The following is a 121896-nucleotide window of genomic DNA, read 5'->3' on the forward strand; positions in this document are numbered from 1 at the left end:
CTAGCACTCTACCACTTGAGCCACAGTGCCACTTCAAGCTTTTTCTACTTATATGGTACTAAGGAATCGAACCCAGGGCCTCATGCATGCAAGGCAAGCACTCTACCACTGAGCCATCTTCCCAGCCCTGGAGCCTGGCTTCTTATATCAATTTTAACTACTAGAACAAAATGCCTACACACACTTGAATGTGTTACACTATATTTAACCTGTCAGAGATCAGACACTAGGTTAAGTAAGTTATGTTGTTGCAGCAGAGATCACAGGAAAGTATTCCTGCCATCATATTTGGGAAGAGTCCTGAGATTGAAAAACTAGCTATTTCCAGCACTATGACATTCACATTGCTTCATTGGAGCCTCCATAGTATGAAACAAAACAGAATCTGACTCCCTTTTCATGCATTTCTAACTGGATATCACCGAGTTCACACTACTTGCAATTCAACTAGGAATTGCATGATATACCCTTAAACTATCACTATTTCATAGGCTGTGGAAAATAGGTATTTTCAATTTCCAAAAATCACTACTAGAAAAAAGATCCTGTCTCAAAAAAAAAAGAAAAGAAAAGAAAGAGAGAGAGAAAGAAGGAAAGAAGGAAGAGAAAACCTCCAATGCTACTATAAGGTTTTTTAGGTCTAAAAACCATTGGCCAAGATGTTGATCTCACTGCACAAGACAATTTCCAGCATGGAAAGTGGAACTGTTGCATCATTAGGTATTAAGGTGGGGAATTAGAAAACATAAATGCCTTGGCCAGGCAAAATGAACAAGGCCTTAGCTTGATGTGGTGACACACACTTATAATCCCTGCACTCAGAAGACTAAGGCAACGTGGCTCTCAAGCTCAAGGCCAATCTGGGGTATGTAGTGAACTTCACACCAGTATGTGAGCTACATAGTGAGATCCTGTCTCAAAAACATTAAGTAAAAAAACATAGCACAGTTTAAAAACAGTTTCCAGACTGGAATATACCTGAAATTTATAACAATTAATGACTAAGTGAACCAAATGCTTACAAAAATTTTATCTGAACTATTTATCTTTATTTAGAAAAATTATACTAAAAGGTGGCAGAATTTCTATTTTGAATGAATGAAAGTAGCACTGGCACCAAAATATTTTAGAAATACATGTCATCCAAAATAACATCCCCATACTTTTTAATATTTAAAAAAGTTAGCTTACACTTAATTCAGTCAAATCTAATTAAGATATGCAAAAGGTATAACTAAATAGCCACCTAATATAAGTTAATGAGATTGCAAGTTAATTTTATTTTTGTCCGTCATGGGGCTTGAACTCAGGACCTGGGCGCTGTCCCTCCCTGAGCACTTTTGCTCAAGGCTAGCACTCTACCACTTTGAGCCACAGCACCACTTCCTCAGGTTAACATTTGGAAACAAAATGAATACCTTAAAATGTATTTGTTTCATTTATTTATTTATCCATTCATTCATTTATTGGACAATATCAGGATTTGAACCCATGACCCAGTACTGCTAGGCAGTTGCTTTTCATGTGAGCCATGGTCCCACGGGGAGGATGGGGGGGAAGGGAGTGTTGGGTTTTTGTTATTTGGGCTATTAGGGTATTTTTGTGCAGGTATTGGAGCTTCAACTTATAGCCTTATGTTCTCATTTGGCTTATTTGCTCAAGATTGGTGCTCTAATACTTGAGCCACACCCCTACATCTGGCTTTTTGCTGGGTAATTGGACAGAAAGAATCTCATGGACTTCTCTGCCCAGGCTTGCTTCAAACCACAATCTTCAGATCTCAGCTTCTTCATTGTGTGAACCACTGGCCTAGCTACAATGAATAGTTTCAAAGAGGAGAGTTCCATTTGCAAGCCACTTACTTCAGATGCATGTTATGAGAAGTACAGAAGAACAAGGGCTTACAAAAATGGCCACAGCCTAAATTCCAAAGGCAAACAAAGAAAAACTAAGGTGCCACACAAATGGATCTCCCCCACTCTTCTGAGCCACTATCCTGCAGAAAGAGGACATCACCACATTTCTGTCTATAACAAGCACAACAGCAGCAATGTGGGTGTTGAAGAGCACCAGGGCCCTTGCTCCCTCCTGACAGTACTTTTCTTTCAATCATCAGTCCAGACCATACCAAATGCTGCCAAGGCTATAGAGAAGCTGGATGGTTAAAGCATTGTTTGGTACGGCTACAAAATGAATAATACTGCCACTCTGGGAAAGCTTGCCAGTGTGACTGCATACCATTGCCAGTCTGATAAAATACACAATTCCCATGCAAACCAGCAACTGCAATCCTTGGCATTTGTCGCAGAGAAATAGAGATGTATGTTCACTCCAGAATCTGTACGCAAATGTTTATATCAGTTTTGTTCCTAATGCCAAAAGCTGGAAACAACCCAGCTGTCCATCAGTGGTGAATGAATAAACCAATGGTGGTACATCCATACTGTGGAAGAATTCTTTGGACAAAAAGAAGGGAGGTGGGATGATTGATATACATAACAATGTGGATACCGGTATAGGGAATTATGTTGTGTGAAAAGCACCAACCACAAAGGCATACACTAGGTATGACTGCATTTATGTTACATTCTTTCAATGACAAAATTATGGAAATGAAGAATGTACCAGTAGTTATGGAAGGGCTCAGAGAAGTGGGGAACAGCAATATGACTATAAAAAGGCAGTATGAAGGCACTCTGTGATGCTGAAAATCTTCATACATAGGATTGCTCAATGGCAGGTTTTTGGTTGAGATATTACACTATAATTCTGCTAGACAGGGGACACTGGAGGGTTATAGGTATTATTTGTTATAACTATGTAAATTATCTAAAAATGAAAAGTTTGGGGCTTTGTTGTTGTTGTTTGTTTGTTGTGGGGCTTGGACTCAGGGCCTGGGTGCTGTCCCTGAGCTCTTTGGCTCAAGGCTAGCACTCTACAACTTGGAGCCACAACTCCACTTGATGTTTTTTGTTTGTTTGGTTGGTTGGTTTGTGGTTTTTAGTTTTTTTGAGTGGTTAACTAAAGAGTTTCATAGGAACTTGTCTGCCTGGGCTGGCTTGGAACCTCAATCCTCAGGTCTCAGCCTCATGAGTAGCTAGGATTATAGGCGTGAGACACCAGCTTAAGCTTCATTTTTTTACCAGTAAATTTAAAAGTGTGTGGTATGTGTGTAGTGCTCATATCACAGCTTGAACTTGAAGTTTTTGCATTCATGACTAATGTGTACCACTTGAGCCGTGCTTCCTGTTTAGCATAAAATGCATTTTTAAATGTATTTTTTAAAAAGTTCCAAGTTCTAGCTGGGAACCAGTGGCTCATGACTGTAATCTTATCTACTCAAGAGGCTGAGATCTAGAGGATCATGGTTCAAGGCCAGTCCAGGCAGAAACATTCTCTAGATTCTACCTCCACTTAACTAGAAAAAGCAGGGGAAAAGATATGGCTCATATGCCAGTCTAGCAAGACAAGGTTCTAAGTTCAAACTCCAATACAGGAAAAAAAAAAGTCCAAGTACTATAAAAATTGAGTAAAGATTTAATTAGCAAATGAGAGAAGGAAAGCAGAATCTACAAAACACAAGATCATTTCCTAAAAGCATCCCTAAAGACTACAGAGAAAGCTATGACAACCACACCACGCCACAGGTGGCATGTCAACACCAGGTCAGTCACAGAGGATGCGCTCCCCTTTTACAAGAAGACAAGGGTAAAGGACTACCCCCATGACAACATGAATGACAGCCTATGCTAACTTGTTCTAGCTTTCATTTAAACTGACCCAAAAGGCACAAGCCTTGCTTATTTTCCACCCAGTTTTCCATTCTATGCCATTAAGTCCTCTGGCCAAGTAGATCTGAAAACAGCCAACATGATTCTTTTTTTTTTTTTGAGGGGGGGAGGTCAGTTGTAGGGCTTGACCTAATGGCCCAGGTGCTGTCCCTGAGCTTTTCTGTTCAAGGCTAGTGCTCTACCACTTGGAGCCACATCTCCACTTCCAATTTTCTGGAGGTTGTTAATTCGTGATAAGTCTTTATGGACTTCCCTGCTCAGACTGACTTTGAACTGCAATCCTCAGATCTCAGACTCCTGAGTAGCTAGGATTACAGGTGTGAGCCACCAGCCCCTAGTCACACTTGGTTCTTAAAAATCTCTAATGCACAGAGGCATATTAATGTTTTGGAAAAGGCATGCAGAAAAGAGACTGATTCATCATTAACAGTCTAAATGCCAAATTTATTTATGCAGGAAACCTGCTTTCTCCATGAGACCCTAGCACTTCCAATGTCATTTGACCACTGCATGTCGTGGGAATTTAATCCCTAGTCTGTTGCTCTACACCCTAAGGTGTCACAAAGGACACCTAGACCCTAAGAGATGCAGCAGATATTTGGAGTCTAGAAGCAATGACATTTTCTATGCCACTGAAAAAACAGAATGCTGGATCCCTTAGTTCCTGGTGAATAGTCACTTACTAGGTGTTACATTTGCTAAGCAATGGGAAATCCATATTTAAATAGCTCCCACTTATTATACCGGAAAGCAGGTTTTATATGAATATCTGCTGTTACAATGTTTGTTTCATTAGAGAAAGGAACTGTGAGGAGAAGGAGGTGTGACTAAATCCCAGCCCTTAACCATTGAGTATTCCTGTCTCCTTAGAAAAAGGAGAAGAAACTGGTGGAAAGAATGAACAGGTGGCAAGAAGAGACCTGTTTAACCAGTCTCCATTCTTACTTGACAAGACCCAACTGTGAGGAAGGAATCAGGCCTGACCTGACCATTACCCACCTGGTACTCTGGCTGCAGTTGCATTGAGTAGGTTTCTCTCCCATTCTAAGCACATCCCCTCACAGCACGTCTCCAACTGCTGCCTGGTTATGTGGGTGCCTCCCCTGCTAGCCCAAAAACTACAATCATATAAAGTCAGAGGGATGCACATCCCGTCCACTCCATATGCCTCACCATAGCTGCAATTCAATCAGTAAGGAAGAAATTCATGTGGAAATCAATCAGACCAAAGACAAAAATCTCTGACTCTTCTAAAAAAACCAATCTTCCTAGTTATTATTTGAAGTGAGCCTCTACTGGACACAGCAAGGGATGCTTTCCTGTTATTTACATCATAGTGGTAAAGCAGAGAAGTTCTGAGTGTAGAAGGCCATGGGTTCAAATCACAGCTCTGTCTTTCATTAGTTGGATAACCTGAAACAACTAACTTTAGCCTCTCCAAAGGTGCAAAAAGTATATGTCTACACCCCAGCACTTGGGTAGAGGGTCAAAGTAAGGTAATGTACAAATAAGGACTCAACAGTAGACTGTTCTACAAATGAAGATAAATGTTCTACAAAAAAGAAACTAGAAATAATATAAAGTCCCAAAGTGTAAAAAGGAAGAATCAAGTATCACACTACATCCTCCTACAAGAAGGAAAGGAACCCCCAGGAAAAGGGTCTAAAGTGCTTCCCCAAGGAAAAAAAATACACTGAACGATGAAGCCTACTCATTAACCTATTTGAATGCAGTGGCAATTAATTCATTAAATTTCTCTACATTCAAAAACACAAAATCAAAAAATGCAATGGTTACTTCTTAGATCCTCTTGTTCCAACTTGTAGCCTGCCAGCAAAAGCCAGACCTGGAGTATTTCTATTAATAATTCCTGGCCCTGCAGGTAAACAACAGCCATAACAAGTTAAGGCTTAGCTTCCCTAAACCATGTCTTAGATTCCAGACTTGGGGGAGATAAATACTTAAATTAAAATACATTTGTGATTTGGTTACAACTTTAATCAACTCCAGTAGCCAAAAACAATCTTCATATTAAAAGTGCAAATCATAAGTCCACTTCTGCCGTGTAGAGCTTGCATGTGCTAGGCAAGACGTCATCCCATTGAGCTGCATCCCTGGCCCTGATCATGACTCCTTTCAGACAGTGCTGATTTTATTATATTGGATATAAATCTGTATTGAAATCATATGGCAAATTCCAGTCACAATGGGTTTGTTCTAATGAGTAATACCCATGCCAAATAATAGCAAGTGTCATATTTCAGACTAAGTTATTTAGAAGTAGGTACGAGCTATACTATTTCTACCTTAATAAAAATTTACTTTGGGGCTAGGAGTGTAGCCCAGAGGTAGAATATCTTTCTAGCACTCAATCATTGACCCTAGGTTCAATTCCCAAACAGTAAAAATAAATAAATAAAATTTTAAAATTACTAAAAACATGTTAAAAACACAAATGACCAAAACAGGATTTGTTCTCTTTACACTCCCATCTCCAAAAAAACTAAATAAATGAAGTGCCATTCTATGAGCTGAAAGACTTAAGGAGAACATAATTTAAGAAAACTTAGTGTTTATTAAGGCTAAAGAAAACAGAACAATGATATCAATAATTTTTACTATTAATAACTACAGACCAGCAATGAGCACATTTTGTTGCAGAGCAAAAATTCCCCCACTTTTTCCCATTTCAATGTCTCTGCTATCTGTCTGTGCCCACAGACAGGAGAGAAATAGAAGTCACCTATCAATACTTACGGAAGACAATCATACATATCCTGGAGTTAGAAATTCTTACAAGATTCTCAAGATGGATGTTACTGAATAGATACTTGAAATTCTGTAGCAAATTCAACTGAGCCAATGAAATACTGGAAATATTCTCTTATAACATCTGCTTGTGGCATTTTTAAATACTCCAGAAAAAAAAAAAAAGCAGATAGATGAAGCAATATTGATTGGCAAAGCAGCACAAATTGTTGGAGCTGAATGACAAATTTGCAGGATTCAGTACAATTCTCTAATTGTGCATGTATTTGGAAGTTTCCATGATGCAGAGTTAAACAGTGTTCTCGCAATTAGGCATGGCACCTGCTAAAAACCCAGCTGCTTGGGAGGCATTAGTAGGGGAATTAAATAGGTAAGAGGACCATGGTCTGAGGCAGCCTGGCCAAAAAAAAAAAAAAAGCAAGAACTTATCTGTAAAATAACAAAAGCCAAATGAGCTGGTGGAATAGCTCAATAGTACAATACTTGGCCCAGAGCTCAATCACCCGTACCACATACACATACAAAAAAAAAAAAAAAAAAAACTCTCTATCCACATTCAATTTTGGTTTGCCATAATCTCAACCTAGAAATACCACAAAATACTTTCACTCATACTAGTAAGTCACTATATGTGCCCTAAAAATTTGTCCACAATAGGTCCAATTCTTCAGCCCCTAGAAATTCAAACAAACTGGAAGCCCAAGTCCAACGGCCATACTAGCAGTTACTACCACCAGCTAGCATTTCCCCAGGAACACCAGAACCTGGAAAAACCTGACAAATGCCTTGTTCACATCCTCTGCTCATTGCCCTTCAAGAAAGTTGACACAATTAAGCCCAAATGACCTGAAACTTTTTAAACTCCCCCATAAACTGTGGTAAATAAAGTCATAAGATCAGCCACCACATCAAAGATAATAAGCTATGGGATGGGGGCGTAGCTCAAGTGCAAGAAAGCCTGTCTAGCCAGCACAAAACCTACTGTAGCCCCTGCAAAAAAAAAAAAAAACCACAGTCACAACCTGAAGGAATAAGTTTAAACTTTCCATCTTTAAGTGATCTTACTTTTAATTCCAACTTTACATGATTTTATTTTTTTTAACTTTTTCAACAAAGAAAGATTCCCATTAATTTAATGGGAAAAGATTACCAGATCTTTTGAACAAAATATAAAATACCAGATGTAATTCTGTGTAAAAAAAATTACACAATCAAAACAGTGGAGGGAAAAGACACTTTTACTTCCAAACATTTCAATAAAAATAATGGTAGTACTTACCAGTACTTTATTTTCAACTTTGTCTCCTTTCAGTTCCAACTTTACTTTCTTCTTCACTGCAATTTTTATCTTTCTGCCAATCACATCCTTTATGCTTTCTGAAAGAAGGCAATAACTTCATTATATTCTTTTATTAATGAGAGAAGAAAGCATTGAAAAAGGTTTTGTTGTCTTTCTTTTCCTTTGGCAGTTTGTTGGGCATGAGGCAGACTTCTACCACTGAGCTACATTCCCAGACCATTGCCATCAAAAAGCTCATCACCTTTTTCACTGGTAGCTCATACCTGTCCTACCTATTCAAGTGGCTGAGAACTGAGGACCATGTTTGAAGCCAGCTTGGGCAGAAAAGTCAGAGACTTTTTTTTTTTTTTTTTGGTGAAAAAAACTGTACAGAGGGGTTACAATTACATGGGCAAGATAATGAGTACATTTCTTATCAAGCATTGTAGCTTCCTCCTTTGTTTCCCCTTCCCATCCCTTCCAAGCCTCCCCCCCCACCCCCCTTCCACCCTCTCCTCCCCCCCACCCCCCAGTCAGAGACTCTTATCTCCAACTAAACAGCAAAAAGTCAGAAGGGGAGCCTTGCCTCAAGTGTAGAATACCAGCCTTGAGAAAAAAAACTAAGTGACAGTGTCCAAGACCTGAGTTAAGCCCCAGTACCCAGCTCCCCTCCCACATACACACAAGTAGTTCATCAACAACTATGTTGGGCCTTTTCCTGTGCAGCACATATAAAAAATTATGACATGATGCTAGCTCATGCAAAGCATGAGATAATCCTGCTGGGAAAACAGGCTACACCACACACACACACACACACACACACACACACACACACATTGAGCTATGCAGGGCAGTATGGTAGAGCACTATATTGGATAACAAGCACTATACTGCATGCAGACCATAAGCACACTAGGAATTCCTAGGGGCATTCAGTCTTAAGTTGAGTACGTCTGACTCCTACCTAGCAGCCTCTGGATTGACCAGTGACATATATCACAAGTGACTTGCCATGAAGTTTAGGAAACATGGAAAGAACCACACAACTAGACCAAACGACTTACCAAGAAAAGAGCATACCATCTGTTTTAAAATCACCAGGGCACAATATCCCAAAAGGTGCTTTTAAAAAAAAGCAAGGGAAACGGAAGGAGGAGAGGAAAGACTTTAAAATTCAAAGGAAGAAGGTACAAAAGTCTTCCTGAAACTCCTGTGAGTATCTGAACCTGAAATATGTCCCACATCAAACTTATCATCTCCACCACTAAAGAAGCTAATATTGCTCATCTCCAGATAATTCTCTCAAGGCACTGTGTCAGACATTATTTTTTTTACTCTATCTGCAAAACAGCTCCTCATCTTCTGGGCCTAACTGCATTCAAGGCCTTAGATTTTGTCATAGAAATTAACAATGGTCTCTAATCTATTGGCTCACTGCTGCTTTCATAACCACAGTGACCATTCTAAATCCACAAGCTCCATCATATCACTCTTCGTCTGAGTCATGGTCATTTTTGGCTCAGCCCAAACCTCATAGTATGTCATTGAGGTCTTTCACATTTTTCTACTTATCTTCTCAGTACATTCCAATAAATCCAACCATCCCAGCCATTTCTACCTTTTATACCCCTCAGATTAGGAGCATATTATTCTCCTTGCTGGGCTGTCTCTCCCTTATTCTCCTGCTGGTTATATTCTACTCATCTTTCCATACATAGCTACCTCTTCTAAGTTTTCATAGCTTTGTATTCTGTTGTGTAATCATTCTGGCTTATCCACATATTTAACAAATATATGTACATACCTCAACTACGTGCTAGACAAAGATGGTCCCTGTTTTTCTAAGGAGACCCTGAGTTCAAACCCTAATACCATCACCATCACAAAAAAAAGGGAGGGAGAGAGGGAAAGAAATGAAAGAAAAGAAATTTATGCACAGCACACATGATCACAGATTACAAAGTAACTAGAAGAGGTTTCAGCGAGGAAAGGCCCATTTAGCTATAGACATAGTAAATAGCCCACTGACTTTCAAAGTGGACTATACTATACAATCTATTGAGACAACAAGAGAAAACTTTTACTTTTATTTGCAAAGTGTTATTGTTTTAAATTATACACACTAAAGAAAGTAGGTTGAGTAGCTCTATAACTATGTACATTAAAAAGTGACCAAAAGTACTTCAAAAATTTAGTACCATTATTTTGATTGGTAATTAAAGAGTAAAGAAAGGCAATTGTCATCACAGAGCAGGGCAGGGAAGTTTGCAGAAGTACAGCCTGTTCAAGGAGCCCAATGATGTAGAATGAGGGACAGTGGGAAATGTGGGGGAGGTCATGGTCCTCCAAGTTCTCTGGGCAGCTCCTATCTCCCCAGGCTACTCCCTCCTTAAGAAAGAATTATGGGAAATGGGCATGTGAAATGCACATAAGAATATTTGCATATAGAAAAAGACTTGGAAGCCATATACTCAGAATTTAAAAATAGCTATCTCTGAGTAGTGATATGAGTGACATATATTCTCCTCTGTATTAAAAAAAAATTGAACTGAACTCCTGTGTTAATTTCATAGTTAGAAAGATACTTTGTTTAAATGCCCTGGAAGTTTAGTTGAAGGCAATTGACTGAGGTCTTTCCATGGTCACCATATTAAATTGATCAGAGCAGAACTCTTGCAAGAGCCTGAAATTCTTATTTAGATGATGGTATTTCTTCATCCCAGCCTATGGTCTGGTTACACCACTTCAAGGCCTAGACAAATCATAGCAGAAATATCATAAAACCATGTCACTTGGCTGAAAGATACATAAAACAGATGGGTGATAAATACAAAGATTCCATTTCAGGATAGAGGTCAAATTCATCTTTTCAAATATGCTCAAGTATTTATTTTGACAAAGATTAATATAAACCAGATATCTTATTTCTACCCTATCCTTCACCCTTTCCCATGAGTCAAAGTAATCCCTTAAACTCCTCACATCTGGACTCAAGAACAACCATTTACACAAATTAAAAATTGCTACTCTTGGAGACGTCTTCAGAACCTCCAGAATTAGCTTCCTCTTCTCAGTGGGGTGTTAGAAACACCCAGAACCGACTGGCTACTCACTCCAGCAAAGATTGATGCTTTATCTCAGGAACTGATTGCACAGTGCTGAGGAGGAGGGCCAGGAATAAGGGGGTTAGGGGTGTACAATTGGCTCTATCTTCATACTCTAGACCTCCCTAAAGGCACAAGCTGTTTCGTTTCTTGTTCGTTTCAACAAAAAGCAGAGTGTTCCATACAGAAGTAGCAGCAACAGCTTCTTCCTATCAAGTTCCACCTGCTGAGTTTGCAGTGACTCAAGGAAAGGGAAGGCACACACAAATTCTTCTCCAGTATTCTTGCTACAAGGAGCAAACAGAAGGACCAAATCCACAGACAGAGATGAACTGGACTCTGGGAACTTCCGCCAGTTGTCAGTCGGGCTTAAACATCCTCCTTTCCACCCAGATTTATAACAGTGCCAAGGATGGAAGGATGGCACAGTCGGGAATATAGGTCACTGGGGCTCCAAGCACACCCGCACAGACAAGCTCACCTTGTTACAACACCACCTCTACACACAAGCTTAAACGCTAGGTTTTTTAGAACACTCCCCCAACCTATTTTAGGCCTACCATTGAACCCTCCAGATAACTAACTCAAACTTTCAATCCAGGTTCCCTCAACCTCCCCCTGCAAAAAGAAAAAGCTTCAAGGGCTTCGAACAATGAGTCACCTTGCATAGGGTACCTTCCCCCCCCCCCCTCACACACACCGTTTCCTTAATTGAGGGGGGAGGGGGGGAAGAGAAGGATCGGTGGGTTAATCATTACTAAAATAAGGTTTTTTTTATAATTAACCCTAAAATTTCCTGGCCGGAGTTTGCGTCAGTCTTGTAACCCTCTCGCTCCCAGCTGGCTACACCAAACCACGCCTTGGCAGGCCAAGGGTTCTGCCAGTTAATGCCTCCTCCCTCAAGTCTGGTAGAGGAGCACGGACTGGAGGCGACCTACAGTGTCGTTAGCCAGCTGTCCTTGGGTTAGGCTTTCCCAGACTTTCCAGAGTTTCGGAACCGTGGGCGAGGGTTCTCTCTCGCCTCCAGAACTCGCAACACTGAGGCAGCCCGCCCCCTCCTTCCACCAAACGGGACCACAGGATGCGGACAGGACCAAGAGATCAACCCTCTGCTCCCGGGCTCCCGATCCCCTTCCCCAGCCCTCCATTCCGGACTTGGCTCTGCAGGCGGTCAGAGGGGAGCAAACTTCCAGCTCCCCCCACCCCGCTCCGCCCCCGGCCCTCAGCGACTCTGCCCCACGCCGCCCGGACCTAAGGTCCCCAGGCCAGGCGGGACCCGCGGGAGGGGCAGCTGGGAAGGGAGGTGGCGGAGGAAGCGACCCAGGAAGACGACCCACCCGCCGCCGCCGCGCCAGCCTTACCTATCAACTCCCGGGGAATGTCGGAGCTCTCCTCGGTCATGGTTGCCCCCTAGGTGCGGGGAGAATTACAGGTCCAACTCTGATTTACGGCCCTTCGCCCTTTTCGGAGCCCCCAGTATCTGTTTTCTGGGGGAGGGAGGTGTGGGGAGAGGGAGAGCCTTAGAAAAACAAAAAGAGGGGCAGCTCCGGGGCGGGCTGGCGGCTGCGGCTGCGGCTGCGGCGGCTACATGACGCCGCTCCGCCGCGGCCGGCGGCGGAACGCAGAGCGGGCAGGTTCCGCGCGGGGCGCGGGGCGCGCGACGCGGGGCGCGGGGCGGCTGCGGACCGGGACTCCCGGAGCTCCCCTCCCCGCTCGCTGCTCCTCCGCACAGCTCCCGCAGGCGCCCGCGGCAGCCCAGCCTCGCGTCGCACCTACGGCCCTAGGTGAAAGCGGAAGGCGTGGGGAGGGGGCGGGGAGAGCGGGGCGGGGCAAGAGGGGGCGGGGCAAGAGGGGCGGGGCAAGAGGGGCGGGGCAAGAGGGTCGAGAAGAGAGGAGTGAAACAGGGGCTGGGCGGGGAGAGCGGGGCGGGGCAAGAGGGGGCGGGGCGAGAGGGGCGGAGAGAGAGGAGTGGAACAGGGGCTAGGCGGGGAGAGCGGGGCGGGGCAAGAGGGGGCGGGGCGAGAGGGGCGGGGAGAGAGAAGTGGAACGGGCTGGGCGGGAGAGAGGGGCGGAGCAAGAGGGGCGGGGCAAGAGGGGTGGGGAGGGAAGAACAGGGCGGGGCAAGCGGATTTGGGCGGGGCGAGGGGTGGGGCGAGGGGCGGGGCAAGGGTGGGGAGAGAGGCGGGGCTGGAGAGCGGGGCGGAGCGAGGTGGTGCGGGCGGAATGTGGCGCTGGCGCTGGCTCTGGAGCCGGGAGCGAGCTCTCTGGCTGCCCCCCTCCACCTGCTCCTCCTCCTGCTTCTGCTCCTCTGCCCCTCCACCCTCGTCTCCTCCTCTTTCTTTCCTCCTCCTCCTGCTCCCTCCTCCTGTTCCTCCTCCTCTTCTTCTCCGGCTCCTTCTCCTCTCCACCTCCTTTTCCTCTTCCTTCTCTTCTCCCCCCCCCCCCTCCTCCTCCTGCGTTTCCTCTCCGCCTCGCGAGAGCCGGCCTCCGCACACCTCCCGGATCGCCCTCCCTGGCTTGGGCTCTCGGTGCCCAGCGCGGGGCGGGGACCGGCGATGCTCGGGGCTGCAGTGGCGGTGGTGGCGGGCACAGCGGCCCTCCCCTCCCCTCCTCGCGTCGGGAGAGGGCGGGCGAGCGAGCGAGCGAGAGGCAGGAGGGAGGGAGCGAGGAGAGCGAGCCCGGGAGCCCTCTGCTGGCTGCCGGGGAGGACAGCCGAGAGGGCCGGGGCTTCCCGATTCCCGGCCCCCAGCTTGGGGTAGGCCACGGGACCCCGCGGGCTGGAGGCTGCCCTCGCCACGCACCTGCTGACCCGGAAGCTGGTTCCCCTGGGATCTCTGACTCACGTTTTATCTGCCCTTCCTTCAGTCATTCTGTCACTTCATCACTGCTATTCATTTGCCATTTCTGCTGAGCAAGAGCCAGACGCCACCCGCAGAAGGAACCAGATGGTGGGAAGACGCTGGCGGTGCGCTGCGGGTGTCCCGCAGCCGCCGTCTGCGAACCCAGACATTCGAATGGAGAGGGCGCCCGGGATGAGCCTTTCACCCACACTCGGGTTCCTCAAGGCGGATCGTCCTCGGGGGCCACACTGTTAACCTGCTGCTTAATCTGCTCACTTCAAGCCCAACTCCCCCCAACTTTCCCGAGTTCCATCCCCAGGCGGCCAACTTGAGGGCCAACAGTATTAGTGTGTGCTTCCTTCGCCACTCACAGGCAATGGGAAGGCCTGGGACTGTGGAATCAAGAGCCGTATTTTACGGATTTAAATCGGGGAAAACCAAATAGAAAAGGAATCTCAGGTATTTGGTAATCTACTTATTAAACATTCCTGAGGACCCAGCTTTCTGTAAGAATAATCTTCAAGGGCTGGGAAGGTGGATCGTTGGTAGAGTGCTTGCCTAGCATGCATGAAGCCCTGGGTTTGATTCCTCAGTACCACATACCCAGAAAAAGCTAGAAGTGGCGCTGTGGCTCAAGTGTCAGAGTGCTAGCTGAGAACAAAAGAAGCTTAGAAACAGTGCCCAGGCCCTGAGTTCAAGCCCCACAACCACCAGCAGCAACAAAACAAGAAAGAAAGAAAAGAAAGAAAGAGGGAAGGAAAGAAAGAGAAAAAAGAAAACCCAACCCTCTATTGCCTTTTGGGCATTTGCAAGCCAGTTCCTCTCCTTCTAACCTACGCCACCCCACCTCACCCCACGTCTTCTCAGCCCCTACTCCTGCAGTTACAGCTAGACTACAATCTCCTCTACAACCTTTCCAAGAATCTCTCATTCTGAAGACTATCTCTTTCTTATCTATCTTCAGGCCTATGCTGTGTGTACTTTCTTTGAGAAAACTTTCCAAGGGTGTTCGGGTCACTGGGATCCCTAGGCCTAAAACAGTTTGTTTTGTTGCTTGTATATTTGCTATTTAACTCTTGAAATATTTGCAGACATCTTTCATTTTTGTTGTTATTGATTTTGCTTTTTAGTGGGATTTGAAGTTGGTCTCTTGCCTTAGGCAAATATTCTACTACTTGAGCCACCACCCCAATCTTTTAATCTTTAGTGTATTTTGATGGTTCTCTTCAGCAGTACTGGGGGTTGAACTCAGGGCCTCCTGCTTGCTGAGTGTTCTGCCCCTGAGCCACACTGTCAGCCCTTTAGGGGTTGATTATTTTGGAGATAGTATCTTGCTTCCTGCCTAGGTGGGCTCCTGAATTATGATCGCTCTATTTGAAGCTTCCTGTGACATTTCTGGGATAGGCACTGGCCTCAGTGCCCAGCTTTCCTCACTACAGTGGAGTATTTAGGATTTTTTTTTTTGTATGGGATGGCCTTGAACAGTGATTGTTCCAATCTCAGCCACCCAAGTAGCTAGGATTACAAGCACAAGCCACCAGTGTTGGCCTATGGGTTTTTTGTTTGTTTGTTTGTTTTTTACTTTTGTTGTTGTTGTTCACTGGCCAGCACCAAGATCCTCCGACTAAGGTATCTATCACATAACTGGGATCACAGGAAGCGGCCACCAAGCCAAGAATAACATAGAGTCTCAATAACTTTTTGTTTGCTCTGGCTTTCCTGGAACTGCAATCCTCCCTTATCTTGGCCTCATCAATAGTTTAGATTACAGGTTTGAGCCTCTGCTCCAGTTCCTTGGGGTTTTTTTCTTGTTTTGTTTTTGCCCAATGAGACAGGGAGTGAATTAAAGACTGGAAGTGTGTGCGTGTGTGAGCGTGTATGCGTGTGTGCGCATGCACATACACGTGCATGCGCACATGCATGTATTTAAGGCATTGGGGATGAAGCCCAAGGTATTGCTTATTCAGGAAAAACACTTCACCGCTAAGCCATCTCAGCCTCAACAACCTCTGGTCAAGTGGGTGCCCAATAAACATTCAGTAACTCATTTTGAATTTGTACTCATGTCTCCAACCATTTCTTTCAATATGTGGCAATTTCTTTAAGCTATATATTTCCTAAATGTATTAATATATTTGCTAGTAATAAACATAAATTAACACCTCAAAACTGCCTTTCAAGCTTGTGTATTTAGGAGGACTCTTCTGCAACATACCAATGAAGTCTCAGAAATAGCCCTGAAGGTTCCAAACCATGTGGTAACTTGTGAAAATAAAGACAAAGATGTTTTTCTTTGCCTGGAGAGGAGGAGAGGATAAAGACAAGGCTGTCTGGTGATCCTGTAACTCCGGACTCTTTCCTCCTTTTAAAGAAAGCTGCAGTTGTTTCCACCCTAGAGATGACCCACTTTCAGGCTATTGAAAGTGTATTCTTTTGAATCAACTTTAGTATCACTTTCACTAAGAGACGGAGAAAGGGAAAGAGAGAGATTGGGAAGGAGGGAGGAAGGAAAAGGGGAAAGAGAAAGGAAGGAAAGAAGGAAGAAAGGAAGGAAGAAAGGAAGGAAGGAAAGAACATTTAGTTTCAATTTTTTAAATATATCATTATCACAGCAAATTCCTGAATCACTTGGAATCTCTGAAGGAATGGATCCAAATGAATGTTCTATTACCACCCTTATAATTGACTGACTGACTGAAAATTATAGCCAGTCCTTTTTTTTTTGAAACAAAGCTCAAATGTGTTGTAGACGAGAAGTGGAGAACTTGAAGGAGCACTGTCTATGAAGCTGTAAAACCCAGCCAGTAGTAAGCATCCCAGAACAGGGCAACACGTTTTCTGGTGTCTGCCTAGAAAATGTAGCTTGCAATGTGTACTGAAATCTGCCCACCTCTGCTAAGGCTGCAGAAAAAGAACTTCTTCAGACTATCTGCCCTCCAACCTGAATGCTTTTAAGCTCATCCATGCTTATCTGGTTGTAATTAAAAGACTGTCCAAAAGTCTACGTGAAACAGATTGTCATTACATATGTGATTAGCTATAGTAGTTATAAGTGGCTGTGTTTGAGCCTAATAACTAGGATTGCTAATCTGAGACACGATAATTTCCAAAGATAATGCACTTTTAAAATGTAAACACAGGGGCTGGGAAGGTGGCTCAGTGGTAGAGCGCTTGCCTTGCATGCATGAGGCCCTGGGTTCAATTCCTCAGCACCACATAAGCAGAAAAAGTTGGAAGTGGTGCTTTCAGTGTGGCTCAAGTGGTAGAGTGCTAGCCTTGAGCTGAAGAGCTGAGGGACAGTACCCAGGCCCAGAGTTCAGGCCCCACAACCAACAAAAAGAGAGAGAGAGAGAGAGAGAGAGAGAGAGAGAGAGAGAGAGAGAGAAAGAATATAGGCAAAAGCAGGGGCCATGGAGTCTATTAGCATTATCCCCACCCCCAGACCTCACCCAGACCTAAGCTCCTCCCTGCCCTAGGGTTCCCACAATATAGCTGGCTATTCCCTCTCTCCGACCCAGACCTACCTGCGCATGCCACTACCTCCAGAGCTACCCACTTGGATCCGGGCAAATGCCATATTGCTCCCTCTCCTGGAAGAGATATTGCCCCACTAATAAACTTTATAATAATCTTTCTCCTGTTCCTGCCTGCCTCCACATGGCCCCCTGAATGGCCGTGATGGATCCTGACAGACTCTCTTCAGAATTCTACCATGGTAAGATTGACATAAAAAATAAAAGTAAGGAAATCTCATCAAATTATTTTGTTTATGCTGAAAGATTACCTATAATTATGTTTTTGTTTTGTTTTACTGAACTTAGGGGTTTGTGTTTTTAGCATATTGACCAATCACAAAAATTAAGGACATCAAACTGGTTTCATTAATGAACATAATTCTTTTCACACTTTTATTTTTTGATGTTTATCTGTATACTCAGGATTAATCTGTTTGTTCTCTTCTCCACAACTGAGTGTCAGGACCAATTCCAAGAAGATGTCTTTAAAGTGAAGGTAAGAAATAAGTGAAATTTAAAAGACAAGAGACAATTTATGAAATCTTGTCAAATTTCTTAACTAAATTGAAATCTAGCTGGGTTCTGGTGGCTCAATGGTAACCCAGGCCAAGAAACCTGTTAGACTCTTTATCTCCAATTAACCAGCAAAAATTAGGAAGTAGAGTATGGTTCAAGTTTTAGAGTACCAGTCCAGATAGGAAAAAAGCCAAGTGAGAGCTTGAGGTCTTAAGTTCAAGTCCCAATACCTTTCCACCTGCACTCTAGTTGTATGGGAGGTAAAAATAACCACCTTATTTGCCATTTCATGGTTCTAAGTTAAGGATGTATTTTATCTCAAGATCCTACTGTAACCATCCATGCTCTGAAGCATTATAATTGTTCCCATATGGATGAATTCCTTCAATAAACTGATATTTGCTTATCTAGATTATTTCTAGAAAATTCCCTGTTTGGGAGAGCCATAGCTGTTCAAGTAATTCTTCTTAAAAGCATTTACAAAGACCCAAGTTCTCTCGACCCCAATACTATTCCCTAGTTTTGCTTCCCCCAGTCTTTTCAAGAAGAGGTAAATTGACTCAGCCTTCCAATTTCTGAATTCTGGCTCATTTTATGTAACTGAGTCATTCCGGAGGTCCAAGTCTTAAAACAACTGTCTCCTTTGTCCAAGGAACAATAAACTCAACTTCCTAATAGCTCTGTAATTGCCTTGGCTCTGTCCCTCAGAGCTCCCTTTGCAAGCCAACTACTTTGTCAAATGAGAGATCTACAAAGAATCCACAATTCCTTCTGCAATTAGGGAGTTACTACTGTCAGACAAGCAAAGTATTTTAACAGTGATCTGTGGAGGAAAAGTAGTCATTTAAAAATATACACAATTCCTTGTTTTCTTTCAAATGATATTCTAAAGTTTGTGCTTTCCCTTTGTTGCATTTTTAGCTATTTGAATTTCCTTTTCCTCTATTGCTAATATCATTATTGCTCTGGGAGGCAATGCTACTTTTAGCCACCTGATTTTATTCCTTTTATGGCAAGTTGACATTTTGTCAAATGGCAAGAGAACGATATCAAACATGCCAAGTATTAACTGTGAACATTTATGAGCCTTTCATGGTGAAGACTTTAAATGTCTTATTTTGTTCAGTTCTCAAGACAACCTTTGAGTCAATTCTTTTGCATCTCAATTATTCATTTACGAAAGCCTCATCCCAGAGAGGTGATATAACTATGTCTAGGTCACACATGAGTACCACACAGTAGTCCTGATTACAGGTTCCATTACAGAAGCCCATGACAAGGGAAACAAAAGTACTTAAGAAACAAAACTTTGGTCCAAAATTTGAAGGAAAAAAAAAACAAAACGAAAGTTTTAAAGAGTTTTTTAAGGCAGATTACAAGTGAGTGGGTAAAGCAACTGGAGGCTCAGAAAGAAGCCGGGCTGAGGATTGGGCTTCCTGCACCTGCGCGAGCCAGTCGCGGCTACCTGCTCCTGAAGCCTGGATCCCGCCTGTGACATTACAAATAGTAGAAGTACAGCATAGGAGTAATACCACAAGGAGGAAGCTTAGATTACACTCATACCATTGCATCATCTTGCTATAAAAAGTTACTTAAAACTATGTCTCCTGCATATAAATGAAAAAGGATTAGGATATTTGGTCAACTGGAAATATTGCTAGGCACAGATATGTCTGCGACCGCATCCACCTATAGTAGGAAGGTTAGGAAGAGGCTCCATGGCGGAGGCAGGGACAGGCCAGAGCCCCTGGGCAGCTGGGGACTTGGGATGATTATGTCACTTGATTAAAAGGTGCTGGCCTTGTTTCCTGCCAGCATAGGACACAGGATCGTGAGGAAAGGCGTGGCTGCCTGTGGCTGCCTTATTCACCTGCAGCAAGAGCCCAGGCCAGTCGCCCAAGTGCCTGTGGTCGATGCGTGAGTGGTGCATGGCAGAGGGGTTTCTAAGGCACAAGAAGCCAGTTGGTTCGGGCACCCACTACAGCTTCACGCCCTACAAGGCACACATGGTCCTGGGTCCGGCTGGGCAGGCAGGGACCCTGCCGCTGCTACTGCTGCTGCTGCGGCTGGAGCCGAAAATCAGCAAGGTGGACTAGATTTAATTTTTTAAAAAACAGGGAAACAGATTTCTCTTTTAAAAAAAATAAAATAAAATCTCTGGTCTGTTAAGGTCACTTCAGCTGCTTTTTAAAGTGGCTTTTCTGGACTGGTGGAAGTTGTCGCCAGGGAGCCCAGGCAAGGCACCTAGATGGTGGACTTGGAGAAGGACACTCGAAGGGGGTGGTTCTCTCCCAGGTTTTGTTTCTTGTCTGCCTCTGATGCTGAGGCCCCAGGTGCAGGACTCAAGTCCTGGTCTTAAATGCTCTGCCCTGTGGCTCAACTTGTCCCCAGCAAGAGGGGTACCCTTGGGTCCTGAGGTTCCATAAGTTCCATAAAGGAGTGTAGCAAGGGTGTAAATACTTATATATATTTTTATACCTGTTGTAAGATGCACAGGCAGCACATGCGGTTTTCTATGGTGGCAGATGTATATTTTGATACCAGCGATTACAGGCTCAGTATTGCCTGTGGAGCCAGCACTGGCCACAGTACATTCCACTCCCGTCCCAGATGGCTTGTAATGCGGAAAGAGCTCAATTATACCGTTTATAACAAAACAAAACAAAACAAAAAAGTACTTAAGAAATGGATGCTACTGCCATCTCCTGGTGGTAGACAAACTTGCTCTGTCCTTGTTCAGAAGGAAGCTATATGTACAGATTTAACTTTTGCAAGCCGAGTTCTGTTGCATGCACTTTAGCACCTTCAGTTCCATGAGTTTCAGAATGGTGTCTGACACATCACATCGTAGGCAGTCAAATTTTCTTGGATATAGATATGTCAGAATAGATAGGTCAAAAAAAAAAAAAGAATGCAAATGTATATCCTACAAAATTATGAAGCATTAAGGGAGGGGTGTGTAGGAGAAGAATGGGTGAAACTCTTGAGAGATGTATTGTATTCATCAACTGTTTTGTCAAATAGCAACTCTTTTGTACAACTACTTAAAGATTTAATAAAAGAAAAAAAACATTGAGACAGGTTTTTCGTATGGTTTTAAAATTCCTCAGCTTAGGCTATCTTTCTGCCTCAACTTCCTGTGTAGTTGGGACTACGGGTTTTAACTAGCATAACCTGGCTTTCAGAAGAATTTCTGTTGGAAAAAGTTCACTAGGTATCCATGGGGAAGAAGGGACTGGAAGGTGGGGGAGAGAAGAGCACAGGGTTCTTGTAATTACACCTCTTGTACTGGGTCAGATCTTTATGACTTGATTTAACCTCGATTAACATCAATAACCTAAAGGCTCTATCTTCAAATACAAGGAGGCTAAAGATTAGGGGAACATGAACATTAGGGGTCAAGAACAGTACTTCCCAAACTTACTAGAGTATAGAATTCCTTCTCATCAAGCTCATATTAACATTAAAAGAAATGCTAATATTTTGTGGAACTCAATTTGGAAATTTCTAAGGCAGTTTAGTAACAAATCTAACTATTACTTATAGATGGTGCCCATTGAGAATAATTTTCCTAATATCAGGCTATTGGTTGTTGGCTAGGACAGACTCTGATTTTAAGTGTTCTTCAAGATGCCACAAGTGTCTTACTTTATTTCTGTCTGTATACATTAAACATGAATACTGTCTTGCACAGAACTTTCATTGTGCAGGAAATGTGCAGATATGAATAAGCACTTGCCTCCACTCCTCGAACTGGGGATCCAGTAGAAACAAGCACTTTAGCAATGAGCTCCATCCCTAGCCCTGGTTTTGTTCCACTCCATTGTGTTAAATGACTCTTGTACTTCACATCATCATTTGGTAAATGAATATTCTTTCATTTCTTTTTGTTGGTTGTGGGGGTTGAACTCAGGGGCTTGGGAACTGTCCCTGAGCTCTTTTGCTCAAGGCTAGTGCTTTACCACTTTGAGCCAAAACACCACTTTCAGTTTTCTGATGGTTAATTGGAGATGACTCTCATAGACTTTTGCCTGGCCTGGCTTTGAATCATTATCCTTAAATCTCAGCTTCCTGAGTAGCTAGGTGTGAGCCACCAGCACCCAGACATTCTTGCTTTTCTAATGGTTTTGATGGGTTGGTGACTGGACATAAGCTCTGAGAAACACAGTTTGTGAATTTTCTAAGCATTGGCCGTGGTTTTTTGTTTGTTTGCTTGTTTTTGTTTTGTCAGTCCTAGAGCTTGAATTCAAGGTCTGGGCACTATCCAGAGCTTCTTTTGCTCAAGGTTAGCATCTACCACTTGATCAATAGTGTCACTTATGGTTTTTTTGTTTATATGGTACTTAAGAATCAAACCAGGGCTTCATGCATGCTAGGCAAGCACTCTACCACTAAGCCACATTCCTAGCCCTGGTCATTTTTTGTTGTTGGTGTTGTCATTGTTGTTCCTGTTCCTTTCAGCCTACTTTATCTCCTTCTAAGGATTTTTGATTCTAAATATCAAATTTATCATATGCTTGCTTTTTTTATGTGCTGCTCCTGGGGCTTGAACTCAGAGCCCGGGTGCTGTCCCCTGGCTTATTTGCTCCAAGCTAGCACTCTATCACTTGAGCCATAGCTCCACTTCTGGCTTTTTGATGGTTAATTGAAGATAAGAGTCTCACAGACTTTCCTACCCAAGGTAGCTTCAAACTGAGATCTTCAGATCTCAGCCTCCTGAGTAGCTTGGATTACAAGTATAGGCCACTGGTTCACTGGCTTGTTACTTATTATTATTATAATTCCACATACATCAAAAGCAATATATTTTGCTTATTTATTTGTCTGGTTTTGCTTTGGGATTACATCTCCAGGCAAGAAAGTCTGTGAGACTATTTTCTACAATTAATGACCAGAAAACCAAAAGCAGTGCTGTGGCTTAAGGAGTAGAGTGCTAGCCTTGAGCAAAAAAAGTTCAGGGACTGTGCCCAGGCCCTGGGTTCAAGCCCCACGACTGACAGAAATTTTAAAAAAGCAATTGTATTTGACTTCCTTTTGTGCCAATGCTGGGACTTGAACTCAGTGCCTGGGTTCTGTCCCTTAGCTTTTTCCCTCAAGGCTGGCACTCTACTACTAGAGCCGCAGCTCCATTTCCAGCTTTAGATTGTTTAATTGCAAGATAAGAATGTCACTTATTTTTTTCTGTCCAGGATGGCTACAAATGGCTATCCTCAGATTCTATGTGTGTTTGGCAGTCCTGGGGCTTAAACTCAGGGCCTGGGTGCTATTTCTGAGCTTCCTTTGTCAAGGCAAGTACTCTACCCCTTGAGACACAGCTCTACTTCCAGATTTTTTTTGTACTTTATTGGAGATAAGAGTCTCAAGAAATTTGCTGCTGGCTTTGATGTAAACTGATCCTAAGATCTCAGCCTCTTCAGTAGCTAGTAATCCTTTACAGGTATAAACCTATCTTCAGATTCTGAGTAGCTAAGATTACAAGCATGAGCCATCAGAGCCTAGCTTAGAACTGTTCTTGAAAGTAACTTTTTTTTTTGGGGGGGGAGGTCCAGTCATGGGGCCTGAACTCTGGGCCTGGGCACTGTCCCTCAGCTCTTCAGCTCAAGGCTAGTACTCTACCACTTGAGCCATAGAGCCACTTCCAGCTTTTTTCTTTTTGCTTATGTGGTGCTGAGGAATCGAACCCAGGGCCTCAGGCATGCAAGGCAAGCGCTTTACCACTGAGCCACCTTCCCAGCCCCTGAAATTAACTTTTCATAGGATAGCTATAGTAGAACTTCCTTAAACATCGCCATATTGTTGCTTATTACTTTCTCCACTATAAATTGTGCTATATAGACAGGTTATACATATAGCTTTGTTTCCCCATTGGACACGTTTGTCAAGATAAAAATACCAGAAGTTGGATTGCAGTTAGGAACTTATTGGCTTTCTACCTGGCCTTCCAATTGGGCATCATTTTACGTTGAGGTCAACAACATCGGAGCCTTCCAGTTTTGCCACAGCCCTGCTGGCCTAGAATGTCATAACCTTGTATGTTCTTGTTATGTCATTTCTGTGATGCTGGGATGAAACCTAGGGCCTTGGGCATGCAAGGCAAGTAATCTACCGCTGTGCCACACTCCAGCCAATGGTTTACGATTTTGGTAATCCAGTCATCAGCAACTAGTCCTTGACTCTTGGCATTTGTTTACAGCATACAAGACAACACAGTAATTAGCAGTGTGTCTAATTTACCACTTCACCAGTTCTCTGAGTGGGATGTTTAACTACTTAAAGCGATCTTAACAACAGGTGATGATTCCCATGTGGAGGGCTGGTCTATCAGCCCATTATTTTGGTCTAGAAATGGAGATGCCCGGCTTTTCCAAGTGCCAGCCTATAATTCACAATTCTGCAGTTTAATCTAAGCCTATCTATGCATATATGCATGTATATATAAATATGTATATTCATACATTTGTCCATTCTTTGCATTACTAGGGTTTGAACCCTGCTTCACTCTTGTTAGGCTGGTGTGGTACTGCTGAGTTGCACCTCTCTTCCTGTTTTTCACTGATTATTTTTAATGTAAGGTCATGCTTTTCACTTAAAAGTGCACCTGAAGCTGGGGCATGGATAGCTCACTCCTGTAATCCTAGCCAGGAGGCTGAGATCTAAGGACTGTAATTCAAAGCCAATCTGGGCAGGAAAGTCCATGAAATGCTTACATTCAATTAAACACACACACACACACACACACACACACACACACACACATCTGAGCTCTCTGAGCTCTCTGCCTACTTATTGGCTTCCCATCTCTGGGATCACAGGTATGTACCACTCTGTCCAGCTTCCTTACTGTGGAGATAGAATCTAATGAAATGTTCTGCCTAGGCCAGCCTAGCACCTTGATCTTTCAGTTCTTAGCCTCCTCTGTTGTTTGAGATGGCAGGTATGTGTCAAGCTTATAGCTATAGATTGAGAAGTGCCCTTGTGATCTTCTCTGCTTAAGTTGGCCTCAAACTGTGATTCCCTCTCTGTCTTCCATAATATCTGCATTACAGGAGTGAGCTACTGGGGCCTGGATGGTCAGCTTAAGTTTTAAATTGCTTAAAATTAAGTCTCACAGACTTGAGCCCTAATCCTTCAGGTTTTAGCCACTAGAGTAGAAAGGCTTACAGGTGTGAACCACCAGTGCCTGGAAATTTATAGCCTTTAGAAACAGCTCATGCATCTAATATGGAACAGTTGCTTGGCTTATGAATTGTAGTGAACAATGCAACAAAATATAAAATACATAGCTAGGATTACAAGTGTGAGTCATGGGTACCTGGCACATGTATTGATTTGAATGATTTAAAAATTGATATTTTTATTGGCTTTCAGGAAATATTTGTTCTAGAGTGCAACAGTCATTGTCAGATTTTCTAAATAGGATATATCCATAGCCAATTGGTATTGCCAAGTATTACCCAGTTATGTGCTCAAATTATACCTGGCTTAAGATTTCAGAGGTGGACTTCTCTGATTTGTATAGAAGGTTGGGCACTGGTCCTATGTCTGCTCAATGAGCAGAGGGTCTTGTCATAATACTACAGTCCTATTCTGAGAAACAAAGATTTCATGTTTCCCTTCATATATGGAAGCTATAATTAGCTTGTAAACTTATAGATAAATGAATGGAGGGATATGCAAGTATATATACATGTGTTAACTAAAATATGGTAGATTCAAGGGATAACTCAAATCGTGTAATTTTTTTAGAAAGGCAAAGTCCAAGTGTAACAAAATGAACACCAGAAAACAGGTTTTAAAAAGAGTGAGTTGAGGTCAAGAGGAGAGGGGGTAGACGAATGAAGAGAAGTAAGGGAGAATGTAGTCAAGAATTCCGTGTATATCCCAGAGAATTAAGAAAAGTGAATGAAGGGATGGGTAGGAGGGATGAGTGAGAATGTTCAAAGGGATGACACTGGTCAAGATCCATTATATTCATAAGCTGATTTGTTGAACAGCAACTTCTTTGTATACCTACTTAAAGATAATAACAATAAATAAATCAGAGAGAACCAATGCAGAGTTGGGTATGAGTAGCTCATTCCTATAATCCTAGCCACTCAGAGGCTGAGATCTGAGAATCGTGGTTTGAAGCCAGTCCAGACAAGAAAGTCTGTGAGACTCTTACTCCAATTAAACATTCAAAAGCCAGATGTGGAGCTGTGACTCAAGTGGTAGAGCACCGGAATTGAGTGAAGAAGCCTTAAGGGATTGTAAGGCCCTGAGTTCGAGCCCCAATACCAGCACAAAAACAAAAATAACCAAACCTGTCATAAACAATCAAACAAAAACACCAATATGGGACTGGGAATGTGGCTTATAGTAGCGTGCTTGCCTAGCATGCATGAAGCTCTGGGTTCAATTCCTCAGTACCACATAAGCAGAAAAGGCCAGAAGTGGTACTATGGCTTAAAGTGGTAGAAGGAGTGCTAGCTTTGAGCAAAAGAAGTTCAGGGACAGCACCTAGGCCCTGAGGTAAGCCTGGGGACTGGAAAAAAGAAAAACAAAAGAACAACAACCCCCCCCCCCCCCACCACCACCAGAGGAACTACTATTTATATTGAAGCTATTTTAACATATATTGGAGCTCTAGATTGAATATTGCAGTGGCAAAAGTGAGCAAACGTGACTAATATATTGACTAAATAAATGTCCAGTTCTTATGTCTTTGGGTCACACATGCCAATCACCTATTTCCAAATAAACCAAGGGTTAAGTGTGCCGCGCACCGGCTCTGTCGGGACAACGGAGGACACCTAGTGGAGGAACTGGAATAGGTGGGGAGATGGCAAACAAACTCACACACAAGAGGAGTGGATGCTGAGTGCGATTTAATGCAGAGGATGACAAGCTTTTATAGCAAAAAGTCTCCATGAGAAAGGGCAAAAGGTTACACAATCTTGCTGCAAGGCTTCGTTCTTGGGTGGTCACCAGCTGGTCGCCTGATCTTCTTTTTTGGATGACGAGCTATGACTATAGGCACTTGTTTTCGGCTTTACCTCTATTTTTAAGAAATACAATGGGTTTCGATGTTTATCACCAATTAACCATTAACCAGAGCATATGGGCAAGGTGCTGAACAGAAAGGCATGAACTCTAGTACTTCATAGTTACTTTTGTTTAGTTTTGTACTTTATACGTTTTAAATCTTTTCTAAGCAATTGTGCTTAGAGGGTTCCCAATTTGTGGCCAAAAATCATGATATTCAGTATACTTAGTTAAATCTGGCCATAGATCAAATTTAAGCTCATAGTGTCTTTTCTGTAACCCTTTCACATAATCGTTTACTCTTTTTTATAGAGGCTTTAACTGTCTCATAAAATCTTTCTGGTTCCTTCTTTGATAGTAAGCACCAAGGAGGCCTAGATCTAGCAAGTCTCTCAGTAAATGAAAGAAAGTAACAGGAAGTTCTTTCTCCTAAGTAGTTTTCCCAACGGTTGCCATCCTTATCATACACACCTGTAAAAGGCTATGGATCTGGGGGAAGTCTCTGGGGTCCTCTAGATAATGGAGGATCCCACCATTTTCCTCTGATAAGCCATTGCCACCTTCCATCTACCAACCTTTTAGGAATCTTATTTAGCTTTTGGTCTAAATATCCCTCTACATCTTTCTTATCTACAGGATATCTATATGAATCTATTGTATATGCTTTAGGATTAAAGGAAGTCTCCAGTAGCCATACACTCTTTCTGATCTAGCCGTGCCTACAGCTTCTTGTAAATCTCTTACAATCAATTCCTTCTGCTAAAGTGACGTCGTGAAACCACCAATACTTTTATATTTACTTATGACTTGTCTATTAGCCTCCACAAGAGGGGCTTTCAGGGTAGCATTTAACTCTGGTGAGTTAGTCATATTCTTAAGACACTCATCAGATGTTGGAGTCGTCAACACTTTTAAGAAAGAGCCTTGAATAAGGGAACGTTGAGCATGAGTAAGTACAATGAGCAGCAGGAACTCCTATACAGTGAAGAAAAGAAAAACAGGAACAGAAACACATCTTTCCCAGGGGCTTGCCAGCCTTTCCAGGAGGTAGGCCTCTTTGAAGCCCCATTCTCTGAGGTAGACTTCAGTGAAGTCCCATTCTCAGAGATAGGTCTCTTTGAAGCCTCATTCTCTGAGATAGACTTCGGTCAAGTCCCATCCTCAGAGATAGGCTTCTGTGAAGCCCCATTCTCAGGTCTGAAAGCAGGTTTCCCATGCTAAGCAGACTCCACCGGAGTAGGCGTGGCATAAGTGTGTGGAATGAAAATAGAATTTAAAAAGGAAACATTTCATTCTACATGTTCTTTTAGGCGTCTGAGTTTGACATCAAAAACAAGTTGAGCTTTGTATTTTTCTTTTTGAGACATAAAATATAGGTTGTCAGCTTTGTAGACATGATAAGGAAGATCACAATTAGAATCTTACTCAAATGAAGTTTGAAGTTACTCTCACACAATGCACTCCATTGGAAGTCTGACAAAGAGAATTTTTCCCCTACTTCTTTCAAGTTCATTTAACAGGGAGTTGAAACAGGCCTACTATTCACTGTTTTGTTTTGTTTGTTTTTTTAAATCTAAGCTGGGTGCCAGTGGCTCATGCCTAGCTACTCAGGAGGCTGAGATTTGCAGGTTGCGATTCAAAGCCAGCCTGGGCAAGAAAATTGCTAAAACTCTGATTTTTATCAACTACCAAGAAAAAAAGAAGAAAAATGCTGGAGTGGAGCTCTGGCTCAAGTGTTAAGAACCACTGGCCAGATACCCTTTTTTTGCTTAGAATACTTAACCTTAAGCAAAAAAGCTAGAGGAGAATGCCAGGCCCAGAGTTCAAGCCCTAGGACCAGCTCACCTGGTCACCAGCTCACCTAGTAAAACTGAAACTCTAAGTATAGTAAACAGCTTTCTATGTCCTCTGTCTCCCCTAGTCCTAGCCAATAGTGTTGCATTCATTTGGAAATTCTGGCTGCTTCCTTTTTTGTTTTTTGTTTTTTTCGATCATAGGGTGCTCTACCACTTGAGCCACAGCACCACTTTCAGTTTTCCGGTGTTAATTGGAGATAAGAGTCTCAGAGAGTTTCCTGCCTGGACTGTCTTCGAACTATGATCCTCAGATCTTAGCCTCCTGAGTAGCTAGGATTATAGGCTTGAGCCACTGGCTCCCAGCTCTGGCTGCATTCATTAGAGAAATTGTGCATATTTGTCTTTCATAACTGGGTCATTTCACTCAGCACATGTGCTGTGCTGTGCTGTGCTGTGTGTGTGTGTGTGTGTGTGTGTGTGTGTTTGTGTGTGTGTGCATTAGTGTTTGTATGCTGCTACTGGGGCTTAAACTCAGGAGCTCATGCTCTCCCTTAGTTTTTTTGCTGAAGGCTGACATTCTATCACCTGAATCACACCTCTGCTTTCCGCTCTTTGTTAGTTAATTGGAGATGAGAATCTCTTGGATTTGTTCTCCTGGTCTGGTTTCAGGCTTTCATCCTCAGATCTCAGTCTCCTTGAGTAGCTAGGATTACAAGTGTGAACAACCAGTGCTCCTCTATAAACTGCTTTTAAGATCATAAAATGATATTTTTGAAAAAAAAATACATCCTACCAGTGTTTGTGAGTTGGCTCTCCACTTTGTACTCTGAAGCCAGAGGAAGAGTTTTCTGCAAGCCTTTGGCTGTTGGGTAGCAAAAGCAATTCTTAGATTAAGGTGTGGAAGTTATTAAAATCTTTAATACCCACCAAGTTTGCAACCATGGGTAGTGACGACTGAAATTCCCACCTGCTTTTCTGAAGTCTACACTTTCCTACATAGAATTTTACTTAATCTATATAACAAATCTGGGATTCTGATAGTCAAAGAAACTGAGGCACTGGGAAGTTAAATAACTTATCTAGTTAACAACCTATGTCAATAGGAGCTAGGGGACCATGCACTGGCTCCACTGGAAATAGGTCTTTTCTCACTTTTAGATGTTTCTTAGTTATCTGTCACAGGGGGTACAAAGTCTTACTGATATGTTACAGTCCTTAATTCTTGCAAGTATAAATATACTGGCACCATATGTGGGGGTTGTGTTGAATGTAAAAATCTTTCCAGTTGAGGAAAATAAATGTGTTTTCCAGATTCATTGCTCCATTTACCAGTGTCCAATAGAGGGCAGTGTGCAAGTGAGGTTTTAGCAGTAAGAGGAGATATTATTACATCTTCCTGCAGTATCAATTCAGTGACTGATGACTGAAGACCAGATAGGCTTTAAACTTATGATCCTCCTCCTCAGCTTCTCACGTGCTGGGATTATATGCATCTATTCCTGTTTCCATGCCCACTATTAGTTTAATAAGACAACTAAGGAATGGAAATGAAAGCTCTTTTACCTTGTTTTGTAGCTCAGACTAGCCTTGTACTCATAATCCTCACCACACCCAGCTACCTAGAAGTTTTACTTTCATAATATTCTGCTATGGATCTTTGGTACTGGAGGCTGGAAGTGGTTGCCTTTGATGACTTTGTTAAGTCCTTAAACATCTTTTATTTATTTATTTATTTATTGTCGGTCATAGGGCCTGAACGCTGGGCCTAAGTGCTGTCCCTCAGCTCTTCAGCTCTTCAGTTTAAGACTTGAGCCACAGCGCCACTTCCGGGTTTTCCTGCTCATGCATGTGAGGCAAGTACTCTGCCACTGAGCCACCTTCTCAGCCCTCCTTAAACATCTTTGACTCTTTTGTCTTCCCTAGCTCTTTTGATCTATGTTACAGCTCAGGACTGCCACCCAGTGGCCCATTTGTATAATGCCCTCAAGATGCTGTGTTTTTTCTACAGAACAAAAAAGCCTTTGCCTCCTTGTCAGACAAAGTAAAATGCCAAACTTCCTCTCCATCAAACAATGAAGTAACGAATGCATCATCTCAAGAAAGCAGAGAACTGTCAGTAAACAAGAAAGGAATTTTAATATGCTTCTTCGAAAGCCAAGTTTGGTCAGAAATTTATACTAACCAGAAGAAGGGGGGTTGGGAAATAAGGTCAGGATTTTGAAGAGAAGATTCCTCAGACAGGGAGAGCTGGGGAAAAAAGACTTGGGATGTAAAGTTTGGAGGATATTTTACTTCCTTCCTCACACTTTTAATTCATGAAAGAGGTTCCTACATCTTGTAGGCCAGATGGGAGCTGTCAGACGGTAGCCATTTAAATTTGGTCCAGGACCTATGGATGTGATGGCTGTAGACCATGTTTAGATTCAGCCATCCTACTGTTGGAGAATTCAGAATTATTGTTTATGGGCCACTGGTGAGCTTTTTAAATTGCATTTTTGTCATTGAGAACCCATTTAAAAAATCCTAAACGTTAACGTGTGTGTGTGTGTGTGTGTGTGTGTGTTGTTACTGAGGCTAGTACTTTTGAGTTCTACTTTCAGCTTTCTTTTGGCCTTTTCACTCAAGGTTGGTGCTCTACAATGTAAGCCAATCTCCAATTCCAGTTTTTTGGTCGTTAACTGAAGATAAGAATTTCTCATAGGGATACAGGTTGACCCATTGTAACAATGAGATGTACAAGACTCTATGTTGAAAAACTTTACAGTTTAGGTGGGGGAGGGGAGGGGAGTGTAGTTGTGGAGATGGGAGGGAAGGGATAGTAGGGGAAAAACAAAGGAGGAGGCAACAATGCTTGATGAGAAATGTACTCATTACCTTGCTCATGTAACTGTAAACCCTCTGTATAGTATTTTCACAATAAAAAACTTATTTAAAAAAAAGAGTCTCACAGACATTTCTGCCTTGGAGAGCTCCAAATTGTGATCATCAGATCGCCTCTGGCATGGCTAGGATTACAGGCATAAGCCACTAGCATCTTGCTCCTACTTCCTACTAGGTCTGAGTCCAGCCTTGCTTTATCTGTTAGAAAATAGATGATTTAGAGACTTTTTAAAAATACTTGCAAGATGGGGCTGGGAAGGTGGCTCTGTGGTAGAGTGCTTGCCTTGCATGCATGAGGCTCTGGGTTCGATTCCTCAGCACCACATAAGCAGAAAAAGCTGGAAGTGGTGCTGTGGCTCAAGTAGTAGAGCACTAGCCTTGAACTGAGGAGCTGAGGGACAGCGCCTAGGCCCAGAGTTCAGGCCCCCCACAACTGACACCCCTCCCCCCCCCGCAAAATACATGCAATAATTAAGAACTGTATTATATCAGTAAGACTTTGTACATCAGTGTCAGAGAACTGAGATAATCATCTAAAAGGGAAAAAAGACCTATTTCAGTGGAGCCAGTCCATGGTCCCTTGGCTCCATTACATTGGTCCTGAGATTAGGCAGAAAGTCATGGAGAGAGGGAGACAAGAATGAGAGAGAGAGAGAAAGAGAGAGAGAGAGAGAGAGAGAGAGAGAGGGACAGAGGGGCTAGGAACAAGATGTATCTTTGCAGGATGTGCCCCTAAGGACTTTTTTTCCTGTAAGTAGGCCTCACGTTCCAATAATGCTATTATATTACAATCCATCAGGATTTATCCGTTTCTTAGGCAGAGCCCTAAGGACCCAATTAGTTCTCCAAGGCTTATCATCTGGACATGCAGCTTTTAGCATATGAACCTTTTGAGGAATGCTTCCCATTCAAACCACAGCTACATAGCAAACTGTATTGTAAAAAATTGAAAACAGCTGGGTAGCAATGGTTTGCTCTTGTGATCCTAGCTACTCAGGAGGCTGAGATCTGAGGATTGTGGTTTGAAGCCAGCCCCTGGCAGAAAAGTATGTGAGACTTATCTCCAGTTAACCACCAAAAGTCCAAAAGTAGAATGTGAGTATCAGTTTTGAGTGACAGAATTAAAAGACGGCACCCAGGCCCTGAGCTCAAGCCCTAGGAATAGCACTAAAAAGAGAGAGAGAGAGATAAAGAGAGAGAGAGAGAGAGAGAGAGAGAGATCTTCAGTTAATATAATATGATGCTCAGAATCAGGTGAAATGAACACATTGCTTCTTGTTAGCAGCATAGGTTTTATTTTAACGTTTTGTTTTAATGATGATATGTACACACGTACATTTTATTTTATTTTATATTTTAATTAGTGAATTATTTTCAAGTTGGCTTTTCACTCTGTTACCCATCATAAGTGATCTTCCTGCCTCAGCCTTTTAAGTAGCTTGGACTATAGGTCTGTCAACCATACCTAGATTCATTTGAAAATCCATCTTCTAAGATTGAAAAAAATGACAGATTGGTTTGGAGTAGCAGTACAAGTAGAACATGCAAATATTTTGACGTGAACTTGCTGATGTGGGGCTTTTACAGCTTTTATCGTTCTTCACCTTCGACAAGCTGATTTACCCAGCATCAAAAACCAAGGTGCAGGCCGAGCGCCGGTGACTCACACCTGTAATCCTAGCTACTCAGGAGGCTGAGATCTGAGGATCATGGTTCAAAGCCAGCCCGGGCAGGAATGTCCATAAGACTCCAATAAACCATTAGAAAACCGGAAGTGCCGCTGTGGCTCAAGCGGTACAGCCCTTGCCTTGAGCTGAAGAGTACAGGGACAGCGCTCAGGCCCAGAGTTCAAGCCCCACGACGGACAAAAAAACCAACCAAAAAAAAAAACAAAAAACAACAAGGTGCAAACCTGGCTTGGATGTAAAAGCATGTGTTGCATTCTAGGAAAGTTCTGGTATCTGATTCATCAAGCAAAGGCATGAAATTGTCCAGGTGTTATTTATGCTTAACTCAGATGATGTTTCATTTTAAGCACCTTCATTTTGAAACTGGTTTGAAAATGTCTGTAAACTTGGAGTTGTCCTGCTAGAGGGTACTATGTTGTTACTTTTCTAAAACGTCTCAATAATTGACCAGATTTTTAAAATTAGAAGGAGTTAATGTGGTAATGATTCAAAGTGGTTATACGGAAGACCAGCTGGGGGGGCACTTAGAGTCCTCTTGTGCTACAGATTATAGCCAAGGCATGGTGTTATAATAATTTACTTAAGCCAAATGTGATTGGTGCAGGAAAAATTGCAAAAGGTTCACCCTGTTTTAGGTCTTGCCGGGAATGACTCAAAGGCATGGTCAAGTTAAAATTACCACCTGCAGGCTGTCATTAGCTTTCCATGCTTGCTTTTTTCCATCAGCTACTGTGAATCCTCATGAATAGGGGTTCTAGTATGGTGGGCAAGGGCTAATATCTCAGCTATCACAGCAGGAAGCATAAACTGACAGTTTGGATGTTGATTTGGGGAATGCTCAGTTCCTTCATTGGGAAGAGGTCTTGTATGGCACGGATGAAATCTACTCCATCATTTAAAGAACTGAGTACGTACGTGTTGGATGGAGCCCAGGCCCATGGCCCTTTTCTCGTGAGAAGTGGTGCCTGCTACTATGTATGAAGGAAGGCTTCAGTCTTCACCCTCTAAGTAGGGTTCTTGCCCCACACAAGCCTATTCAGCAGCCTGATCTTCACACACAATTTTGCCCCAGTCTATCCTAGATCAAATTTTCCTTTTGCATGTCAGACAGCACTTGCAAAGTCTAAGTCTGTGTTTAGTATTCAAGATAAAAAATTTTGTTTTGTTTTGATTTCCATATGAGAGGAAAATGAAGTGTGGCTGGCCCAGCCACGACATCAAAGCCAAAGGAGATCCATTTCTCCCTCTCTGTATGCTCCACCAAGATTGGTTAACTTCCCTTTGAAATTCATTGCCAGGAACCAGAATGAATTATCTAGCAGACTCCTTTCCTAGCAAAGGAAGTGTGTGTGTATATGTGTGTGTGTGTGTGTGTGTGTGCGTGTGTGTGTGTGTGTGTGTGTGTGTGTATACTTAAAAGAAGACTAGGGGTGAGGGAGACCAAAATACTACTTAGCAGTGAAGCCTGGGCAGGGCAACCTTCAACTGGGCTGAAGGGGAAATGGTGCAAATCCTCTCACCCCCCCTTACAACTAGGGTTCCAGAAAGAATGAAGTCAGGTGATGGAAGCTGGGTAAGATGGAGGCTAGGCAGGTGAGCAGTTTTATTTCGGCTGAGGCATTTCAAGGTCTCAATAGTATCTGTATTCACCAGTGCCATTGTGGCCTTGGTCTCAGGCTCTCATCTAAAACTGCTGGGTGCATTCTTCAGGGGGAAGAGGAGGGGAGATGATTCAGTGAGGTGGGCACCAAGGATGGTTCTACAATAGGGTTGTCAGAGGGGAAGTGGGGGGTACTTTCAGTTCAAGTCATTTTCCATCCGTCTGGGCTGTAAGAGATGGATGTCTTGGGAGGTATTGGCTGGACTTGGAGTGGACACGGAGTGTCTGAGTGCTAGGCCAGGGGAGCTGAAGATGATGCTTGGCTCTGTCTCTTGTGTGGTTACTGAATCACCCCCAGGGAATCTTGCATAGCCAAAGCACATAGGCCTCTACTAATAGCAAATGATGCCGAGTTTGAGGTCTGAAGCTTCCTTTCCTATTGAAGGCTTCTCTGAGTTTGGCTTTAAAGCTATCCTGGCCTCCATTTCTCTTAGTTGGGGGAAGATCTCAATACAATATCTACAAACCTCTTTTCTTCGAGAGCCTACAAGCTGTGTGTTCATCCGGAGTATGAGTGCGATCTTTTGGGGAAGGTGGCAAGCTGTTTCAAGTAGGCAAGCTCTGTAATAGCTGGATTTGATCTTTGATCTCTGGTTCCCGGTGGCTAGGGGGCTCAGGCCAAGATCTGCTGTGGGTGCTTTACCGTCTATGATTTCTCAGAAGCCATAGAGCCTGTATCTCTGAACAGTCTGCATAGGAGAAGAAAGATGGGAACACTGCCATTTACTTCACTCTCCATCTGTTGAAGATTTCCTCAGAAGGAGCTAACCCTGCTCCACACACTTTTGGACTGTCTGTGAGCCTTGTTGAGCTAATTCCCTAACTGTAAGAAAATTTCACAGGGCAGCGTGAGGTACCATCAAGATATACTGGGATGAAAAAGAAGAGAAAAGGAGGCAAGAAGTGGTGAACAGGAGCTATCTAATGTAGGGCGTACAAGAAGGAAAAAAATAGTCTGGGAAGGTGGCTCAGTGGTAGAGTGCTTGCCTTGCATGCATGAGACCCTGGGTTCGATTCCCCAGCACCACATAAGCAAAAAGAAAAAAGCCAGAAGTGGCTCAAGTGGTAGAGCGCTAGCCTTGAGCTGAAGAGCTGAAGGACAGTGCCAGGCCCAGAGTTCAGGCCCCACGACTGGACCCCCCCCCCAAAAACAAAAAGAAGGAAAAAAATAAGCTGACTAATTTGCACAAATCTGGTAAAAATATCAAAGCATTATTATGGCCAGGTGGGGGTGGCTCATGTCTGTAATCCTAGCTACTTAGGAGGCTAAGATCAGAGGATCGCAGTTCAAAGCCAGCCTCTCCTAACCCTATTTATCTCAAGTTATCTGAATTTAAGTCTATATTATGTTAATAGCTGAAATATAGTTAGTATTTTTGTTTAGAGTAAGATTTTATTACTATTACTAAAAAAAGAAAAGAAATAGGATAAAACCCAAGCACTCAACTAAATAGTAACAAAATGAAATTGAATATAGCTAGTAATAAAATTTTAGCCTTAACTTTTTCAAAGCTTGAAAATCACTTAGAAGTGAAGTGAGTGGTCAGAAATGATGTTTATGTGGTTATCATTTTACATAGTCAATTGGCATACTTTAAATTCTAACTCTGCACCATATGAATATATCAAGGAACACACACATGCTGGTCAGGGCCTGGATGCCGTCTCTGAGGTTTTTTTCCTTCAAGGCTATGCACTCTGTTATTTAAGCTACAGCTATACTTCAGGCTTTTTGCTGGTAAATTGGAGATAAAAGTCACACAGACTTTCCTGCCTGAGATGGCTTCAAACTATGACCCTCAGATCTTGGCCTCCTGAGTAGCTAGGATTACAGGCCTGAACCACCAAGGTTCAGCTCCTCTTTGTTTTAATGTTGCATGAGTAGAAGTGGAGGAATGCTTTTTGGCAGTATTTGATCGTAAGAAATCAAGTATTTGATCGTAAGAAATCAATAACTCTGTGTGTCTGTGTGTCTGTGTGTCTGTGTGTCTGTGTGTGCATGGGCGCGCGCACGCGCATGCACACACCAGTACTGGGTATTGAACTCAGGGACTGGGTATGATTCCTTAGGTTTTCCATTCAAGGCTTTACCACTTGAGCCATAGTGCTACTTCCAGTTTTGGGTTTCTTTTTTTTGTTGTTGTTAATTGGAGATAAAACTCTCACAGACCTTTCTGCCTAGGTTGGCTTTGAACCATGATTCTTAGATCTTAGTCTCCTGAGTGGCTAGGATTTCAAGCATGAGCCACCAGCATCAGGCTTAATAACTATTTTATTTCTAAACAATTATCCTAGAGATGCATGCCATGTGCAGAAATGAGTTTCTTGGAGAAGATGGTTGAGCTTGAGCTGCGGTTCTGTGGGTGGAGGGTGCTGAGTTAGTTTATTGAGAAGGAATGAGAGTTGGCTGGAATAGCTCAGTGGGTGAGTGGCTGTTCAAAATTCATGAGGCCCTGAGATACACACACACACACACACACACACACACACACACACACATTCACACACATACACACCATGAAGAGAGCAATGGAAAGAGACAGTAAAAGAAGTCAAGAAAGGAAAAGGAAGAGGAAAGGAGAAACACAAAGAAGGAAAACTCATAAATCCTGTTCTGATCCACTAGCCTATTTCTCCATCCCAGTGGAAGGAACAACTGTATTTTTTTTTCTCTCAATGTACTACATTCCTGTCTTGCAAAACTGTTTTTATTATTTGACTTATATTCAGCTGACAAAAAGCCAAATAACAAAGTAAAATTTTCCCATGAAGTCATGGGAAGAACCACTGGACAACATACCGAATTCCTTGTTTTGAGTTATTACATGTTGGCTTTATTTTTCTCCTCTGCTTTTCTTCTAGATAATGAGAATAAGGCTGAATGTGCTTGTTTTGTGACAGTTCCAAATCTGCTCGTAGGTCCTATTTGAGTTAGCCTCTAAAGCCTCAACAGACACATGAGACAGTTTCACTTTTGACTTCTCTCCTTTAAGTAGCCTATATCAGGATATATCTGCACCCTCTTTGGATTATTAAAATATACCTGCCTTCTCCTTCTCTATCTTATTTTCCTACTCATACTCTTTTTTTTTTTTTTTTAATCAGTCATGGGACTTGAACATGGGGCCTAGGTGCTATCCCTGCACTCTTTAGCTCAAGGCGAGCGCTCTAGCGCTTGAGCCACAGCGCCACTTCCAGTTTTCTAATGCTTTATTGGAGATAAGAGCCTTACGGACTTTTCTGCCTGGACTGGCTTTGAACTGTGATCCTCAGATCTCAGCCTCCTGAGTAGCTAGGATTACAGGCGTGAGCCACCAGCGCATGGCTCCTACTCATATTCTTAATCATAGCTACTCAGGAGACTGAGATCAGGAGAATAGTGGTTCTGAGCAAGCCCCAGCAGAAGTCTTTGAGATTCCATTACCAACTGACAAGCAAAAAGCCAGACGATGAGTGTGGCTCAAGTGGTAGAGCAGCAGCCAAGCAAGTAAGCTGAATGAGTGCAAGGCCCATAGTTCAAATGCTTGACCACCTGGCTATATCCTTGCCTTCTAGAGGCTTTTTAAGGTGGAATTTAAGGCTTTTTAAGGTGTTCTTGCTGTAAGTTTATTATAGCAAGTCATCTTTCCTTTTTGTGAATCTTTTTATTTTATTTTTATTTTTTGTCGGTAGTGGGCTTGAACTCTGGGCTTGGGTTCTGTCCCTGCACTCTTCAGCTCGAGGTGAGTACTCTACCGCTTGAGCCACAGCACCACTTCCATCTTTTTAAATTTTCTAAAACACTAATAGAAACATATAAACTTTTTATTTTTTATGCCAGTACTGGGCTTGAACCCAGGGCCTAGGGGCTATCTCTCAGTTTTTTTTTGCTTGAGTCTTTTATTTTTATTTCTTATCATCTGTTACACACTATCACTGAGCTTTTGTGCTCATGGCTAGTGCTCTACCACTTGAGACACAGCTCTACTTCCAGCTTTTTGGAGATTAGTTGGGACACTATCTTATTTTTATTCTCACAATTTGTTACTAACAATTTACCTGTAAGAGGGGTAAGTAATTCACCCAATGGTACATAGAGCAAAGTTTAGCGCTATCTGAATTCCCATCCTTTGGGACTCCACAAGCTATGTGTTCACTTATCTGGTCATCCAATTAGTGAAGCTTAGTAACTACCAACCTCTTTTCCTGACCTCAGGTTGATAGAGATACAAATAAAAACATAGTCACTATTCTTAGCAGTGATTCCCCTCCCTTGCCTTCGCCCTTCCCCTTTCTCTTCTCCTTCTCTCTCTACTCCTTTTTTCCTCTCTTTTCCAACCTCACCCCTCCTTTCTTCTTTTTCTCCTGTCTGCCCCTTCAAACATCTGTTGATTTCCCCAAATCAACAGATGAAATTCCTGATTTTTTTAATCAATGGAAAGAGAATTCCAACTTGTTGCTTCAGTAGTTGTTCCTTAAATTGGCTTATAAAGTACCTAGGAAACTACTTCTCCTCCTCCCCTTCCCCCTTGTCACCTTCCCCGCCCTCTTCTTCTTCTTAGCCAGTCCTGGGGCTTGAACTCAGTGCTTGGGCACAGTCCCTGAGCTTCTTTTTGCTCAAGGCTATCACTTTACCACTTGAGCCACAATGCCATTTCTGGCTTTTTCTGTGTATGTGGTACTGAGGAATTGAAACCAGGGCTTCATGCATGCTAAGCAAGCACCCTAACACTAAGCCACATTCCCAGCCTCTAGGAAACTTCTTAAAATTACAAACTAAAAGCTCTATACCTTCTAAGTTGAGAATTCCCACGGTAGGGAAATTTTGAAGGCCACTAGTGAACAAAACCATTTGTTCCCCAAACCTATTGCAGTATCTGGCATGTTAGTGTTAGCTGAATGAACATTCTTTATTCTCTCCTTCCTCTGATCTCTTCTTTTCCCCAAACACATAGGACATTTTTGCCCTATGGAATGTTGTATAACTCTGTCCTTAGCTTTCATTTTAGAGTCTTTGAAAGGAAAGGCTTCCTAATATAATGAAGTAAATAAACAAAAAAAGTGAATTTATTTTTGATGGACCTAGAGAGGAAAATAGACTTGCTTGCTCCAAATACTCTCTTTTATTTGTGGGTCCTGGGGCTTGAACTCAGGGCCTGTGTGCTGTCCCTAAGCTCTTTTGCTCAAGGCTAGTGCTCTACGACTTTGAGCCACAGTTCCATTTCCAGTTTTCTGGTAGTTCACTGAAGATAAGAGTTTCACGGACTTTCCTTCCCCAGGCTGGCTTTGAACCATGATCATCAGATCTCAGCTTCCTGAGTAGCTAGGATTACAGGTGTGAGCCACCAACACCTGGCTGCTCCAAATCTTTCTTTCTGCATCGGCCAGATACCCTGGCATCCATTTCTGTGTTGGAATGTCACATTTCCTGGAAAACTTGGTCTGCTGCCACATAATGCATTGCACTAAGAGGGAAAGGGCATTGGGAAAGGAAAACACTTTGTAGTTTCTTGTCTATTAGCATGGACTAAGAGGGAACTGGCTGCTACTTCAAGAAGCAGAGAGGGCAAGGTCCTGAGCAAATGACACATGGGATAAAGTAGTATTGATGAGGAAGAGCTGGAAGGAAAGGGCTTACCGAAAAATGGCAGGGTGGGAGGATTTTTGGATATGGTGGTAGTGGTAGCAAGCGTTTGAAGAGTAATGTAAGGTGTCATCACTTAAAAGATAGATTTTTTTTTTTCCTGTAATACTAGGCCTTGGGGCTGGTTGGGATCTTGGTAAGTATTTGGTGTGCTGAAATGTATGGCAGTATTAGTAGTCCAATTTCACTGACATTATTAAGTTTGAGGGATACAGAACTGACCTCTTATGGTGCTTTCATGGAGCATGCTGGGAGCTGGCTCATAGATTTACACTATTCCTAGTGCCATGTGACTCTGATTATTATTTTCTTGTCACTTCAGGTGATTCTTTCCCTTGCTTTTGGCAGTTTCTTCACACACGTCTTTGAGGACTCTGCACGTCCACATTCTCTATGCCTCTTTCTAGTCTGGTGTACTCAGGCTGCCTCACTCTGTGGATTTCTTCTATGTCCTCAGCTTGGGCCCACCTCTGGCAGGTTGTACCCTCCTTGCTTTTTCCCCCAGATTCTTCCTCCCAACATTATGCTGGGTGATTTTTGGGTTTACTTTGTTTTGTTTTCTAGATTCTCAGAGACCAGCGTTCTTCATTGTCTGATTTATTTGGACAGTTATGTCTCATGTGTTGTCCTTTTTTCTTTTGAGAGTAATGTTTCTAAGAGGAGGGTAGTTCTGGATCATGTGTTCCTGCATCTTGACCAGAAGTGGAAATACATGTCATTCTTTATGATTTTGTTGCAGGCCCGTTTTTGAGTTCTCATTTACATTTCTCGTGTGACTAAAAATATTAGAAACTATTTCCTGTGCCAATTTGTTCTTTGTAAATCTCTTTTGAGAAATGATTTCAATCTGTTGGCTTAAAAATTAAGTTGTTCTTCCTTTTGGAGTTGAAGGAATTTTTGTATATAGTGGTGGACATGAGCTTTTCCTCTGACTGAGGTTTAATTTCTAGAATATATAAGGAACTCAAAAACCTTAATAATAAAAAATCCAATTTTAAAATGGGCGAATGATTTGAACAGACAGTTCTCTAAGGAAGAAATACAAGTGGTCACAAGTGTATAAAACATTATTATTTATTAGGAAAACAAATCCAAACTATGACAGCATCTTTCCCAGTTAGAATGCTATTATTTAAAAAAAAAAAAAAAAAAAAAACAAGGCTGAGGGCATAGCTCAGAGGTAGAACATTTGTCTAGCAAGTGTGAGGTCTTCAACTTTATCTCCATCACTACACACACACACACACACACACACACACACACACACTGGAGAGTATTCCTTTTTTTATAAAAACTGGAAATAGATATAATATAGCTATTCCATTTCTGGGCATATTTCTAAAGAAAATGAAATCTGCATACAAAGAAATGCTCATGGCCACATTTACTGAAGCTCTGTCACAACAGCTAAGACATAGAATCAGCCTACGTCCCCACCAAATGGATAAAGAAAATACGTGCGCGCGCGCACACACACACACACACACACACACACACACACACACTGAGATATTAGCTATAAAGAAGAACAAAACCTTGTCATTTACAGCAGCATAAGTAGAATCAGATGGTATTATTTTTACTTTATTTTTGCCAATACTGGAGCTTGAATTCAGGAAGGAGTTATCCTTGAGCTTTTTTCTCATGGCTAATGCTTTAGGCTTGAGCCACAGCTCTATTTCCCATTGTTGGGTGATTAATTACAGATAAGGGTCTCCTGGACTTTCCTGCCCAGCTGCCTTTGAACAGTGAGTTTTTAAAGATCTTAGCCTTCTGAGTAGATACAAACATGAACCACCAGCAATCAGCAAGAGGACATTATTTTAAGTAAAATAAGCCAGATTCAGAAAGACAATATTGCATGTTGTCTCATACGTAGAAGCTTTAAAAAAAGTGAATCTGAATGTAGACTAGTGGTTGGTAGAGGCTAGGAAGGGTTTATGGAAGGGTGGACAAGGGCAGGTTGGATATGGTCAGTTCAACCTGTATGCAGGGACAAAAACGTCACACAGAACCCTAATAATATGTACAATTAATGTAAGTTAGTAAAAAAAAAAATAGGATAAAATAGATGGCTTCACCCATTGTGATTTCTACTTTGGACTAAAGAATTCCTGTTATCCTGCTTCCTAAGCTTGGGCAGGCTCTGGATTGTACCTGGAATCCTTCACATCCACAAACCCCAGTGTCTTCCAGTTTCCTCTCTTGGTCAGTGGCTGTAACTGAGGGATTTGACTCAGTCCCCAGTGTAATGATTCCTTGGCTTCTTAACAGTGCATTGACTCTTCTTATTATTCTGGCCAGACTTTAAAAAGTTGTTTTTAACTAAGATCTGCGTAAGTCCTTAGCTGACTAAAAAGAGAATTGTGATTATTTTTAGAGGAAACCAAAGCTAAATTTAGTGGATGATACCTCAGACTTTGTTAAGCTGCTACTTGTATATGTCAAATAATTATGTAATCTCCATCTACTACAGTTGGCAATGTTTGTTTTCTATAATTCTATCCCACCAAGAGAAACCAGGAAGGTTGAAACTTGAGGAGAAATTATAGATGGTATGTGTTTGGTAAATATTTTAGAATTATTCCTAGCTTGGGTCAGTTTTCACAAAGGATACCACAAACCTTTGCATGGATACCACAAACCACTTATATCTGTCTATTTGAAACTACTCAGGAAAATTACACTCTATTTTGCTTCTTTTCAGTTTATATTTCGGTTCTAGTAAGCTCCTTTCAAAATTAAAGTCACATAAACAAAAATGTAGCAGGTTAAATACCCCCACCCCCAATAATGTATCCATCTTAAAGATCTGTCTTCTGAAAGTGACTTAATTTGGGCAAAAGGTGTTCATAGAACACAGTCATGCCCGTGTACCTATTTCAGTTACCTACAGTCAGAGATAGTACAATAAGATATTTAAGAAGAGAAACCACATTCATATAACTTTTATTAAAATATACTTTTATGATCGGTCTATTTTATTCCTAAGTATTGCTAATCTTTGGCTGTATCTAATGTATGAATTAAACATTCTCAGAGATGTAACTGTATCAAGAGATGCAAATGTATCAATGCATCTATAGGGGAAGTGACTTTAATTAGATTAAGGATCCTAAAATGACCTAAACTTAGATTATATATCTTGATGAGCCTTAAATCCAATGGCTTTTCTTAGGAGACAATAGACAAGAGAGGAGAAACAGGAAAACACCACACTAAGATGGAAGTAGACACTGAAATGCTGAGACTATCAGCTAAGAGGCTGATGGACAAGTGGGACCAACAACAGCCACCTAAACTAACAAAACATCAGGAAGTTCTGCAGAACTTTAGGAAGAAACTAATCTTGTCCACACTTCACTTTCATACTTCTGACTTCTAGAACTGTGAGAATAAACTGTTGTTTCAAGGCCTGTAGCTTGTGGCAAGTTGGCAAACATCAAGTACTCTTCACTCCAATAAAGTTAAAAAGCATGTGACCTTTGTTGTGATAAGAAGATACAATGTGTGTGTGTCATAGTTTAATAAGGCCAGAGCCTTCCTAAACTGTGACTATGATTTCTTAGCACTCATGGCTAGCATTCAGGCTTGGCACTTGCTATTCGCAATTCTCTATTCTTGATTATGGCTGTGTTTTTGATGTTTGGCATTTCCTCCTATCTTCTCCTTCACCTCTACCCCTTTAACTCACACACTGAAAGTGACTCTGAACTGGGTAGAAAAGCACTTTTTATTTTCTTGTGAAAGCCAATGAATGAATAGTTCCTAGAATTTGCTTAGCAAATTCTAAACTAACACTCAGTTTTGCATATTTTGTTTATCATCACAGCAATTCTCTGAAGCAAGTATTATCATGATCATTTCATAAATAAGGAAAGTTTTCCCCCAGCTAAAATCAAAGGGCTGGAGTTGGACAGAAGCTTGGAGCTGCTGTTTGTTCTCTTTTATTGATGATTTAAGAGTTTCTTTTGATTATATGTATATATATATGTATGTATATATTGTAAAGATGATGTACAGAGGGGTTACAGTTACATAAGTTAGATAATGAGTACATTTCTTTTTGAACAGTGTCATTCCTTCCCTCGCTAACTGTGTTTTCCCTTCCCTCCCCACCATTCATTTTCAACATAATATATAGTGTGTATCACTGCTGCATTTGTTCACCCTTGGTTTCAACCCTTTCTGTGGCCCCTCCCCCCCAAACAGATAAACTTACAAACAAGACAAAAGGTACAGAAAACAAAAACAGCAATAAGAAATGATAACCTCTTGTTTCCATTTCTTGGAATTCATTTCAATAAATAGTATTTTATATGATCATATGCATATAGCTAGAGCCTTTGTGATCCTCTCCTACAAATATCTTCCTTTGGTCTCACTGAATGTCTAGAGACCTAGTTCAACAGGTTTTTGGATTTTGGTTTTGTTGTTGTTGTTGCTGTTTGGTTTTTCTTTTCTTTTTTTTTTGGTCGGTTGTGGGGCCTGAATTCTGGGCCTTGGCACTGTCCCTCAGCTCTTCAGCTCAAGGCTAGTGCTCTACCACTTGAGCCATAGCACCACTTCCAGCTTTTTCTGCTTATGTGGTGCTTAGGAATCAAATCCAGGGCCTCATGAAGGCAAGGCAAGCACTCTACCACTGGGTTACCTTCCCAGCCCCTGTTTTTTTTTTGTTTGTTTGTTTTTTTTAACTAGGTCTAGTATTCTTGACTCTCAGATTCTCTGCAAATTCAAATATGAAAGTTTTACTTCAAGCTACAAAAAGATATGACCAGCAGGACTGTAGCTATTTTACAGCATTAATGAACTAGATATATTAAGCCAAAATAGCTAAAAGTATTGATTTTTATGTACCCCCATTAATTAAAACATATAAATTAACAGAAATGTATCCTGGAGTCCTATTTATGTTGATACTTGGGCAAATGCACAGCTTTGATGCACAGACTTTGACTCTTTTATCAGACTTGGACTCTCAGTTTGCTTTCTCCCTCTTGCTGCTCATGGGCACAGAGACGCCTTGCTATAGTTCTCATTATTTAGACAGCCTAAGTATTCCACAGCCCCTCCTAAGCCCATTTAAGCTTATACATCACACAGTGAGAGCACAAGTCCTTTGTCTTGCAATGCTAATCAGTGTGTACTCCAACTCCACCTATTCGTGGAAGCCAGATGCCTTTTCTGGATGTTGGCCATGGTACACACAGGCCACCTATGGCTAGTCCAAACTATGGGGTACTAAGAGTTTGAGGAACTCTGTATGCTCAACATTTCTCTGTTAGGTCTTGCTCCAATAGACCTTAGATTATAAATGTATCCGGTGGTGCTCATGGTGTATGTCTGTGATCCTCTAGCACAATGATATCGGTAACATTTCTATTTTGTGCTAATAGAAATATAATTTAACTATTAACTGAGTATATATTTTTTTCAAGTGAAAACAACCATGGATTATGATCACAGAGCCTGGGGGCCAATATCCAGGCAAGGTACGATAGAAGCATTTGGTTTCTACTGTGTGTTCTCTGGGCTGGAAGACACTAGTGGGATGAAATGAGGAACTTGACTCCCTCACATGTCTGAGGTTTGTGGGCCCCGAGCCCTTAGCTGGAGTTGTTGCCAGACACCTACTTGTGGTTCCTTCACAGGCCCCAGACTTCCTCATAAGTTGGTGTCTGGTTTTCAAGGACAAGTGAAAGGAGAACGGGTCAAGTAGACTCTATGTCTGTTTTAGATCCGGCTTCAGAATCTGCAGAGTATCACTTCTGTCCTTGCCCACTATTGGAGACCATTACAGGCTACCACCCAGACACAAGGGGAAGGAAGCTATAGACTTTCAATTACAGTGTAAGAAGTCTATTTGAAGGGACAAATGTATTGGTATGACCATGTTGGCTAAATACAATCTGCCACTCTCTTTAATTTTCATAATTTCTTTCTTCTACTTCCCAAAGAGGAAGCTATTTGGTTAAATATTTATCACCATATGAATGTAGTATGAGATTCAAATTCCTGACATCCTAGAGGGAGAATGCATTTATCTCCATAGCCTAGAGATTCATTCTTGCTACTACTAACCACATACCCCTCGTCTTTTGCAGCCATTTTGGAAGTGAATATTCTGACAGATAGAATTTTCCTTCATTTGTTGGAAATGAACTTTACAGCTTGAGGGGTGGGGCAGGAGAGCCGGGGTCAGGGGAAGCGGGAGAAAATGAGGGAGGGGGTAACACTGTTCAAAAAGAAATGTACTCATTACCTTACTTATGTAACTGTAACCTCTCTGTATATTACCTTTGCAAGGAAAAAAGAAAGAACTTCCCTTCATTTTGATTATGACCTTCAAAATTGCTTACCCTACTTCTGACTACACAAAATGGTAGAATATTTCTCTTCATCCTTTCTCAGTAGTTAGGAAGATGTTGCAAAACTTGCATGTAAAACCTTAGCATTCAAGCAGGATATTTGCATTTCTTATGAGTACCACTTACCGAGTTTTTATCAATATCATACTCCCCGTTTATATTCTGATCTGGGAAATGGAATTCATATTTTATGCAATTTGTCCTATTTAAAGTCTGCACATAAAATTGCATGTTTATAGAGAAAATTAAGCATCGTAAGAAAGACAGATATCCAGGGGTATTGTCTATCATGGCATAAATGAGGAGGAAGGGATGAGGAAGTTCCTAGACTTGACAAATCCTATTCAAATGCAAGATTCTTCATTAGATTCAGGTCATAGACATCTTTGACCTTCACCTTAACAGAGGAAATAAGAGACCTCAAGCTGTTGTTTCTTGGGGCAACAGGGAGTGGAGCTCAAACAAAATCCCTCACTTTAGAACTTTACAATTTTTCTGCTGCTAACTGCCTTCACTCCACAGACCATGGAGCAGTCTGTCCCCTCGCTTTCCTGTAGTCAGTTGTGAATTCTATCCCTAATGTACATGAGAATGCTTCTAATCCTAACTCAACTACTGCCATCCAGAGAGCTTTCCTGCGTTGGCTTTGCAGCTTTGGACATGATATCATGTGTGTACAAGTGGAGAAAGAAACTCATAAATACATGAGCAGGTCAATTCTCATGCAAGCATGGCCTATCTTTATGACTCACAGGAAGAAAACAATGGTGTGTTTATTAAGAGGAAAAGTAAATAAGGAAACGTGCTTTATTGAAGTTGGTGTGTTTGGAAAATGGCCTTAGGAGTTCATTTCATCTTTAATACTTACATGTTTTTACCCATAAATAAACACTATATGATTTGGGCCAAATTTAATACTTCCTGGTTGTTTTGGTACTAACATAGGCAAGTGTTATTAATTTTTCTAAATTGGATATAATAATTATATATGTATGTGGGGTATAGTACGATATTTCAGTACATGCATATAAAACTGCAGTGATTGCATCAGAGCAATTACCATCTAATCAATTCAGAACAGATCAGACCTAAGTAAGATCTGAAACTATGAAGTATTAGAAGGAAATATAGAGGAAACACTTCAGTATGTTGGTGATATGATCCTGAAAGCAAAGCAACAAAAGGCAAAGTTGACAAATGGGAATAGATGAATCTTAAAAGCTTCTGTACAGCCAAGCGAATAACAGAACTAAGAGATAATTTACAGAATGAGAGAAAATATCCACCAACTATTTATCTAACAAGGAATTAATATTTAGAATATCTGAAGAACTCAAACATTCAACAGAAGAACCAAATAATCCAGTAAAATGGGAAAATGATCTGAATAGTTTTTCAACAATGGATACACAAATGGTTAATAAGCATATGAAAAATATGCTTAGCATCACTAATCATCAGGGAAATGCAAATCAAACCACAATGAGACATTATCTAATGCCCATAGGAATGGCTAGGATCAACAAAGCAGAAAATAACAAATGCTGGAAAAAATACAGAAAAGGTGGACTCTTAACTCTGTACTAATACAGCTGCTATGAAAAACAGTACAAGGTTTCCTCAAAAAATTACAAATACCATATGATTCAGCCATTCCATAACTAAGTAAATATCCAAAGGGAAGATGTTGTTTTGCAGGGAATGTGGCTTAGTGGTAGAGTGCTTGCCTACCATGCATGAAGCCCTGAGTTTCATTCCTCAGTACCCCATAAACAGAAAAAGCCAGAAGTGATGCTGTGGCTCAAGTGGTAGAGCGCAAGCCTTGAGCAGCCCAGGCCCTGAGTTCAATCCCCAGGACTGGCATAATAATAACAACAACAACAATAATAAGTGTAACACATGTTGTATTTTCCTATTCTGTTACTTTCAACCTTCCTGTATTTACAACCAATAAATTTCTTAGTGAGAACATTGTTGGATGTTAGCTTTATTTTGATCATCCCTGTAGGTTCCTAACTTTCAATTGGTATACTTAGACCATTGACAGTTAAGGTAATTGTAAATATGGTTTGTTTGCCATCCTGGTTTATATTTGTTTCCCTTGTTTTTTGTTTGTGTCTTCTCTTTCTTATCCCTTGTTTCTATTTTGTACTTTCTGGGTTAGTGGGACATGTTTAGAAGTCTGTCTTGATCTATTGGTTTGATTTTTAGTTGTAAGAAGATCTTGGTGAAATGAGACTATACCATCTTGGTTGGAACTAGAAGTGGTTCAGAGCATTTTTTATTGTGATAAAATATACACAGCACAACTAATTTTCCCAAACAATTTCATGCAGCTTTAAATGTCTGAGTGTGTTTGGAAGGTTGTATAACCATTACCTTGATCTCATTCCAAAAACTCTGTAATCTCAAGCAGAAGCTGTGTATACATTAAACACTAATTTCACTAATTTCTTATTTACCCTCCCCTCCACTTTCTAATAACCTCTATTTTATTTCCTGTACCTATGAATTTGCTTATGTAAGTACTTCATTTAAAGGGAATTATGTCCTTTTGTGTCCTATTTATTTCACTAATATTTTACAATTCCATCCATGTTGAGAAATTTCATTCCTTTTTGTGGCTGAATAATGATCTACTGTATGTATATACATAGTATATTGGGTTTATTCATTCAAAAATTGGTAGAAACTTGGGATGTTTCTACCTTTTGGCTAAAGTAAATGAGGCTCTTTATACACTGGTGTATAACTATCCATTTAAATTTGTGTGTGTGTGTGTGTGTGTGTGTGTGTGTGTGTGTGTGTGTGTATGCATGTACAGCATTGTTAAGGCTTAAACTCAGGACCTGGGCGCTTAGTTTTTTTGCTCAAAGCTAATGTTCTACCACTTGAGCCATAGTTCCACTTTTGGCTTTTTTGGTGGTTAGTTGTAGATAAGAGTCTCAAGGACAATCCTGTTTGGGCTGGCTTTGTACCATGATCCTCAGATCTCAACCTCCTAAGTAATTAGGAGCTGTAACCACTGGAACCTGGCTGAATCTTACCTTTAATTATTTGGAAGTATGTATTTACAAGTAGAATTTCTGGATCATATTTAGAAGTTTTTGTGTTTTTTGTTTGTTTTGTCAGTCCTGGGACTTGAACTCTGGACCTGGGTACTGTCCCTCAGCATTTCAGCTCAAGGCGAGCACTCTACCACCAAAGCCACATCTCCACTTCTGTTTTTCTGGTGGTTTATTGGAGATAAGAGTCTTATGGACTTTCCTGCCTGGGCTGGCTTTGAACCACAATCCTCAGATCTCAGCCTCCTGAGTAGCCAGCATTACAGGCATATTTAGCAATTTTTTAAATAGAAGAATTTTCCCAAATACTCTGTGACAGCAAGAGGACTAATTTGCCCAGAACTCACAGACAAGGGCAATCCTACATAACACTGTAGAACAGAACAGCATCTTATGGCATTATTCAGTTTTTCAGCTGCCCTGTTTAATTTCCTAAGCCTTTCCAGTATGTGATGGCAGTACCCAGAGGCTTCTTCCATGCAAAATGTGCTATCTGGCACATTAGATGTCCTGAGTTTAGGATTTCTACCGAATATCTTAAGAAAGTTTTGACAAAATGAAGATAGAAAGTGGAGAGAATGCAGTCACACTACCCAGTGCATATCCTATGAAATCTTAATTGAGGGGAAGGGTTGGGTTGAAAAGGATGGGGGGAATGATGAAAGCGACCTACATCAAGCTACATTGTATTCATAAACTGCGTTTTTGAATGGTAACTCCTTTGTAAAACTACTTACAGATAACAACAATATAATTAAAAGTAAAAAAGAAAAGTTTTGTTTTAGAATATTGGGCAGATTTCTGGTTAAGCACAGATACCTTGAAAGTCAGACTGGCTGGACTTTTACTCCCAATTCTACATTTTTGAACTGAACAAGTCATTAGGAAAAGGAAAAAGAATATACTATGGAAGTGAATCAGGATTGGAGATTAGAGAAAGGTAAAGGTTTCTTAGTTCATAGGTTCAAGCAGTCTCATTGGAGTTTATACAGTCAAAAAGCACAAAGAATTACAGTTAATTGACACATGGTTTCTATTAGGAAATTTGCTGGTAAAGAGATGTATAAACTTAGGAAAAATTACAACATCTTGGGGCCTCTGTTTCCTAAATTATACAGTATGGGTGAGGTAATGGGAGGCATGCAGAAATGGACTAGATAATATAAGGTCCCTTTCAGAGCTAGGTGTCAACAATTCAAAATATTTTTTGATTTTTTTTTTTTGTCAGTGGTAGGGATTGAACTCTGGGCCTGGGAGCTGTCCCTGAGCTCTTCAGTTCAAGGCAATCATTTACCTCTTGAGCCACAGCACCACTTCTGGTTTTCTGGTAGTTAATTGGAGATAAGAGTCTCACAGGGATTTCCTGGCCAGGCTGGCTTTGAACCTCAGATATCAACCTCCTGTGTAGCTAGGATTACAGGCATGAGCCACCAGTGTCTGGCTATTGATTGCTTTCTTTTAAAGTTTAAATTCCTGGCCTGGGAAGGTGGCTCAGTGGTAGAGCGCTTGCCTTGCATGCATGAGGCCCTGGGTTCAATTCCTCAGCACCACATAAGCAAAAAGAAAAAAGCTGGAATGGCGCTGTGGCTCAAGTGGTAGAGCGCTAGCCTTGAGCTGAAGAGCTGAGGGACAGCGCCCAGGCCCAGAGTTCAGGCCCCATGACTGGACCCCCCCCCCAAAAGATTAAATTCCTATTTATATGAAATCATAATTCTTTCATATCTACCCCATGTTCAATTAATGATAATGAGCTAACTTGAAATGTCTTGTCCTAGAAGCCGTTGTTTATTTTTACCTGGCTGTACATGTATTTAGCTAAAGTAATGCCAACACAAACTGACCTAATGTAACAAATATTTTCTGATATGAACTGTACTTCTTGGCAGAATTGTTGGATATTGCCACACTACATAGCCTGCTTTTTAAAAAATTTCAGAGTAACAATAGTTCTTTTAAAACCTATCTTCTTAGCTCTTTCTGTTCATGTACTTGTCTTTTACAAGTAGCTGACTTTGCTATGCATTCTCCTTCCCGTTCTGATGAAATTCCCCATTGAAATTATACATTTGGGGGCTGGGAAGTTGGCTCAGTGGTAGAGTGCTTGCCTCTCATTCATGAGGCCTTGGGTTCGATTCCTCAGCACCACATAAGCAGAATAAAAGCTGGAAGTGGCGCTGTGGCTCAAGTGGTAGAGCGCTAGCCTTGAGCTGAAGAACTGAGGGACAGCGCCCAGCCCCAGAGTTCAGCTCCCACAACTGACAAAAAAGAAAAGAAAAAAAGAAATTATGGAAATTGCTCAGCTCTTACTTTTATTTTAAAGGCTGGCATAAGTCTCTCTCCCTTTCTCTCTCTTATTTTCTTAAGTTATTGTACAAGGGAGTTTCTATTCAACATGTCAGTTAGTGAGTACAGTGCATTCTGATCAATACCACCCCTTTCCGCATTGTGTTCTATTTCTACAACCTCCACTTATCTCCTCAACTTATCTAGTTCCATTTTCACATACATACACTGAATATTATGACTACATTTACTCACCCCTCTTCTGTCTATCTGGCTGTCTCCCCTGCCTTTGACCTCAGCTCTCCCCTCCGCAACACGTTTCAGCTTCCTGGTACTCATTTTGTTTAACTGTAAGTTACTGGTTCAAAGGAGTTACACCATTGGAATCCTCCCTTATATGTTAGGTGCCCCTTTTAATCGTTTGTTATGAGAACATATTCATTCATCTACTAAAAATTATGAGCTGGGCCAGTGACTCACGCTTGTAATTCTAGCTACTTAGGAGGCTAGGAGCTGAGGGTCACAGTTCAAAGCCAGCCCCAGCAGAAGTGTCTATGAGACTCTTATCTCCAATAAATGACTCAGAAAAAGCCGGAAGAGATGCTGTGGCTCAAGTGGTAGAGCACTAACCTTGAGCACAAAGAAGCTCAGAGACAGTGCCAAGACCTTGAGTTCAAGCTCCAGGACAAGCCAAAAAAAAAAAAAAAGTACCGTGTTAGAAGTAATAACATCTAATATTTTGAGATAGCAGGCTAACTATGGTTTACAATAATTAAGCCTATTGGAGGTGGGGCAGGATGATGCACGAAGGTCAGTTAAGATATTTCTGTTGGTTCAGAAGAGAGTGATGTGACTTGAATATGGTCAATGTATTAGCTTCAAGGAAAAAGGATTTGATGTTTTGCAGAATTTGAGGAGAAGAAGGAGGATGAAGAACCAAGAATGTGCTGGTGGTGGTTTATGTCTATAAACCTAGCTGCTCAGAAGTTGAGATCTGAAGACTGAGGTTCTAAGCCAGCATGGGCAGACAAATCTGAGAGGCTCTGATCTACAATTAACCAGTGAAAGCCAGAAGTACAGGTTTGGCTCAAATGGAGGAGTACCCATCTTTTGTGTGTTTGTATGTGTGTATGCTGGCCCTGGGGCTTGAAATCAGTGCCTGGTATTGCTCCTTTCCTTCAAGGCTAGTGCACTACCACTTGAGCCACAGCTGTATTTTTGGCTTTTTGGGTAGTTTAGTGAAGATAAGAATCTCACAGATTTTTTTCTGCTTGGGCTGGCTTTGACCCACAATATTTAAATCTCAGCCTTCTGAGTAGCTAGGATTATAGATGTGATCCACCAGTGCCTAGCCAGAGTACCAGCATTGAGCAAAAAAGTTAAGCAAGAGTGCAGGGCTCTGAGTTTAAACTCCTATACCAGCACACACTGAATGAAGAATGGTTCCATGAAATGCAGAGGGAGACTTTCCAAAACAGAGAATATTATTGATTGTGCCAAATAGAACCAAGATGTCCAGTTAGGAGAGGATTGAAATACATTGTTTGTGTATCATGATATGGAAAGTACTCTTGACCAGTATCTTCTTTCAATGAAGAATACTTTTGGTGGGATGACGGGAGTGAAATCCATCCATATGAAGAGTCCTTACTGGAGAACCAAAGTAAATAAAGAAACAATAGCTTTACAGTTACCACCCTGGGTCAGGCATGTGTGCATTAAAATTTTAAAAAGGAGGAGCCAGATAGAAAGGGGAGATAGAAGAACTAGGACAGAAAGAGACAAAAGCTGAAGCTTCCTGAGACTGTGGGTTGAAGGAAGATGTTTCTGGCCCAGGTAGGGAATTAGTCATTTGTCAAGTGTTACTTGCATTTTACTCACATTTTTCTGGTTCCCCATATGCCTCAATTGCTGGGCTGTAAATTTCTGAAAATGAGAGATACAGTAGTATTTTATTTGATTCCACATCCTAGAACTTAATGTCAGGCTATGTCTTGTCAGTTGGCTAAATGGATATATAATTTGTGGTAGGAAAGTCTCAGAAGGTTTTCGTAAGAATACTATACTTCCTCTTGTTTTTTGGGAATATATTCTAAGATTAACTTCCCAGGGGATGCCTAAAACCACTAAACCCTATATGTACTACTTTTTTTCCTGTCTAGGTATACTGCAATATAATATCCCATGAGAAAGTTCACTTTATAAAGTAGGCACAGTTAAAGAATTAATAATAGTTAATTTCTAAGTTAATTTTAGTTAATAGTTAATTTTTAATAGTTGATAGTTAATGAAGGTTTGAGGCCATCCTAAGCCAAAGGCTAGTTAGTGAGATCTTTTCTCAGTCTATAGCTGGACTTGGTTGGTGCATACCTGTGGTAGTCCCAGCTGTAAGGAGGCCAAGGAAGGATCTCATTCTGAGGCTGGACTCAAGCAGATGTATGAGAGCTTAACTTAAAAGATAACTAAAAGCAAAACAGGTGTGGAGGTATGCATGGCTCAGCAGTAGAGTGCCTGCCTAGCATGAGACCCTGAGTTCAAATCCCTCTACTGCAACAAACAAACAAATGACCACTGGTAGACCAGAAAAATTATAACAAGAACACTGTAATAAATATTGTGTGAACAGCTCTCTCAACTGCCATGAAATGGATATTGTTTACATACTCAAGCTGGGTAGCTGGGGAGATTTTATTATGTGACTTGGGATAGCAATTTAAAATTTATGAAATTTTCATCTGCACTGACAAGGGAGACAAATGATCTTTTTGTGTTTGTAGCAAGGGGAAATGGAAACTAGATGAACAGGTGTTACAGAAGCAAATTAGTTTCGCATTAGTAATAACCAAGCTAAGCTGAAGCTCTGTTGAACAACATTTATTAAACATGTACTCTGAACGTATATTTAAAACTCAGCTGCCTTGTGGCTCAAGTGGTAGTACATTTGTCTACAAAACAAAAAGACAAAGAAGTCAATGTAGGCTCACCATCCTAAACCCACAGCCTACTTCAGACCTAGAATGAAGTCGTGTTATAGATGCTTTTTTGAGCGCAAGTTTTCTAGGCTTCAGTAACCTGGACTGGCAAACACGTGAAGATCCACTTGAAAACAGGCAGAAATAATGATTTTTAATTAATTGCTATAGCAGTCTATATATCCATGGCTAGGCTTCTTTGGTAAGAGATTAGAGAACATGGTTTGGAACAGAGGTGTAAGTGGGGCCCTCTAATTCCCTTTATGAGTTTATGCACTCCTCCTTGTACCTAAAGGAGATGATTGGGTTTCTCAGAGGAGATCTGAATCCCAACAGTGCCCTTATAAACAGCTTTAGGCCTGCTCCCCTCAGGGACCCCACAGACAGCAGGATGATGTATACCCTCAGAGATTCTGCCCACTCATGCTCTTGACCCTACAAGTGCCAGTGGCTAGAAACTCAAATTGGCTGTGCTTTTCTCTGCTCACACCCATGGGAGCCCAGGAGAGGAGGGGGCAAGGACTTTGCCCTAATACTAACACAAGAGCACCCCTGATGGATTGAGGTTCTAACTCTTGGGTCCCTTGCCATATCCCTGGGTCCTTCTAACATCCTCAATTTTTTTGTTGTTGTTGTGGGTTGTGGGGCTTGAACTCTGAGCCTGGGCACTGTCCTTCAGCTATTCAGCTTAAGGCAAGTGCTCTACCACTTGAGCCACAGCATCACTCCTGGTTTTCTAGTGGTTTATTGGAGATAAAGAGTCTCATGGACTTTGCTGCCCAGGCTGGCTTTAAACAGAGTTCCTCAGATCTCAGCCTCCTGAGTAGCTAGGATTACAGGCATGAGCCACCGGCAACCGGCCCTCAATCCTTTAAAAAAATTAAATTAAATTAAAATTATGGAAGTTTTGAGCTCTGTAAATGAGACAAATATGACCAACCAACATAGGCTCTCTAATAAGATTACAGCATTGAGCTAATGAAGCCTAGGAAACAGCAGCATATAAGGTCCAGCAGGAGAGAAGCAAAACAAAACAAAACAAAACAGAAACAGAGTCCTGGAGATGAGGGAGAGAGGCACCTCAGGCTTCTAGGAGAGCAAGTCTCAAGGAAGGGAGCACAGTCCTGGATGAAACAAGGATACCTGGAAAGGTCAGTAAGGCCCTGGGGTTCCCAGCAAGGCTGTTGCAATGGATCCCTGGAACAGCATTTCCGATGGAAGCGCCAACTGGGGAATCAAGGATATGGAAAGGAGGAGGAAGGGCAACTAGGAAATGGAAATGTGGCAGCTGAAAAAGAGGGAGGCAGAGGATAGTAAGGAGCCAGCATAGGCTACTGTGTCAGGGAAGATTCTACTAGGACAATGTTTTGAGGTCTAGAAGAAAAGTGTGTTTTGTGGGAAAGTGTGTAAGAATCTTCTAGCTGAGAAGGCTTGGAGGATGTCTGTTATGGAGAGTGCAAAGGGGTTTTCACAATCCTTAGAGGCGGGAGGACCAGGATGCTTCTAGATCGGATCCTTTACAACCACTCTAGAGTCACTGTTGGGCTCTAGATTTCTCCCTGGGAATTCTGTAATTCTGCAATTCTCTTGTCACTTGCTTTGTTACCACTGTCTACCTCATTTAGGGTGAGGAGGGAAGTATGAATGAGCGCAGGGAGCTGGAAATGGCTTGGCAACTTGTAGCCTTCCTTTAGAATGTTTTCTTTTCTTTTCTTTGTCATTTATAAATTCCATCAGCCTATGGTATGGCTTTTTCCCCTACTGTTCTGCCCAACAATTATTATATCTCTTAAATATGAATTCAATATTTTCCTTACCTGAGAAAAAATGCTTTTATTATGTCCTTGATTCTTTCTTCATTTATTCTCTTTTGTCCTTCTAAATTTACTATTATATAGAAATTAGTTATCACATAGTGTTCTTCCTGTTTCTTAAGTCTTCCTGTCTGTCTGTCCCTGTCTCCTCTCTCTCTCTCTTTCTCTCTCTCTCTGTCTCTCTCATCTCTCTCTCTCTGTCTCTCTCTCCTTTCCTTTCTTTCTCGACAATGTTTCCATTTCATAGATCCTGAGTTGGGATTTTGGCAATTACTCTGCTACTTCAGACCTCTGCCAATATTTCATTTTCATTTGGAGCTCATGAATTTGGTTAAAAATCCTTTTCTTCTCTGTTTCTCCCCTATCTCATAGCAGAGCTTTTGTCTATGCTATCCCCAGTCCCCTTAAACAAAATGTTTCATTCTAAATTCCATTCCTTGTAGAAAATGGTTTATTTTTTTAAATAAACCTCGGTTTATTTTTTTAATTTCATTTTTTTTTCTTTTTAGCTTTGAGGGGCTTTGGACTTCTAGTGTTCTGGGTCTTTTCTTTGACTAATGATCTTCTAATCACACCCTTTCTTAAAAGTCAAACCTAGCCAAAGTGTGAGACCCATCTCTTTTTTTTTGTGTCCCCCAAATGGCATTCATACCTTCCACTTTGGAGGGTACACATTGCTAAGACTTTGAAGTGGGGAAAAGGGCAGTATCATAGCCCTACCCAGAATATAAAGAGGTGGTTAAAGGTCTTTCATCCAGCCTGGTGCTGGTGGCTCACATCTGTAATCTTAGCTACCTGAGAGGCCAGCCCAGGCAAAAAAAGTTCATGAGACTCTTATCTCCAACCTGCAGAAAGCTGGAGTGGAGGGTGTGGCTCAAGTAGTAGAGAAGCAGCTTTGAGAGAAAAAGCCAAGCAAGAGTGTGAAGCCTTAAGTTCAAGCCCAAGTACCAGCACACACACACAAAGTAAGTCCTTCAGCCTCTCAGTCACTGGAGACTTTTCACTCAGCACCTTTCTCAGGGCAACCTCTCTTGGCCCTGCCTTACTATCCTGTTGGCTCTCTCAACTCCCTGGAGTTGAATTGTAAGGTCGGTTTTGTTTCTCTCAATACTTTAAGTCAAAGGAGTGTTGTCAGACCTATTCTCTTTTTAAGAGAATTCGAGTTTCTACCACTAAAATGACATTTTCCATGGTTTGCTCAGCTAACTAAATATGTTTTGGAAAGTTCTCTCGTTTCATCTATTAAATTCTTGAGGACAGATATTGTTGTTTTGATGGCTCAGCTTCCTGTTCTTTCTGGTAGCTACTTTTCCTTCCTTCAGTGCTCCTGGTATGTAATAGAAAACACCTTGCTCTTATTTCATAATAGGCTTGGGTCCCTCAGCAAGAGCAATGAAATGGGTCCCCTCAGCAGCTGTATCAGTTTCGGCTCATGCCTGTCAGTGGTTTCCTTACTTCCTCTTTAAAAGTGAGACTCGTGTAGAATTCATAATCTAATTAATATGGAGCTTCCCACAATAAAATATGGGCTCTGCAGAATTCTGTTCTAATATTAGCTAATTCCTTTCTCAGAACTTCATATTGCTCCTTGCCGGGGTAAATAGTACTGTCTCTTGCCTTTGTCCATCTCATCTGGATTGTGTGTCAATGTCTGTGTGCCAGTACTGTTCAAACTCAGGGCCTCACATTCTTGCCTGGCTTTTTCCGCTTAGGGCAGTCCCTCTACAAGTTCTGTCCTAACTCCATTTCTTGGGTTCACTTTTGTAATGTATCTGGTCCTCATTCAATGTGTCTGGATGGTGGTTCACTTGGGCTGTACATCTGATTGTAGTTGGTTAATGCCTGGTTAATTAAATGCACAGTGAAAAAAATCTGCAAAAGTGCCAGGTGCATGGGGCTGGGAAAGCGGCTCAGTGGTAGAGTGCTTGCCTTGCATGCATGAAGCTGTGGGTTCGATTCCTCAGCACCACATAAGCAGAAAAAGCCATAAGTGGTGCTATGGCTCAAATGGTAGAGTGCTAGCCTTGAGCTGAAGAGCTAAGAGACAGCGCCCAGGCCCAGAGTTCAGGCCCCACAACTGGCAAAAAAAAAAAAAAAGTGCCAGATGCAAAAAGCCTGTGGTCTTGTAACAGGAATGCTTTGCATTTGCTGCTTAGAGTGTAAATTGATATAATCCCTTCAGAATCTGGTTGGTAATACCTATCAAAGCTAAAGGTACCTAAGCCATTTGACCCTAAAATTCTACCCCTGAATATATTACTAATATAAATGAATGCTTATGTTTATCAAAACTTACATACTGGGATGTAGCATATTCAGCCATAGTAGTTGAAAGCAAATATCAACCCTAAGTATTCTACAACAGCAAAGTAGAAAAAGGAAACAGATATTTACAAAATGGAATACTAAGTAGGAGAAACACAAAGGAGGGAGTAACAATGTTCAACAAGAAAGGTACTCATTACCTTACTCATGTAACTGTAACCCCTCAATACAGCATCTTTACAATAAAATACTTTTTTAAAACAATACTATACAGCAATGAAAAAACAAACCACTGCTATTCATAACAATATGAATGAATACCCTAGTTGTAATGCTGAGATAAAGAGGCCAGATAAGAGATTACATAATTATATGATGATATTTATGAGAATTTAAGAGTAGAGATAGGAGCTGGGAATGTGGCTTAGTGGTAGAGTGTTTCCCTAGTATGCATGAAGCCCTAGGTTTGATTCCTCAGTACCACATACACAGAAAAAGCCAGAAATGGCACTGTGGCTCAAGAGGTAGAGTACTAGCCTGCTAGCCTTAAGCAAAAGAAGCTCAGGGGCAGTGCCCAGGCCCTGAGTTCAAGCCCCAGGACTGGCAAAAAAAAAAAAAGAGTAGATACAGGTAACACCTATTCTAATGTGGTTTAAGGCAATAAGAGTTAGAAAAGTAGGTACTATTTGGATAGAAACTAACTGGAGGCAGGAGTGGGGGGAAGAAACTCATGGAGACATTGGGATGGTCTGTATCTTGACATGGGAAGTAGTTACAAGGATGCATATCTTTGTAAAAAATCATAAAAATACTAGACAATGATGGCTCACACCTGTAATCCTAGCTACCCAGGAAGCTGAGATCTGAAGATCATAGTTTGAAGCCAGCCCAGGCAGGAAAGTCCATGAGACTCTTATCTCCTATTACCTACCAGGATTTTAAAAAAGCCAGAAATGGAGCTCTGAGTGGTAGAATGCTAGCCTTCAGCAAAAAAGCTCAGGGTCAGTGCCCAGGCCTTCAGTTAGCTCAAGCCGTAGGACTGGCATGTGAGTGCACGTGTGCACACACACACACAAATCATAAAACCAGGCATTCAAAATCATATACAATTCTATATGTAACTGATGTTTCCTGAAAAAAAAACGAGAAGTAAAGAATTTTTAAAGACTCTTGATTTGGAAAAGAGAAGCAAACTTTAGGGGCAAGGTATTACCTGTAATATTTACCTTCCTTTTTTCATCCTACCAACAGACATTTCTCCAACCAGAAGAGGTGTGGTAGGGCCATAATTCAAGCTATGCAAGTAGGTGGAGGTAAGAGGGTGACAGCATGAGGGCACCTGCACAAAAGCCCAAAACAATACCTGACAGATAAACCAAAGCCACATAAGCTGGGGTTGAGGATCAGGTGGGAGAGCACTTGTCCAGTAAATGAAAGATCCTATATCGAAACACCAGTGTTGTCTGTCTCTGTCTCTGTCTCTGTCTGTCTCTCGGTCTGTCTCTGGTTAAAACTGTCTTCTTGCTTTTGACTAGAGATTTGCCATCAAGTTGTTTCCTACATATTTCATTAAGCACTGTGGGAAACACAAGTTCAAAGTCACATTTCCAGGGCTGATAACAAAACTAGAGAGAAATCTAATTAATTTTATCTCTAATAAGATTTTCAATCCAGGGGCTGGGAAGGTGGCTCAGTGGTAGAGCGCTTGCCTTGCATGCCTGAGGCCCTGGGTTCGATTCCTCAGCCAGCACCACATAAGCAAAAAGAAAAAAAGCCGGAAGTGGCGCTGTGGCTCAAGTGGTAGAGCGTTATCCTTGAGCTGAAGAGCTGAGGGACAGCGCCCAGGCCCAGAGTTCAGGTCCCACGACCGGACCCCCCCCCCCCCAAAAAAAAAAGATTTTCAATCCAGGAGGCAATCTAATTGGTAATACACAATCTTGTTAGAATATGACTACCATAAATGAAATATTCAGAAAATTTAGTTTTGCTATCTATATTGTCTTTAGTGCAAGTTTGGAGATGAAATATTTCATAGGGATTCAAGAAAAGAGAATTCTTTTGGGCACTGGTGGCTCATGCCTGTAATCCTAACTACTCAGGAGGCTAAGATATGAGGATCATGGGTTAAAGCCAGTCTAGGCAGGAAAGTCCATGGGACTCTTTTTGTTGTTGTTGTTCAGTCATGGGGCCTGAACTTTGAACCTGGGCGCTGTCCCTCAGCTCTTCAGCTCAAGGCTAGCACTCTACCACTTGAGCCACACTGAAAGCACCACTTCCAACTTTTTCTGCTTATGTGGTGCTGAGGAATTGAACCCAAGGCCTCATGCGTGCAAGACAAGCACTCTCCCACTGAGCCACCTTCCCAGCCCCTCCATGGGACTCTGATCTACAAAAACTGGAAGTAGAGCTGTGGTTCAAGCAGTAAAGTGCTAGCCTTGAGTGAAAAAGCTCAGGGACAGATCTCTAATTCTGAGTTCAAGCCCCAGGACTGGCACACACACACACACACACACACACACACACACAAACACACACACAGACACACACACACACTTGAATGCATGCTTGCATGTGTATGTGTGCACATACACACACACACACAGAGGAGAACTCAATGAGAAATCTAATTCTATTTAAAAATCAAGGTGAATGAATTGGGAATAGTTTGAGGTGAGTTTTTTTAAAATAGATTGGCAGGCAAGGCATCAGATAATTCTTCATTGCATTTGTTACAAGTCAGTCCAAATTGGGATTAGCTAAAAGATAGACCATTTATCAAACAGGGAAAATCAACAAAGAAGAATCACAGATTTCTCTGGAAACAAGACTTGAACTCGAAGCTCTGAGTCCTGAAGTGTGAGCCCTCAGTACTAAAGAGACAGTAGGATCTGAAAAGAGTATAGGAATCAAAAGGAAAAGCCTAGATTCAAACTCTACATTCCAGAGACTTGAATCCTTTCTTCATAATAAAACACTTATTATTGCAGCACTAAAGAAAACAGAATGTGTTTATAGAGGGCTGACTTAACTTTCAGAAGAACATACAACATCAGTGGGGATGCATTAAGTTCCACTTTGTGCTCTCTTCTCTTGAAATTCATTTTTGTATTGACTACATACTCTCTCCCTCTCTCCATCCCTCTTCTTTCTTTTTCTCTCTCTTTTTCTGTCTGTCTCTCTCTTTCTCTCTCTCTCTTATACACACACACACACACACACACACACACACTCACTCATAATTTTCTAACTCTGATGTTGGCAGGGAGTTCAGTTTATCTAAAGTTCCCATTTACTTGCTAGGCGCTGATGGGTGGAGTTGAGAAGGGAATAAAAGGATGTCAGATTATTAGTTGCAGACAACTTAACAGTGGTATCAGCTGGCTGAAAGTTCCCTCTCTTCAACACAAAACTGACCCCCTGCTGTATTCTTGCTGGCTGTGGATCTGTGGTTGTTTCTGAAAAGGCTCTTTGGCTATAGGAATATCAGAACAAATTGGTTACCAAGTAAATGGAAATTTTCAGGCTACATCCATGCTAGAAGTTTCAAACATCAGCCAAAAGGAGACTTCAAAGTTGACTTTTTTTGACATTCCCTAAGCAACGGCTCTCTGTGCCATTGGAAGGAACAAAGGTATGGTTTAAATATATTTTTCCATTGAATGAAAATTTATATTTTTCATAGTTTGCCTTTACTTCTGCCCCTAAGTACAGGGACTGAGAGGTCTTGGAGATAGATAAGGTGGGGTAGATAATGTTAAAAATAATTTTGAACATATAGTATCAACCAATTGATGAACCTATGATTTGTAGTTCACCCACTTATTGGGGTATAGAGCTTGCTACCCCCTTGCTTACCATGACATTCTGTCTTTTAGAGAGTGCTTTCTCCAGCCAGGGCTATTTGTTTCAATGTCCTCAACAGTGATATCTCCTCCTCAGTAGACTTCCCCTAGTTTTCTATGGCTGTTAACCATAGGAAAGAATTAGCTGAAGTTTCCTTCTTTTAATATATTATTTACTGCTAGGTTAGAAAGCAGCAGACCAAGAGAGGTACTTAAATATAAAGAATAAGAGAGTTCAGGGTCTGAACTTGAAAGTGCTCTGTATTCAATGTTCCATTGGATTCATAACTCAAAAGTGCAGTCAGAAACAGCATGGTGGCTGAAGTTGAGTCTAGTGACTCATGCCTATAATCTCAGGACTGAGGAGGTATAGGGCTACATAACAATAATCTGTCTCAAAAAATAAACATACAACCAAAAACAAACAAACAAGACAACTCAAAATATAGGCAGCCTTTTAAATTTTTTTTCTTGTAAAGATACTGTACAGAGGCGTTACAGTTACAAGAATAAGGTAATGAGTACATTTCCTATCGAGCATTGTTACCCCCACCTTTATTTTTCCCTTACTATCTCTTCCCTGCCCACCCCCCCCCCAATTCCTCCCTCCCCCACCAAGTTGTAAAGTTTGTTTTCAACATAGTGTCTTGTACATCTCATTGCTACAATAGGCCAACCTGTATCCTTGTTTCAGCATTTTGTTATTTCCCTTTCCCTCCTCAAATTAGAAAAATGTATATACAAGATGCAGGGTACTGGAATCAAATACAGTGACAACAGGGTTATACCATGGGGGAAGAACATACAAAAGAAACAAAAAACTCACATAGTGCATTAAAAACAATAGCAACAACAACAAAAAACTCGTGTCCCTATCTTGGGGTTCATTTCACTTATCATCATCTTATGTGGTCATATGTACATAGCTTTTGATCTTTTCTGCTTGTCTGGTAAGATTATCTTAGGTGTATACTAGTTATTGCAGATAAGGGAAACCATGGGACCTATGTTTCTTTGGACCTGGCTTATTTCACTTACTATCATTTTTTCCAAGTCTTTCCATTTCCTAACAAATGGGGTAATGTCATTCTTTCTGACACACACACACACACACCACGTTTTCTTGATCCATTCATCTACTGAGGGACATCTGGGTTGGTTCCATATCTTAGCTATGGTGAATGCTGCCTCTACCAAGAACACCTTAAGTAGTTGATGGGCATGTAAGACTTCATGGGCTTGATCAGAACAATTTGCCATCTGCAGTCTCTTTCTATGGGAAAATATCAAGTACAAAACAAGCAAACCTCTAGAGTACCTAGTCATAAATTTGGGGTACTGTGCTATCCTTTGTTTTTAAAATGTCAATGTAATTAACATTTTTTTGTGTATGCAAAATTCTGGCTCTTATGTAAATGCGATCTATTGTAAACATGTTCCAGATGGGTGACATATTTGATTTCTAGGCTCCTAAGTAGTGTTTTATGCAAATTACGACTGTGTAATATTAACCAAAATGTTCATTTATTTTTTTCAACAAACACTTATTAAAGTTCTCCTGTGCTAAGCTGTGAAAATGCAAGCTCATATAGATGTGTTTTTGTTTTTCTTTTTGTTTTATTATGTGGCTTTTCTAGGGAACAGAGGAGTGAATCAATCTTGTAGGGAAAAAAACCTTGCAAGTTTTGGCAAGTCTACTAAAGAAAAGTGCATCACACCGTAAACATCATTCTGCAGGGGGATTTGACCTTATCTGAGAAGTCTCCCTTGAACAGTTGCTGGTAGAACTGTAACCTAATGGATAAAGAGAATTAAATATGTAGAGAAGGGAATCAAAAAACATTCTTGGCATAAGGTTGAACCATGAGGAAATGGAAGACCAGAAGTCATTAGGAGAAGGAGCATCATTTCAAATGAGCTGGAGGAAGCGCTTAGGGATAATAATATTAAATCTACATTTTTGGATTTCATCCACTTTTCCTGGCTCATAAATTTCTCTCCAAGGCAGGCCACAGAGACAAGAATGACTTTTCCCCCAGGCAGGTTGGAGACCTGTGTATCATTTTCCTGCCTTGCAGTTGGTCATAAAATCTTCTGATGTACCTTGTCTGAGAGTTTATGGTAACACTCATTTTAGAAGACATCCTACCCTGTGTTCAGGCTCTCTGTCTGAGAGATGCCAAGATAGATCTGAACAGACAGGCCTCACAGGGCCTCCATCTGTTGGCTTTATATTAGTTAATTCGTTGTTGTTAATTAGTTGGTTAATTTGTTGTCCTATGATTTTTTTTTTTTGGTCAATCTTGGGGCTTGAACTGGGCCTGGGCACTGTCCCTGAGCTTCTTTGCTGAAGGCTAGCACTTGAGCTTCAGTTGAACTTCCAGCTTTTTCTGAGCAGTTAATTGGAGATGAGAGTCTCACAGACTTTCCTGCCTGGGCTGGGCTTTGAAACACAATCCTCAGACCTCAGCCTCCTGAGGTAGCTAGGATTACAGGCATGAGCCACTGGCACCCAGCTGTTCTAGCACACGCTGACCTAGTTGTCTATGCTTCAGTCATGCCTATGCAATGATGTCTTCATAAAACCCAAAGGACAAGGTTCAGAGAGCTTCATCGTAGCTGAACATGTGTGGATTCCCTGAGGGTGGTCTCTTTGGAAAGGGCATGGAAGCTCCAGGTCCCTTGTATACTTTACCCTGTAAAGTATTAACTTTTGTTGTGTTGATTTTTATTGTACACTGAAAAATAAGTAAAAGTATGCATGAGCAGGACTTTGATGCTAAACCAGCGTCTGATTTTAGTCACGGTATTCATCTCCAGCCTTAGAGCCATTCCCCAAGGGGGAATTATTCAGGGACGTGTGGAAGCTAGCCACTGTGGGGAAAGGTTAAAGCTAAGAGACAGTTGAAACTAGAGGCTATCATGTGACAAAATGGGTCCAGTTTGGACATCGGTATCATTGGCTTTTGTGAGGAAACTTTGCTAAAAGGGATTGTAAGAGTAACTAGTTTAAAAGTATTATCTTTGTTGTGTTGTTGTTGTCAGTCATGGGGACTGAACTCTGGGCCTGGGCACTGTCCCTCAGCTCTTCAACTCAAGGCTAGCGCACTACCACTTAAGCCACAGTGCCATTTCCAGCTTTTTCTGCTTATGGGGTACTGAGGAATGGAACCCAGGGCTTCATGCCTGTAAGGCAAGCACTCTACCACTGAGCCACCTTCCCAGCCCTTGTCTTTGGCTTTGAATGCTAAGGAACTTGTGGAAGAACTTGTGTGGGTCGGTGCAGGACACAGAGCTCTCTGGAACAAATAGCAATGTGTTGACCATTTCCTGTTGTCTGTACACAATTTCCCCTTGGGGAATGGCTCTGAGGTTAGTGACCAAAAGTTTGACTCACTAGAACCTGATTCAGATACATAATAGATATCCCCTTCCCCTGGCAGACTGGATAAAAACCATTGTCAATTACCTTTATCCCAATACGGGGAACTGCACCACTCGTCCTACAAGTGTCAAGAAGAGCAAGTAATTTATGTACTTGGTATGGAAGCATACAAATGCCTTAGATGACCAGGCTATTCACTTATTCATTACCAGGTGTGATTAAGGGAACCCCCTAGACATAGGTGTCCCATGAGACGCGCATGACTGCTGCAAGACTGATGTCATCAAATCTGTCTCAGTAAACTCAGTCACAGAATGCAAAAACAGTTCCTCAGCCTGAGTGAGCTTTTAACCCATAGAAACCCATTCAAAAATACTCTTTTGACTTCATTCCTCTCTCTCTTCCCTCTCTCCCTCCCTCCCTTCCTCACTCCCTTCCTTCCTTCTTCTCTTCCACTCTCTTTTTTAACCTCTCAGACCTCCTCTACAGCATTTCAGTCAGGTTTTTCTGACTAACCTCCTTTCAAGATGAAGATATCATTATATTTCTGGACTTTGGACTAGATGGAGGTAATCTTTTCAACTTCCCCATATACCTCAGAGCTAAGATGCAATCTTTGACCTGTGGATCACCCACCATGTGCTTTTCTAATCGATGCAGTCCTTCTTCCACATCTCTGTTAGCAGACTCAAGGGCCCAGCACGATCTGCAGATGTGCAAAACTCATCTATTAACCACAGTGGCATTGCAGGACTGGTCAAGCTAGGACCCGAGAAGACATTCCCTTTACCAGTTCAGAGTCCACAGCAAGTGAGGGTTGATAAAAGCTTCCCGAAGCGTAAGTATATTTGGACCTGCTCTATACAAAATGCCTTTGTTTCTTTTACTTGATTATATTATTATGAGGGAAGAAGTCATATCTAATGAGGGAATATTTTCCTTAGTATTGTAGAACATAAAGTATATAAATCTAAGCATTACTAATTGGATATGCTAACTGGGAAACACTAAGACTGAACCTGAAAAAGGGGTAATGGGAACTTTGATTTTAGTCAGTTGGTCAGAAGCACAGGTAAAATAACCTGAGTCTTATAACTGGCATCTGAAGGTGGGGTCTGCCTCCAAGCCTGTGAAATGTGACTCGGAACTAAATCAAAGGATATTCCGTGGGTGTCCTCTGCAGTACTGCTAGATTAGTACTTAGACTCTGCTACTGTGCCTCTGTTATAAGAATCTAGCAGCTGAAACTGAGACAGTTTGTTTTTCCTTAACAAAGGGGCTTTTATGTATGCACAGGAATTTTATTCTTTCTTCCAGGAACAATGAAAAGTTATTGAAACACTTCTTGAGACGTGGGAGAGAAAGGCTGACAGAATGCAATTATTTTAATTTGTTATTTTGAATATGTTATCTAGCTAAAGTGCAAGAATCCAATTAGAGACTGGAGGCAAGGTGGACAGTTAGGGAACTGGAAGTAGCCCAGAAGGGCATGACAGTAGCTTATGTTAGAGCAGTAGAGAAAGATGGTTGTAAACTAGACTTCAGAAAGGGAAAGTGGCTGGGCACCAGTGGCTCGTGCCTGTAATCCTAGCTACTCAGGAGGCTCAGATCTGAGGATCGCGGTTCAAAGCCAGCCTGGGTAGGAAAATCCGTGAGACTCTTATCTCCAATAAACTACCAGAAAACCAAAAGTGGTGCTGTGGCTCAAGTGGTATAGCAATTGCCTTGAGCTGAAGAGATGAGGGACAGCGCCCAGGCCCAGAGTTCAAGCCCCACGACCGACCAAAAAAAAAAAAAAAAAAAAGGAAAGTGATGGATTTGACCTAAACATGGGATAGGAAGATAACAGGGTGTCATGTGGACATTTGAAGATTGGAGTGTTGGACATACTAAATTTCTGGTATCTTTAAGACATCAAGACATCCAAAATAGATAATGTACAAAATACAACTGGCTCTACCAATATGTTCACACATGTGCTTAAGGAACTTTTGTGTTTAGGGGTAGGGGGTACTAAGGTCAAGGAAGAGAGAAGAGATTTGAGCTCAGAGGAATACATGATTGTTTGTCTTATGTGCTAGTCCTGGGACTTGTGCTCAGGGATTGGGTACTGACACTGAACATTTTTGTTCAAGGCCAGCACTTTACCACTTGAGCCATAGCTCCACTTCTGGCTTTTTGTTGGTTAATTGGAGATAAGAGTCTCACAGACTTTGCCACCCAGGCTGGCTGTGAATCTTGATCCTCAGAACTCAGCCTCCTGAGTAGCTGCAGGTGTGAGCCACTAGTGCCCAATGGAACGATATGTTTAATGATCAGGTAGGAAAAGAAGGTCTCTACAGAAAAAAAAAGAATGTTTTGATATGTGGAAAGAAAATAGCAAGCTGTTATGTGTGCATTAATAATGACTACAAAAGGTGTATTTTACTGTAAAGGAGCTGGGAAAGAGAACTTGTGATTGTATGCTAGGCTAGGATATAGTTTTTCTAAAGAATGTGGACAGAATTAACAAGTCAATTTAATGCCATAGCTAAATTCATATGCTATTCACAAGATGACTATTTTAAGAATAGATAGAAAATCAAGTTGCCAGAGTTTATATAGGTAGGTGACTACGAGGGGCAGCACTTGGTGATTACAGGAGAATGACATTTATTAAGTTGTAATTGTAGCTATGCGAATTGGTATTTTACATACGGCTTCAACTAAATTTATACATATATACACAAATGGATGCATATACAGATTAATGGCATTGGAATAAACTTTGTACTTTAAATAGTATTGTACTACTGACAATTTCCATGTTTTTAATTTGTTTTGCGTGTTTTGTTTTAGAAGTAGAATCTCCCCGTGTAGCGTAGGCTAGCCTTGAATTCATTAGATAGCCCAGGCTGACATGGAATACACATTCTACTCAGCCTCTTGGGTGCTGGATTATAGTTGTGCTCCATAGCTTAGGCACAGTATCACCATTTTGTTATGCAATAATACAATTATAGAGAAAAATATTACTATTAGGTTATAAGCCTAATGATTATTTCCATATTAAATGTTTCCAAAAGTCAAAGAATGAAAGAGAAATGTATGGAATTAGGATAGCAAAGATGCCTTGTGGATATGTCTCTTTCTTTAGCCTTGGGCTTAATGAAGTCTATGTCATTAGAACTCATGCATGGCAAATGGTGAACTTACTAAGTACACCTCAGAACTCCCTTGCCAGTGGAAGTCATCCTCCAGAGGCAATTTGGATGACTTAGTTTGTAGTAATGTCTTTTTATTATTTATAGCTGACATAAGGGTGGGCAGAATCATTGATGATTGTGCATACTTTGAAAAGAAATCTTTCAGATATTGGTTTTCTTACTGTTTTCCTGTCTAACTTAATATATTAATAAAAAAGTTTTTTAAATGAAAAACATTTAAACAACAAAGACCAGAGTAAAACCCTTAACATTATCTATCAGCCCATATCTCTTTCATGTTTATAGGTGCATGACCTACATGCCATAAAATCCAGCTGACTGAAGTGTGCCATTCAATGGCCTTGAGTATATTTGCAGAGTATATTTGCAGAGTTGTGGCTAGGGCCACATCCTAATCTTAGAATATTTCCATTGCCTCATAAGGAAATCCTGTGCTAATATTCAGTCTGTTTCTGTGCTCCTTCCCCAGCTCCCTAGCAACTACAAATTTATTTTCTTTGTCTGAATACAAATTCAGGGAGAACATCTGTCTTTAAGCTTTCCAATCCACAAACATGGGATGTCTTTGTCTTTTTTGTTTTTGTTTTTTTTTGGTCGGTCGTGGGGCTTGAACTCCAGGCTTGGGTGCTATCCCTGTGCTCTTCAGCTCAAGGCGAGCGCTCTACTGCTTGAGCCATAGCACCACTTCCTGTCTTTGTCTTTTTATTTAGTCATTTATTTCAATTAACAATTTTTCCATGTTCAAACCTTACATTTCTTTGGTGAAATTTATATGTTTTTTCTTTGTTATGACATTCACAATGGAATTACTTTTTAAATCATTTTTTCTTGTTCTTTGCTAGCATTATAGAAGTGTAATTGCGGGGCTGGGAAGGTGGCTCAATGGTAGAGTGCTTGACTTGCATGCATGAGGCCCTGGGTTCGATTCCTCAGCACCACATAAGCAAAAAGAAAAAATCTGGAAGTGGCGCTGTGGCTCAAGTGGTTGAGCGCTAACCTTGAGCTGAAGAGCTGAGGGACAGGGCCCAGGCCCAGACTTCAGGCCCCATGACCAGACCCCCTATCCCCCCCCCCAAAAAAGAAGTGTAATTGCTTTTTGTATATTTTTTATATTGCTCAAGTTGTCTAGCTTAGAAGGTTTTAGTGACTTTCTTAGGATTTTCTTTATTCAAGGTCATGCTATGTATAGTTTTACACTTCCTCTCAACTCATAATGAGTTCAACTTCTTTAGCTTAAGTTTTCTGCTTAGAATCACTACTAAAATATTGAATACAAGTGGGAAGAACAGATATCCTTGTTTTGTTTCCTGATTTTAGGAATAAAAGGATTGGTATGTGTATTTCCTATATTTCTAGCAAATTCTGGATACATACATCAGAATTTATATACAACATATGTATATATATTCACATTTTCTAGACCCATTCGTTGGTTGAAGGTCATCTGTGCTTTTCCTATAACTGGGCTTAGTATGAATAGTGCTACAATTAATATAGGTGTGCAGGTGACTTTATTGTTTGCAATCAAGACATTCTTTTGGATAAATGCCAAAAATTGGCATCACTGGATCATAGGATAGTTCTATTCTTGAGTGTTTGTTGTTGTTGTTGTTTCTTTTTTTTATTTTTTGAAAGCTCCATACTCAATTCCATAGTGGTTACACAGTATATAAGGGTATTTATTGTTTATATTCTTGATACTGTCCATTCTGACTGGAGTGAGATGGACTCTCAGTATTATTTTGGTTTGCATTTTCTTTATTGTCAGTGATGTTGAACTTTTCTTCATGTATTTATTGACCACTTGTGCTACTTCTTCTGAGAATTCTGTTTTAGTTCCCCCCTCCCCCGCCATTTATTTATTGGGTTGGTAATTATTTATGAGTTTAACTTTTTGAGCTCCTGGTAATTAGACTCTTGTCAGAAATACCACTAGCAAAAATTTTCTTCCATTCTATAGTCTGTCTTTTTAGCTTAATGATTATATCCTATACTCTGCAGAAGGTTCTTTTTAGCTTGATGCAATATCATTTGTCCATTTTTTCTTCTATATGTTGAGATCCTACGATTCTATTCAGGAAGTTCCTGTCTATGCCAATAAGTTTCAATGTTTCCCCTACTCTTTCTTGTTTCAGGTCTTACATTGAGGTCTTTGATTTACTTTGAATTGATACTGGTACAAGATGAGAGACAGGATCCAGTTTCAGTCTTCTGCATTTGAATGTCCAGTTTTCCCAACAACATCTGTTAAAGAGTTCCTTGGTCAAAAGTCAGGTGTCTGTAGGTGTGTAGGTTCATTTCTGGGTTCTCTAGTCTGTTTCACTGGTCTTTAGTTCTGTTTTTATTCCGTGACAAGCAAATTTTGTGACTATGACTTTGTAATATAGTTTTAACTCTGAAATTGTGGTATCTCCAGCCTTGCTAGTTTTACTCAGAATTGCTTTGGCTATTCAAGGCCTGTTGTGTTTCCATATGAACTTTTAAATTGATTTCTCAATCCCTATGAAGAGTGATATTTGGGTTTTGATGGGTTGCACTGAATTTGTAGATCATCTTTAGCAGTATGGACATTTTCACTGTATTCATTATGGCAGCCATGAACACAGGAGGTCCATTTTTGGTTCCTTCATAAACATTTTTCTTCAAAGTTTCATAATTTTCTTTTCTTTTCTTTTTCTTTTTGGTCAGTCATAGGTCTTGAACTCTGGGCTTGGGTGCTATCCCTCAGCTCTTCAGCTCAAGGCGAGTACTCTACCACTTGAGCCACAGTGCCACTTCTGGTTTTCTAGTGGTTTGTTGGAGATAAGAGTCTCATGGACTTTCCTTGCCTGGGCTGGTTTTGAACCGTGATCCTCAGATCTCAGCCTCCTGAGTAGCGAGGATATCAGGTGTGAGCCACCAGCACCCAGCTAGAAGTCTACAAGACTAGCCAAAGTTTCATAATTTTCATGGTAGAGGTCCTTCAATTCCTTGGTTAAGTCTATTCCTAAGTATTTTTGAGGCTATTCTGATATCCTAATTTCATTTCCATCTGCTTATTGTTGGCATGCAGAAAAGCTACTGGTGTGTGTGTGTGTGTGTGTGTGTGTGTGTGTGTGTGTGTGTGTGTGTGTGTGTGTAGTATGTGTGTCTACACATGCATGCCAATCCTTAGGTTTGAACTCAGGGCCTTGGTGCTGTCCTCGAGCTTCTTTTGCTCATCATTAGTACTCTACCACTTGAGCCATAGCTCTACTTCTAGCTTTTTTGGTAGTTTATTAGAGATGAAAGTCTCATGGTGCCAGGCAACAGTGACTCACGCCTGTAGTCCTAGAACTCAGAAGGCTGAGATCTGAGGATTGTGGTTCAAAGCCAGCCCAGTCAGGAAAGTCCATCAGTCTCTTGTCTCTAATAAACTATTCAAAAAGCCAGAAGTGGCGCTGTGGCTGAAGTGGTAGAGTGCTTGCCTTGAACAAAAGAAGTTCAGGTACAGCACCCATGCCCAGAGTTCAAGCCCCATGACTGGCATACACACACACACACACACACACACACACACACACACACACACACACAAGTCTCATGGACTTTCTTGTCCAAGCTGGCTATGAACTTTACTCCTCACATCTCAACTTCCTGAGTAACTAGGATTACAGGTGTGAGCCACCAGCACCCAGCTAGAAGTCTACAAGATTAGCTTTATAACCTAGAATATGATCTGTTTCGGAGAACGTTTTATAAGCTTCTGAAAATAGTATGTATTATACAGTGGCTGGATGAAATGTCTATGAAGTCTAATTAGCTTATGGTGTCATTGCAGTTTTTTCCTTGTTTAATTATTGCCGAGGGTACACTATTAAAGTCTCCAACTATCATTGTGTTGCAGGTTTCTGTGTTTAAGGGTCCAATAACATTTTAGTGCATGGATGTTAAGAATTGTTATGTCTTCTTGATATGGTGAGTTTATTAACATAAAATGACCTTCTTAATCTCTTCTAATTTTAATTTGAAATCTACTTTGTCAGATATGAGTATAGCTACTCCTGCCTGTATTGGAGATTTGTTTGCTTGGCAGTCTTTTTTTTTTTAGTCTTGCACCTTAAACTAGTCTTTGTTTTTGTCAGATAGATGTTTGTTTGTTTTTTGTAGTCACCAGATGGTTGATTTCTAATATAGTAACTCTCCAATGTCTTTTGATTGGAGAATTGAGTTCATTGAGTGTTAAAACTGGTATGTCTGACTTTTTTCCTCCCATTAAAAAAAATGGTGTTATATTCTTTTCTACTCCCCCTATGCATGTCTATTCTTTTGGTAGGAATTTTTTTCTCCACCTCTTTCAAGTTTACATTGGTTTTCCTCTGCTGTGGGTAGGATGTCTTTGTGTGTCTGCTATAGTTCTAGTCTAGTGACTATAAATTACTTTAGTTTATTACGGAATATTTTTATTTGCCTTTCAATTATGAATGAGTGCTTTGTTAGAGTATTCTGGGTTGGCAGTTGTATACTTTCCGTGTTTTAAATACATAACTCCAAGCCCTTTTTGCTTTTATGGTTTCTGTTGAGAAATCTGCTGTTATTCTGTTGGGTTTTCCCAGATAGATGATCTGCCTATTTTCTCTTAGAGCTTTAGTAATCTTTGTTTTCTGTGTTGATGTTTTAACTATAATATATCATGGAGAAGCTCTTTTCTGGTCTGCTCTTCTGAGTGTTCTAAAAGCCTCTTGTACAGGGATGGGCTTTTCTTTCTCAAGATTGCAGACATTTTCTATTATTCTGTTGAACTTATTTCCTACTACTTTAGCAATCCTTTCTTCTCTGTCCTCACTACCCATAAGACATAAATTTGGTCTTTTAACTGGGTCTTGAAGTGCTTGCAAACTCCTTTCATATTTCTTTTATTCCTATATTTTCTTCTGACTTTTCTACTATACCTACTCTATCTCTAAGCCTCAAAATTCTATCTTCTATATAATGTACTCAGTTAGAGAGGCTTCCCATTTGATTTTTGATCTCTGCTTTCAGTTTGGTTGTTTTTCAGGATTTCTATATCTTTTTTATTTCTCAGTTGTAGGGCTTGAACTCTCGGTGTGGGCACTGTCCCTGAGCTCTTCAACTCAAGGCTTGTGCTCTACCACTTGAGTCACAGCACCACTTTTGGCTTTTTCTGTGTATGTGGTACTGAGGAATTGAACCCTGGGCTTCCTGCAACCTAGGCAAGCACTCCACCACTAGACCACATTCCCAGCTCTCTATCTCTTTATTGAGAGGTTTTTTTTTTTCGGTTTTGTGTTGGCTTCCTTGCGTCATTAATTTGTTTATCTGTGTCTTCTATTCCTTTTAGCTGGTTAGCTATGGTATCTTGAGCTCATTTTGCTCTTCACTTATATTTTCTTGGATTTAACTTAGCTTTTTCCATATGCTCTCATTGAATTGCTTTAATCCTTTGTATGTTCTGTGTTTATGTAGTTGCTTAGAGAAGTCCTCTTTTATGTCTTGAACATCCTTACTGATAGTCCTTTGAATTTTACTTCACTGTCAGTCTATTCCTTTGTTCTATAATTGTTATTTTCTGACAGTGTTGTTTTCCTGCTTTCTCATATTTATTATAGCTCTGTGTTGGGTTTTATTCATTTGAGGACTCTGTGATTTGGGCTTTTTAGTAGCCTGTTGTCTTCCTGATGGATTGTTCTTTATACTCTTAGTAGACTAGGTGTTGGGGATGTTGCTTAGGTGTGTCTATGAGCCATTTCACTCTCTGGTATGGGAGTATATCTTACCTCTAACCACTTCTCTAATTCAAAACCCAGCAAAATAATTAAATATAGTAGGATACCCCTACTAGCTTTATCTATACATCCAGTAGGCTGGGTTTTTGTATAGTACTATAAGAATTATAACTAAGTTATTAGGAGTAAAGAAGGTGTCCAAAGAGATATGGAGTAAGGAAAAATGGTATGGTAGGGAATGGGATGTGATGGATGCAGGCACCTAATAGCTCAGTTGTAGTTACAAGTTTAATTGTGAGGACAAGTGGTGATGTTAGACTTGGAAATAGATGCAAAGATAAAAGTTCTAAAGTAGGGGGAAGAGGAGAGAGAGTGTATTGCTAGTGAGAGCAATGAGAAAATAGGAGGAAGAAAGGGAAAACAATCAAACAACCAAAATACATGAACATAAAAATAATCACAGAAAAACAAACAAAAACAAGTCCCCAAATCAGTTTTTGATTGACCTGGTTGTCAGTGAGTTCTCTGTTCAAAATGACCTATACTTCCAGTCTCAGACCTTACTCTGGGTTCTAGTTTGAATGGATGTAATTCTTCTAGTGGAAGAGGAATCCCTGTATCATTCTTAAAACACCTCCACTTTGCCTTGCCAAGGTTGTGCTGTTTCTCTGCCATCATCCCAGGTTAAGGTAAAGCATGTAAAGGTTCTAATGCTGCTGTTTGACTGGGGAGAAACTACTCCTACTGCCTTGTTTCTAGCCAGCTCCAAGTCTTGAAGGGCCTATCCAATTAGCTACCACTTCTCAGAGATATGCAGTTGGTTCTCAGACCCTATAGGAATTCCTTTCTGATCTAGTGCACTCAGTCCCACTTGGGCAGTGCAGGCTAGCACCCTATGGGTAAAATGAATTATAACAATGATTGGCAGTGTTTGCCACTAGGACCCATTGAATCCATGTGTACATTGGAGTCCTGCGTGTGGGGTATGTTAGAGGAATATTGGGCAGTCCTTTTCCCTGTCGAAGTGGAGCTTGGGACTAAGTCACCCACCAGCCCTGAAAACCAATGTTGGCCTCTTATCTGGTTTCTTCTTGTGTAGCTACTTTTCTGTTGTATAGAGATAACTTCTTTATTCTCTCAGGAAATGGCTGCTACACTGTGTCATTCTGAATGTGTCTGACCTTTCTCTTCCTTTCTTCTAAGCCAGGCTTAAAGTTTTCTATATAGTTGAAGTATTCTACTGGTGTGTCAGATATGTGGGTCATACCAGGAGATTAAAGAAAGAAGAAAAAAAGGAATAAAGAATAAAAGCCCACAAATGTCCATTGGATATATCGTTTATTCATTCTCATTACTGAAGGACATGTTGGTCACTTTTGAGATTTCAATTATGAATAAAACCTCTGGATGCATCAATGTGTATGTTTCAGTGTGAGCATATTTTAAAAGTCCTTTGATAAATACCAAGGAGCCGGCCCCAGTGGCTCACACCTGTAATCCTTGCTACTTGGGAGGCTGAGATCTGAGAATCACGGCTCAAAGCCAGCCTGGGCAGGAAAGTCCGTGAGACTCTTACCTCCAATAAACGACTCAGAAAACCAGAAGTGGTGCTGTAGCTCAAGTGGTAGAGTGCTAGCCTTGAGTTGAAGAGCTTACGGACAGTACCCAGGCCCAGAGTTCAAGTCCCATGACTTACAAAAAAAAAAAAGGACAAATACCAAGGAGCAGAATTGTTGGATTATATACTAATATATGATTTTTTTTTGGTTGTGTGTTTGCTTGTTTGGCAGTCCTGGGGCTTGAACTCAGGCCCTGAGCACTGTCCCTGAGCTTCTTTTGCTCAAGGCTAGCATTCTACCACTTGGGCCACAGCAACACTTCTGAATTTTTCTGTTTATGTGGTACTAAGGAATCGAACCCAAGGCTTCATGCAAGCCCTCTACCACTAAGGCACATTCTCAGCCCCTATGATTAGTTTTGTAAGAAGGTTTAAAACTGTTTTTCAAAGTCATGGTAGGATTGCAAATTCCCACCAGTAAGGTATGAGTGGTTTTTATTACTCCATACCCTTATTAGCATTTGGTGTTGGCAGCGTTTGGGTTTTTCTCTGTTCTAATAAGTATGTTGTAATGAACCTACTACACTGTTGTTCTAATTTGCAATTTCCTAATGAAATGTAATACTTACCAAAATGGGCAATCTTATTAAGTCAGGTAGTGTAAGTCTTCTGACTTTGTTCTTCTTCAAGATTGTTTCGACTATTCTGCATCTTTTATCTTTCTATATAAGCTTTACAATTAGTTTATCTATGTCCTCAGAATAATTTGCTGGAATTCTAACTAGATTATCATAAATCTATAATACTTCCCAAGTTCCAGTGAAAAGTGTTGATATCTTGACAATATTGAGTCTTTTTATTCATAAACATTGAGTATGACACATAGCCATTGAGTCCTCTGCCCTGTTTGGGCCAGAAGCTAAATTGACATGCTTATCTTTGTCTTTCTGTCAACTCTGAGCTTAGAAGCCTCAGCCACTGGTCTCTGAAGTGACTTTCATGGTTTGTAGGCGATTCAGTATCAAAGCCTGAATGACATTTTTATCCCATAGAAGTCTATATTTTTTTAGATGTAGAGTTTGAGTTTCCAAAATAAGATTTCAGGATGGATACTGGTGGCTTGCATCTGTTATTACCAGCTGCTGGAGAGGCTCAGTTCCTGATGGTTGAGGTTCAAAGCCAGCTTGGGCAAAAAAAAAAAAAAAAAAAAAAAAGTTTTCAAAGCTACATCTCCAAAATAGCCAGCAAAAAGTGGGGCTAGAGGCATGTCTCAAGTGGAAAAGCCTCAGCCAAGTGAGTAAACGAGCTGAACAAACACAAGGCCCTGAGTTCAAACCCCAGCTGGGCAAGCACAAGGCCTAGAATTCAACTCTCAGTACTGACCCCCCCAAAAATGATTTCGAGCCATCACTCTTTATGCTTTGTCACTTCACTCCTTTTAAGATGTCCTGCTACGTAGTCCAGGCTGACCTTAAATTCATGTTCCACCTGCCTCAGGTGGAACTTCATGACAGATAACATGCAAAAACTTATATGTTTAGCTTGCCAGCACAAACTATCAAATCTGAGGTAAAAGGAAAAATGCATGGCTCTCCAAAGTGTTTTGGTATTTCTGCTATTTGCTATTTTAAAAGAATATAGAGCTGGGCACTGGCGTAATCCTAGCTACTTAGGAGGCTGAGATCTGAGGACCACAGTTCAAGGCCAGCCTGGGCAGGAAAGTCTGTGAGACTCTTATCTCTAATATACCACTAGAAAACCAGAAGTGGTGCTGTGACTCAAGCTGTAGAGCGCTGGCCTTGAGCTGAAGAGCATAGGGACAACACCCAAGCCCAGAGTTCAAGCCCCATGACTGACAAAAAAAAAAAAAAATAACATTGAAAAACAGGCACAATAAAAATTAATTTAGTTTATTTTCATACCAAACCAGAATTTATAATTTTTTTTCTTGATTTATTTTATTTTATTTTGTACTAGTACTAGGGCTTGAACTCCGGGCCTTACGTTCCCACTTGGCTTTTTTTGCTCAAAGCTACTCTTCTACCACTTGAGCCACAGCTATCCTTATATGGTTTTTTGCTGGTTAATTGGAAATAAGAGTCTCTTGGACTTTTCTGCTTGGATTGGCTTTGAATTTAGATCTTCAGATCTCAGCCTCATGAGTAGCTAGGATTACAAGAGTGAGCCACCAGTGTCCAGATCTTTTCTTGATTTTTTTAATGCAATACTGTTTTTAATAATAATAATAATAATAATAATAATGCATTCATCAATAATATTCATCTAAAATACTTTTGATTAAACTATTATTTCAAAATATACACAAAGGCACATTTATAGGAGCACATCTTATTTTTCTTTTGCCTTAGGCTTTACTGTGACTTCACATAAAGCAAGAAACAGTACTTCCTGCTTTCTACAATGCATGGCTTGACTTAGAATCTAACGTAGAGCTTTGGCTGTTGTGATTCATTCAATCAAGTAAAACAAGATAGCTTAAGAAGGCTTTCTTTTTACACTTTTGAATAGTCTAGGAGTTGCATCTGGGTTGATATAAGCTTGGACTTAGATATCTTAAAAACAGAGTCATGAAAGGATACCTGAGGCTTTAAATGACTTTCTATCAAAATCATTTTTTTAATCTTTAGAGTAATTTTAAAGTTTAATGTAAACAGAATTCTCAGGAATTTGGGGATGGAGTGACCATGACTGGGAAGATGTCCTTTGAGGAAGGGAATGGGAGCTGAGGAACTATGCCTTCCTTGGTTTAGATTTGGAAGTAGCATTTCTGAGTCTCTTCCTTTGCAGCTTTTTTTCAATTATTTTTATTCCTTATTTAAAAGAACTTGTTGTACTTCTAAAATTGAAGGCAAAACTGCCACAAACATACTTGGGTCCCAAACCAATTTTTGCTTAACAGGAGATAATTTTGGTCACTTTAAGTTTAGAATAAAAGATAACATTAAGCACCTGGATTTTCTCTCTCTCTCTCTCTCTCTCTCTCTCTCTTCCCTCCCTCTCTCTCTCTCTCTCTCACACACACATTTTGAAAATCCTTTGGTAAACTTGGGTTCCCTGATGGTACAGAGTTGTATCATTTTTTAAAAAATGTGTGGTCAGAAATAGGGGTTTGAAAAATGTAAGATATGTAATTCTTCTTGAAAAGAAAAAATAAAAAGACCCAATGCTGCATTTGCTGCTGGAGCTTTTTGGAAATTACACAAATTGAGTGATCTTTGGAAATTACTCAAATTGAGTGCAATGGGAAGGTTGAATAGCCAACTAGGAAAAAGCAGATTGCTGAGTGGTGTAAGGGAGATAAAACTCCCTTACTAGTGAGTGCTTTGCAAATGTCCACGTGGAAGTGAGCAGGTAGCAAGCCCAGCTCTGTTATAAATGACATTCTACACGGTGCACACCTCACTGAGATTGTGGACTTGACATGGGAGGTGGCCTTAGCTAAAGAGGTGAAAGGCTGGGAAGCAACCAAGAGGAGGGACTTCATCTCAAGCAGAAGAAAAGATGCAAAAGCAAAGGGGCTGAGGCAAAAGCACAGAGGCTTTTAAAAAACTAGAGATAGGGCTTAGGCTTTTAAAAGAAAGAGGAAACATTGTGAACGGAAATAGTGAACTGGTGCAAACATTTTCTCTCCAAGCAGACTCTGTGGGAGCCCAACGTGCCCTAGAACCGGAAGGAGCAACTGTCATTCTTTAAATACCCAGAAGCCAGCACACTATGGACAGGCAAGTGAGAGAGATCTCCGCTCTCTAGGAAAAAAGAGAGGAAACTTCACCACGTGGGATGCAGATTTTTATTGCTTTCAGAGGTCGGGGGAAGTGCTCTATTGAGGGGCTACAAGTCTGAGCTCTCTGGAGGGAGGGGTTTGGAAATGGACTTTAGAGACAGGTCCAAATGATTGTCCCTTAGAACCGAACAGCTCTTAATGTTCCCTGCAAAATATTTGCCTCTTTATAGGGCGAAACAGACAACTGAGATTCTTCTGCATTTGTCACCTGTTGAAGTTGCTAACCTGAAGGAAGGCATCAATTTTTTTCGAAATAAGAGCACAGGTAAAGACTACATCTTCTACAAGAATAAGAACCACCTGAAGGCATGCAAGAACTTGTGCAAGCACCAAGGAGGCCTGTTCATAAAAGACATTGAGGATTTAGATGGAAGGTACTGAAAATCCTTTGCTTTCTCACTGGTGACCCTGTTTGCTCTTAGGGTTGGACAGGAAAGGGGTTCACCTCATAATTTTATTTTTTCCTTATTTACAACTTTAAAAATCATCTTTAAGTAGTTGCACGGGGGGTTTCAATTCAACAAATCAATTTATAAAGTATAATGCATTTTAATCAATGTCTTGTCATTCTCTCTCATCTTTCCTAGTGCCACTCATCCCCTCGAGTTACGAGGTTCCATTTTCATATACCTTCATTTAATATTATGACTATTCACTCTTCTCTTCCGCTTTCTATTTGTCTGCCCCCTCTATCCTGAAAATTCCCCCTCAACAAAATAAGTCTCAGCTTCCTGATATTCATTTTGTTCAACTGTTCGTTAGGTGTTCAGAGGAGTTAGTTGTTCAGAGGAGTATCCTGGTAATTTTAAACCAACCAATCAGCTGATTGCTTCCCCTAGTAAGTTTTGTTAAGCTTTACTTTTACTTAGGCTATCTCTCTAAGCCTGAAAATTGTATGTTTTACTTACATTTCTTCTCTCCTTTGAAGAACTTGGGCTGCAAAATTATCCTCAGCTTCTTAAAAATAAAACTTGTAGTTTACAGGTCTCTGTCTCTGAACGTTAGGGGGAGGGCATGGGAAGGACACACCCTTTATCTGATTTATTTAGAGACAAGCTTCTTGTACATTTCCTTCCTCCAGTAGTGTCTTTATAGGTGGCTGAAAGGTAGAGAAAAAGCCACTTGTTTTAATCCTGCTGAAAATCAGATAGACTTTTCTTGGCAACCTAGCTGTGACTACAAAACTTAAGTGGCAGAGGCCCAAGTATCCTTGCCCAAACAGTGGCTCTTCTGATTATTTCTTAGAGAAAGCTCATATAGAGCAATGCTTTCCAGTGCCACAGCAGAATCATTTGTTTTTAGCAACTGCTTGGCAGAGCCAGTAGAGTTCTTCTACTATCTGCTCAACTCCAGTAATGCTGTATGATTAACCCAGCCTCTTACCTTGATTTATGTGATATTAGTCATGTGATGTTGGGCTTTTAAAAAAAAAATCTTCTAGTATATTGTCTACCTTATTTCTTACATCCTGTGTAGGTAGATCAGTGTTAGTGTACTTAGAGGAAGCAAATAGCCCAAGTTTCCTGCTACAGTTGTTCAGGAATCATTCACTCAAGTCTAGAACATTTCCACACCTGCATACAAGTGTGCTTTACCGTGTGTATAATTTCACAACCCAGCCCCATATCTTGTTAGATTTTTTTTTTTTAATGCTGAGAACTTTGTCACACCTGGAGCTTGTTTGGCTCCTCAGCTAGAGCTGTGCAGACCCGAGAGTAACAACAACCCGGTTAAATTTGCACTGGAGGGCTGGGAATGTGGCTCAGTGTTAGAGTGCTTGCCTAGCATGCATGAAGCCCCAGGTTCGAGTCTTCAGGACCACATAAACAGAAAATAAAAAGCCTGAAGTGGTGCTGTGGCTCAAGTGGTAGAGCACTAGCCATGAGCCAAAGAAGATCAGAAACAATGCCCAGGAGCTGAGTTCCAGCCCCAGCACAGGCAAAAACAGCAACAAGAACAACAAAATCCAAAATTTGCACTGGAGATAAACAAGGACTGTATGCTTTAGGATAGGCAAATTTGCTCCAGGAGTGTCAGCAGGTAATGTGCTGGCTTGGTGGCTTACCATCTCCCCAGCGGACTGGGGCAAGGAAGCCTCACCTCTCCCATCCCTGTGCAGGCTCCATTGCAGTTTGGAGATTTCACTTTTCCTCTTCTCTCTTCACAGTGTGCTCTTAGCTTGCCAGTTAAGTAGGCATTAAAGCCTTGTGGTTAGCATGTCTTTCCTGGATTGCCTCTCCCCACCCTCCACACCCACTAGCTGGAAAATAAGCTTAAGGTCTATATACTGCTGGGGATCAGTCTGTTGATTTATTGAAAAAAAAGTCTGACCTCCGTTGTCAGGTTCCTGAGAGAATAAGACCATGACAAGCAGATTAAACGTATCTAAGAGAATTTCATCTAATGTTACGTGATGAGTGAGCACTTGATAAATACTAATTGTTCTTGTTATGATGACAAGAGCTTCTTGTGTTGCTTGTGTTTAGGGATTGTTTACAAGGACTCAGATTTCTTTTTTTAGGCCCTACTTGGGTTTGAACTCAGGACTTTGTGTTTGCTAGGCAGGGGCTGCAGCACTTGAATTATGCTTCCCGTCCCAGGTTATTTCTACATGCAGCTTGCCCATCTAAATAAAGCGATTGCTTTTTAGCAGATTTGCCTTTCTCCCTTTCAAAGTCTTGAAGGCAACTAACCTTAGTTTTACTCTGTTGTGCCACCAAAGAGCAGTATATTCTTCTAGGCTTTCCTTTCAGAGACCAGCATGCTGAACGAAATGTTCCATCTTAATATTTGAAAGGCTGTTGCTACTCATTAATGAGAAAGAATGTGGCATGAAGTAATCCTTTATAAATTGATGCATGGAATATGCTTCCTGCCTTATAACTAAAAAAGAATATTAAAAATTTTGTATAGCCAGGCACTGGTGGCTCAATCCTGTAATCCTAGCTACTCAGGAGGCTAAGATCTGAGGATTGTGATTCAAAGCCAGTCTGGTCAGCAAAGTGTGTGAGACTCTTCTTCCCAATTAACCACCTGAAATCCAGAAATGGAGCTATGGCTCAAAGTAGTAGAGCACTAGCCTGAAACAAAAGAGCTCAGGGTCACATTGTAACAATGAGATGTACAATACCACTATGTTGTACAATCCCTGCTCCTTCAGGAGAGCCGGGAGGGAGGAGTTGGGGAGGTAGAGAGGGAAGGGGTAGTAGGGAAAAAACAAAGGAGGGGGTAACAATGCTCAACAGGAAATGTATTCATTACCTTACCTAACTGTAAGGCCTCTGTACAGTATCTTTACAATAAAAATATATATTAAGAAAAAAAAAAAGAGCTCAGGGTCAGAGCCCAGGCCCTGAGTTCAAGCCCCATGACCAACAAACAACAACAAAACTTCTGGATATAATCAAGCTTGGAAATGTCAGCATGATATGCATATATGTTAACATAGATAGTTTTGGGTTTTTTGGTGTTTGATTGGAGATGAGTCTCATGGACTGGCTTTGAATCACAGTCCTCAGATCTCAAGCCTCCTGAGTAGCTAAGATTACAGGTGTGAGCCACCAGTGCTTGGCTGCTTTTTATTTTCACTACATTGTGAAGTTAAATGTGATTTTTTTGCCCATGCAGGTCTGTTAAATGCACCAAGCACAACTGGAAATTAGATGTAAGCACCATGAAATATATCAATCCTCCAGGGAGCTTCTGTCAGGACGAGCTGGGTAGGTACTATCAATGCTGACCAATGTCCTCTGCTGTTATTATTGGGATCCTTCTTGTTGACTTCTGATTTCACATAAAGGTATGGCTAAATTCTGATTTTAAATGGGTAGATCTCTTTCTAAATAGTTAACATTGAAAAAAAAATCCTAGACAGTGGATTTCTTCAGGTATGCGTTCATGTATCTAGGGCTTTGACAAGCATTTGTGGAAACCTTACTTTGTATAAACATATTAGGGTGGATAAGAAAGTCATTGCCAATGAAGTAGTCATGCAGTGATGACCAAGAAAGTATGTAACCAAGCAAAAATTATGGCCTAGTTTTATGATTCTCAAAAGAAATACAGCATGCTAAGGAATAGTGGATTTGATCTGGGGATAGTAATTTTGTCTGTGAAGAGTCACAAAATGGCTAGCGCTATGTTCATACACACAATAATCCCACCAGGTTGAGGAAACTGTTTGGTTTGGATAAGGAAGTGAGGTACTTGAAATTAGATAACACTTTCTGTCAGGGTTTAGAGTCTAGAGCTGATACACAATTCTCAGAATGTTTCACTCCCTGCCTTCCTACCCAACAAGGACTAGAAATAGGAGTATGAAGAGTTTGATCCTATCGGTAAACTTGTCTCTATTCCATTAAAGGGCAAGTTACAACAAATCTAATTTTGAAGATGTTAATTAACTTCAATTATTATTCTAGGTAATACATCTACAGATTTCATTGATAGCCAAATGGAAAAAAATAATGCAAACAAAAATCCTTGATTGCCTTATACAATCATGTTTTGGGGTTTTTCAGCCTCTGATTGGGTAGAGATTCACCTGTTATGATGGGCTGGGAGTCAGTTGCTTGGCTCCAAGGGTATGTACTATATTAGGTTACAATTTGTTTATAGATCAACCTAGGGTATAATTCTGATGTATTGGGTTGATTTGGGCCAAACTTTTATCACCAAAATACAATTTTAGAGCACACGTCACTTAGTTTTTAAGCATTAAAACTTACTAAAATTTTGTTCTGTTAGTAGACAATGTTTTAAAAACCACCTTTATGCCAGAAATAGCATGTGTTGAGTTTTGACAGATAATCAGAATTTCCTCAGGTATAGAAGAAATTAAAAGACTTTCATCACAGAACAGCCTGGGCAGTGTGCTATGTGCATAGGATGTAGTTTAGTTGGCTGGAGAGTAGGGCATATACATTGAAGTAGTAAAATACCCCCATTGTTCCTTGGCAAAGGCCCCTGGAATCATTTGGTACATAACAGGATACATGTGCTTCTCATTGACTCTCTTCATCTACTGACTCGCTTCATCTTGATAATTTTGATAATTTTGTGTGGCCTGAAATTAATGTAATAAATATCCAAATGACCCATGGCAGAACAAAGTTTCCCTAGCCCTGCTCTAAGTGATCATATCTACTTCCATATTATAAACACCATCTCTACTCAAACTCTACCTGGATGATGACTCCATAGCTGACCCCCAGTTTTGATCATATCCCTGAGCTCCAGATGCTGATAATACAACTGCATACTTGATCTAAACAGATTTCTAAAGACATTCCAAACCCATGTAATGTATGATTGCAGCTTGTCCTCAAAATGATTCCTCCTCTAGCCTGTAAACAGCATCAGATCTACTCAGCTGAAAAGAACCTGGGAGTTGTCAAGTGGTCTTTTTCCTTAAAATCCCTACATTCAGGGGCTGGGAAGGTGCTCAGTGGTAGAGTGCTTGCCTTGCATGCATGAGGCCCTGGGTAGGATTCCTCAGCACCACATAAGCAGAAAAAGCAGGAAGTGGTGCTATGGCTTAAGTGGTAGAGCACTAGCCTTCAGCTGAAGAGCTGAGGGACAGTGCCCAGGTCCAGAGTTCAGGCTCCCTGACCAACAACAACAACAACAAAATCCCTACATTCAAATAATTAAGAAGTGACGTTCGCTCTGTACCAAACACCTGCAGAGACTACCCACTTCTCTCCATCTGTACTGTCTCCATCTGAGCTTGAGTCACTGCCCACTTTTGCCTGAGCAGCTGGCTTCCCTGCAGCACTGTATAATCTCTCTCTCTCTCTCTCTCTCTCTCTCTCTCCCTGCAGTATTGGGATTTGAACCTGCTAGGCAGGTGGTCTACCACTTGAGCCACTTCACCAGTGCATAACCTTTTAAAGACCCAAACCAATTCACATCATTTTTCAACTCATCCTCTCTCCCTCTAGTGGCTTCCTATCATACTTAAGAATATAGGTATTATAGGGAAAAAAGTGGGGGAAAAATGAGGGAAGGTTAACACTGTTCAAAAAGAAAGATCATCATTTCCTGTACATAACCCCTCTGTCCATCACCTTTACAATAAAATTTAAATTAAAAGAAGAAATTATGACAACTTAAAATGCTGAACAATTAGGCCATTAGAGTGTAAATTCTAAAAAAAATAATAATATAGGTATTGTTTGGCTCAGTCAAGACTATATCCCAAGAAAATAGTTGGCTGGCATGTCAAAAGACAGAGCGGCCAGGCTCTGGTGGCTCACACCTGTAATCTTAGCTACTCAGGAGGTTAGGATCTGAGGATCACAGTTTGAAGCCAGCCCAGGCAGAAAAGTCTCCATGAGACTCTTATCTCCAATTAACCACTCAAAAATTGGAAGTGGTACAATTCTCAAGTGGTAGAATGCTAGCCTTGAGCATAAAGAGGCCCAGGGACAGCACCTAGGCCATGAGTTCAAGCCCTACAACCAACCACAACAACAAAAAAAAAGAGACAGAGCTGTAGGAATGCTCATTTGAAAGAATTTGCAAAAATACTATTTACAAATATATGTATATATTCTTTTTCTTTTTTCTTTTTATTTTTTGTCGGTCGTGAGGGCTGAACTCTGGGCCTGGGCGCTGTCCCTCAGCTCTTCAGCTCAAGGCTAGTGCCCTACCACTTAAGCTGCTCTTCTGGCTTTTTTCTGCTTATATGGTGCAGAAGAATGGAACTCAGGACCTCATGTATGTGAGGCAAGCACTCTATCACTGAACCAACTTCCCAGCCCATATATTCTTAAATATTAGATATATTTCTGCTAGATCCTAAGAATGATACTTTTGAAGGAAATGACATATAAGCCAAAAATTAATTTATAAGCATTCCATATAGTACGGCCCATTTATGAAAGATATAAATAAGTACGCATGGACAGTCTCAGCAGTAGTCACTTATGAAGGCAACTGAGCAGGGGCTTCTCGGCTGTATTTTTGTCTTTGAGTACACTGCCTTTATATGTTTATAAGACACAAATGGTTGTGACTATAGTAAATGATATGAAGTATCAGGGCCATCCTCACTCAAATGGCTCTCTTATACCAGCTTGAAATTACTTTGAAAAGTACCTTTCCCAAGTTCCTCTAGGGACAAAGCAGCCTTTGTCATTCACTTCAAGGAAACAGAATACTACCCGGGAGGGGGGTGGGGTTGCTGATTGCTTTGCCTACAAGTTCATCTTTTCACTTCTCAAAGGGATACCTGGACCAGTAATTATTTTCTCCAGTAACCTTTAACTTCCAGTCTGTGGACTTAGCCCAGAAAGCACACATTAATGTCTTAATACTAGGAACTTGTAATTAAGCTGTATAAATACTATTGACTTTATTTGGCATAATACTGATAAGAAACATAGATTTAGACATAACCATTTTGTAAATGAAAGGAAATAGACTATAAACTTTATGAATATGTAACCTAGAACTCTACAGCTGGCTTAAGGACTTTATGAGAACCTTTACTGTCTATTGGACAAGACCTGTATAAAGACACTATAGCAAAGCCACGAAGGGTGAAGGTGAATCTGAGCTGGAACGTTCCAGCTCAGGTTCTAGTCCTGACTGTATGAAGCTTGGTGCATTACTAAATCTCTTTGTACTTTACTTTCCTGAAATTGGAGATTATATTTTCAGGAGTCATCTGATTGGATTGCTTTAATAATGCCTAAGTTTGGCAGGTGTGGTGGCTCATGCCTGTAATCCTAGCTACTCAGGAGGCTGAGATCTGATGATTGAGGTTCAAAGCTAGCCTGGGCTTCTTCTCCAATTAACCACCAGTAAACAGGAAATGGCACTGTGGCTCAAGTGGTAGAGCGCTAGCCCTGAGCTGAAGAGCTCAGGGACAGTGCCCAAACCCAGAGTTCAAGACACAACCGACAAAAAAAAAAAAAAAAAAAAAAAAAGAATGCTTAAGTTTAATACTTGTTACATTCTCAGTACCTGATACACAGAACATAAGGATTCATCTGGATATGTTTGTCTGAAATGATCAATGGTATCTGCTGAGATTGGGTCTACAGGAGTAGGAAAGAGGGTTTCCCTTCTAGAAAAAAATTGAGTCATCTGGGAAATAGATTAAGGCTGAGAGCTGATGCAAAGGGCTGGCATTAACCACTATGTCAGGTAATGGTAAAGGTCAAAGGTGGTATAAAGGTCTCTGAGAGGGAAGGAATAAAAATTCCACTGAAGTCCAGCCTTCTCAATTGAACAACTGCCTTAAGAATGTGCCATTGTGTTAACAGAGTTCACTTTCAGTTCAGTGTTGCTAACATTAAAATAATTTTATACCATATGTAAGAGAAGAAGCTAGGCACCAGTGGCTCATGTCTGTAATCCTAGCTAGTCAGGAGGCTGAGATCTGAGGATTGGGATTTGAAATAAGCCCTGGCAGAAAAGTCCTCATGAGACTCAAATCCAATTAAGCACTCAATAACCAGTAGTGGAGCACTGGCCTTGAGCCAAAGAGCTCAGAGACAGTGCCCAGGCCCCTGAGTTCAAGCCCCATGAGCGAGAAAGAGAGAGGGGGGGGGAGGAGGGAGAGAGGGAGAGAGGGGGGAGAGGGAGAAGGAGAGAGAGAGGGAGAGGGGACAGAAGGGAAAGGGAGAGAGAGGAAGGGGGAGAAAGAAAGAAAGAAGAAAGGAAGAAAAAAGAGAAAAGAAAAGAAAAGGAAGGCATGGTCTACCTAGGGATAGGTTATCAGCTAGGAGTATTTATTTAATTGTTCATATATAAATTAATATATGCCCATAAGAAGAATCTCACCTATTCTCGCATCACTTAAGTAGTTTTGATATATATTATTCCAGTGTTTCATGCTGTTCTAATTCTCCCCTTCCACTTCCTCCTTTACACTCCTCCTTCTTCTCTTCCTTCTCCTTCCCCTTTATCTGCCTCTTCCTTTGCTGCTCCTCCTTCTGTTTCTTCTCCTTCTTGAAAAATAACTGACATACCACTGAAGTTGCCCTTTTGAAAGCATGCAACTTAATGATTTGTGTTAAATTCACAGTTATACAACCATGATTGAATTCCAACACATTACTACCACTCCAAAAAAGAACTCCTGTAATTTTTACCAATCACTCCTCATCCTCCATTTTCTTCCAGCTTCTGGCAATCACTGATCTACCCTCTATATTTATGTATTTTCCTTTTTTGGATATTTCATCTATTGGACATCAAACAACATATATATGGCCTTTTGTGTCTGACTTCTTTTACTTCACATGTATTCAAGATTCATTTATTTTGTAGCATGTATCATTCTTTTTTGGATGTCATTCAGGGCCTCATGCTTGCTAGGCAGGTACTCTACCACTTCCAAACCTCAGCTCTTTTTTTTTTTTTTTTGCTTTAGTAACTCTTTGATTTTACATATGTATCTATTTAGATATTCCATGGGAATTATTTCCAGCACTGTTAAATGTAAACATTTTCCTTAGACTTTATACTCTCGTTAATCATACATTTTAATGATTTGGTTACCTTCGTTTGTATATTTAATCAACTAGAAAATTTAATAAGGCAATTACCACAGCAGCATTTGTTTGATAGCCTACCAATATACGGTAGCTGCTTTATAACAAACCAACTGGATGTACAGTTAAAATCTAATATTTCGCTGTTCTACTGCCAATAGCCAATAACTTGGTTATTACAATTTTCTGATATGTTTTTGTTCTTATTCTCCTTCAGCATTGTTCATCAACAAAAACTTTAAAGAATGTTATTTGTTTGTTCTTTCTGGCTGTTAGAGTATAACCCAAATAACCTGGATTTTATCTGAATGTGAGGTCAGATGAAGGGCATCACTTTCTTATTATGTTCTTTTGGGGGCAGAGAGTTGACAGACATTATGCCACGTTGTTCTTCATTCAACAAATTCATCAATTTATCTTTGTGCAAGGATCATGAAGACCTCTATAGTAATTGCTGAAGAATAGTGGTGAAGCATTACAAATTATTTTATTTATTTATTTTGTTGTTGTTGTTGTTGTTGGTCATGGGTCTTGAAGTCTGGGCCTGGGCACTGTCCCTCAGCTCTTCAGCTCAAGGCTAACACTCTACCACTTGAGCACCATTTCTGGTTTTCTGGTGGTTATTTGGAGATAAGAGTCTCACAGACTTTCTTGCCTAGGCTGGCTTTGAAACGCAATCCTCAGATCTCAGCCTCCTGAGTAGCTGGGATTATAGGCATGAGCCACCAATGCCTGGTTCTTTTACACTTTTTTAAGAGAGAAAATATTGGAAAAAGGAAAGTCCTTGTGAGCAGGTATCAAAGCAAAAGATTTTTTTCAGGATCTCCCTGTTTTCTAAGTAGCCTCTGCTAGTACATCAGCTGGTTTATCACATAAAGAACATCTTTCCTAACTCCATTCTTATCTTATTTTTATTGTTATTACAAAGGTTACAGTTGCAAAAGTCAAGCACACTTCTTTTTGGACAAAATCACTCTTTTCCTTGCTCTCTCCTAGTTTTTTTATAACTCCATTCTTTTTTTTTTTTTTGGTCAGTCATGGGGCTTGAACTCAAGGCCTGGTACTATCCCTGAGCCTTTTTGCTCAAGGCTAGTGCTCTGCCACTTTGAGCCACAGTGCCACTTCCGGTGGTAATAGGAGATAAGAGTCTCATGGACTTTCCTGCCCAGGCTGGCTTTGAACCACAATATCTCATATCTCAGCCTCCTAAGTAGTTAGGATTACAGGCGTGAGCCACCAGCACCAGGCTCCTAACTCCATTCTTTTAAATGTAAATTAATTACTATAATAATGATACTTATTAAACACTTGCCCTGTATTAGGCATGGTATTAGATTCTTTAGAATTCATTATTTCATTTAATATCTACAACTATATAAGGTATGTAATTATAATTCATCCACTAGTTCCCAGAGTACAACCTTCCATGGAAAGAACCAAAGTAAAACAGCCTGGCCTTACTATAGTCTCTCCAGGTTCTCCTAATAGGCTTCCTGATTGCAAAATCTACCCAAAAAGCAGAGAGGGAAGGGCCCTTCCATGTGGTCTGTCTGAGGAGGGTGGGCAGTGGTGGAGCATGCAGAGGAATGTGGAGTGACAGAAAACAGTGGGAGATAACACTGGTTTCCAATTTTCAAAGTCATTTTTTTGAAAATGAAGATGGACTATTTATAGTTCATATTGAGCTAATACTATAGTTAAACTACAGCATCAGGTACTAGTTCTGGGCAGAAGTAGTGCTTATGTTGTGAAATAAAGGGCTGTGTTTAGACAGTCTTGGGGAACAAGAAACAAACACAATCAATTTAACAATTAAATATTTAATAAGTCCTATACATGATAAGCTCTCTTTGGAAGTGGATAACTATAACAACGCCAAAGGATAGAAAAATTAAGTAACTTGTCCATGGTCATGCTATTAGGTGGAAAAGTATAGGCCCCAAACAAAGCCACGTGTCCCCCAAGTCTATGTCCATCTGTGCTGACGGCCTCCCAGCAATACAGAGAGACCTCCAGAATGCTATCCTGCCTCTCTCCAATTCATCCTCCCTATTGCACACACACGCTGACCTTTCTAAAAGTAACTTCTGACTTTGTTGCTTTCATGCTGTAAGAAGTAGGGATTGCTTTATGGCAGTAACCAAATAGCAGTGGCCTAATCTTGCATAGGGTTCTTTTTCTGTTTTCCTCTTTCTCTTGTATCACACGCAGGTGGAAAGCAGATTGTAGGAAATAGGATGCTTTATTTCTTATCAAGGATTCAACATCATTTCTGACTTTCAGCTAGCTCATCTTTAGTGTGTAGGTTTTTTAATCTCAGGGTCTCAAGATGGCTTCTGCACCTACTGACAGAGCAGCCAACTTAAATAAGAAAGGGAAAGGTTGAAAGGAAATGGCACAGGCACCTATTGTTTGTTTGTTCCAGTTTGTCAGGCACTAGTGGCTCAAGCCTGTAATCCTGGCCATTCTGTAGGCTGATATCTGAAGATTATGGTTCTAAGCCAGTTAGGGCAAGAAAATCCATGAGACTTTTTTTTTTTTGGGGGGGGGGTCTGGTCGTGGGGCTTGAACTCTGGGCCTGGGCGCTGTCCCTCAGCTCTCCAGCTCAAGGCTAGCGCTCTACCACTTGCGCCACAGCGCCACTTCCTGCTTTTTTCTTTTTTGCTTATGTGGTGCTGAGGAATTGAACCCAGGGCCTCAGGCATGCAAGGCAAGCATTCTACCACTGAGCCACCTTCCCAGCCCATCCATGAGACTTTTATATCTAGTTAACCACTAAAAGGCCAGATGTGGAACTGTGGTTCAAATGGTAGAATGCTAGACTTAAGCAAAAGAGTTCAGGGACAATGCCCAGACCCTGAGTTCAAGACCCAGAAATGCACACACATACACACACACACACACACACACACACACACACACACACACTCCTTTAAATTCCATCAGACTTCATCACTGGGAGCATGGAAGATCATGTTAAACATATCATAGATGGACATATCACCACCCTTAATAAGATTAGAATAGTAAGGAAGAGGACTGGATATTTTGCAGGTTCCCTATGTTGCTTTTCATACCTGTTTAAGATTCTCTGTGGATCCTTCATCACTGTAAAATAAAAATTCAGACCATTTTGCATGGTAACATGGGTTCTTCATGCCTGACTGAACACGGGTTTCCTAGGTCATAAATTAACAGACACTTGGTGTACACTCAACTCAACCCTCCCTGCCTGTATGCCTTTGAGCATATGGTCTCATCCCTTTTCCATCCATTATCGTAAGTCTTTGTTTCCCCCCAAACAAATCATCTTTCATGTCTAGCTGTAGGGCTATTTTATTTGAAATCTGCTTGGTGTTTATAAGCAGATCAGGTATTCCTTTCTGTGCACTTAGAGCTCGGTGCACTCATCTGCGTCATTTATTTTATTACAATAAAGTTAGTGTGTTTGTGCATGTCTGTGTGTGTCCCTTACATGACTGGAATCTCTGAGTTGTTTTAAGTGTAATGTGAATAAGAGAAGTGACTGCTATTTGATGAAATCTCTTGTCTCAGGATATATTGTTTGACTCAAGAGACTGTTTCCTTTGATTTTTGGCACTGTGTACTCAGACCATACATGGCTATTTCAGCGTTCCTTTATTAAAGGTCGTGTTTTTACAGCTCTTGATTTCTTTCTCTTTGGTTCCAGTGGTTGAAATGGATGGAAACAATGGTCTTTTACTTCTAGAACTGAACCCTCCTAATCCCTGGGATTCAGATCCTAGGTCTCCTGAAGATTTGGCATTCGGGGAAGTGCAGGTAAGGAATATAAAATGGTAATATTTTAAGCAACAAAATAATAAAATAAAAATAGTATCAAACTTTCGATGTTTAGAAATTATTGTTATGCCACATCCTTGTCGGTCAGAGTGGTGTATTTAGTTTTTGTTTGCTTATAACAAAATACCCAAGTCTAGGTACTTTATAGGATAAGGGTTGATTTCGCTCATATTCCTGCAGCTTCAAAAGTATGGCCCTGGCCTCTACTCAGCCCTGGTCACAATTTCACAATGTAGAATATCGCAATGGCTGGAGTGGATGTAAGTGTCACATAGCACATGAAAAAGAGAGAACCAAGAGAGGCCCGCCTCCTTTACAATAGACCATTCTCATCAGATAAGAACTATAGTCATCTCTTCTGAAGGACAACATCTCAAGTGAAACATTTGTCTCCCAATAAGATCTGTCTCTTAAAGGTCCCATGACCTCTCAACAGCCAGTACTGGACACTAAGCTTGCATCACAAGAACATTTAGGGATCAACCCACACTCAAACCACAGCCAACAATTAACCGTTTATCTTTGTTTGCATCTTGCCATCTGGTCTTCTATGCACATTCATGCATGGTTTTTTTTTTTTTTCTAGTGGTACAAGAGAGTTTCCTTTAAAAGAAATAATTCAGTAGTTCGGAAAAGATAAGCAAAGCAAACATTTATCTTTCCACGTGTGGGAAACTTGTAGTATATTTGAACATTGCTCTTTATCTATTTTAATTTCTTTATTGAGATTAAGTGATTACATAAATTTCACCACATTGTGAGATAGTGATACTTAGCTAAAGTCACAAACACATTTTAACCTTCACAAGGTAAATTGTCATTATCATTGTCTCTAAAGTGTATGCACTCTACAAACTTGGATAATACAACTATTCCTTCCAAATAGGGTGATACATACATTTCTTTCCTTTTGCTTAGTGTAAGCTGTTCCCTCTTTCTCTTTCCTTTCCTCCCTCCCATCGCTGCCCTTGAGTTGCTTAGTTCACTTTCATCAATGTCCAGTGCAGCTGATGGGCCTCTCTGCTGTATTTTTTCACCTGTTTCCTTCTGATTTGGTGCCCTCCTCCTGGCTTCCCTCATACGTGCATATATATATATTCCATATGTAGACATAGAATCATCCAAAAACAATATGACAAATTAAGAAGAGGTCCTTTGTTTCTTAAGTCCTATTTACTTTGTCAGATCTTGTTGCATTTTGAATTTAATATCCGCATATCAGGATGACTATGTGCTGCTTGCCTCTCTGATTTTGGCTTATTTTGCTCAACATGATTTGTTCTAGTTTCATTTATTTCCCTGAGAATGCCATTAGTTTGTTCTTTCTAATGGCTGCGTAATATTCTATTGTATATAGCTACCACAACTTATGGATCCTTTCATCTGGGGCATCTGGGTTGTTTCCATATGTTGGCTATTGTGAACAGTGCAGCAATGAACATGGAGGTGCATGTGTCCTTGTATCCTGGTTCCTGTTCTTCAAGGTAGATGCCTAGGAGTGATATGGCTGGGTCGTAGGGAAGGTCTATGTTTAGTTTTCTGAGGAACCTCCAGACTGATTTCCAGAATGGTTGTATTAGCTTACATTCCCACCAGCAATGCAGTAGGGTTCCTCTTTCTCCACATCCCTGCCAGCATTTGTTGTTGTTTGAATTTAGGATATAGGCCATTCTGACTGGGGTCTGATTGGTGGTATATTAGGGTTGTTTTTATTTGCATTTTCTTTATGGCCAGGGATGATGAACATTTCCTCCTGTATTTCTTTGCCATTGTTTTTATCTCTTTTGAGAAGTATCTCTTTAGCTCCCTTGCCCATCTAATGATTGGTCTTTTAGATTTGGGAGGGATTAGTTTCTTGAGTTCCCTATATATAATGGATATTAGGCCTCTGGTATATTGCTGATAAATATCTTTTCCCAATTGGTTGGCTGTCTTTCTAGTTTGGTAGCTATGTCTTTAGCTGTGCAGAAACTTTTTAATTTAAGGTAGACCCATTTGTCAAGTCTTTTCCAATTTGTTGTTACCCTGAGACTCTGTTTGGGAAGTTCCTGACTTTGCCTACAAGTTCTAGTGTCTCTCCTACTCTGTCCTTCAGGAGTTTCAGAGTATCAGGTTTGATGTTGAGGTCTTTAATCCATTTTGAGTTGATGTTAGTGCATGGTGATAGTCTGAGATCCACTTTTAGTTTTCTGCATGTAGCCGCCCAGTTTTCCCAGCACCAATAGTTGTCCACTGTATGTCTTTGCCTCCTTTGTTGTATATCAGCTGACTGTAAGTATGTGGTTTTATTTCTGGGTCTTCTGATCTATTCCATTGGCCTTTGGGTCTATTTTTGTGCCAACACCAAGCTGTTTTTGTTATTATGTCTCTATAGTTGAGCTTGAAATCTGGCATTATGATACCTCCAGCATTGCTTCTTTTGCCCAGAATTGCTTTGGCTATTCTAGGTCTTTTGCTGCTCCATATGAATTTTTGGATTGTTTTCTCTGTTTCAGTAAAGAGCGTCATTGGGATTTTGATGGGAATTGCATTGAATTTGTATATCTTTTTTGGCAGTATGGCCATTTTCACAATATTGATTCTGCCTATCCAAGAACATAGAAGGCCTTTCCATTTCCCGGTGTCCTACTTGATTTCTTCCTTTAAGCTTTTATAGTTTTCACTAAATAGTTTCACCTTTATATCTTTGGTTAGGGTAATTCCTAGATTTTTTTTTTCTGAGGTCATTGTGAATGGGGTTGTTTTCCTGATTTCTCTTTCTGCTTGTACATTGTTAGTATACAGAAAGGCAACTGATTTTTGTGGGTTAATTTTGTATCTTGCTACTTTGTCAAAGTGGTTTATTAGTTCTAGGAGTTTGGGGGTGGAGTTTTGGGGGTCATTTAGGTATAAGATCATGTTATCTGCAAATAAGGATAGTTTAATTTCTTCCTTCCCTATGTGGATCTCTTTAGTGTCCTTTTCTTGCCTTATTTCTCTGGCTAAGAATTCCAGAATTATGTTGAAGAGGAGTGGAGAAAGTGGGCATCCTTGATTTTAGAGGAATTGGTTTTAGTTTTCCCCCATTTAGTATGATATTGGCTGTTGTTCTGTCATACATGGCTTTTATTGTGTTGAAGAATGTTCCTTCTATTCCAGTTTTCTTCAGAGGTTTTAACATGAATGGGTGTTGTATGTTGTCAAAAGCCTTTTCTGCACCAATAGAGATAATCATGTGGCTCTTCACCTTGGCTCTGTTGATGTGATGAATTACATTTATTGATTTACAAACAGTTGCTTTTTAAAACAAACAAATGGGAACCCATCCAAAACCGAAGTACAGAAAATTGATTTGACACTTTGACTGCTCCTCACCTATTTTGTTTACTTTTCATACGAGAATTCCTGTTACCTAGCTGCTTCTTCATATATTCTTTTCCTACAGGATACCTCAGGATGAGGAAGGCAAAGGAATGAAGGGATGGGTTAGGAATTCTCCCTTCGATGTCTGTCTATAAGTCATGGGAGCATTCTCAGAGATTGAGCAGGTTGTTTAGAAGACATACAGGTCTCTTTAGCTGGTTAACAGTCCAGTCTGTCTGACTATGTCAACCCACCCAACTCATTGGAAGTCATTCCTTTCTGTTTCTCTTTGTGATCGTGCTTTGAAGAATGGGTCACAAAATGTTCTCTAGTGTAAGTAAGTGTTTAGCAACTAATTTAAATAGATTAAAACTAGATAAACATGAAAGCCAGTCATGAAAGTTTTGATTTTAATAGGGTCATGACCTGTGCTGGGAGTTGTAATCCATTTCAGGCTCTTGTTAAATTGTAGTAAAGTCCAAGATTAAGTTGCTTTGAGACAAGGTTCTCTACTTGACTTGTAATATTGAAGTAGCCAAATCTTACACTTAACATTAATGAATACTAATATTTTAATCATAGGAATCTTACTTTCTTCTAACAGATAACATATCTCACTCATGCCTGCATGGATCTCAAGTTGGGAGACAAGAGAATGGTCTTTGACCCTTGGTTAATTGGTCCTGCTTTTGCCCGGGGATGGTGGTTGCTCCATGAACCTCCATCTGATTGGCTGGAGAGGCTGTGCAAAGCAGACCTAATTTACATCAGCCATATGCATTCAGATCACCTGAGGTAATCAAACCTGAACAATGTACTCCTAAGATACCGTTACAACAAAGGCATCATCTTTGGAAGTAGGTTGGTTTGAAATAAAGAAAAGAGATAAATACCTACATTTACATGGCAGTTGGGGTTTTAAAATTGTTTCTACACTTTCTACCATTGGGAATGAGAAAGGTGTTATTGTGAGAAAATATGGTTAACAACCTCACTTCGCATCCTCAGGTCACTTGGCACAAACCTAAGCTTAAGGGTCATCAAAGTTGACACATGAAAAAAAATGCCAGTGTCCACAGGCATGCCCCTAAATCCAAAAATCAGGAGGCTGAGGCAGGAGGATCATGAGTTCAAGGTCAGCCTAGGCTATTCAGTGAGATCCATCTCAAAGAAAAACAACAGCAAAAACAAAACAACAACATCAAAACAACCATCAAAGAAAGCGCTAATGGACCAGTGCAAATATTTGGCGTCTTGTATGCCATGTCATCTGTGCTATAGCTCACTGGACTTTACCGTCACAGCACAAGAGCAGCTATAGATAGTCTTGAAATGAAAATGAGAACTACTATTTCAATAAGACTTCATTTATAGAAAATAACATTCGAATATCATAGTTTTCCTGTACCATTAAAACAATTGTCCCTTTGATTTTCTTTACAAAAAAAGCATCCTCAATTTGGCTCTCACACTATAGTTTGCCAGACCTTCTTTTATGACACCCTAGCATTGTGTTCCTAGATTTTATTAATCCTTATTAATCAGACACTTGAGTGAAAATATAATGATGTGATATTGATGATCAAGCAGAAACTTCTCTAACCCAGGCCTTGAAAGGGAGAGAAAGGAGAACTTTTCTCTTAAGCAAATACACAGGACTGAGAATGTGGCATAGTAGCAGAGTGTTTGCCTAGCATACATGAAGCCCTGGGCTGGTTCCTCAGTACGGCATAAACAGAAAAAGCCAGAAGTGGAGCTGTGGCTCAAATGGTAGAGTGCTAGCCTTGAGCAAAAGAAGCTCAGGGACATTGCCCAGGCTCTGACAAGCCCCAGAACTGGCAAAAGAAAAGAAAAAAGAAAACACACATTTTTTTTGAATGAACCAAATTTTTTAGGAGAGGGAGGATCACATTTCCAAATTCTTTGCTTAATTTCAGAGTCATTCTTTTTCATCATGGTTTGGAAGTTTTTAAGCACTTTTCTGGTTCACCAGTATATGCACATTGCAATCCCCACAATGTACTAAAGTAATTTCACGTATCCCATGGTCCTACCTACATGACAAAGTTTACATGTAGAACATACTCTGTTAGAAATATCTGTGGTTAAAAATAATACATTGGTTCACGGAATTTTTGAGATTTTGAACCTGTTTGGGGAGAGAAAACTTACCTCCCCCATACCAGATAACAATGTTAACATAGGGTATTAATACAGTTGATAAGTGCTGATACATTGATTTTGTTCATACATTTCTTATGACTATACATTTTATTTCACCTGACGTTATTCTCCACCTGCTAGCCTGATTCTTAATGTAGAGAGCACAGTGATTAAAGTTAGAAACTATCTTTTGATAAAACAACACTAGGTTTAGAATCAGGAAACCCAAATTTGAGTACCAATGTTTTGTTTGTTGCATGTTTTTGAATGTGTTTCCTCATCTACAGAAACAAAAAAATCTCAGTGTTTTTTTTTTTATATAAGAATGAAATAAGCCAGGTGCCAGTGGCTTATGCCACTCGGATCTTAAGAGGCCTAGATCTAAGGATCACATTTGAAGCCAGCTCAGGCATGAAAATTCATGAGACTAAATGGTATAGTCTAATAATAAAGAGGAACCTTCTAAGAAGGGCCACTCACTGTTGCAGTCTACCTTTGAGCAGAAACTCTTTTCTTGAGTCTATTAAAAGCCTAATTTTTATTATTCTAGCTTTTTGGTTGATGTGTTGGTTTAATGAAGAAGCTGTCTCATATTAGATAACACCCTTTCACTCTTTCAACATGTGTATCTGTCTGATCATAGTTATCCTACCCTGAAGAATCTTTCTGTGAGAAGACCAGATATCCCCATTTACGTTGGTGATACAGAAAGACCTGTATTTTGGAATCTAGATCAGAGTGATGTCCAGTTAACAAACATCAATGTCGTACCATTTGGAATATGGCAGCAGGTAAGAGAACTGTTCTCTTTCCACACTTTTAGTCATGTTTCTGAGGTTAATTTTAGATGAGTTAAGTCACCTGGAGGTTAAAGGAGAGAATGACCCATGTTTCTACATGGGACTTGATAAATACTACCTTTATTTATGTTTCCATTGTTAGGTATTGGTAAAAGATGGATTTCTTTCCATTGACCAATAGTATAACTGTATAAAATATAATAAGAATCCATTCTTTTTCCAAGTAAGACGAATTGTCTCGTTTAAGTTCTGATATACCAGTCTTTCCAGAAGTGACAAATTTCTCAAACATTGAATTAGGTGAGGCAGGGAGAGTGGTAGAAGGGTTTAGAGGGGTTGAAATGCAGTTTGAGATATAACAATGAACACTGCTCCCCCCCGCCCCCCCCCCGCTTACATAACTAATATAGGTGAATATAAATTAGACAAAAACACTGAGGTAAAGGCCAAATACAGTTGTCTCTGTTGTTAAATTCCAGGTAGACAAAAATCTTCGATTTATGATCTTGATGGATGGTGTTCATCCTGAGATGGACACTTGTATTATTGTGGAGTACAAAGGTATTTTCTTATCTTCCTCAATAATGAAAAATGGGAAATGTGAAGGGCTGGGAAGGTGGCTCAGTGGTAGAGCGCTTGCCTTGCATGCATGAGGCCCTGGGTTCGATTCCTCAGCACCACATAAGCAAAAAGAAAAAAGCTGGAAGTGGCGCTGTGGCTCAAGTGGTAGAGCGCTAGCCTTGAGCTGAAGAGCTGAGGGACAGCGCCCAGGCCCAGAGTTCCGGCCCCACGACCGGACCCAAAAAAAAAAAAAGGGAAATGTGGAGGGTAGAAAAAATGGTAATAAAGTCTAAAATATCATCCTGTATTTACCTTCTCATAATTTTTAGAGAACATAGGATATTCTGTACTTAACTTAGAAATATGACCAATCTTTAGATACTCTTTCCAGTCAACAAATTTCCAATAATGTGTTGAATATAAAAGCCTTTAGCATAAGGGTATTAGTTAATACCCTTAAAATAACTATAGTATTGGCTGGGAATGTGGCTCAGTGGTAGAGTGCTTGCCTTGCATGCATGAGGCTGTGGGTTCGATTCCTCAGCACCACATAAACAGAAAAAGCCAGAAATGGTGCTATGGCTCAAGTGGCAGAATGCTAGCCTTGATCACAGAGAGGCTCAGGGATGGTGCCCAGGCCCTGAGTTCAAGTCCCAGGACTGGCAAAAAGAAAACAACTATAATATCTCTAATGATGTCTTTGAAACTATTTTTATTGAATAAATCCCTTTAGTTGCTTTTATCGTGAAACATCTTCTGGTAACCAAACATATACTTTGGCTTTTCATGTGAAACAAGGTTTTATTGCCCCAATAATCATTTGAAATAGGACCTTTGCAAAAGGCTTGTGTTGTTCTAACCTTTCTTCCTTGCAACCTTTGGACTCAAACCTACAGACAGCTGAAAAAAGCAATCTATCTATGATCCAGAATAGAATCAAGTTCGTTGTCTCCATGATATACTCAGAATCTACCAAGTCAAATGGGATGAATATATTCACTTTAAAAGTTAGAATATACTATGGAAGACTTTAGCTTTTTAAATCAAATTTGAAGTCAATTATTTTATAATCAAATAAGTCAGATGATACAGACTCTGTTGGTTTGGCCATTCAAATCAATATTCAGGATTTTACTTTGAGTACTCATCCCATTTTGTCTCTTCACAGGTCATAAAATACTCAATACAGTGGACTGTACCAGACCCAATGGGGGAAGGCTGCCTGAAAAAGTTGCTCTCATGATGAGTGACTTTGCTGGAGGAGCATCAGGCTTTCCAATGACTTTCAGTGGTGGAAAATTTACCGGTAATCTTTTATATCAAAGTGTTTCCAAGCATCAGTGACGACACTTTGCTCAATGCTCTGGGAATGCATGCAAAGATAATTGACATGTGAATTCCTCCCCACAAGAAGCTGACACTCTTATAGGGAAACTGCACTTGTAAACTGTAGAGGTTACACACTAAAGTTGCCCACTCAAATGTGATGATGAAGAATGAAGGAGACAGTAAGATCAGGGAACACCTCAATGACAGCCAAGAGAAAGTATCATTTGGACTCATGGTGTGGACCATGAAACAGGACAGGGTTGGTATGAAACTGGCCACTCAGAGTGAAATGTTCTTGAGTGGGGTCCACAATGGGGTATGTGAAACTCAGCATGGGCACATCCTGTTGGGCCACAGGGGTTAGTGGCATAACCAGAAGTGGACCTTCTAAAGTGTGGGGTTCCAGGCAGGAACTCTTCTGCCCTGGACTCAAGCATGGTGCTACAGTTGGCAATGTAAATGTAAAGTGGGATATTTCATTCCTTTTGGTATCTCAGCACTAGCATTTGCAAGTACTCAATATTTCCAGTTAATGAATTGTGATGTTTGGTCAAATGATCTCTACCTAGCAGTAGCAGAAAATGGAATGCAGATTGCCTCTGTCTTGTTCCATGTTTTCTTCTATAAATCAATACCCATAGCTTTCCAGAGTGTGTAATTACAAGAGAAAGAGAGAGAAGGCTCTGTCTTAGGAGGTCGCAGTTTGATTTGGGATGTAAAAATATACTTGTTAAGTATTAGCTAACACATTCACACGAGTACAGAGATGTGCATTTAAAATGATTGATATAGCTGTATCTGGTTTATGAACAACTTTGATTTTTTTCTCTTCTATGGCCTTATCTTGGTTTGTTAAATTTTCATAGCAATAGTAACAGTTCCCTGATCCTTTAGATCTTTTCTTCCTAATTCCACACTTTCCTTTCCTTCCTCTTTCCTGTGCTCTCAATTAGCCCACACCAGACTGCCTTTATTCCTCAGACTCAATTTCTGCAGCGCATTCTTGTCTCGTGCCTTTGTATTTGCTCTGTCTACTCCCTGGAGTCCTCTCCATTAAATTCCACGTGGCCAACAACTTATTGCCCATATCTTCAATTCAGTTGCCATGTGTTCTCTGACTATCCTGTCTAATAATGGTCTTCAGTTTCTACACTCTTGCCCTAGACACTCTATCCTTGGCCTGCTTTACTCTATCTGTAGCATGTTACTTTTTACGAATACTAGATTGATGCACTTCCCTCACAGAAGCAAATGATCCACAAAAGCAGGAAGGATCTGCTTTGTCTTGTTTACTGTCATAATCCTAGTGCCCAGAACTGCATCAGACTTGTAGTAGATACACAATAAATCTTGGTTGAAAGAAATGAAGGAGTGGATGGATGAATGATCTTGTGAGATAGGTACTATTCCTCCATTTACAAAGGAAGAAACAGATGTAGAAAAGTTAGGTCGTTTAGTCATTGCTGTACAACTGGTAAGTGGGGGAATGTAGGGGGAAAGAACTTTGATCTCAAATGCGACCCTACCTCTGGGCTCTTACTCTCTGTTCATTGACAGGTTATGATGTTTTACTTTTATCATATGCTAAGATATTAGTCACTTGTTTGTTAAAGGCTAATGATTACATCTTTAAAATACACTTGTAGCCAGGTCTATAATCCTATATACTTAAGAGGCTGAAATCTGAGGATCACAGGTCAAAGCCAGCCCAGGCAGGAAAGTTATTAGTGACCCTTTACTTCAATTAAGTAGCTCAAAGTGGTGGAGTACTAGCCTTGAGTAAAAGACCTCTGGGAGGGAGGGAAGGGAGGGTAGGGGAAAAACAAAAGAGGAGGTAGCAAGGCTTGATAGGAAATGTACTCATGACCTTGCTCATGTAACTGTAACCCCTCTGTACAGTAGTTTTACAATAAAAAGGTATTAAAAAAGACCTCAAGGACAGCGCCCAGGCCCTGAGTTCAAGCCCCTTGACTGACCGCCCCCCCCCCATATATATATATATGTTATACGTGTGTGTGTTACATATACTTGAATGAAGGTATGAATAATGAATGTTCTGACCTGTGTATTTAGCTAGGATCCAAGCCAAAGGATTACAAATATGGAGACAATTCAGTACCTTTGGCTGATCTGATAACATTTTTCTTGTAATCAAGTATGAATAAAAGTTGCATAATAAAGATAGGAAGATATCCCAAACTCAGAAGAGAGAAATTTTCCCTCTCATTTATTATCTATCAATTTTCTCTCCTGAACAAGTTCAGACTACTAGAATATTGATTTTACAGTAATTTCTGAACAGAAAAGACTCTAACCCAAATCCTGTCATTTCAGAGGACTGGAAAGCCCAGTTCATTAAAACAGAAAGGAAGAAGCTATTGAACTACAAGGCCCAGCTGGTGAAGGACCTGCAACCCCGAATTTATTGTCCTTTTGCTGGCTATTTTGTGGAGTCCCACCCATCAGACAAGTATGGCTAGATATTTTGTACATTATCTCTAATATCTATTTTTACACATAAGTTAATGTGTGGCAGAATGAGTGATTTGGCTGTGATTCAATGTGAAGTAAGAAATAAAGTGAAGGTAGAAATCTTAAACTTTATAACCAGTTATTGGAGAATAGACAGACAGCATGAATAAAAGCCCTGAGATAATTCAGATAGACATCCTCAATATAAGAGGAAACCAAGTGACATTTATTAAGTATGATCCAGGAAGTATGCTAGGGACCTTTCATTGAATCATCTGAATGAATCCTCTAATGACAGTGAGGAAGTTGGCTTATGTCATTATGTTTATTGCAGCATTGTTCACCGTAGCTAAGATATGGAACCAACCCAGATGCCCCTCAGTAGATGAATGGATCAAGAAAATGTAGTCTATATACACAATGGAATTGTATGCTTCCATTAGAAAGACTATCACCCCATTCATAAGGAAATGGAAAGACTTGCAATTTTTTTAATATTTTTTTATTGTAAAGATAAAGACTTGGAAATTTTTAAACATGGGCAAAGGATTTCAACAGACAATTTGTTAAAGAAGAGAGTAATACAAAAAGATGCTCGATAGTATTAACCATTAGGGAAATGCAAATTAATTACGCAATGACATAACTATTCAATTTTATTAATTTGGAAAATTTCCCTACCACGTTATAATGAGGAAGTGGAGCACCAGAAACTCACCCATTATCATTCATAACACAAAATGGCACAGCCACCCTGGAGAATAGTTCAACAGCCTCTTTAAAGCCAACCTTACCGGTGACTGAACAATTCATGACTCAACTCTTTCTCAGAGTTTACTCCAAGGAAATTAAAAAGCCATATGAAAATATTAGTAGCAGCCTTATTTATTCATAATCACCAACCCAACCCTAATGGCCGTTAATCAGAGAATGGATGAACTAGATAGCCTATTGTGTTGTTACTTAACAGTGAGAGACAGTTGCTGCTCCATGGATGAAAATGGCATTATTGAGTGAGTAGAAGTCAACTTCAAAATGATTCTGTGTATGAGACATTCTAGAAAAAAGCCAAGCTGCAGAAACAAATGACAGACCATTGGTTGCCAAAGCTTAGGAACTAGGGGACAGATTAACTACAAACACAGGAAGTGTGAGGAGGATGAATTGCCCTATTTGTGGTGGTGGTTACACAAACTGCTACATGTGTTCTAACTCACAAATGAATTCAAATGATTGGATATAAGTAAATATGATAAAAGAACGGAAACGATAAACATGACTATTCATAGAGAATACCGAACATCATGGTAAAGACAGTGTATTTATGTTATATTCATGATACAAGCAAATTGTGTTACAGGCATATTTCATAGTCCAACCCTCTTGAGGGGAAAAAGCAACATGTACATTTTGTAATATTTAAAGCGCAAATTTTATTTTTCATCGTATTTTTTAATATTGGGAATTTGAACTTAGGAACTTAAGCGTATAGTCACTCTACCACCTGAGTCATACTCTCAGTCCCTTTGCTTTTAGGCTCAAATACGGTCTCCTACCAACTTTCTCAGGATGGCCTTCAACATCCGCCTACCTTTGCCTCCTGTGTAGCTGATAATAGATATGCACTACCATGGCAGGCCTGTTTCTTTGCGTATGCATTTTTGAGACAGAGACTCAATATATAACCTAGGCTGACTTTGAACTTGTGATGCCTTGTCTTCTGAAGTGTTTGAATTACAGGTGGGTACCACCACACCTAGCTTAGCTTTACCTTTTTATTTTATTTTTTTAGGGCTCTTTGCTTGCTAATTAGGTGCTCTAGCACACTTCTGACCCTTACCTTTATCATTCTATAAACAAATCTTATTGATGTTTAAACATTCCTTTCATAAACTTCTATATACAGAATTATTGGATCATAAAATTCCATATACAGAATTATGATATACAGAATTTATTGGATCCCACACAGTGATGCAGCTCCTCACGATAAAGTTTTTATGAGCGGGTGCCATCTGCCTCATAGAGGTCTGTTTAGTGAGGCAGTCGATGAACAAAAGGGCTGAGAATGCTTGTGTCACTTTATCGCGGGAGAACACTTGCCTGTACTTAGTCGAACTTACTGGGTAATAAAGTTTTCTGGGTTCATGATAGCAGTAATGGAAGAATGACCCATAACCTATAGCTCAAAAAGAGGTGCAGTGTATGTGAAATTTAGGTTCTGGTCTAATCACTGTTTATTGGGACCAACAGACCAACCTCCCTGGACTTTTGTCTCATTAGTAAAACATACCATTATTTTGCAGTTACTTTTCATCTTCTCATCAGATAGTGACCTCTTCTTATCTTTCTTGTTGACACTATCCAGATGTCTAGCATCTTCTAAGTCTTTTCAGTAAAAGTGGTGTAAAAAAATCTTTTCCCTCTAATCCTAGCTACTCAGGAGGCTGAGATCTGAGGACCAACACTCCAAGCCAGCCCAGGCAGGAAAGTCTGTGACACTCTTACTTGAACCAGCAAAAATAAAAAGCTGGAAGTGGAGGTACTGCTCAAGTGGTAGAGCACCAACCTTGAACAAAAATGCTAAGCAAGAACTTTAGGCTCTGAGTTCAAGCCCCACTGTGTGTACATGTGTGTATGTGTGTGTGTGCATACACACGTGTGCACAGACACACACACCTCATTCCTTTAAATCAGTACTGTTCCTGATTTCTTATTATTGATTGCAGCAGCAATATGTGCCAGGTGCTGGAGAAGTAGAGACAAAATTATTGCCTGATTTATAGTTTACTGGAAAAGAAATGTAATTATAGGTTAACCAAGTCATAAGATAGACAGGAGGTACACACACACACACACACACACACACACACACACACACACACACACACGCACACACGTACACCCCAAAAGGGGGACATGAAATCTACAGAGGACATGTATACTTTTTTTGGTAACTGGTGGATTTGTAATGGTTTTGAAGGAATAGACTTTTTAAATTTTACTCTAAAGGTTGGGGAGAAGGCGCGCCCTAGGATCTCCTAGGAAGTCTTAGCTTACCCTGACTGGTCACAAACTTTTGAAATCACAAGTTGGCCAAAGAATTTTTCCAATAAAAAGAATAAAAGAAACAAAAGTTTATTAGGCCCCCATTAAAGGAAAATAATAGGCAGCTAAACAGAGGGCTACAGCACCACTGCTGTGCTATATGGGGTTGGGGTATCCTATGTTGTGCTTTTATGGGGTGTTTGGCTCACCGGCATATTCTAAGTGACCTGTGGTATCCTCTCTCTACCATGTCTCTTTCTTCCACAAGACTGTGTGATGTGTCAGAAGCCTTAGTTTCCTTCTCTACAAAATAGACACAATAGGAATAGCTATCTCGTGATCTATTGTGAAGATAAAGCAAATTAGTTCTTGTTAAGCAATTAATCTGCCTGCTAAATAAAATCTAATCAGTCAATATGTTTCATTAATCTTAAACACAAGAGTAACTCTCATTTACTTATCTAATAATTGTCTTTGTACATCTAACTTCAAAATTAATCATCGTAGAAACAAAGGCTATGCACAACTTCCTTAGCTGAGAATTCTTCTCTATTAAGGACACTAGTCAAAGTGGTGTGGGTAGAAGGGGACTGGGAAGTAGGAATATAGAGAAAACAAAATATGTTGTCCTTGTAGTAATCAATTCGGAATACTTTTCTTCCTCAGGTATATTAAGGAAACAAACATAAAAAATGATCCAAATGAACTCAACAATCTTATCAAAAAAAACTCTGATGTTGTGACATGGACCCCACAACCCGGAGCTCTTCTTGATTTGGGCAGGATGCTGAAGGACCCAACAGACAGGTTTGACTTATGTTTTTGTAAAGGATACAGAAGGGTTAATGATATGCTTTTCAATATTATGATAAAAAAGCCCACTTCTGTACGCTTGGCCAGCCATGTTAGAAGTAGTAATACTAACTGCTTTTATGAAACTCACTTTCTAATCAGGATAGGGAGGTAGGCCTATAGGAACACTCAGGAAGTTAGTACAACCAGATTGTATCTAATACTCGGAGTTATATGGGTCATCAGATTCTAAATCCATGGCTTTAATTTGTTCCCTCCAAACCTGAACTTTATTTTATTTACTTATTCATTCATTCATTTTTTTTTTTTTTGCCAGTCCTGGGACTTGAACTCTAGGCCTGGGGCGCTGTCCCTGATCTCCTTTGGCTCAAGGCTAGTGCTCTACCACTTGAGCTACAGCTCCACTTCTAGCTTTTTCTGTGATTAATTGGAGATAAGAGTCTCATAGACTTTCCTGCCCTGGCTGGCTTTGAACCACGATCCTCAGCTAGGAGCAGCTAGGATTATAGGCGTGAACCACTGCACCTAACAATTTTTAAGGGGAGGGGAATTCAACTTGAGACCTTGAGTTTGCTAGACAAGCACTCTTACAACATGAGCAAGATTCCCAATTCTTCTGCATTGTTTTTTCAGATAGGGTCTTGTGCTTTTGCCTGGGCCAGTCAGACACCCAGTCCTCCTAGCTTTCCTCCTTCATAGTTGGGACCATGCCCAGCTTGTTTTTATGCTAGAGTCTTGCTAAGTTTCTCCTATTCCAAGGAAGGGGACTTTGCTAGCCTCAAATCCCAGTCCTCCTATCTTCTTCTCTGGAATAACTTGGATTACAAGTGTGTGTACCATGTCTGATCCTAGACATGAATTTTATTGTTCAAATGAAACCTGACTTAGAATACTATCTAAGTAAGTGCCATATGGGAGCTGCTCAGGTTTAGACTGAAATGGGGCTTGAGACACCCTGGGAATCATTGCTGTAGTTTCAGAGCTAGTAGTCTGGTTGACTTCTGCCATTAAGTGCTAACTTTTGCCTCCTTATTTGTTGCTTGCATCTTTCACTCTTTTTTTTTTTTTTTAACCTTTGTGTCTTTAAGCAAGGGTATTACAAATCCTCCAGAAGGAACTAAAATTTACAAGGATTCCTGGGACTTTGAACCATATCTGAATACCTTGAAGGCTGCTGTAGGAGATGAAATTTTTCTTCACTCATCCTGGATAAAAGAATACTTCACCTGGGCTGGATTTAAGAATTATAACCTGGTAGTCAGGGTATGTTGCTAAATATTATTTGTCTTTGCTTTCTGGTATTTTAGAAATAGGCCAGATCCTTTTAGAGTCCCCATTTGTTTCTAAACGATCATTTACCAAGTGCTCCTCTTCCCCTCACACACGCAACTGCCTACCAGAGAAACAGATTTGCCCATGTGATCATGTCTCCTAAAACATTGAGGGACTCCTCTGAAATCCAGCTCATTTGCTTTTAGAATATCTGACATCTTCTATCACCACGTGGTTATCATTTGTTTGTGTGATCATAGATGTTTGTCTCAGTATTTGGCATAGCAGCAACAATTGTTTAAAACAGTTATTAAACAGCTAAAAGGTAGAATTCATCCACAAGGTGGTAACACAAAGAAGGCGAGACAGGTGCAGGCTGGGAATTGAATGGCACAAACCAAAAAGTCTACTTCCATCAAGAGCATATGACTATCCTCACAGCAAAAGGTAGCATTCAGAGAAAAGACAAATACTGGCTATACTAATTTCCAACTACCCTTTAAGGACCTTTGTTTTACACATTCTTGGAATCTTTTGAAGACTCTGACCATCTGATTAATGTTCTTCCATTTCCTGTGATGTCATTTTCACAGATGATTGAGACAGATGAGGACTTCAACCCTTTTCCTGGAGGATATGACTATTTGGTTGACTTTCTAGATTTGTCCTTCCCCAAAGAAAGACCTAGCCGGGAACACTCCTATAAGGAAGTAAGCGGCAATCCTGGTGGAAGTCCCTCTTTCCTTCCCTCCTTTCTTCCTCCTCTTTTTTCTCCCTTCCCTCTCTTTTTTTCTTCCTAATTTTTAATTTAGAATCACTTTTATTTTACAGAGAAGTTGCAAGACAATACAGAATGTTGTTCATATCTTACATTACTATTGTGTTATTTTATTATTTGTGACATTTGTCATTGTTAACTAACCAATATTGAAATACTGTGATCAACTGAAGTCCATGCTTGCTTCTTTTTGAGCCATTGATCCAGGCTGGCTTTCCTATCTGCTTCCTTCCAAACATTGACCAGCTGTCCTTAGAACTAGGCATAAATCTCTGCCTTCTTTTACTTTTGGCCAGCAACATCTTCTAGTGAACCTAATGAATGTCTCTCTAAAGAGAATTGAATCAATATAAACATATACAGTGTGTGTGTGTGTGTGTGTGTGTGTGTGCAAGCCAATACTAGAGTTTGAATTCAGATCCTGGGCTCTAGCCCTTAGCTTTTCCATTCAATGCTGGCTCTCTACCACTTGAGCCACAGCTCCACTTCCAGCTTTTTGGTGCTTAATTGGAGTTAAGTCTCACAGACTTTCCTGCGCTGGCTGGCTTCCAACTATGACCCTCAGGTCTCAACCTCCTGGGAAGCTCGGATTACAGTTGTAAAATACCCTGGGTCCTCACTTTTTTTTGACTACTCTGTCTGCATTCTTTTCTTGCTGCCAACTACACTCTCTAATTTCCCTCCAAAACTCTATATTCAAACACTAGTTTTTGCTAGTCTCTTCCTGGTTGAGTTCAACTGCTAGCCATCATTCTTCTACAAATAACTCCAAAACTTTAAACATCCAGCCCAGACTTCTTTCTGATTCCCTCTGATTTGGTGAGGCTTTGTATCCTCCATTGTCAACTGCTTGTTGAATACAGCATGGATTGCTACATCCTTGGTGCCTCATTCTCAACCTGGCCCAAATGCAACCCTTCATTTCCCTTTCCTTAAACTGATCTGTGTACTTTTCTATCTGATTGTTAGCAATACCATCCTTCCAGTCAACCAAACTAGAAACAAAGAAGCCAGCTGCGCACCTTCTTTTCCTTGTCTTCAAATCCAATCACCGAAAACTCTATTTACCCCCTTTTCCATCTGTGCCTCTCCAAAAGCAAGAAAGTCCACTCCCCTTCATTGGACAGAACCAGATCCCCAGACAGACAGAACTTAGTCTGATTAAGCTAAGGAACCATGCCTTCAAGCCTTTAAGTTGGCAAATAAAAGATCTCTGATCCATATCACAATGGGCAGAACTGTCTTACAGGAACTGTTTGGGAAAGGCAAATGAATCAAAAATCCCAATCTTGCCATTGTTCTTTGAAACACTAGCCCATGCTTTATGAAACTTTGCCTTTGCTGGCATTGGCATGATTTTTCCCAGTACAAAAGGAGATGTGGTACAGATAGTGGAAAAGCTCCTTTGTGCTTGAGACAGGCAATGGTGGGTTGTCAAACCATGTCTAATCTTAGGATATCATCCTTTCATGTTCTTTTTATTTTTGCTGGTCCTGGGGTTGGAACTCAGGGCCTAAGCACTGTTCCTGAGCATCTTTTGCTCAAGTCTATCGCTCTACCACTTGAGCCATTTTCTGGCGTTTTCTGTGTAATGTATCAGAGGTAAGAGTCTCACAGACTTTCCTGCCCAAGTTGGCTTTGAACCATGATCTTCAGATCTCAGCCTCCTGAGTAGCGAGGCCTGGCTCCTTTCATGTTCTTTAGAGAACTTCATTTTTTCTCTCGAGTCCCATGTTATACAGAAACCACAGCTTAGCAAGCTTGAGTTCATGTAACCAGTCAACATAGGGCTAAAATTCAAGATATATCTGCTTATGTCTAATCCTGTACCCCTTTGCCTGTCTAGCAGCTGCATTGTCCACAACCTAGATCTCCTGATTTAAGATAGTTTTACTCTAGTGCCAACAGGACACACACAGCTGCCATAAACTTGCAGGCTCTGCATTGCCTGTGAATGCACAAGTGGAGACTTTGGGCCCTTGCTTTTGGAGTGATGATAATAGTAAACATTTATGCAACACTTATAATGTACCAGGCCTTTTTTTTTTTGGTGGTGGTGGTGGGAGCACTGAACTGAGGTTTGAACTTAGAGCTTTGCATCTGCAAGTCAGGTCCTCTACCACTTGAGCCTTTCCAGCCCTTTCTACTCTGGTTATTTTTGAACTAAGGCCTCTCTTTTTTGCCATGGTCAGCCTGGATTACAGTCTTACTTATGTTTCCCACAGTAGCTAGAATATACTAGCATGCCCAGCCTTTTCTCTTGAGATGGAAGTTTGCAATGGTCTTGAACTGTCATACTCTCCATCTACTTCCTGAATAGCTGATGTTACAGGTGTGATCTACTGCCTTCTTAGAAGGTATTTCACAGCCAGGAGCCAGTGGCTCACACCTATAATCCTAGCTATTCAGGAGACTGAGATCTGAGTATCTTGGTTCAACGCCGGCTGGGACAGGAAAGTCCATGAGACTCATCTCCAATAAACTACTCAGAAAAAGCCAGAAGCGGCATTGTGGCTTAAATGGTAGAGCGCTAGCCTTGAGCACAGAAAGGCTCAGTGACAGAGCCCAGGCCCTGAGTTCAAGCCCCAGGGCTGGTTAAAAAAAAAAAAAAACAAAGTATTTCAAATACCATGACACACATCTTCACAACAGTCCCATGAAGAATGCTCCATTATCTCTTCTTATGGATGAGGAAACCAAGGCACAGAAGGAGAGCAAAATTACCCAGGAAGATTTGAACCCAGTGATCTAAACTGAATGAATGCTCCACTGCTATCCTCATTGGGCTCTTGACCCGCGTTCTGTTTTTCCTTTTCTCGATGTCCCTGCACTCAGCCTCCCTCCTTTTCCCCTCAGCCTGTGGCATCTGGAGACTTCTCTCCTCTATCCCCTCATATCCCTAAATACAAGTCTGTGCATTGGTGAGGGATAGGAGGTTCCACCCTCTGTGGCCCACCCTCTATGCAGTCCACTCCTGCTAGAAATTCTGCCTCATCTGTTGCAGATTCGTAGCCGGGTTGACGTCATCAGATACGTGGTGAAGAACGGTCGTCTCTGGGATGATTTGTACATAGGATTCCAGACTCGGCTCCAGCGGGACCCTGATATCTACCACCACTTGTAAGTGTGAAAAAAACACCTGTCACCCCCTGGACAGCCGCTAGGGATGTAGGTATACAAGCAGAGTCAGTCCCCAAATTCTGACAGATAGGTGTGAACCTCCACTTCCCTCACAGCTTCATTTCTTTGTTAGCTTTTTTTTTTTTTTTCCCACAAGCAATCTGGTTAGGAAAAATAACATGTTTGCCTGCTTCATTTATCATGGGAGTACCTTCTGGATGACTTCCAGAAGTGGGATTTTTGGTATAGGAAAGAGGAAGACATTACCAAGAAGAAAAGAGGGTGTTTTCCAAGGTATGTATGAAAAGGTTGTTTTAATTAATTTGGTGCCAGTACTAGGACTTAAACTCAGGGTTTAGGCTCTGTCCTTTAGCTTTTGCTGCTGAAATCTGGTGCTATACCATTTGAGCCACAGCTCTATTTCTGGCTTCTTGTGGTTAACTGAAGATAAGAGTCTCAGACTTTCCTGCCCAGGCTGGCATTAAACAGCAAACATTAGATCTCAGCCTCCTGAGTCACTAGGATTGGAGGTGTGAGCCACTAGCACCTGGCAATTTCCCACGTTTGAATCTACAACATCAGCAAGGACAAAACATTCTTTCTAAGCATCACTGTTAAACCTAGACAATAGAGAAGAAACTTAATTTTTCAATTCTAATCATTTAAAAATACCTAAGCAAAATCTATCATCTAGTTTCTGTCGTAAGCTTGCAACTATACACATTTTTAAAAATACCCTTAGCACTTATTTTCTGGTGGAAGATGTTGAAATTATATTTGAAAAAATGTGAAGAATGTGGAGATAGGTAAAAGACAAAGTAAGTAGCCCCCCCCCCCCAAGAAATGTCATCTGTTCCTTGCCCTCCCTCCACCCACTCTTAGGGTCACCCTGGGTTACCATGATGCCATAGAAAGTGAGAGCTTTAGTTCCTGTGATGTCCAGGCCTCTACCAGGCCACATCCACATTCCTCTAGATATATTAGTTTTCAATTAAATGTGTTGTTGGGAAGAGGGAGAGTTACTGCCATTGTTTTTCGTATAGTCCTTGTACATATATTCTGCAGCTTGATCTCAGACATCCCCAAAAACATCTCATGGGTTTGGTTTCAGTCTCATTACTGTCCTTCAGGGTTAGGGAATGCAAGATGACCTCAAACCTTTAACAGCTGCAAGGCATTCCAAGTTGCTTATTGTTGCCACAGCACATACCTGCTTTCTTGTAGAAAACTAAAAATGGAGTAACTTTGGGTAACTACTGAAGATTTTTATTTGGGTTGGTTGTGGGGTTTGAACTCTGAGCCTGGGCACTGTCCCTCAGCTCTTCAGCTCAAGGCTAGCACTCTACCACTTGAGCCACAGCACCATTTCTGGTTTTCTGAGTAGTTTATTGGAGATAAGAGTCTCATGGACTTTCCTGCCTGGGCTGGCTATGAATTGGGATCATCAGATCTCAGCCTCCTGAGTAGCTAGGATTGCAGGTGTGAGCCACTGGTGCCTGGCATTGGAGATCTCTTTCTTTGTAAAAATGATTCAACTTGGAAACTTCCAGGAGATTGATACTATGTATATTGCATTTTGCTAACAAAACAAAAGGATGTTGTAATGACTCTTGGGAAATAACCCAATTTAGCTTTGTTACTTTTCAAATGGAATTTATGAATTTATGAACTATTTTTTTTGCAAAGAAAGTCACATATCTCCACTGTGGAAAATTTGAAAAAAATAAAATACACCCCCCACACACACTCACACATACACACAGCACAAATAATCCAGACACCTAGACAGAACAATTTATATTTTGGTGACTAGCTAATCTTTCTTTTTCTATGTATAAGAACGTACTCATGTTTTTCATTAAAAAAATAGGACAATACTATATTGCAGCTGAGTATTTAGCATTGTGATTTTCTACATTACTATATACTCGTTTTTAATGCCTACCTAAAGCCATGATAGAGAGAGAGAGCAGCATTGTCATCCTTCTACCTCAGTCCTCATGTCCAATGAGAGAACTGTAGGCTAGACTTGAGACACTGTAAAAGAGACAGGAAAGCTTATTAGAAAAGAAATAGGGCAGAGAAAGGAGACTGCTTCTGTGGCATAATGCCCTGGAAAACCAGAGCTTTCATTCACCTTCAGGCATGCTCTGTTAGGTTTAAACAGAGGAAGGACTGAGGTTAGGGGGCAAATGCGTGCGGAAAGAGCTCCAGTTACAGGTGTGATCTGGTTGGTCCTTATCTCAGTCCTGGTTCTCCTGGACTCGGGGGTCGTTGTTATCACTGGGATCACTTGAAGGGAACAATCTGCTTCCCATGAGATGATTCTTCCTACTTCTGGAAGCAGCCTGATCATTAGAGGTCATCGTTCTCATTTAGAGATGATCTTTCTTATAAGGACAGATGAAGATCTGCTGTTACCAGTAGTTTCAGTCCTTGTCATAAAGATATTATGGGTCCGTCCTGTTTTTCCTGGAACCCAAAGTGATTGTGAAGTGATTAGGGGAGGGAGTGGCTTAGAGCAATGACAAACGCAAAATGAAGCACCAATGCCAGGCTTTTCTTCTACTTTTGGTTAATTCACAACATCAAAAGCAGCTTAAAGTACCTCTTACAGTAGACTGATAGCGAGGTGTCTCTTGTGTGAGAACAACAGTTTTAGCCTTTGGAACTTGCGTATTTATTGTGTATTAATTGAGTCTTTCCTGTGAGAAGTTCAGGTCCACAGATCCAGCCTGAAGTCTCCTTGTGATTTCATCCTGCATCTCAGCGTTTCTTCCCATGTCCCCATTGTTCATGTCTAGCTGCTGTCTAGCTATATCAGATGCCAGTAGTCAGACTTCATTTGATCAGTCTTAATTGGCCTTTGTTTCTAACATTTTATGGTTTGAAAGCAATGAATGGGCAAACAACCTGTCAGTGTGTCTTGCACACTTTTTTAGTGGTTTCCATAGGCTGGGTGCAGCGTGCACAGCTTAGGCCTTTGGCCCACTCTCCTCAATTCCCTGGCCCACCTCTCTTCCATTCTTCAGGAAGCCTGACTATTTGCCACCATTCATGTCTGACCTAGCTAGTGCTAGGTGCTGAGGCTTGTGTACCACAATAGAAATCGAGATTTTTCACCTCTGAGGATTCCTTAACAGAAACATATCATCACATTTATTTTTTTGTGTGTTGATCCTGGGGCTTGAACTCAGGGCCTAGACTCTGTCCCTGAGCTTCCTTCGCACAAGGCTAGCACTCTACCACCTGAGCCACTGCTCAACTCCTGGTGTTTTGTTTTGTTTTGTTTTTGGTAGTTTATCAGAGATCAGTGTCTCATGGACTTTCCTGCCTGGGCTAGCTCTGAACCATGACCCCCAGATCTCAGCCTCCTGAGTAGCTAGGATTACACATATGAGTCACAGGCACTTGGCATGTTGTCATGTTTTAATGGACTATCTAAATCCAACATCTGGAAATTCTAGGCTACATGAATAGCTGAGCAGTACAACAACACTCTCTTTGGGAGAGCTGAGTACCAGGAACCAAAAATATCCAGGCACTGCAACAGACAGAAGTTGCTTGTTTTATCTCTTACAGGTTTTGGAATCATTTTCAAATTAAGCTCCCCCTAACACCACCCAACTGGAGGTCATTCCTGATGCACTGCGGTTAGACTGGACCTCAGATTCCCCAGGTGAGCTTCCCCGGGGACTGGCACACACCCTGCCACACATCCCCTGATACTCTTTGTCACCTACATTGCAGAAAGTCTGACTTTCAGAGTTGCAAAAGAGGAAATGGTACAAGAAGAACATTGGAGTTTAAAAAAATAAGTATTTACTGGGAGCTGGTGGCTTACACCTATAATCTTAGCTACTCAAGAGGCTGAGGTCTGAGGACAGTTTGAAACCAGTTTATGCAGGAAAGTCCTTGAGACACTGATCTCCAATTAACAACCAAATAGCCAGAGGTGGAGCTGTGGCTCAAGCTGCGGAATCCTAGTCTTGAGGAAAGCTTAGGGACAGTGCCCAGGCCCCTGAGTTCAAGCCCCAGTACTAGAAAAATAAATAAGAAAAATAGTGAATACATTTGGCCCCATATCCATAAAACCTTTGATCTAGTTGAGGTGAACAGACTTGATAACAAAGTAGGACCTCTCCCAAGAGGCCAATGAGTGTTCAGAACTCAGTCCCAAGCAAATGAGGAAAAGCAGCTGCAGAAATGGGAGTGGAAAACTTACTTAAACTGTGTCTCTCTCTTTTCCTGGATGGGAGTTCTGATTCTCTGGCATGAAGCAGAGTCTCCAGCATTCCATTTTATGGTTTGCAATATGGTTTTATCTGCTGAGTTACAAAATCCGTCTCCACGTGTAGTAAAAAGAATCATATAGGGCTGGGAAGGTGGCTCAGTGGTAGAGTGCTTGCCTTGCATGCATGAGGCTCTGGATTCCATTCCTCAGCACCACATAAGCAGAAAAGGCCAAAAGTGGTGCTATGGATCAAGTGGTAGAGCGCTAGCCTTGAGCTGAAGAAGTGAGGGACAGCACCCAGGCCCAGAGTTCAGGCCCCACAGCCAAAAATAAAAAAAAGAAAAGAAAAGAATAATTGATAACAAAGTTCCTTGACTCATGAGTTCACATGTTTATATTCCTTTATGTACTTTTATACAAAAATGTAGAAATTTTGTACAAAAATGTACAAATGTTCAATGTACAAATAATGTACCCATGGAAGTGGTGCTGTGGCTCAAGCAGTAGAGCACTCACCTTGAGCTGAAGAGCGCAGGGACAGCGCCCAAGCCCAGAGTTCAAGCCCCACGACTGACCAAAAAATAATAATAATAATGTACCCATTATATTTTACTTTGAAAAGACAGTGTTTCTCTAATAGTTGGCAACTCTCCATTTCTCTCACTGTTTCTCTTTGTGTGTTATATGCTCTCCTTGTTTTGCATTCTCTTGCATATATGTTCTCTTTTTCTCATTCTCTCTCTCTGTCTCTCTGTCTCTCTGTCTCTCTCTCTCTCAGCTTTATGAGACATGGTCTCATTCTGTAAGCTAGCCTCAAACACATAGTCTTCCTGACTTAGCCTTCTGAGTTCTGGGATTACAGACATGCAGCACTATGCCTGACAATATCAAGTTTCTTGAAAGTCAAGATGATTGCTTGGATAGCTCAGCACAGAGCCTAGCATACACGTGACTGTTGACAATATACATTCAAAAAAGAAAAAAGGAAAACCAAATCACTCCATCTCCACTGTCGATGTGACTTGCTCCTTCAAATAAGCGTTAGTGTATTTACCAGCATTGCATTCAGTTACTAAGTTCATACTGTAGTCTAGCACAGGGCATTGGACTAGATCTTCTTTCTGAGTTATGCTTTGAGCTAGAGGGGTTACTAAGGAAATTCACATACATACTACTATATCACTAGCAGACTCTCACAGCTCTTGTATAAACTAAGTGTTGGGACTACTGAGCAAGAAATAACTGCATCTGATGTTTAGAGATAACCAGGAAGAGTGCTGTAGGGAGGTAATATTTCAGGGCCAGGAGCTGGGGGATTGAGATAGTGACTTACAGAGTCAATAAAGTGCTAAGTGTGGTGGTACAAGCCTTTAATCCCAGTACTCAGAGGCAGAAGCAGGACTACAATTAAGTAGTCTCAAAAAAGCAAGGACTGAGAATACAGGTCAGTAATAGCACATTTTCCTAGTATGCACAAAGCCTTGAATTCCATCTCTAGTAGCACAGAAAGAGGCGGGGAGGGGGGCAAGAAATGCTTAATAAACTGAGAAAGAAGAGATGGTTAGAAGAAAATTCTAGACAGAAAGGGTGGGCAAAGTCCAAGGTAGAAAAAAACATGGAGAATTTGAGCGATGGTGTGCCCTCTCCTGGTGAGGCATGGAGGTGAGGGAAACCAGGAGTAGGAGTTGGGAGGAAGAAAATCAGGAGGGCTTGAGGCAGGGGCTAAATGGGTTCTCTCCTTGTGAAAAGTCAGGAAGCACAGAAGGTGAGGAGGCAGCTGACAGTGTCCAGAGCCCAAGGTCATGGAGGCAAATGGAGCTCGGGCAGAACACGGGTTGTGATACGTGAAGATATGAGGGAGTAAATGAATGAAAGGGGCAGAGATAAAGTTCACAGGAATCAAGAAGTCATGTGGACTTTGCCAAGTTGCCTCAAGGCAGTGACAGGTCAACACCTCACACTGGAAACCCCAGCTGCTGAGTTAGAGTTTGAGGGCAGATTGCTGGACTTGTATTGAAGGTTCCCTCTGTGAGCTGATTATCAGGCACAAACTTGCCTCACCCAGCCATGTGATGGGCATAAAGCATGCAGAGGAGAGTGAAAGGTTCATGGTGAATGAATAATAGAGGTTAAATACATCCACCCCTCATGAGCCAAAGGTGAGAGTCACGTGAGCCACAGGCAGTGGGAGAATCACCAGAAGCTGGAAAGATTCATATTCCATTCACATCCCAGTGTCAAATGCTTCCTCTCCTTGAAGCAACTACATAGCTTGAGCTCAAGAATAAGAATAAAAATGTTGGCCAAGCACCTGAGGCTCTCACCTGTAATCCAGCTACTTGGGAGGCTGAGATCAGAGGATTGCAATTCAAAGCCCCAGTAGGAGAGTCTGTGAGACTCTTATCTCCAGTAAACTATTCAGAAAACAGTGGAAGTGGCACTGTGATCCAAGTGGTAAAGTGCTAGTCTTGAGACAAAGAAGCTCAGGTACGAGTCCAAGCTCTTAGTTCAACTCTCAGGACTAGCAAAAAAATAAAAATAAAAAAGGAAAAAAAAGAAGAATAAAATGTGTCCCAATGTAACATCAAACTTATAAAAGTATTAAAAATATGACCCCTACCACTGTTCATCAGCAATATCTTTTGTTCACAGAGATGCTAAACATGAACAATGCAAGAATGTACCGATGCTACTACATCTTGAATACAAGACGTTTATACCAAAGCGACAATGCTATGAGCCGGCAGCGCATGACACTAGGCTGTACTTTTGAGACAGTCACGTATTTTCTGTTGGGAATCACAACATAAGCTGATTCAAGGGTTTTGTTGTTGTTGTTGTTTTGTTTTTATTTTTGTTTTGTGTCAGTCCTGGGACTTGAACTCCCCGGTGCTAACCCTGAGTTTCTTTTGCTTAAAGCCATTGCTCTGCCACTTGAGCCACAGCTCAATTTCTGGCTTGTTTCTGAGTTAGTGTATGGGAGATAACTGTGTCATAGACTTTTCTACCCGGGCTGGCTTCAAACCATGATCCTCAGATCTCAACCTCCTGAGTAGCTAGTATTATAGGTGTGAGCCACTGGCACCAGGCTTGGGATATAGCTCAGAGGTAGTGCATGTGTTTAATGTATGTGAGGCCCTGGGATCCATCCACAACAACACTACCACCGAAACAGTGTCTACCCACAACTCTCTGAAAAAGGAACCGACAAATTCCATAGAAACAAGCTCTACAGGCTTTAATGTTCCAGAAAAGGAACTGTGAGGAAGGGAGACATGAATCCAACACGCAAGAAACAGGAAGAGGAAACATTTCCAGACTACAAGGAGAAAATGGAAAGGCTAGAGAAGCAGATGGTAGGTTAGAAGGAAAATGGAAGCATGGATTATGAGAAACAGGAAGACAAAAAAAATAAGGAAAAATACTTACATGGAATTTTTAAAAGAAGAATATAGAAACACATCTTTTGCACTTTAATAGACTGATTTAAGAGTCATGAAGAGGGGCTGGGAAGGTGGCTCAGTGGTAGAGTGCTTGCCTTGCATGCATCAGGCCCTGGGTTCGATTCCTCGGCACCACATAAGCAGAAAAAAAGCTGGAAGTGAAGCTGTGGCTCAAGTGGTAGAGCGCTAGCCTTGAGCTGAAGAGCTGAGGGACAACGCCCAGGCCCAGAGTTCAGGCAAAAAAAGAGTCACGAGGAACTTGAAGGAGAAGGTAAAATCAAACACTGCTCTAAAAGCTTGCATTTCATCCCAACTGAAAATGATCTTGATTCATTTACAAAAATTGTTACTTCATGTAGTTAATTTAGCTCTAAGAATTAGGTAGATCTTTGATTAATGAAAGATATGAATACTAGACGGTAAATTGCACTGACAAA

The 121896-nt window shown here is 40.8% G+C and overlaps 2 protein-coding genes across 6 annotated transcripts in view; one reads left to right on the top strand and one right to left on the bottom strand.

Moving 5' to 3' along the window:
- Carmil1 (capping protein regulator and myosin 1 linker 1) overlaps nucleotides 1-12456 on the bottom strand; it is a 286802-nt gene extending 274346 nt beyond the window's left edge. For 2 of the 3 annotated variants that reach the window (XM_042683832.1, XM_042683831.1), the window contains exons 1-2: nucleotides 12308-12456; nucleotides 7840-7937 (exon numbers count right to left, since the gene is read on the bottom strand). In XM_042683832.1, coding sequence (XP_042539766.1) covers nucleotides 7840-7937; nucleotides 12308-12347 — 138 coding nt within the window. In that variant the 5' untranslated portion in view covers nucleotides 12348-12456. The remainder of the gene's footprint in view (nucleotides 1-7839; nucleotides 7938-12307) is intronic. The other variant, XM_042683833.1, reaches the window with a different exon arrangement.
- A 5303-nt stretch (nucleotides 12457-17759) lies between these two features.
- Nucleotides 17760-120900, top strand: LOC122111107 (cytidine monophosphate-N-acetylneuraminic acid hydroxylase). 3 transcript variants are annotated; one of them, XM_042683835.1, is made up of 16 exons: nucleotides 17760-17797; nucleotides 80610-80694; nucleotides 80927-81130; nucleotides 84384-84475; nucleotides 93954-94063; nucleotides 98031-98221; nucleotides 100233-100380; nucleotides 100869-100950; nucleotides 102119-102256; nucleotides 104614-104749; nucleotides 108466-108606; nucleotides 109701-109875; nucleotides 110478-110594; nucleotides 113667-113782; nucleotides 117365-117461; nucleotides 120669-120900. In XM_042683835.1, the coding sequence occupies exons 2-15, from the start codon at nucleotides 80687-80689 to the stop codon at nucleotides 117438-117440; spliced, it is 1734 nt and encodes a 577-aa protein (XP_042539769.1). In that variant the 5' UTR covers nucleotides 17760-17797; nucleotides 80610-80686; the 3' UTR covers nucleotides 117441-117461; nucleotides 120669-120900. The 3 variants fall into 3 exon arrangements, with proteins under 3 accessions (XP_042539769.1, XP_042539768.1, XP_042539770.1); XM_042683834.1 differs by lacking the exon at nucleotides 17760-17797 and adding an exon at nucleotides 67238-67320; XM_042683836.1 differs by lacking the exons at nucleotides 17760-17797; nucleotides 110478-110594 and adding an exon at nucleotides 67238-67320.
- Nucleotides 120901-121896: the final 996 nt, after the last annotated feature.

The sequence above is a fragment of the Dipodomys spectabilis genome, unplaced genomic scaffold, assembly GCF_019054845.1.
Source record: "Dipodomys spectabilis isolate Male_0828 unplaced genomic scaffold, ASM1905484v1 ptg000085l, whole genome shotgun sequence".
Classification (NCBI taxonomy): domain Eukaryota; kingdom Metazoa; phylum Chordata; class Mammalia; order Rodentia; family Heteromyidae; genus Dipodomys; species Dipodomys spectabilis.

Coding starts and splice junctions, on each gene's coding strand:
- LOC122111107 (XM_042683835.1), top strand. Junction 81,131..84,383: donor ATTGAGGATTTAGATGGAAG/GTACTGAAAATC, acceptor TTGCCCATGCAG/GTCTGTTAAATGCACCAAGC. Junction 84,476..93,953: donor CTTCTGTCAGGACGAGCTGG/GTAGGTACTATC, acceptor CTTTGGTTCCAG/TGGTTGAAATGGATGGAAAC.